General features: G+C 41.2%; 4 protein-coding genes across 11 annotated transcripts in view; 2 read left to right on the top strand and 2 right to left on the bottom strand.

Annotated features, from left to right (window-relative positions):
* Window positions 1-1,864: 1,864 nt before the first annotated feature.
* On the bottom strand, window positions 1,865-38,326 carry LOC126980506 (sphingomyelin phosphodiesterase 4-like). 3 transcript variants are annotated; one of them, XM_050830476.1, is made up of 16 exons: window positions 38,193-38,326; window positions 35,731-36,051; window positions 34,051-34,153; window positions 33,389-33,641; window positions 32,218-32,494; window positions 31,720-31,851; window positions 27,782-27,877; window positions 20,679-20,797; window positions 16,228-16,380; window positions 15,814-16,003; window positions 12,605-12,853; window positions 11,250-11,495; window positions 7,184-7,343; window positions 6,399-6,538; window positions 5,817-5,999; window positions 2,159-2,957 (listed from the first exon to the last, which is right to left on the bottom strand). In XM_050830476.1, the coding sequence occupies exons 1-16, from the start codon at window positions 38,220-38,222 to the stop codon at window positions 2,721-2,723; spliced, it is 2,889 nt and encodes a 962-aa protein (XP_050686433.1). In that variant the 5' UTR covers window positions 38,223-38,326; the 3' UTR covers window positions 2,159-2,720. The 3 variants fall into 3 exon arrangements, with proteins under 3 accessions (XP_050686435.1, XP_050686433.1, XP_050686434.1); XM_050830477.1 differs by lacking the exon at window positions 27,782-27,877; XM_050830478.1 differs by lacking the exons at window positions 20,679-20,797; window positions 27,782-27,877; window positions 31,720-31,851; ... (3 more) ...; window positions 35,731-36,051; window positions 38,193-38,326 and adding an exon at window positions 17,922-20,614 and having other exon boundaries at window positions 1,865-2,957.
* A 1,256-nt stretch (window positions 38,327-39,582) lies between these two features.
* On the bottom strand, window positions 39,583-75,587 carry LOC126980507 (ATP-dependent DNA helicase DDX11-like). Of its 2 annotated transcripts, XM_050830479.1 has the most exons (21): window positions 75,276-75,564; window positions 71,134-71,278; window positions 70,629-70,694; window positions 69,923-70,108; window positions 66,972-67,071; window positions 64,851-64,966; window positions 63,987-64,153; window positions 62,410-62,545; window positions 60,183-60,284; window positions 57,979-58,131; window positions 56,196-56,325; window positions 55,158-55,306; window positions 52,890-53,037; window positions 51,491-51,719; window positions 49,023-49,233; window positions 48,767-48,916; window positions 47,528-47,651; window positions 46,225-46,355; window positions 43,536-43,633; window positions 41,786-41,921; window positions 39,583-39,808 (listed from the first exon to the last, which is right to left on the bottom strand). In XM_050830479.1, the coding sequence occupies exons 2-21, from the start codon at window positions 71,266-71,268 to the stop codon at window positions 39,761-39,763; spliced, it is 2,715 nt and encodes a 904-aa protein (XP_050686436.1). In that variant the 5' UTR covers window positions 71,269-71,278; window positions 75,276-75,564; the 3' UTR covers window positions 39,583-39,760. The 2 variants fall into 2 exon arrangements, with proteins under 2 accessions (XP_050686436.1, XP_050686437.1); XM_050830480.1 differs by lacking the exons at window positions 39,583-39,808; window positions 41,786-41,921; window positions 43,536-43,633; ... (9 more) ...; window positions 60,183-60,284; window positions 62,410-62,545 and adding an exon at window positions 62,559-63,671 and having other exon boundaries at window positions 75,276-75,587.
* Window positions 75,588-76,319: 732 nt separating this feature from the next.
* Window positions 76,320-112,480, top strand: LOC126980504 (phosphoribosyl pyrophosphate synthase-associated protein 2-like). Of its 5 annotated transcripts, none has more exons than XM_050830468.1 (10): window positions 76,320-76,475; window positions 76,975-77,096; window positions 81,386-81,505; window positions 88,275-88,397; window positions 94,448-94,611; window positions 96,633-96,757; window positions 97,941-98,028; window positions 107,511-107,698; window positions 109,626-109,772; window positions 111,532-112,480. In XM_050830468.1, the coding sequence occupies exons 2-10, from the start codon at window positions 77,017-77,019 to the stop codon at window positions 111,688-111,690; spliced, it is 1,194 nt and encodes a 397-aa protein (XP_050686425.1). In that variant the 5' UTR covers window positions 76,320-76,475; window positions 76,975-77,016; the 3' UTR covers window positions 111,691-112,480. The 5 variants fall into 5 exon arrangements, with proteins under 5 accessions (XP_050686425.1, XP_050686427.1, XP_050686429.1 ...); XM_050830469.1 differs by having other exon boundaries at window positions 76,427-76,550; XM_050830470.1 differs by lacking the exon at window positions 81,386-81,505.
* A 7,370-nt stretch (window positions 112,481-119,850) lies between these two features.
* The window catches only part of LOC126980503 (PDZ domain-containing protein GIPC1-like), a 22,456-nt gene continuing 19,862 nt past the window's right edge, over window positions 119,851-122,444 (top strand). Inside the window, exon 1 of the mRNA XM_050830467.1 lies at window positions 119,851-120,260. Coding sequence (XP_050686424.1) covers window positions 120,024-120,260 — 237 coding nt within the window. The 5' untranslated portion in view covers window positions 119,851-120,023. The remainder of the gene's footprint in view (window positions 120,261-122,444) is intronic.

Raw genomic sequence — 122,444 nt, 5'->3', positions numbered from 1 at the left:
TTCCATGACTAGTGTATTGGGTAGTCTTTATTCCTGTCTATTTTACCGGACTATTTGTTTCATCAAATCAAAGGTTGGAGAGAAGAGACCTGTATTATAATAGTTAGTGCTTACATGCTCCCTTCTGAAAGTCAAAGGAATCTACCTCAAACAGTTTAAAACAAAAGATAAAGTCAACGAACTGATGGGTCTTGCGTGAGCGCTCAGATGTGCCGTTCCTCTACGTGGCTGACGGTTCACACATCCTTCGTACCCACCTCGCATAATTTAGTTTTCCTCAGGTGCTAAGTTCACGGCGAACAGAACGAACAGATGTGCGCTATGAAAGTTGACAATGTTCAAGATTCGTATTAGGTCCGTGCCAGCATCTCATAATCTACTTTATGAAACATCACTATCTCTTCTTATATCTTTTCTACAAACCTTCAACAGTCATGGAAACGCTTTGAAAATCCAATTCAAGGACTTTTTTTTACTCTTGAAAATAGGGGATAATGTTTACGAAAGTGCGTCGCCTCCTCTGCTGGCCGCGGCGACGCTGCAGCCGCCGCAGCCGCAAAATAGCTCGCAGAGGGCTTAGGGTCGGGGAGTATATTTAAACTACTCCAACCGAACTTTACGACCTACTAACGGGGGGGCTGCGCCCCCCTCGACCCCTCCTTCTAACCAGGGGGGGCTGCGCCCCCCCCTGGACCCCCCCCCTCATGTATGTGACTTATTTCAGCGAGGAGGTATTTCTCGCAACACCCGCTGCAGGTCGCCGCGGCCAGCAGAGGAGGCGACGCGCTTTCGTAAACATTATCCCCTATTTTCAAGAGTAAAAAAAAAGTCCTTGAATTGGATTTTCAAAGCGTTTCCATGACTGTTGAAGGTTTGTAGAAAAGATATATGAAGAGATACTGATGTTTCATAAGGTAGGTAATGAGATACTGGCACGGACCTAAAACGAATCTTAACCCAATGTTCCCTCTTTGAACACTTGACAAGGTTCATTCTTTTCAGAGAACTCTTTACGTTTTGGTGTCCTGTTAAGTTCACTCCGTGCTTCTTAAGGCATTTACCCCTAAAGGACGGGCGAGAGGGCGATTCTCTGCTCGCAGTGTGTGCCGTGGTGCTGAATTTTGGCGAAATTGGTGTTTTTCATCAATGCTCTGTGTGGGGGTATCAGACAAAAACATTAATAGTTCATAGTGCTTTTTCACCGCCAATCTTTTACCTACATGTTGAAAGAAACTAGAAATCCCTCGGTTGCAGCACGGTGGAGATATTATGTGGTGAAGTACGAATTTTGGCGGGACAGCAGATGACGGGAATTCCCGCATCCCGCTTTATCTGCCAAAGCAGGGATTTCCTAAAACCGTGCTATACGGGTTAAAAGTACCCCTCAAGGACTTACATTTTCAGTGGCTTTTAAGGATTTCTAGTAGGAAAGTTAGAAGAAACTCACTTTGAAAGCTAAATTTCACTACTAGAAGTCTTTATTATATGGTCCGTGGTCTCCCTGAGCTTAGGACGCACCTTTGTTAATCCCTTACCATGACCTCATATCTCCACTCATACAAGTCATCAAACAGCACACTCACTACACGCTGGCATTTTCTGTTGTACTCAAAAGTACTTGTAAAACTGTCGAGTACTTTTAGTCTGAGTACAAGTAGAAGTACTGTAAAAGCTCGATATAGCAGAATACTATTTAGCAGAAAATTTTAATTATGTTATTGCCATGCAATTTAGAAGTAAAATTCTTTTAAATCAAGAGTATTTTCAGTAAAAGCCGCCGCTGGGCTCCACGCATCAGTTTGCTGTTGTCATTCGCAGCAGACTTCCAGCACATCCCAGTGTTTCCAGTGCTTTATTACGCATTTTCACTACATACATACAAGAACATGGGAGGTTGTAGGGCGAAGTATTAGGGGGCTGTGCTACTCATGATATTTTATGTTGGTTTATGCGTGTGTACACCACCCTTTCCTTAGGAACAGCAATGTCTAAGGGCGGACCATGAATGTTCGGAGCGGCAGCGAGAAAATTCCTTCGGGGCTGCCTTTGTGCATTTGGGGGGAAATCTGTGAATGTGTCAGTCCACAATAGTAAACCAGCAAATACAGGGGGACAGGTGTACATTTAAATGTAAGTTTTAGTTGTTTACAGCAGGAGAAATAGAGCAAAAAAGTAACTTATGAAAGGTTTCAGTGTTTTTATTTTTTACTGTATCAAATTTGCCCCAAAACTTGCGTTTACAGAACAAGCTACGTTTTTTCAGTCTCCTAATATCACTTGATATGGGGCCCCATAGTACGTGAAAAAGCGACAACTATTCTCCTACATATAGGATCTTAAAAACAAACTAAAATTTTGGCCACACAATTTCCTGTACTTTTCCCATTAAACACAACTCTTGCTTTGCATGCATAAAAACAACAATCTTACAATCAGAATGAGTGTACACTGGATATTCTCCTGACTTTGTTCAGAAGATACTCAATATTAATGGGCTGGGACTCAGCTGGGCAAGAGCAAGAATGAACTGCTAACCATATGCTAACTGACTATGGGGAAAAAATGGCCCTCAATGTAACCCTGCTGTGACCACTGTGATACTCTCTATCATTTTCCCCTCAACACTATCTATTCCTGTCACAACAAATGACTCATGGCAGGAAGCTGATCAGAAGGCACATTTACTTAATGACAGGAAGCTGGTTAGCTGGCGCATTTTCTTAAAGTCCAGGAGATGACACCATACTCTCCCCTGAAATGGCAGAGGTGGAAGAAACACTGGTGGTAATAGTAGTAGTAACTGCTGTAGTAGTGATGTGGTATGCTTGAGCGTAGCCGTGAATTAGGGACCCAAGTATGAAGATACAAACGGCAGTGGCAATAAACAGTCGCAGCACCAAACCCCACATGCCCAAAAAGTGCAGCAGGAGGAAGAGGGCCAGCTCATACCCAAGGACCTGAACAACAGGAAAAGTCATTATCATACATTAGTCCTACAAAAAAGGAAATACAAAGCAAGGCTGGTCAAGTTCACAGATATTTAACCTGCTCACGCACTGTGATGCCAGTAGCGTGTAAATTTTTTTAGGGGCAAAGTGTACTGTGACGCCATTGGTGTCAATTTGAACAAAAATATTACTTTTAAATAGTTATATTCACTCCAGTCGCGTCATTTTTTGTTTGAGGGTGTTTCCTCACCCTCTCCGAAATTAACTAATTGGCAACACTCTTTGCATGCACAGATTTGAGTGCGGTTGAGAAAACAAAGACAGCTTCCAGTCACTCTCTCATCAGTCAATCTGCAAGTCTCACTGCTGTGGGCTTTAAACGCTTCTGCGCGCCCATGCAGCCCACTGCATAACAGTGATAATAGTATTATGTAGTGCAATACAGTGATTTGATTGGGTGTAACTTGTATTCTGTTCTCTTTACAGGCAGTAGCGTATTATATTTTGTGAATTACATGAGGACGTAAATACGTAATGGCACGGAGGCCCCTGAAACCCAAGGAACATTAACCACTCCTTTACTCAGACAGTGAAAGTAGTGGTGAGAGTGAAACAGAAAGCATTCCCCACTTTGCGAGAGAAAGTGATGAGAGCAAAAAAGACTTAGATTCAGAAGGAAAGACTTTTTTCAATATTTTTACTTTTCTGCAAATATTTCATGGTGCTAATTGTCCGATTGGAGATTTGAAGGAACCATAAGAATCCTGATAAAATTCTGCTACTATAAATACATCTACCTTGAAAAGTTGACACACAAAGTTTTTAGTCATGGAGGTGGGAACATGACCTAAGTAGAAAAATTGTTTATGCGCACTTTATTCCATGTCCATAAACGGTCCTATGAATTACTATTATTATTTTTTTATTGATTCATGAAAAACTACAACAAATAAGGAAGCCATTGATATATTATGAATAATGATAAATGCAGGTTTGGGGGAAGAAAGTAGCTGAGAAACAAAAAATTTTGGCGCTCTAAAAAAACTGCCTCGACCGGCGAGACCCGATGTTTGAAATGAGCGCGGAAAAGAAAACTTATCGAAAATTATGGTGCGAGAGGGGGTTAAATAAGAATATACTATGATATAGAGGCCTACACAGGCTACTCTTGAAAACCAGCTCTTCACCCTCTGCCTTACATAAATCTATATAATTTCTATTAACACCTTTCAGTAATATTGCCCTAATCACATGACTGATGGCCATGGTAACATGTGACTTCACAGAATTTGTGCTAATAAATATAGAGACCAATGAAACTATGTATAAAGTTTTTGATTGGGAATGTTGACATTTTCTTAAAGCAGCTAAATAAAAAAATAATAATAAATAAAAGTCTGTAAAAGGCTGTTCTTGCAGAGATAAAAGTATGAGTAGTCAAGAGGGAAATCAGGTTCTGTTGGTGAAATGTCTTAATACTCCCCTCTTGAGAACCTAAGTCTTGAGAGCCTAAGAAAGGTGATCATTCCAATCCCAAATACGACCATCCAATAACTTTACTTCTCTGTCTTTCTAAAGCTTTTGAATCAACCCTTAACCAGAAAATTCTCAAGCTTCTATCAACTTCTGACCTATCTGATCCCCAATATGTATTCTGCAAGGGGCATTCTATTGGTGATCTTCTTGCTTTCCTAACTGATTCTTGCTCATCCTCTCAGCTGCTTTGGTGAAACTTTTGCTGTTGTCTAGGACATCTCAAAAGCTTTTGACAGAGTCTGGCACAAATCTTTGCTTTCCAAACTACCCTCCTAGGATTCTATCCCTCTCTACTCTTATCTCAAGTTTCCTTTCTGGTCCATCTACCTCTGCTGTGGTAGAAAGCCACTGTTCTCCTAAACCCATTAACAGTGGTGTCCCACAGGGCTCTGCCCTATCTCCCTCTCTCTTTCTATTTATTCATTAATGATCTTTCCAAAACAAACTATCCTATCCACTCATATGCCGATCACTCTTCTCTGCATTATTCAAAATATTTCGACACAAAACCCTCTCAACAGAAATGACAAGATTCTATAGGCTAGAGGCTGCAAAATGCTTCAGACTTTACTATCATTTCCAATTGCAGTAGAAGGAACCTGGTATCCTGCAATGCCTCAAAAACTCAATTTCTCCCCCTCTCAACTTGACACAATCAGCTGTCACTTTTTTCTACAATAAACATTCTATGTCTATTCTTTACTCAAAATCTTAAACGGAAACCTCATATCTCCTCTCTTACTAAATCAGCTTCCTTGAGGTTGGGTGTTTTGTATCGTCTCCATCAACTTTTTTCCCCTTGCAAATGGTGTGTCTTGTCTGCCCTTGTATGGAGTATGCACCTTGTGTGGGGGGGCTCCACACACAGCCCTTTTGGACAGAGTAGTCGAAGATTCTTCATTTCATTAACTCCCATCCTCTTACTACCAGTCTTCTATCTCTTAAAGTCTGCAGCAGTGTTGTCTCTCTTTTTATCTTCAATCAATATTTTCATGCTGAAAGTTCTTCTAAACTTGCTAACTGCATGCCTCCCCTCTCCCTCTGCCCTGCTGCACGTGACTTTCTCAACTCTAACTCATTCATCCCTATGCTGTCCAAATCCTTTATGCAAGAGTTAACCAGCATCTTCATTCTTTCATTCCTTCAACGGTAAACTCTTTAACAGCCTTCCTTCATCTGTATTTTCTTCTGCCTATGACAACCTCTTTCAAAAGGGGAGTATCAAAATACCTCTCCACCCGAAATTGACCTCTCTTCTGGCCACTCACAGAATCATAACCCAATGGCACCAAAAATGGAAGGTAGCATGCCAAAGTCTGAGACAGTACTCACCCTCTTGCTGGCTTGTAGCCGTAGGCTGATTCTTGGGGGTAGGTGTCGCTCTGTATGAGCTGGGGGAGCACCTTGCACATCTTTATGGTATTCAAAGATTGTGTCTGGACTCTGTAGTACACGGCGTGCAATCCAACCAATCACATCTTGGCGGTGATAAGCTGCAGCCATTCTATCTCCATACTGTTAGGTGAGATTGGAATGATTGATTACATACCTCCTGCTAACCTTCTCCTCTCATTTCACTTTTTCTTAATACTCTCTTAGTTGTCCCATACACACACATGAATGAATACTTGTCACTGCCACACTGTTGAATGCCCTTCAATCCTTCCCCTGACTTCTGTGTCCCTTTCTGTCCTTTGACATACTATACTGTATCTGTGATCTTTGCTAATTCTGTCGTTCCCATACCTGAACACCATTACTCTATTTCAATCTGTGACTACTGTTTTCTGATGTAATTCTACATCCCTTTGTAGGCCTCTGTAAGCTCCTTGTACTTTGCTTCTCCTAGTGACTGATTGCATCCCTTTCCTCTTTATTCATTCTATTAATGCTCTCTCTCCCTCCCTCTCTCACCTTAGTGTTGAGGAGAAGTGACACAGTATACAGCCAGCGCACCAGAAAGACAATCTCATAGCTGGTGATGGGACGCAGGTCTGGGTCTCCCTCATACTTTAGGTCACGACGACGCAAACCGCACCGTAACTGCTGCCGACCTGTAACAGGAGAGAACAGAAAAACTTTGCTACTATAATTTGTTGTTCACTTACTTCACTTGTTATTCTGACTACTGCATATACTTGTTTAAAAATTATTCTATTTTAATTTTCGAAAAACAAATCTCAAACTTAAAACATATAGGACCACTTTTCTTAGTTTAATTCATTCCTCAATTAAACATGAAATATATCCATCCTTCTTCTTTCCATCTTTTCTTATTAACTTCCTCCCATCCTCCCTGTTTCCTTCTCTGTCTTCCTGTTGCCTCCCTCCTTTCCTTTCCTCTTTGATTATCATAGTATTACCGTACTCTTTGATTATCATAGTATTATAGGGCAGGGATGGAGTTTTCATAACTGACTTCATTTCAATACAATATTCAGATTAATTTGTGTTCAAATTATTATTATTAGGAATCAATGTATTCCCATTCATGTTCATATTTCAAAGAGTGTATTTCAGATGTAGAACATTAGCAAAGGTCATGAGGCAACAAGGGAAGTAAAAGAAAAAGGCGGGACACTCATCCTTTTATGGAACCCACTAATATTTCCGCCTGCTGGCCACTCATCCTTTAGGCCCTAGGGGATTAAGAAAAAGCAAGGAGGAACAGAATGTGACATTAATGATAATGCTCTTACCATATGCTGTCAGTACAGGTCCATTAGGGGTCTGCACCTGTTCTGGAGAGGTGGGGTCCTTGGTGTGGTTGTGACTTCTTTCCAGTTGTGCTGAAGGTTGGTGCTGATAACTACCATTCACTACATTATCATGACAACTTAGTTCTAGGGGCACTGGAACCTGTGAATGCAGATGTTCATTAATGCAATATATATGACTTATGCTCAGAATTCAAATCAACATAGCATGCTCTTCACTTTTTCTTATTTTTTACAGGAAGTAGTTTAACCCATGGGCTTCGGCTATGTGAAAGCCAAGAAGTGGCCGAGAAACGACAAAATTACACTGCATTTTGAGACTAAGAAAAGAGCATGGAACATACATCAGAGTACTCATCTCATAACCATAAAGCTGTTAAAAATATTTACTTTTACTCAGACTCCATTCTTTTTGGGTGGTGTTTGTTACAAAATAAAGTCTTGTGATGTGTGGCATCTAGCCTAGAGTCACTTGTTGTCTACTTTAGAGAATTTGACAAGTGATCACTATGTGGATAGCTAATTCAGTCTGCCATGACCTTATAGCACTACCTATGACAAAAAAGCCCATCTCAAGATCACTCACCCACCACTATGACCCAGGGCACATATGGCGAGTTGCTCTATGCCACCACCGCCTACAATTAGCTCAAATTATGGGTTTTATGGTAAGCCCTTTTTAGGGTCCACCGTACCACAGCCACAACTCGTGAAAGCCCAGAAAAGGGTCTGCCAACGTTCTCAGGTTAAAGGTAAATAAAGGTCAAAAAAACAAAGTACTGCTCCTGTCAGTAAGAGCCAGCTTTAGTAGCCAGAGGAAGGTCAAAACCAGTTTAAGAGCTATTTTAATCCTTTCACATCAGAGGTGTTTGCAAAAAAAAAAAAGGGTTATATGTGACTTAGCTGAGGCTGTGTGCAACCAGTCATGTCAAGAAGTTTTAACTCCACCAATTGTAGCAATTACTGATCACTCTGAAGAGGTGATTTTGGTCTTGTTGTGAGCCTCAGTAATTATACTTTCTCATACTTTGTACAAAAAAGAAAAAAAAACATTGAAGAAGCTGGGGAAGATGTATATGAATGTTCCAGTCTTCTAAGTTTAGCTAAAATAAGGGTCCCTCTAAATGGCAACACTCCCATCTCATGAGATAAAATAAAGGTACTTCTAGATGGCAACACTCCCACCTCCTGACCAGTGCCTGAAACATTTTATGCATGGCGCTCTGCTGATGTTTCACCTAACTTTGTCACCCATTTTCTGCCATAAGTGTTAGGGGCTTCGTGGTGCAGTGGTTAGCACACTTGGCTCACAACCGAGAGAGCCCGGGTTCGATTCCCGGGCAGAGTGGAAAAATTTGGGCGGCTTTTCTGATACCCTACACCCTTGTCCACCCAGCAGTGAATGAGTACCAGGTATTAATCGGGGGTTGTGTCCCATCTCCTGGGATCTGTTCCCTTCTCCTATAATTCCTTCCCCTTCTGTCTCTCTCCGGCATATGACCACAGATGTTGCGCCGACTAAACGAAACTTTAGCTGCCATAAGTGGTTGTGGCGATAAGACGCCTCCAGAAGGCGAAGTCGCATATCTAATACTGTGCATGCCTCAGTACCCATATCATTGATCTGCCACTCCTCATTAGTTGATACAAGTCAGTCAGAGACTCGCAGAGTAACAGGTTACTACACACACTGACACACCCCCATGCATCCTGTATAGCAGCAAATTAGTGGTCTATTTGTCTGTAGCCACAAAATGTTATTGTCCATGTCAATCTTTAAATCCATCTTTGCCTGCTTCTGTCAGCTGATGAGGAGTGGCAGGCCAATGAAGCAGGTACTCACACATGCACATGAAGACAAGGGAGCATTATTGTCTTCAATTCAGCTCCTCAAGTGGCCAATGTCAGTTCAGAACTCATGGCGTAAAACATTTTCTTATTTCATTAAGATGGCCCGGAAAAGTTGGATGCACTTGATTTGGAAGGAGGGCAAAACATTTTTTCTTTAAAGATAGCTTTGAAAAGTTAGGTAATGAAAATGAATGAGTTTGACTTTTTTATATCAGTATATGACGGCAGGATTAAGTGTTAGGGGGAGTCCAGTGAAATGGATCAATTTAGTTGACTAGTACTGGAGACAGAGTTGGTGGGCAAAAGATTAAGTGTGCTGTAAGGGAGTGCAAGAAGAGAAAGTTGGAGATTCTTTTGTTATGACCATCCCCCTGAGAGAAGTTACCGTGAGGGAACAGGGCTTTGGAGCACAGAGATGGAGATAGAGTTACCATGATATTGAATTTCTGAACAACTCACATTTCCCACACACAATGATAGGATATATATATATATATATATATATATATATATATATATATATATATATATATATATATATATATATATATATATATATATATATATATATATATATATATATATATATATATATATATATATATACACACACACACACACACACACACACACACATATATATATATACTGCAAATTACGGCATATAAGTCGACCTGGCGTACAAGTCAACCTGAAGATTATTACGGGTTAGGCCTATACTTGCCGCATAAGTAGGCCCCCAAAGCTACTGGTAGGCTTCATGCTCTTCACGGCATCCATTCAATACCCACACATTATCCACATGCCAACCTGACAACACTGTGGGTGGAACCAAGGTCATCGCCATAGGCCTATGGAGGTGCGGCTCGGTGTGTTTACCTGTGTCGCCAGCAAGAAAGTGGCTAAACCAGCCCCGCCACAGCTTGTGCCAGACCCCCAATTCTTGCCACCAATACTTGCCAAGAATTGGAAGGACTTCTTGAAAATCTGACTTGCCAGATCAAGAAACACAAGAATTTTGCAAGATTTGAGATAATTCTTGCTTACTCTGGGGTAATTCTTGAGCACCAGATGACAGCTTATGTAAAGGCCCGCACCTGGGCTTGTGAGCTTGCCGTGACATCATCAACAAAGATGGTTGGTTGGGCATTCGGCGAGCAGCCATCACACAGTGAGGATTTCCACTCCGCCAGGCATCAATCCATCTTGCTTTTCTTTAATATTGCATTTCATACAAGGTAAGGGTGTACTGTTAGAATGTGAGATATGATGAGTTGGGCGGACGGGGAGGGCAGCATGGGGAGGCACTCGGCTAGCATCCAGGCAGTTGGAGAGCGACCTTGGATTCCCCTGGAAGTGGCACATATTGTAGTTGTCTGACTGGCCGCTTGGGTCCAGTGGTGTTCCAGTCAGTGTTTACAATCTGTGTATCAGCTGTTGGAAACAGCCTATGGCTTTGTGTTGATATAAACAACTTTTGTGATCATTTAATATTCATAAACTAATCTGTGTTACATACAGCGTACAGCAATTCTTAGCAGTGCTGCTCCACTTGTTTGCCACTCAGTGGTAAACGTTCGCATTTAATCCTTGACGAATAAGTTGACCCCTAGTTTTGGAGAGATGTTTTCAGGCTCAAGGTCGACTTGTAAGTCGCAATTTAAGGAACTCATGTAAAAATTGATCCTCCAAGGCAGAGGTGTTCCAGTGAGAAATAGTCGAACCTCAACATCCACAATTTAACATTCACGGATTTGAATATCCACAGGGCAGTCCATAGATATTATCAAGTTGAAAACTTGGGTATCCACGGGTTTTCTTGAACACTTTTGGGGCCAGCTAAAGCATTTGCGGCTCACCGGACACCCTGCCACCTCCAAACACGCCTTCATACTTGCAGTAACCACATTAGAGGTTGCTCTAAGTCTATAAGTATCTATCAGCAGATATTCATGGATTTCCATCATTCATGGGTGTGTCTGTTACCTAACACCAACTGATGGTGAGGTTTAACTGTAAATTTCAATCCAAAGAAAAGTTGTATCCATGCAAATATTAAACCTTTAAACATGGTAAAAAAATAAAAAAAATTTCACACAAGTATGAGTAACAACTTACATTAAATAAACTAAAAATTTAAGTGAGTCTCCAAGAAAACGACAATAGAGGACATAGCACTGTGGGTAAATGAACTCACTCCAAACATGCTAGACAGATGTCGCTGAGCCATTTCCAAGTGAACAATAGTTTTCCTCATATCCTCTGCACTTGATTCCTCTTCTGATGTTATGGACGACTCAAATAATGACCATATTAAGCTACTCCATCCACCTGCTTTATGCCCCACTCCATCAGTGTAGAGGGCAGATTGCTGGTGTGTCTGCTGTTGCTCAGAGCAGACAGCCTCATATGCAGAACGCACATGCTTCATCAGGGAGTTAATCTGTGGAGATATTTATGATTTTGATTAATAAAACAAAATTTATAGACATACAATAAAATAGCTAAAAACCAAGTTATACCAATACTTATACATTTTTTTAAGGGGGAGGGGGGGGGGAATCTTTTTTCATGTATCTATGTTTCACAGCAACACCTAAATATTCAATGACTAAATTTGTAGAAATATGTTGGTATTTATCACAAAGATTAGAAGCCAATCTTCACTTTACTGTCATTTTGTACAGGACACCAATATCATCCAACCATTCATTATATGATATTTTGAAGCTCTGACGTACCCTTTTTCATTGTTTCAACATGTAATCCCTATCACTCTAACATTTAATTTCAAACCACATGCCAGGACTCCCACATTGCCACCAACTGGTGATAAGATCTGACTTTACTTATAATAGATTTACATATTAGGCTCTATCTGGATTTTGGGAATGTGTGGCAACAAGTGGTCATGAAGACTGTATGTTTCATCAGCTGAGTTGCCTCCTTTCCCCCACCACTTGACCCTCCTTATTTGAATCCCTGTGGTGCCTACACTGCCACTATCTTCATCCACTTGTTGAAGCCCCCTCTCACTAATATCAGGTAACGGTGAAGGATCATCAGCAAACATCTTTGGTAATGTTTGCTGTGGTTGTGGTGACACCATCATGGTCGGCAGAATCACAGGGAGGCAGCGTGACATGTGGGAACTGAACCCTTTAATCCCCTCCTCTAATCCTTCTCTCCCTTAATACTTTATTCACCCATATAATTGTGTAGTAGGCATACCTACTGTATATAAATAATATAATGATAATAATAGTGCTGAAAACACAAAGATCGCACACTAGAGCACAAATGTAAGCAGACACGAGTGCACTGGTGCTACCTCTGCAAGTGGACAATGTGGACTGTAACTATACATAATGTGTGATCATAAGTAACACCTACATGATACTGTAATAGCCAAAGTTAACAAACACCAAATGAACTGAGTATCATAACAACAAAATTTCTCAAACAAATGTATATCCATGTATGGCTGTATGAGACAGATGAGCTGATTTGACTCCAGAAACAAACACACCCAAAAAGAAAAGGTATACCCACCAAGGAAACACTCGCTGCTCCAAACATTGGCTGATAGGAGTGGCTAAGTCCCTCCATTTCAACACAGTGGCTCCGTGCAAGGGAAGCCAGCGAGCGAGCATCTCCCACCAGTCCTTCTGTCCCAAAGTTTTTGTGACTTAGAGTGGGGGCAGAGGTTGGCCCAAGGAGAGAACGATGAATGAGATGTGGATCTTCAAGTGCTGATTCAATTTCTTGAATGTACCGACTGAGATTCGGTTGTGAAAAAACCTGTGGATATTTAAATGTTGAGGATCTCTGGTGAATGAACTGTGATTTAGTTATTTGCAGGGACCATCTGTTCTAAAAGCAATGTTCTAATAAAAGTTCTGGCGTCAAACACAAAACAATTATGGTATACAAAGGATAGTTTGTCATGAATGAGGGGTGTGTCACACAAGAGAACAGAAACTATGTTGGGGTAGCACAGCAATTTGGATTAGAGAAGTGAAGAGTGACATGAATAGACAGAACAGATGTGAAAAGTTAAGCTTCTGTTGTCATGCTTCATATGAGAGAGTATCTCTGAGGATGCCAAACAATATGTCAGTTTTCTATTTATCTTTACAGATCTGATGCACTCATCCCTCTAGGAACTTGTCAAACAATATCAATTTTCTATTTATCTGTACAGACCTGATGAACCCTTCCCTCTAGGAACTCCTTCAGTAAAAGTACCCAGTTTTCAGTTTTCCAAAATTGTTATCTTAAAGTTTAGGGTGCGCGGTATACGCCGGAGCGCATTGTACGCTGCAAAATACGGTATATGGCGCTGTCAATACCCGTGAAAAAGGTACCCGTGCAGAAGGACAAAGTTTCGGATCTTCAAGTCCCTTGTGCTCCCTGTCTTACTCCATGGTTGTGAGACATGGACACTAAATGGGGTCTTAGGAGAGGCAGATTGATGCCTTTGGTGATAAATGTCTAGGCAGAATCATGGGATATCGCTGGAATGACTGTGTCAAACCGCTGACTACTCTGTGAGACTGATTCGACATATTTTACCTGCATAGTCCATCAACGCCAACCCCGGCTATACAGGCACGTACCACGTTACCCTGAAGCTGATCCTGCTCATCGGGTAGTCTCTGTATGAGAAAATCCTGAGTGGAGGAGGCCAAAGGGACACCCACGGAGTTTGTGGCTTGAGAAAGTCGATACATCCTGCCAGGAGGTATTCAGTATGGGAAGGGGGTCTGCATGGAGACTCACCCAATGGGACCCCTGAGCTTGGTGTCGTAGGGTGGGTGAGGCGACGCGCCCCCCGGCATATGCTCCCACTGATTGATTATTACATGTGTTACATATATGTTAATTTGGTAAAGATTTTGTTTACAAACAAAACTGAGGTTTAATCATTCATCTCTACTATACAGAAGCCAATTATTTCGGCGGTGGCCGAAGTGATAGCGTACTGGACCCACATTCGCCGCATGATGGACGACGCGGGTTCGAATCCTCACGCTACCACTCGGATTTTTCAGTCACCGCCGAGTGGCTTAAAACTACCCACATGCTGTCCTGAAGACCACCCATCAACCCGGACTCTAGAGGAAGCCGTCCAAGCGAATCAAGAACGAGTTCCGGGGGGCAGCGTGAGCCAATGCAAGATGGCGCCACTATAAACACTCGCCTGCGCCAGAACGGGCTGGGCCGACCATCAGGCCCCACCTGGAAGAACCCTTGGGCCAACCATCAGGCCCCACCGGGAAGATGCCTACCGGCGCAATAGGCAACGTAAAAAAAATAATAAAAAAAAAAAAATAATAATAATAATAATAATAATAATAATATATTTAGAATTGCCATTGTCTTGACTCAACCCTGTGAGGTTACAGGAAAGCCTGGTGCACTACATCACTCCCATGATCTCTTCACATGAGTGTGGTCATGCTCTATGCACTGATGCATGAGTTAGAAATACATGGACTTCAATGTGATTACTAATAAAGGGCATGACCATGAAAATTCATTGAATTCCCAGTCCTGAGGCTTATGGAGTGTAAACAGCAGTCATCCCATTTACCAAGCTTGTGCCCTTGTGAAGTCAACAAGAGTACCAGGCAAGGGTTGATCAGAGACCACTAGCACCATGATGACCTGGTAATTCTGTTTAGACTGTTGTGATGCCTTATTTGTGCTTAGGAGCTGTTGGTTACAAGGCTTAGCTGCATGCCTCTTGCTTATTCTGTATGTGGACATAACTTTTGTCCAACTTTATTAATTTATTTTAGTTTAGTTTAAACTCCACATTTAAAGAAACTTACAAATAAAGATTGAAGATACATAGGGTTGCTACATGATGGGCTCCTAGCCTAAATAGTTATATTAAAATTAAATTATGGAGACTTGAAAATCTGAACCTACCAACACTGAATGTAAGAAGGAAGAGATGTGACATTATTAGGCCGCGGCCACATAGAAAACGAGAAAGCTAGCGAGAGCGGCAAGGTGAGTTTCTGTGGCCACACAAAAAGCAAGGCGAGGCGAGGGTTGTCATGGCAACACGACCCCGTGGCAGTATAGCCTAGCAACACTACACACTCCTAGCACCTTGATAGCACCCATCCCATCGGCCCACACGAGGGATCAATGAGGTGAAAAGTTTTTATAAAGAGTTTCATGCTTCACTTACTTGGCATTTTATGAAAAATCTGTATATGCCATCGTGTTCAAGAGGCTTTTCTCTATAAGGTGGAATTGTTTATTTTAATCTTTATTTCATAGCCGCTGCAAATGGTAGCTATATGTAAAATGTGTTATAGACATTACAGAGTGATTCTTTAACTTCAACTTGTCACTACTTATTTAGTTTGTTTTATTGACTTTTCACAAACATATTCGAGTTCTCCAATTACTGCTGCATCTAACGGTAACCAAAATGCCCTATCTAGTGTATGAGTTGAGTTACGGCAAATAATATGGAAGCATGTCTGTGATGTCACCTTCTGACCTAACGATCTCGCGCGAGAAAAGTTAATCGTCAACTCTCCTCACTTTCTCGCTTATCAACCTGCTTTCTCGCCATTACCTGCTCGCTGCCAGTGTGGTCACCTGCATTGGTTATTACGTATTAAAGTTTCTCACTCCCTGTGTGACCATGGCCTTAGGCTTCATAAATGTGTGCCAGGGAAATTATTATTATTATTATTATCCCCCCCCCCCTCCCCCCTCAACACACACACACTCACCTTGGTCACACGGAACAGTATCTGTGCATTCCTTGGGGCATGAAGATCCAGGCGAAACAAACGGAGGAGAAGGTGATGGAAGAGAAGCGAATAAAAGAGTAGATTTTCTGCCACAAATCCTTGCCATCTACCTTCGACTGTACGACTTTCATTGTCCGTTGTGTTGGTAGTCTGAGTGGTTGTGGGGCTTCTGGAGGAAGAGGAGGAGGAGACAGGAGGAGTGAGTTGAAATAAAGTAGAGAAAGGCTATTTAACTGAAGATCAGCTTCCAGTGTGCTGTAAGCTACATACAATGTCACAATATTAACACTTATCATCTTTCAACCAATCCGTCTGTCTGTCCATCGATCAATCTGTCTGTCTATCTGTTATCTGTGTCTGTTTGTCCTCCTGTCTCTTTCACAGGGCACTTACCTGGTGGAAGGAGAGTATTCGCAGTACCTCCATGGCTGGATGTAGGAGAGCCAGGTCTCAAGCACCAATCGAAATGAAGAGTCAAGTGGCCAATGTTTGAACGTATGCACCAGAAATTGGTAAACACTTTTGCGGTACAGGTTCCACAAATTCCTGTTGTAAAGAGTCAAGTGAATACATATAGATTACGAGCACATCCACAATTTTCCAACGTACAGTAGATCCTCAGTTTTGAAAACTAATAAGGAAGGGTTGTCTGAAAAACCTGCAAGTCCAAACTTCTTTAATGAAGTACTTGAATTAAAAGATATATTATGGTCTTGAGAGTAAAAGCAAATTTTCTCTGATGACAGCTGCCACTTTACCGAGCTCAGCTGGCCCACACAATGTTCGATTACAGTGGTGCAACAAGTTTCAAAACATCCCATTTGTATGATTTTTATAGAGATGCTAAACACCCCATTTTTCTTGATAAATTTTGTATAAGGTGAGATTGATACACCCAGTGTATGACAGCGGACTCGCCTAATTCACGATAATTATAGACAGGTACCCACCCACGGATTACTAATAACATAACTTAGTGAAAAATAATGTATCTTCTGGGTTTTCAGGCAACCACACTATTAAAGATCCTCACTTTACTCCACCAACGAAAATGCTTTATGTGGATGGGGTGATGAGGGGTTCGCAATAACTTAGACATGAGGCAAGGGGTAGTATTGTCTCTCAGTGTTATTGCCTCTCTGCCTCTTCCACCTCTTCTGCCCCCCTCATAGACCCTTCTTAGTTTGCTACACAGATCACTGATGCACCATCATTCATGTCATCATCAGGGTGCCACACGCCGCCACGCAGGGGTGAGCCTCCAACTGGTGGCGTCTGGCAGCATCAGGCAGGATGTAAACTGCAACGTTGCATCACACATGGTAACACTGCCAAGCAGAGTCGTGCCAGTGCCCAGCCAACTAGCCAGAGCACACTTGTCCTCGGTCGCCTATAGAAGCACCATGCCTCACTAAAAAAATGGTCCATCAAGTCTGGCAGCCCAACAACTGCCACCGTCCATGTAGGATACTGTGCAGGAGACATCGTCAAGTGCCTCAAGCAGCCCCCCTAGCGCAATGAGGTAGTGATGTTGGACCTCAATCACATTTTGTCATTGTGGGGTGGTGGCAGTCCATCCCTGTCCATATTACACCTGACAGGGTTCTGCCTGGGTCCTGCCACTGCTTGAGCCTGTCAAGTGGGACTGTTTGTGCAACATAGCCAGCGGTGGACCGCTGCCTGATGCAGGCAGATCCCCGCCTGACCCAGACTTCAGTTGATGTGAGTCAGGGGTCCGGCGCCGTGGGTACACATTCAGGCCAAAGACGGCATGAGACAGGGTATTGTCGGCCACGATTGATCCCATCCTCAAAATTTTCTAGGTCAGGACGAAATGGGACCGATTGGGACACATAAGTCGGCTATGTGTGAACCCAGCCTCTTCAAACCACTTGACAAGTCCCACTGTTGCCCAAGCCTTGGACTGCTGCAGTCACTAAACTTCAGTCATTCATATCCTTTATATTCCTGAAGGAGTGTGGCTCCTTGATTTTATGAATAAGAAAGGGGGACATTTTGCAGGTGCCTGCAACATTGATGCAAGAGACGATTGTGTACCATGGCTTGCCAACCTTCCCACCACAAACCTGCTTTTCCTGAGAGATGTAAGTTGTCGCTGGCATACTCTTCCTCTGAAGCCCCGTTTCATCTATGTTGAAGATGGTGCTCATTGTATATCCTTTTCAATGGCTGTTTTCATTACTATCAGGAAATCTGCTGCGACCCCTGCAGCTTCAGGCTGATGTTCTTCAAGTCCTTCCTCTTGAGAAACTAATGAAACAATCCCAGTCTTGCACAAAGAGGTTTGGCTGGAGTAACATCAAGGTGTCGACAGGCGAGAGTGTTAAAGTGAGCATAAGGAAACTGGCTTGGCTGAATCAAAGAAATTGCCAAAATATATATGTTCAAAATCTCTTTTGCTGATGTCAAAAGCATATCAATCAGAGGTAGGATTAGAGCAGGCATAGGAAGGCCCAGAGATATGTTGACTTGTTTTTTACAGTAAAGGAAGCATCTCAATGGCAAAAAAGAAACAAAAAATAATTCAGAAAAAAATAAAAGCCAGTTAATCACTGCCCCTATAAAAAGGAGTACAGAAGGGTATCCAAAATAGAGGTCAAATTTGGGAGGAGAGGTGTCTTGATACTCTCCTCTTGAAAGAGGTGAAGTCATAGGCAGGAGGATATGCAGACAAAGGAAGGCTGTTCCAGAGTTTACCAGTGTAAGGGATGAAAGAATAAAAATGCTGGTTTTGGACAGTAGTATACGGATGAGGTAGAGTCATTTGCAGCAGGGCTGCAGGAGAGGGAGAGGCATACAGTTAGCAAGTTTAGTTAGCATGGTCAGCATGAAAATATTGATAGAAGATAGAAAGAGATGCAATACTGCGGCAGAATTCAAGAGACAAAAGACTGTCATAAGAGGAGAGTTGTTGAGACGAAGAGCCTTAGACTCCACTCTGTTCAAGACAGCTGTGTATGTGAAGCTCCCACACACATGAGATGCACACTCCACAGGTGTAGAATTTACCTTGTTTCCATTTTTATATGTGTAACTTTTTGTGTTAAATTTGTCAAAGAAAGGTGAGAGAATAAAATTTTATAACAAATAATTGCAGTACGATATCCACCTTGTGTGGGACCAAGTAAAATCTGTGAAAGACAAACAATATGCAATGATATTGGTGGATTTGAAAAAATATATAATTGTGGTGTTAACCCTCTCGCGCACAGTAAGTTTCCAATAAGTTTCTCTTCCACTCACCATGCATCTCTCAGGCCCGACCAGCCTTTTTTTGCCGCTGCGAAACTCTATATTCCAGTACGTATTTTACCATCACAGATATAACGTACCCCAATAAATTTGGTATCAATGGCTTCATAAAGACTTATACTAGAACATGCGCAAATAAAAATAGAGGAAAAAATATATATAAACAATAGAAACTCGTTTCAAGTCTCCGTATAGAGTATTGTAGACAATAAATCCTGAGTACCAACTCTTCCCCACTTGCTATCTCGAAATTTTGTGGACCAACTTTTTTAGCCGAATATATGTTTTGAAGTGGAATTTAGTGAGGATTCTTATGGTATCCTAAAAATCTTCACACACCTATTAGTTCCTGAGTTACACCAAGACAACTGTATTTTTTCTTCTCCCGTCAGAGTAGGCTAACAACTAAAAATCGCTCCACGCTCCTCATTTACGCTCCTTAGAAAGGTTGCCATATGTTACCATTAAGAAACTTATCCCAACAAATGACACTCCAAATTTGACGCACTTCCACCGAAAACTTAATTTTTAATCAATTTTTTTTACTTTTATGACGCGTTTCGCGTCATCGTGCGCCAGGACCGTTTACCTTTGATGACGTGAAATGCGTCATCGTGTGCGAGAGGGTTAAATGGATGGTCAAGATATGTGAAGTAGCATGGGAGGGGGGGGGTGCCAGCAGACTGAACGAAAGCCATCATTGTCCCAGTTTACAAGGGGACGGGCAGGAGAGGGGAATGTGGGAGCTATAAAGGTATAAGTCTCCTGAGTATACCCGGGAAGCTCTTCTGCCGTGGCCATCCCCTGGTGGGAGCTCCTAGGAGCAGGCGTCGATGAAATGATGATGATGATGATTATTGGAGAGGCAAACTAAAACAACATACCTGAACACCCTATCTGTAGCCTTGCTAAACAGCAGATTCAGATAGAAAGGGGAGAAAATATCACCAGAACATTCCGGCAAGTTGCTGATCTCAATGCTTTTATACTTGCCTTCTGAAGCCATAGAAGCCCACTGAGGGCTCCATACAGGCATGGTAACAAGAATGTCATTTGTAGAAATAAAACCCCAATCAAGGTTTGGAGGCTACAGTTTAAGAAGCCATCTGACAGTGTCTTCCATTATTGTACATGAACTGTATTACAGATTTGGCTTTACAAATTTGACAACTATTAGTCATTCAGCATTTAAGAATTTTCCTTGTTTTTTCATTATTTCAGCTACTGTAAAAATAGCCAATTATCCAGAAATACAAATTTATGAGAGTTGAATTGGTGAGGGTCTACTGTACATATTCAAAATTAGATCTATTTCAAGTGATTTTCTTGAAAAATTATCATGCACTAAACCGACACCTTACTGTGTCCTAAAATTATGTAATGTCTTTGTGTAATGGTACATTATTAAAACAATTATTTCAAGCCCAAGTTTAGGGGTTAATATCTCCAGAGATACAACATCTACTAGAAGTTATTAATTTTTACTGGGGGGTTGACTTTTAAGTATGATTGATTATTAGTGGAGCATATTTACTATGCAATTAAAACTAAAGCAATACAAATACACTTACTTGCGTAAGGAGTCCAAGGGTGAAGGTTGAGCTGACTTTCCACTGTTCGCAAAAAAGTGAAGGTGCTTAACCAGCATTCTCACAACACGTACATGATCACTCGTTGGCACAAACACTTCCTGTGGAAAAATGGAAAAATTACATACTAATAATTTCTCTCTCTCTCACACACACACACACACACACACACACACACAGCTGCCGACCTGTGTGGACGGGAGAGACGGAGCTCCGGAAGATTTTAGTTTTTTAGCTTTTAGCTTTTTAGCTTTTTAACTTTCAACGTTTTACCTGTTTTACCCTGCTGGAGCTGGGAAGATGCGGGAGGACGGAGCCCCGAGGGATTTTAACTTTTTTTAACTTTTAACGTTTTAGCTGTTTAATGTTTTGCCTATTTTACCTATAAACTCTGACATGAGGGGGAGGACATTACTGGTGCTGTTCCCGGAAAGAGGTTGGGAGGAAGGGAGGAGGAGAAAGTGTTGTATTAGTGGATTGTGGAAGAGAAAATGGAGAACCGTACCGAGAACGAAATTGGGCTGTTTACGCCGCCATCTCGTAAACAAGAATTAGTGGCTGATTTTTCGGGATTCGAGGAAAAGAACAGTGAGTTACAAAATAGATTATTGCAGAGAAGAGTGAAAGGGTTGGAGAGTGATTTTGAAATGGTGATGAAGATGGTGAGTGAGTTGAGAAGGGAGAGAGAGGAGGACAAGAGAAAGATAAGTGATCTAGAAGCAAAAGTGGGGAGCTTAAGATTCAGCTGATAAAATGCTCTGAGGGTATAAAGGAAAGCGTGGATTTAGTGGAAAAGATGAATAAGGAGCAGAATAAGTGGGAGAAGAAGCGAAAGGATGAAAAAGTGGAAGTGGAGCAAAGAGTTAGGAATTTGGAACAGAAAGTTGACAATGGTGGAGAGATGGTGCAGAGTGGGAATGTACAGAGCTTTAAGGAGATTGTGGAGGAGCAGTTGGAGGAGAGGATGGCTGAGAAGCTGGTGAAAGTAATCAAAGAAAATGAGGCACTGGTAAGAGGCACGGTTGAGAAAAAGAAGAGTGTCATTGTGTTCAGTATCAAGGAGGGGGGGGGATTAGAAATCCTCCCAAAAAACAACCCAACCGCCATGAGATTTTCCCCCTCAGAAAAAAAATCCAACCTGGGAAATGGGAACCTGGGAACTGCGTCATAGATGGTTTTACCCGCGTGATCTGAACATACAGTTTTGAAACCATACCGCGTCATAGGAAACTGCGCCTTACGAATCCACGTCATACGCGACTTGACTGTAATGAGGGTGTAGTAAAGTGAATACCCTCCTATGAGATTAAAAAAAAAAGGGGGGGAAAAAAGATTGGTTTTAAAACAAGATGTCTGGAAGCAAAGAAAAAGATAAAGCATAGAGAAACTTAAGGTATGATGAATTTCGTTAAAATGTGTACTGCGTAGTGAAAAGTGTGCAGTGCCCCAGTGGACTGTGCACAGTGACAAGTGCAGCAAGGTGTATACCAGCCAGCAGGGTTACTGGCAAGCCCTGCCCCCCCCTGACCCCCCCCTCCCCCTCGTTGCTGCACCCCTACACTCGAGAGGGATTGATTCCCAAGAGCTCCGCTCTCCTCCACAGCTGGACTGTGTTCCACAAGGGATTAACTGCTGCTCCCCCCTGGCATGACCTGACCTGAGCTCATCCACATCTCATTACACAGAAAGATCAACTGGGCTGGCAAGGTGGGCTTCTCTGGTGCCAGATGCTGCTGCATCTGTAGCTACTCTACACAGGACAGGCCTGTGACCCCCTGCACCAGGGATAACTGCCCTAACTCTGCATGCCGTAAGTGTTTTCCAGATGGTGAATTCTGCTGCTCCCAGACAGCTGAATTAAGGTGTATGCCCACAGCACACAATTATATGCATATATTTACATTGGGCAAAAAAAACTATGGTAGTATTTGGCATGATCTGCTGAGCCAAAGCTCCCTGGCAGATGGTATATTCACACATGGCTTAACTCAACCCTGACAACATCAAATGAGTTTTTTGGCAATACCGGTTGTGAATCCCTCATCCGAAATTCCTAGCACCAGAGGTGTTGCAGATTTCGGATTTTTTCAAATTTCAGAATATACAGGCCCTTTTGGCATTTTCAAGAAAATATTTTCACCACAGAGCACACAACACACGGTAATCACAATGAGTAACAAGTGAAGGTGTTACTGTGACGACTGCTGACAATGAACTAACACATAGCAGTACCAGAGTTACCAGGTCATGAACTGTGTTCCTGCCCAATCCCATCCCAAAAGCTGCCCAAAACCCGCGGTGGTGGCAGGCAGGTGTTTTTACGCCCAAGGTGTCAACGCACAAGCAGGTAGGTTCACCCACCCAATTGGGCGGGTAAACCGCAGACCTGGCAACCCTGAGCAGCACACAACAGCTGTACGTGGTGGAACCTCCCCATCACTTAGTGGAATTTTCCATTTGTGACGTGTCATGTACGCATTCAAAAAACTTTCAGATTTTGGAAATTCAAATAAAGGATTCTCAACCTGTATTATGTATAGTATGTTTTAGTACTCTTCAGTCACTTGTATAAGTATACATATACATGTACGTACTTCCATATTTCCACAAGAATTTGCACATATATACATTTATACACATATACACACATACATATATGCATATGACTCATAAGGTGACCTCATCCATCACCCTAGCCTGAGAAAACCAGTGAGAACGTGCCAAACAAGAAACACTGGTGGAAGAGGCAGAAGAAGACATCGTCCACTATCTCATCACCTCCTCTGACAAAGAGGAGCTCGCTAAATGTCTAGTACAACTCAAGCAGGAGACTCAGATGCTGAGACTAATTATAAAATGATACAGGGAACAGAAACAGCTTCTCCTAGATAAAAGATTGAAGTTGGAAAAACTCTGAGTCTGTAAGAAAAATAGAAACCTCTTAAATGGAGCAGGAGCACACACAGATCGCCAACAGGACCACAAGCGCACTACCCAACAAGAAAGACAAAGACTCTCACTTGCCCCCACAGGACATGATACCCCAGGATGTCACTGAACTGGTAGTGTTTCACACGGCACAGGTACAAGGAGTACGACACCTGGCGAGGCTGAACCTCCCCCATGAGACTGTATGAGAGATATAAGAACGGTACTCTCCAGCCATTAGCAGGTCAAGGTGTCAAGGTCTTGCATCAGCCAGCACTAGTGGGCCTTCATCTTCAGAGTGTCAGCCTGTGGAACAAATTCAGTGCAGCAGCGCCTACAGGGAAGGGAGTGTCCACCTAGCCGGTGAAGGTGGCTGCTCCGAGGTGCAGTTAAACACATAGTGAACATGTCGAAAAAGGATTTTGAAGTAGTGACACAAGGAAAAGTGTCACTTTAAGGCATTGAAAAAAAAAAGGGCACAATTGCCAAATGTATCTGCTTTCTTAAGTGTAGTCTGAATAACTCTGTGTTCTCATTCGTTTGCTCATAGACATTCATCTGTTACTCAAAATGCATATATTGTGTACTCCACTGTAAGTTTACTTGAGAGAGAGAGAGAGAGAGTGTGTGTGTGTGTGTGTGTGTGTGTGTGTGAGAGAGAGAGAGAGAGAGAGAGAGAGAGAGAGAGAGAGAGAGAGAGAGAGAGAGAGAGAGAGAGAGAGAGAGAGAGAGAGAGAGAGAGAGAGAGAGAGAGAGAGAGAGAGAGTGTGTGTGTGTGTGTGTGTGTGTGTGTGTGTGTGTGTGTGTGTGTGTGTGTGTGTGTGTGGAGGTGGAGAAAAGGTGAGGGGGAGGCGAGGGAGGGTAGAGGCCAGCTGGGAGGATGGAGAGGGGTGAGGGAAGTACTGCATCCTCTCTGGCTGGGGTCCATGGTGCTGCTGAAGCTGCTGGGGAGGGTAGGGTGAGGGGGTCTGCTGCGGCTGGGGGTGGGTGGGGTGATAGTGGGTAGTCCTACTGAGTGATGCCATATAATACATGATCCAGTCCAATTTTCAGCCATCTAGACCTACTGGCGCAGTTTCTGTGCGCGTTCAAAAATTGTGCTCAATTGAGGCTTGTCGCCTCTACTCAGGCAAGCCTCAATTGAGGTCCGTCGCGGTTCTCGGGTTAAAGGAGTCAATCATGTTGCACTGGACCACTGAAGGTGGGAACTTATTCCATTCTCGCACTACAACGTTGGTGAAGAAAAATTTGGTGGTCTAAATTCAATTGTTTACACTTAAGTTTTGTGCCATTATTTCTTATTCACAAAGTGTGATCAATTATAAACAATTTTGATTTGTCCTCATTCGTAAAGCCATGAAGTATTTTAAAATATTCAATAAGTTTTCTTCGGAGACAATGTTTCTCAAGAGAGAACATGTTAAGAGTTGGGAGCCTTTCCTCATAAGGTTTGTTGCGCAAGGAAGGGATCATATTTGTTGTTCGACGTTGAACACCTAATTCAGCATTGTCCTTTGCATGGTGGGGAGACCAAAACTGAACCGCATATTCCAAATGGGGTCTGACTAAACTATGTAAAGCGGGAGTAGTACCAGTACCTGCCCACCCCTATTGTTGAGTAGCAGGGCAGTGTGGGTACTGTATTGTTGTTCATGTGGCACACGGGAAGAACTGAGCTCAGCTGTGTGGCCGCGGCGCCGTGTGAGTCCAGTTGCGTGAGACATCTGGTGGCCACTTCATAAAATATCGCGTATAAGTGAAAAAACGTGTAAATTAAACATTTATTTGGATTTTGGACCCTGCGTTATTTCAAAAACGCGTAAACCAAACTCACATAAATCGAGTTACCTGTACTTAGATGCTTCACTTAGTCACTCTATGATAGTAAATTTTGGGTTCCGCGATGCAAAAATAGGATGGGATGTCTCATGATACCGGATGGCAGATGACACCACACCAGCTTGGCTCGTGGCCCACAACTTGCCGTCCCGCACTTTTGTTAGGACTGCCTTGGTATAGGTTTATATATATATATATATATATATATATATATATATATATATATATATATATATATATATATATATATATATATATATATATATATATATATACGGTATATATACAGTCGAGTCGCTTATAGCGCGGGTAATTGGTTCTGAGCAACAGCCGCGCCATAGGAAAACGCATCATAGGAATAACTAAACCTATGGAGAAAATACAATTTGGTTCTGGCCCTTGCCAGCTGACCTCACTATGATTATCGGACATTTTCACTTAGTTTCAGACGCAAACGCGTCTGACGCGTCATCGGTATATAATTGTAAATCACTTTTAACCCCCAGGGTGCCAGCGCCGTGTATCTACAGCGGCGGGTAGGCGCACTGTGTGCCAACGCCATTTATTTATGGCGGCAATTTAGAAAAATTGACGTGGTCTTATTTTGACTGAGAAGCTTTTCATACTTTGTCAGGACACTTTTCACACCTTTACCCCTCCCAGTCACTGATCTTCAGCCCCCCACCAAGCCTCTAGGGATCCCGAGGGTACGGGTCCTTTTCTTGACCTGACCGCAGTGCAGGGAGGATGTCTCGCCGCACAAAGCATATTTTGCGAACGCCCAACTTTGCTTGTGCCCTTGATGAGGCCCCTAATGACTTCATGGATAGTGATGCGAGTGACTTAGTCTGATTGTGACCTTAATAAAGATTATATATATAGTGATAGTGGTGAGGAAAGTGAGGTGCCGACGCCTCGCCACTCGCATTATGCCCAACCAAGGAGGGTTTTCGAACCCTCTGCTGCCTCTCAGGCCAAGAGGTGCCTCTTATATGGTGATGGTGAAAGATGAGCTCCCTGGGGCGAGTAAGTCTACAGGATGTAACACTCCAAATATCGGAAACTTCCGGCGCCCAAAATCATAGAAATTTTAAAGAGGTGAGTGGTAAAATGTATCAATTATGTGTTGTCTAGTCATTCTGAACACTTTTCCGCAAAAAAAAAATCCAAATTTGGTTGGCACCAGGGGAAGGATTTTGTGAAAAATGCTTGGCACCCAGGGGGTTAGCACGTGAGACGTGTCAATGGTACTCTACGGATTAACAGAATGTTTAATTTCACTATTAAACCTAATGTTGATATGCACTAATTTATGATCGTAAGAACCGAGATGTTCCCCTACCATAACATTACTGACTAGATTTTCTAGAGTTGCTATAACAAGGTATAGTGTTATTTTGTCAAGTTGGTTCAGTAACAATTTGACTTAGGTAGTTATCCTCTAAATATTCAGTCATTATATGCAACTCACTTTCTGTACCCAACAATGTTGCCCAGTCAATATGAGGGAGATTAAAGTCTCCCAATATCAGTGAGTCACTGTTATTAGGTGACTGCCATAATGCACTGTACATTTCAACATCATCTTCGAGAGACTGACCCGGAGGCCTGTAGGTGACAGATAATCAGATTATTTTCTTCAGTAAGTAATCGCATGAGACAGAGAGAGAGAGAGAGAGAGAGAGAGAGAGAGAGAGTTATTTCCTCAAATAGGCAAACACAGACAAGTAATTAACTAGCCAGACAACCAGGTAATTAGTAATATAGACAGTTACTGACCAGCCAGCCAGGTAGCACCCAGTTCACTCGCCACCTTGTTAATTAGCTAGCAAGTCAGTGAACCAGTAAGCCAGCCTGCCAGACACTGAAGTAGCTAACCAACCAGTAAACTATAAGTATACTGTATGTCAGTAAGTCTGTCAAATACAATGCTGCCCATAAGACAACAGCTTCATCATGACTGCTCTGGTGCGTGCACACTCTCTGTTCCTTTAGACTATGTTTTGACACAGTCTCAAAAAATTTTCAGCCATGATGCACTCAAATGCACTTTTTTATCAACACATTACAATGGAATAAAGATTACTGAATACTGACAGCTGTCTGCTTTGTGCTGACACAGTAAAACAGTTAAAAGTAGAGGAACAAAGCTGTTGCCATCAGGTTAGGACTGTTTTTGACTCACTGGGACAGACTGTAGTCGTCTGTCTAGTGAGTGGTTAACCATTCACTCAATCAGTCAGTTAGCCAGCACCCAGCCAGCTAGTCCACAAGACAAGCAAGCAAAACAAAACATGCCCTCCCCCTAACACACTTACAGATGCCCCCATGTTCCAAAACGGACGGTATTCTAGAGGTGTATGTTCTGAAAAGGCACTTATGCTGCCGCCAACGCCAACTTGTTGCAGCCCATACTGTAAGTAAACAAAGTGTGAGGAACACACACTCACACATAAACACACACAGACACTCAAGACATGACAATATGAGACCGATTCACACTCCTTTATAAAACAAGCATAAACACAAGTGAGTAAATGCACACACACACACGCTTGTGAGTTGGAAGTGAAGGTGGTACAGGCAAGGAAACTCCACAACTTTAATCTCTTCAGTACGGCAACGCCTGTGTCAGCGTCTTGGAGCCTCCACACTATACACAGTGACGCCTAGGCCAGCGTCGCAAAGCCTACTAGCCTTCTAGTCTACCATATAAGCAACAGCCTTTTAAAAATTCATATGATATTGCTTTAGAATGTAACTTAGCATGGAAAATTATTATTAATATTATTAGTTGTTATTACTATTAGATATACGCTATTGAAAGTATTTCACAGGAAAATGAATCTTCATACCTGGTTCAGGAAATATTACTCTTAGCATTATATCCTGAATTATGTGACAGGACAATATGAATACCCTCATTACCCAGTAATGACAGTAATGCCAAGCTGCTTATATGCATATATATATATATATATATATACTTGCTCCCCCACTCCCTGTGCTGGGATCAGTTGATTCATCGGCTACCTGTTGTTGTGTTTTGCAGGCCTGGGTGATGTTTACTATGTTGGGCACGTCCCCTATTTTGACCTGTTTGTAGGATGAGTGGGAGGGAGGATGATTTGGAGTGGAAAACACCAAAAAGAAGAGGAAATGGAGCATGAAGAAAGGAACGAAGAACAGATATAGGGAGCAGTGGAGAGGAAAGATACGATCATAGTTTTTCTGGATTTGCGAGTAAGGAATCGGCTATATACAAAAGAGTTCTGCTTATGGAAAAGAAACTAGACATGTGGATTGGAATAGTCAATAGCAGAGACGAGGAGGACTTGCAAAATAGGGAACTACAAAGGGATCTACGGTCACGAGTACGCAATTTAGAGGACAGGGAAAAAAAAATTATTCAAGAAAATGAAGAGTTGAAAGAGAAGTTGGTAAAATATGAAAAAATGAAGGAAGGCCTAGGAGTGGCAAGAAAGGAAAATGAAGACCTGAAAGTGATAGTGAGCAGGGAGGAACAGAGGGTCAGAGAGGAAGTGTTTGGTGAAATAAAGACATGGAAAATTGAAAATGAAAAAGCTAACGTAAACCTCAAAGAAGCAATTGAAAAGCAACTGAAAGAGAAGGAAAATGTAGAGAAAGAGGTGGTTAAGGCTTTAAAAAAAAAAACGAAGAGTTAGTAAGAAATGTGGCAGATAAGTAAAAGAGAAATAATATTTGGCATGAAGGAGAAGGCGAGCCACATGGCGCAATAATTCCAGGGCTTCCACTTTTGGGTAAATTACGCCTTAAAGTTGGGTAATTGGACAATTATTAGGGGAACTTTTTGGTATTTCAGGGTGATGCATCTTATATTACCGACTCTTCGAACTTGAGATTTAATGACAGGAATTCGATATTTTCCACCTGACAAGAAATAAACTGCTGTTTAGTTATTCACTTAATATACTCCTTAGTATTATTTACATTTATGTATCTAAATTGATCCACTATCCCCAGTTGTGTGGAGGAGCAGTCCTGTGTAGTGTGTCATAAGATATCTTATCAGATATTCTTTCTACACTGCTATTGCAGGTTCATATATTAGGCATAAATAAAGTGTGTGTGGAATTTAATTCATGTACACCTTTATTATCTGATTTTGCCATGCTATACCTTTATGGAAATCAATCAATCAATCAATGGGGGCATACGCTGGGGGGCACGTCGCCTCGCCCACCCTATGACGCCAAGCCCGGGTGTCTCTCAAGCGAGTCTCCATGCAGGCCCCCTTCCCAACCCGAGTCCTTCCCGGCAGGATCTATCGACTTGCTCAAGCCATGAACTCAATCTGTGGGCGTCCCCTTGGCCTCCTCCACTAAGGATTGTCTCTTACAGAGACAACCCGATGAGCAGGATCAGCTTCCGGAAAACGTGCCACGTGCCCGTATAACCGGAGTTGCCGTTGACGGACTATGCAAGTAATATATGTCGACTCAGTCTCACAGAGTAGTTGCCAGTTTGACACAAAGTCATTCCGGCAATATCCCATGATTCTGCGTAGACACTTATTACCAAATGCATTAATCCGCCTCTCCAAGTTTCTATTTAGTGTTCATGTCTCACAACCATAGAGTAAGACAGGGAGCCCAAGGGACTTAAAGATCCAGATCTTTGTCCTTCTGCACAGGTATCGACAACGCCATATACTCGTGTTGAGCGAGTCCATAACACCGTGGGCCAGACCAATCCGTCGTAAGACTTCCTGGCCAGACTCACTGTTGTTATAAACTACGCAACCAAGATACGTGAAACTTTCTGAGATCTCAACGTCCTCGCCACACGCATGAACAGACTGCACTGTGTCATCCAGCAAGCCTCCAAACACCTGTAACTTGGTCTTGGCCCAGGAGACCTGAAGTCCCAAGGGCTTCGCCTCCTCGTGCAGTGCCTCGAGAGCCATCATCAAAACCTCCAGCGACTCCGCCAGGATTACTGCATCATCAGCAAACACAAGGTCAGTGACCCTAGTATTGCCAATGGATGCTCCACAACTCTGCCCAGTATCCAGTCCATACAAGTGTTGAAAAGCGATGGGGCAAGGACACAGCCCTACCTCACTCCCGCATTCACGGGAAAGAAGCTGGACAAGCCCCCCCAACACTTCACAGCACTCCTTGTCCCAGAATACAGGCCAGTCAACAAACCAATAGTCCTCGCAGGAATCCCACGGAGTTGCAGAAAATCCCAGAGTGCTTCGAGATGCACTGAATCAAACGCCTTCTTGAGATCGACATAGGCTGCAAGCATCCCCTGTTGAAACTCACGTCAGCGCTCCACCAGTACGCGAAGTGCTAGGATACGGTCAGTTGTTGACTTGCCAGGCCTGAACCCAGACTGTTCAGGTCTCTGCAGCTTCAGCAGCTGGCTGCAGATTCATATCAGCAATAGGTGGGCAAGCACCTTGCCTGGCACACTGAAGGCTCCTCCAACGAGTACTTACAAGGATGTGGTTGATCTCCTTAGCTACCCCTCCGGCATCGCTATACCAAGTCCAGCGGTGCAGCTCTGGTCTCTGGTACCAGGAACCCGCAATTCTCAACCTTCTGGATTTTGCAAAATTCAGGAGAGAACTGTTGATGTTCCTGGTACCAGATCCACGGGGACCAACACATAGCTCATAGCCAACCCTGTCAGTGCCAGTAGTAGCATTGAAGTCGCCCAGGACAATAAAAGCTCTATGTTTAAGCTACAATATATTAAAATTTTGGGTCACTAGGTCTGTTTCTAAGGGTTTTAAAGCCAAAATACTAAACCGAAGCTAAGTCCAAATAAAGAAAAGTTAGCGACCATTAGTTAGCGTTAGCTTCCACTAATTTCTTTGGCAGTTTAGCGATTTAGTGTAAGTGAAGCTAACTTTTTAGTTAGTGGATTACCAGTTAGCGGTGCCCACCACTGTATATCACCCAAGAGCTGATTAGGAACTGATGTCTTACTATTACTGTTAAGAAGTAGAGGGTTTGCCACTGTCTCACACATGTTCACAAAATTCATACAAGGAAAGCAGGTGACCTTTGCTATCATACCTCCTTCCACTTATCAATTAATGGTGGTTTGTAATTGCTTTTAGATGTTGACAGACATTAGGGAAACAAAAGAACACATCACACAGCACCCACAGCAGCAGAAGTAATGGAGGCAGAGGCAGCAGCAGCAGAAGAAACAACGACGTAACTTTACCTCACGTGCCAATCTACAATGTCCGACTCACCTGTGTGGCAGCAATTGGTGTGGCAGTGTGGTGCAGTGGGTGGCCAGGCCGTGGTGTAGCAGCAGTGCGTGTTGTGGTGTTGGGTACCACACACTGATTCACCCACATCTCAATGAACACTTGCACCAACACCTGCAGCAATATTTTTATTACCACTCTATTTTAGTATTGGGTTGAGGGAGGCAGAGCAAGGGCAAAACAAGATTAAAGAAATGCAAACAACACCCTGCTCCTATAGAATTAATACTATGGATGCCAAAAGAGTAACTACAGTAAACAGTTTTGGTTCCAGCAGTATCTAGATACTCCCCTCTGGAAAGAGTTTCAGTTATAGGAAGGAGGAATTACTGATGCAAGTACAAGGATTCAGAGTTTGCCAGTAAAAGGGATGAAAATATGATGAAGATACTGGTTGAGTTTTGCATTAGGATGTACAACAGAATGGGGACGAGCTTAAATAAACAAGGGTTCAATGACAATACACATGAGCAACACTACCTGGCTGGTCCACACACTGAGACCTGGCTGACTTGTTCCATGAGGTGATGATGCCAAGGCAGCAACAGATGTGGCCACAGGAGAGTGGTGGCTGTGATGCTGTTGGAGATGCAAGGGAGAGGATGTGTGGGGCATGCCACCTACTATTCCTCCAACTCCTCCCACCACCTCTGAGAAGCTGTGATGTGGGTGACCAAGGGAATGGAGAGGTCTGTGGGTGATGGGAGAGGCAGCTAGACCACTCAAGTACAGATTTGTTGCCCCACTGCAGCCAGGTCTGGTGACAAAGGTGTGGTGGTGTATGAATAATTTTAATTCAGAGATAAAGTACAAAGAATATGAGGTAAGGTAAAGGTAAAGTTGGTGGTAACACTATAGGTATGCATGGCCTCAGTGCTCATCTGTCACATCGGCCCTTGAGCCTGTGGTGAGTAAAGGCCCATTACCCTCGGACACAGGGCAGGTGTGGCACTCAGCTTACCAGTTTACTTTCCCCAGGTACCCACCATTTATCAACCAGCCCTCACGGTGCAGTGGTTAGCGTCCCTAACTGCGAATTTGTGGGCCTGAGTTCAAATCCCGGCCTGGGTAGTCAGCCAGTAGCCCACCCAGCTGTTCATCTTTCATCTGCCTTCATCATTTGCCTGCCTCAGTCAGTCACGACAGTCAGACGGTCACCCCGCAATGGGGCACGCTGCCAGGGTCTGGGGATTTCTTCACAGTCTTCATGACTATAGACACCTTTTTTTCAGGCCAGCACTGATTACTTTTTTTTCTTCCCTTTTATGGTGGAACAACGAGTAGTGGGTCTTTTTTTTTTTCTTAACATTTGATATTGCCCTTTAGCTGCTGGAATTGTTGTATAAAAAAAATCAGTGCACAGCTATCGGTATCGGTCAAAATTTTGGTATCAGTACATCCCTAGTCATCAGCATAAGAGTGGATAGGACAATTTGTAATGGAAAGATCATTGATGAATAACAGGAAGAGAGTGGGTGATAGCACAGAGCCCTGTGGAACACCACTGTAGATACGTTTAGGGGAAGAACAGTGACCCTCTACCACAGCGGAGATAGAACTGCCGGAAATTGAATTACCTGCATGTACATAAATAAATAAATAGATAAATGCACATAAACATAATGAGGAGACAAAAACAAACAACTCCCACCTTGCTGCCAAGACACCCCTGGGAGAAACAGGTGGACTGGGGGGTCCTGGAGGAAGAGAGCCATCGCAGGGAAGAAATGCAGTCAAATATTCTTCCAGCAGTGTCGGGTACAGAGCATCACCAGCAGTAGACCATGTCAGTGTCCAACGCTGACCCATTCCACTACTGCCTCCACTTGTGTTGTTGTTGGTGGTGCTGCTGCTACCACCAACCAGGAAGTGTGCAAAATGGAAAAGGTAGTACTCAAAGGCATCTGATAAGTAGGTGGAGTTAAGGTTTTAACATGAATCATTATGAATATATTATATTTGAGAGAGAGAGAGAGAGAGAGAGAGAGAGAGAGAGAGAGAGAGAGAGAGAGAGAGAGAGAGAGAGAGAGAGAGAGAGAGAGAGAGAGAGAGAGAGAGAGAGAGAGAGAGAGAGAGAGAGAGAGAGAGAGAGAGAGAGAGAGAGAGAGAGAGAGAGAGAGAGAGAGAGAGAGAGAGAGAGAGAGAGAGAGAGAGAGAGAGAGAGAGAGAGAGAGAGAGAGAGAAGAGAGAGAGAGAGAGAGAGAGAAAAAGTACATAAAATATGAAATTATCAAATGAAAAGACAGATATCTGAATAGGAATGCCCTTTGCCTACACACCAAAAATGTTCACATAACTTTAATAAAAGGATACTCAGCAAGATGTTGAAAGGAGCTTTGCCAGGGCCAGGATACTGGACTTTGTTGGCATAAAATGGACTTGGTGTTCCTTCTTCTATTTCCATGCGGGATTTGGCCTGAGGGGGGAGGGGGGCAGAAATCCACGTGAAAAGGCTGTAAACATCACTTCATACACTCCCCATTACATGCCAACATCCTTCTCTCATGACTTCACTCACTCCAGCTTGCATATACAAATTTGATGTGCTAGTCATTCAGACAGGAAAATCCTTTTTGACTAAATAAGAAAAGCGCACATGCGCGCACACAAGCACGCGCACACACACACGGACACATACATATAGGAGTGGAGTGGTACATGGCAGATGGAGTTCAACCTTGGGAAATGTAAAAAAATGGAGTTTGGTAGGAGTGGCAGATGATGCAAATATGATTACAAAATGGTAAGTGAGGCAATATGCAGAGGAGTGGAGGAAAAAGATTTGGGAGTGACTATCTCAGAGAACACGTCACCGGACAAACACATCAGCAGGATAACGGGACAAACTCTGAATTTGCTGAGGAACATAAAGACGGCATTTGTGTATTTGGACGAAGAGATGATGAAGAAAATAATAGTCACAATGATAAGGCCAAGGTTGGAGTATGCAGCAGTGGTCTGGTCTCCTCAAGAAAAGAAGAACATAAGAAAGCTGGAAAGAGTGCAGAGAGTGGCAACTAAGATGGTACCGGAACTTCGAGATCGGACTTATGAAGAGACTCAATAGCATGGGGCTCACAACCCTGGAGAGATGAAGAGAAAGAGGAGACCTGATAGAGGTGTACAGGGTGGCGAACGGAGTGGAGCATTTGGACAGAGATGACCTGTGTGTGTGGAATGAGAGAGAAACAAGAGGACATGGAAAGAAGTTGTGGGCGACCACATGTAGGCCTCTTTTTACATTCGTTTCACATGATTTTCGTCTCCATGGCTGTGTTTTCTGGGATGGAAGTGTTGCCCTGTCTTTCAGCCTATTCATACATGGGTATCTGTCTAGTTTCTTCCATGAATAAGACTTGTAGTCAGCAAGATTACATGTATGCCCAGGCATATTCTTTGCATTAGCATTTCACATCCAAAATCCCTGCGCTAAGTCACATGTTTTTGTACAGCTAGCAGCAGCCCGCACCATGTTGCGGGTATCACTTTCATTAAATGCAGGTTCTTAACTTCCATACAAAAATCACATTTGCATGCATCATATCCAACGTACCTTACCTTCCCTAAAAATCCAATGTGCTTATCTCCCTTCAATCACCTCTAAAGCAAAACCCCTTTCATGCTAGTAAATTAGCCCACTTGAAATGAATAAATTTCTCAAGCTGTCCTTCATGACATAGGTCTCCAGTTATTTCTGTTAATAACTTAATACACTCACTTCTTGCAACATTCACTCCATTCCTTTTCACTTTTCTCCCTTTTATGTACCATTTGATCTTACTAATCTATCTACTGACAGTCTCACAGCCAGCCCCTCTTTCATATTCCCTATGTTCCCTCTCATAGACTCCTTGGTTGCAATTGACATAACTGTCTAAGTGTTTTCATAACTGTGCCATTCTTAATCTATATGGTTTGGGTACATGAAAAGCAGGTGAGTCTTACTGTACATATCTAATAATACCAATAATTCTAAAGGTAGAAGTTCCGTACCGGCAGCCAGGCTACAGGGAATTCAAATGCCATATATGGGTCACTGGCCAACCGAAATATAAGTGCCAGGAGGGGTCCATTTGGTCCAAGAAATGCCCGTAGTTGCTCAAATTCTCGTGGTTGAGCTGATCGAGTTATGACCCTCAGACCCCATCCCACGTGGCCTTGTAGTGTGCTGGGTGCAGTCAGGCCAAGGAGGTTCTCCACTGTGGCCTTTAATATGTAGCCTGCATCTTTTGTTGTAGCCTCTGACAGTATTCTTCCTACTTCTTCACAGCGTGTCGCCACCTGAGGCTGGCTGAGGGCTGTTTGTAGGCGCACCTGTAGGGACATGTAGGTATGACAATGGTGGAGTTTAGAATCAAAGACACTACTGTTTCTGTAAATCAGCCTTAAGAAAATAGCTACTCTACATCATAAAAGGTGGGACCTTATTTTTTATGAGCTTACATATAATTCTTGAGAAAACATTTTGATCCTAGAGACTATGCCATACAGTATTTGTCAAGATATAAGGTGAATGGGCACATATGAACCATCTCAATATCACAGGTCTTTTCTTGGATGATAACAAATCGTGTCTGCCAAACACTTATAACCATTACAATCTACGAATACTGACCCAGGTTTTGCTTAACGCCTTTTGACCACAAAAGTTTTTCTCAGGAGATCCCCCTCAAATGCAAACCTAACCTAGCTTAACCCCTTGACTGCGAATTTCCTACCAGAAGACCTCACCAAGCTACAGGAGTGGAACAAAAAGTGGCTGCTACAATTCAAAGAAGAAAAATGTAAAGTCCTGCACTTTGGGAGGAAATACCCAGTACACCATTACCACATGGGAAACACTCCACTATCCACCACAGAGGCAGAGTAAGACCCGGGACTGTATGTTACCAGGCTACCAGCGAAAGCCAAATCCATGCCAATCGCAGTGGACGGGCTAACTAAATCTAACCCACCCTGACCACTAACTGCTAGGCTCCTCTAACAAGCTTTTTACATCATTATATCAAGTTATTTAATTTGCTGGAGGCTATGCCATTAGATACTGCACTACATTCAGGGATCAAAATACAACAAAATATAATAACAGTAAAACTACAGAAGTACACCCACTGGATCACTGACTGCCGGTGTCAACAAACAGTGCAACATAAAGCATATATCATATTGTCACCCCCATAAAATAATTGTCTAAGTCATTTTTCAGCGTTTTCCAGGTTTTTGTCTACATCAACTTTTTCAACATGTGTACAGTTGCCTTCGTCATTCAGGGTTCGAGTGTTCTAGAATTGGCCTTTTTGTTTCTGCCTAAATCTTAAGCCAAATGAGATAATGACAGTTCTTTTCTGATTTCCTGAAAAGTAGAAAATAATGACTTAGGCAGTTTGTTTACGAAGGTGATGATATATTCATCACAACTGAATCTAACCAAACCAAATTTAACTTCATCCAACCTAATCTGACCCAACTCAAGTAAATCTATCCTAACCATACCTGACCTGCCCTCAGCTGCCAAAACACAATGAACAGAAATAAATCCCTCGACACATGCCCCCCAGACCATACTCTAAGGAATTAATATCTCAGAAACGAGTGATTAGTGAGTGACGCAATGCAGCAGTATGGGTAATACGCTCCCCCACCCAAAAACCCCGATTTCCCACGGGTCCCTCGAGATCGTTAGGGGAAGGGGATTAGGCCTTTTTCTTTACTTTTAAGTACTTGCGCCTTCATATTATGGTGGAGGGACATGAATTTCGTCCCTTAACTATAACCTGGAGGCGTAATATCGTATTTTGGAGGCGAGGAGTGACTCTCCACAATTACCGCAGTGTTGTGTGTGGATAAAATAAATGCCCATAGCAGTAAGGTGTCCCTCGCTGAGACGGGTGAACTTCTGGAAAAAACATACCAACTTTGAGCAAGATGGCCATAATGAATTCAACATCTCAGTATCTCACAGTGAAACAGCACCATACCCTACTAATAGGATTCCATCTATGTGCTTTTGTTTAAATAAGAGAGAGAGAGAGAGAGAGAGAGAGAGAGAGAGAGAGAGAGAGAGAGAGAGAGAGAGAGAGAGAGAGTTGGGGAGAATGATAAAAAAAATGACTAGAAAAACAAACGGGTGGGAGAGAGGAGGAGCCAGGGGGAAAGAGGAGGAACAATAGAAGGAAAAGGAGGAAAAGAGTAACGAAAGGGAGAGGAAGAGGAGGAGGAAAAAAGAGGAAAGGAAGGATTTCAGAGAGAGAGAGAGAGAGAGAGAGAGAGAGAGAGAGAGAGAGAGAGAGACGAGGGGTAGTTTGGCACCCCTGCTCCCCTTGCCTTTCGTGTTGTTGGTCACGCACATTATCTAAACGTCGAATTACGTTAGTTGACATACACGCTGCGGAGCCCACAGTAAAGCATGGTAAGGAAAAAATTAGACAGAGATACATTAAGGAATTCAAACGTACGCTCAGAGGACTCGCCGCCGCCGCCGCCATGTTGATCTTGCTCTTGATCTTGATGTCACAGGTGCCTTGAGATTTCTTCCCAGCCAGCCTTTGTATCGGCAGCTCCTATGAAAGAATTGATTGATTGATTGATAGTTTATTGTTGCAGGTAAACAACAAGGGAGAAGGGAGGAGCATGCCATCCCAACCCCCAGGCAGGACAGAGTGTGATTATACAACGAAACAAAAAGAAAGATGGTGTTCAACTACTCGGGACAAGATGCCAGAGTAACAATTTCCAACTAATTTTAGGTCACTGATAATGAATATCACGGTTAAAATTGTTCGTTAGCTCTACTTTTCAAGATACACCTACATATCACAATGGGGAACTTATGAAGAGGCACGGCCCACCAGATGTCTCTACTGTCAGTCTACCATCCGAGATTTCCTCTGAAAATATTGTTATGCCGGACGTGTTACTTGGGTTCCGTGTCGCCGTCAGGAGACTCCGTGGGAGGGAGATATGTAAACACTTTGCACAGCTTCTGTAGTTTAATATTCTTCCTTAGTAGTACACTTCACTGACTCTTCACTTACCACTAGCTTACTATGACTGGGACTAGCCCTCTCTCGCCCTCTTCTCCTATATATATCCTGAACAGTACAGTCTAGAATGTTACAGTATATTTTAGATCATACAAGAACATGTAGCAAAAGTATATGCGAGTTGGCAAGACTTCCCGCCTGGCGTCTGGCCGCGGACGACTCGCCTTGTTCCCCGCCCCCCTGCTCGTTCCTCCCGGAGCCTTCTAGAGGCCTATGGTCGCCGGAGGAAGCTTCCAGCACAACACTTTATTGTTATGCCGGACGTATTACTTGGGTTCCGTGTCGCCGTTACAAGACTTAATTCGTGGGAGGGAGATATTGAAATGCCAGAATTTTTACTCTTTACTACACTCACACACGACCTCTGCGTGTAACGAAACGCACGAGAAATTAATCCAGACAAGGAAAGGTTTGCCGGCGCCGGGGATCGAACCCGCGACCAGCGTAACGGGAGAGCCACTCTTTTACCAGTCGGCCAAAGAAAAACTAATGACTGATGCTGGGTTGCAGAACTACTCAAGGACGCCATCCAACAACTGTGGGACTCCATGCCTCAAACTTACCTCCAGACTCAAGCAGACTCTCTTCCAAAGTATCTGAAGCTTGTTAGAAATGCCAAAGAATATCCAACAAAGTACAACTAGAAAAAAAGTATTTTCTTTGTTCCTTGAGCCTTCTATTTTACCAAGTCTAGTTCAAGCCAAGTAAAAACCTTACCATGCAATATATCAACCGTGCCTACTGTATATATTAAAGACAAATACTTCATTGACACTGAAAATTTAAGGTTACTAAACTCATGTAATGAATGTCTTTTATTCAACAACATCAAGAATCATAATTTTGACATTTTAAAAAAGCTTAACATTCATTAAATAAATATCAAAATTTCAAACAGTGTTTTGTTTATTGTAATGACTTATTTTTGAATGCTGATGAAGAGAATGTACATAACTTGTGCCAGTCAAGACGTACATCATCTACACAGCATCTGACACTGCTGCCACCAATCGTTTCTCTACGAAGAACTGAAATAAAAAGAAAAAAAAGTTAGTTATCATGTGATATGTGATGAATTCAACATATTATATGCAGGGGGTCTGAGCCCCTCTGCATTTTGGACTTGAGGACTTGCTGCATATTTCATGATGCTTTCCATGAATTAATCTGTAGATAACTGAGATAAATTGCTAGACAGTAATATTATCATAGAAGTACCCCACAAAACACCCCCCTCCCCCCTCCATCCCACCTCAGACAAATCTGAGAGGGGATGGAGTTGGAGTAAAAGTCCAGGAATTAATGCTTCCACTGAACGTGTCTTTGTCTCATGAATAAGCTGTGGGCATCTGAAAAAAAAAAAAAAAAACTTCAAATTGCAACACTAAAAGCATTGTTTGCTGGTAAGAAAGATTAAGTCTAACAGTAACGCAAGGTGTTTATCATATTGTCCCCAAACTGGACGAAATTTTAAGTATTCAGTTGTGTGTGAAGTGTTACAGCATAATTTCATCACCCAAACACGACAGTATTATAGTGCTACATATAACACAGATCAAGTCACTTCGACTAAGACTCCACCTGTGTATTTCATGAAGCGTTACTGTACTCCCAGCTCAAATTCTACTGCTTCACTTACAAGTCCCACTCACTTGATTCAGGCAAGTGAAGCCACACCCAACACACGCAGTGATACCAACATGAGTAGCCTGTTATCAACGGCTGCGTCCTTGGTGTCAGTTTGTATCGTGCTGAATGTGTAACGATACTTATTTGAGTGTGTGTGTAGTGAGGTGACTAGGCCTGATAAGGGAGCCTCCCATAACCCACCTGGCGAGTGGGGTACCTTTTTGGCCGACTCGGTAAGGAGTGGCTCTCCCGTCATGCTGGTCGCGGGTTCAATCCCAGGCAGCCGCCGAATACCCTCTCCTGGTTTTGATTAATTTCTCATGTGTTTCAATACACGCAGAGGTCATGTTGGAAAATAGAGGAAATAGAAAAATAAGCTCTCGGGGCATGCCCCGAGAATTGATTTCTTACTTTTCTATTACTCAAAACACACAAGAAATTAATCAATACAAGCACAGGGTATTCACCAGCTGCCTGGGATTGAACCCGTGACCAGCGTGACGGGAGAGCCACTCCTTACCGAGTCGGCCAAAGAAGTACCCCACTGGCTAAGCGGGTTATGGAAGGCTCCCTTATCAGGCCTAGTCACCGCACTACACGGCTTTCCCCCTTATGTAGATTAATTTCTGTGTGTTGACAATGTCCCTTTGAGACATAGCTCCACAATGTCCCTTTGAGACATAACTCCAATATTCCCATTTTCTATTAACCTCGGAGAGCATGGGCCATCCTACCTATTACCCCTTTGGGGAAACTCAACAGAATTGCAGAAGAGGATGCCTACCGCTATGCCTCCACTGTCACTGTCTATTACTCAATAATCCCCACACGTCCTCTGTGTGTATCAAAACACACAAGAAATTAATCAAGACAAGGAGAGGGTATTCGCCAGCTGCCTGGGATTGAACCCGCGACCAGAGTGATGGGAGAGCCACTCCTTACCGAGTCAGCCAAAGAGGTACCTCACTCGCCAAGTGGGTTATGGGAGGCTCCCTTATCAGGCCTAGCCGCCACACTACATGTGTATATGTTTAGCCGGCCTACCACCAAACCAAGCCCCACAATTACAGGACTTGTTCAGCATATACTGCACTAGCCCAACAAGTTTGTTAAATCTGAAATTTATTATATCAAGGTCTGTAAAAGAGTAGATTTACTGTATGATAAACACATTCTTAACATCATGTATCACTAAGTTTGATGACTACAGTGTCAGGTTGGCAAAATTCTTTAATTACAATAATGTAAAAAAATATGCCTCATGCCACATTTTCTGATGCAAAAATTATGAGTTACATGTACTACTCTACTGTCTTTATTACATACTTTTTTCACCTCTCCCAAACATATCCTTGCTCTCAGGGTTTGGTACTCACCTTTCTCAGAAGACTGAAGGCTTCTGGAAATCTTTTTGTGACACAGAGATGTTTTGAGATCCAGCTTGGCAGCGCCTGGATGGAAGACTGTCGGCAGTAGCGATGGTCCAGCAACAAGATGCTGGCATAGTCCTGTCTGTTAACAAAATGTATGTATGCACACCACTTAGTAAGACCAATTTTCATTCATATTTCAATTTCTATGACTAATTTATTTTATAGTGCGGGAGGCAAGGCAAAGGTAACATTTATTATGAGAAAAATGCCCACAACACTGCCCCAAACAAACAGTAGACAGAAAAGGTGCCAAAAGATGACCTTCCAGAGTTTACCAGTGGAAGGGATGAAAGAATACTGTGAAAAATTAAATGGGGTTTCACAGAATGAATTTTAAGAATTGGACAGATACGATATGATAACAATACTAACGATTTTAAAATTATTTACGGTAATCAAATTTAGTTGCCCACTGCTCATAATTAAAATTAATGGCACCTAGGATTTTGTGCCAGATGTTTTGTCTTCCTTCCCTGGTTGGATGTAGCTACACAGTCCATGACCTGCAAGTCCAGAGGAATGATTCAATGGTCCAGAAACATCTCAAGTAATGGACGTCTTTCTCTTTTGATTTTGTATGCCCTCGTCATTAAGCTGCGAATTTTGAAAAATTAACCACTTTGGTGCGAATCGCCATAACTCCCTTATTTCTGGGGCTACAGAAAAGTTATTATCAACCGACGGCAAAATGCAAGGGCTTTACTTTTTAATTAGCGACCAGGCTCGAAAACCGACTCAAAAGGGTCGAAAATTGAATAAATTCGTGTCCACTACTTCCTCATGATATTTCCCTCCCCCCTCCCCCAAAAAATTACTCGCAGACTAGAAGATTCGCAAAGTAAAAACCCGCAAAGTAAGAAAACCACCTGTACCTTATAAACGATGACATAGTCAAGAAATATGGGCAGTGTAAGGTAGTGCACCATGCCATAGACCAGTGTGTTGTGCCACCGTACGTATTCAGACCTGCCATTCACCGTTATTACTGGACCATTAGGCCTGTTATTCGGAAGGGTAGAATGTATTTACTTTATTAGCAATTCTATAGCGGTTCTATTCTATAGGGGAGGCAGTGGTTGAGTGGTTAGCGTGCCAGTCCCGCGTTTCGCTGCGTTCTGGATGATGTGGGTTTGAATTCGCCGCTACCAGAAGAAAATAGATGGCGTCACTATAAACACTTGCCTGCGCCATGACAAGCTTGGGCTGATCACCACGCCCAACCAGCGATATAGGCTTGGACATAAAAAAAAAACAATTCTATGGGATTAAGTCTCAAAACAACAGCAAAACGGTTTATCTGGCATGAGTTTCCCCCTTGTTCGTGCTGGATAAACGAAGTTGTACTGTATAAAGATTTTACAAATTATTATTAACCCTTTCAATACATGACACAGACATCGGTGTCACAGTATGGAAAGGGTTAAGAGGAAATGGAAGAGGATTAATCCTCTTCTAAACCTCTTAATCCTCTTCCATTTCCTCTTAGTCCTTTTCTAAACCTCTTAAGAGGAAATGGAAGAGGATTAAGAGGTTTAGAAGAGGATTAAGAGGTTTAGAAGAGGTTTAGAAGAGGATTAAAAGGTTTAGAAGAGGATTAATCCTCTTCCATTTCCTCTTAACCTTTTCCATACTGTGACGCCGAAATCAGCGTCACCGTATTGACAGGGTTAACATACTTGAATTACACACTCACCTATGACGGATGGCTCGCCCTATGGATTGGTTGACAGCTTTAAAACACAGGTTTTCATAGAAGACTGATCCTGCTGTCTTCCCTTCCAAACCTGTGGACTGAAAAAAATAAAAAATAATAAAAAAATCACTCTGCAAGCATGTAAGTTGATAACTTTAAATATGATGTGGTCATTCCAGATATGTTTAAAACATGAAAAATATAAAATAGAAAATTTCTAGGAAATAAAGATAAAATTATGGTGCTTTCACATTTCCTGTGTAAGTGGTATTACAAGCTTTAGCCCATAAACTGCACCAGACATCTAAAGATGCTATGAGTTAGACTGCACCAGACATCTTAAAATGATGCATGTTCCAAGGTGAATATTTATATTTCCCACAATGCCAAAGTATATTCCAATGAACCTTGTGTGGCAACATCATCCCTCTTTCGCACCATGTAGTCACCATCATCATATTATTTGCTCTTTAGCAGTCATGAAGAGTAGAAGTATGTCATCTACTGATGCCAACCAGACCCATATAGCTCCTGCGGTCATGACCATGGGGGGGTGGCATGGGAGGGGGTAAAAAGAAGGTATTGGTAAAGAGAAAGATTGTAGTTGTAGAACAGAAAAACACCTAAGTTCAGGGTGAAGTGTATAAGTGCGCACTGTGAAGTAAATAAGGGCTGCTTTCACAGTCACTTTGTTTGTTTTGATCGTTACCAATGGCGGCGATCGACGCTATAGTTTTCGACGTGAAATTGGCCTATGGGGTAGTGGTGGCTGCAGAGAAAGCGACAGGTGTTGAGAGTGTGTGGTAAGATGCGGCGCGAGGCTAACCCCACAGCCGCCACGAGGTGCCGTTGTAAAGGCAATACCTCCGACACCATCACATCACATCACTACCCGATCGGCCAGTTTCACGTGGCTTCTATAGATCTGGACCTCCTCTTTCCAATGGTGTTTTTGGTTTTTAGCTGTGATGAATAGTTTTTGAGATACAGAGGTTAAAAGAGACCCCTAATTGGGCTGCCCAACTGCGCCTGAGGGGATAGTCGCATCCACACTGCGCGCAAGGAAAGGGTTAAGAGGAAAGCACCAAATTTGGCACGCTATAGTCTGTTCACTTAAGCTAGATTCCTGGCGCCTAGGCAGGTTGGAAAGCTTGCAGCTGATTGGCTGCTCCGCTCTCCCGCTAACACTCATGTCGGACCACATCTTGCATGCTCGAGTGAGACATGTTTCTTTATTACATGCCATAGCTCACCTCATATAAGAGCTAGCCAGTTTTGGTTGACACCATCAGACTCAGAAGAGTAGGGAAATCTCTCATGAACACGATAGTGTGATCAGAATGCAGATGAAGCTCCACATATTGAAAACACAGGGTTGTTTATAGCAACATGTCACTCGCCCCAACCATCATGGCGTGCGCGACACTCATTTTTTTTAACATCATCATACAGGGTGTCTCGAGCGCCGTGATGGTTGGGGCGAGTGAAATGTTGCTATAAATGACTCTGTGTTTTCAATACGTAGAGCTTTAACCGCATTCTGATCACACTATCGTGTTCACGAGAAATTTTCCTACTTAATGTAATAATATATTTCTGCAGTCAATGAACAACTGTTGAAAACAGTGAGCATAATTAAAACATGTTATAAACATTTTTTTAACATCTTTATGGTTCAACTCATCGTAATACCATTTTCTTATTTGTTTTGTCGAGTTTTTAAAATAAATCTTGATTCTACAGTCACTGCTGAGTCTGATGGTGTCAACCAAAACTGGCTAGCTCGTATATGAGGTGAGCTATGGCATGTAATAAAGAAACATGTCTCACTTGAGCATGCAAGATGTGGTCCGACATGAGTGTTAGCGGGAGAGCGGAGCAGCCAATCAGCTGCAAGCTTTCCAACCTGCCTAGGCACCAGGAATCTAGCTTAAGTGAACAGATTATAGTAGACTATCCTATTATGAACAGATTTGGATATTAGGTCATTTAAAACAAAGTCCCTGATGACTGTGGTAGCCATTTTCTAAAATGACTGCTAGCGGTTACTATAATTTCACAAACCCTTACATGAGTGTACCAGTCAAAGGATAATACAAACACTAACATTGGTCTGAACATTTATCAAAAACTGAATTAAGGAAAACATAAACTGTAGCCACCACAAGTTTAAAGACAGCTGCCATTTTGCAAAATGTTCTCTCAAGTTTGTGAGCACTCTCCCTCACACACACACACACACACACACACACACACACACAAAGCTGTGCATTCAAGTGCTGCGGCCTTTTTGCACTTGCAACGTTTCAGACAGCTCTTTTTGCACTTGCACGATACTAGCTCATAGTGGGTGTCGGCTGCCTTGGGTAGATTCGTCCAGTGTGGGCTGCACCCCCATCATCATGCTGGACCCAGCCAGTTTGTTTGTTTTTTTTTTTGTTTTTTTTCCACATCAAAGGACACAGCTCAAGAGCAACAAAAAGAGTAAAAAAAAAAAAAAAAAAGCCCACTACTTGCCGCTCCTATAATAGATAACAGTAAGCCAGTGCTTTTTTTACCTTGGCAAATACAGTAACTGTTCTATGGATATACAGCAGCAGATAAATAATGACAGATCCTGAAAACAAGATTTTTTTTTAACTTTGAAGGAGACAAAGAAAATAACAATGTCTCATGTTTTGTGACTCACCACATTCCTGTTGAGGTAGAGCATCTTCTCCTTTAGTTCAGGGGAGTGAGTGTTTGGGTAGGGCAGTCCAACCATCACAACACATCGGCCTAACTCGTCACTGAAGTTGATCCCCTCACTCATTTTTCCTCCTGGTTATGTGGAAACCATCAAGTATAACATTTGCCAAAGAAGAAACTAAACTGAGTGAAAAGAGTAACACCCATATAAAAGCCAAAATCTGTCAGCAACGTCTTTAACACATTAACCTCCATATTTACTACTAGTGGTACGTTGCAAACTTCCAATAACTGCCACATGTACCACCAGTGGTACATCAATGATAAGAAAAGAGAAAAACAAAATTCCAGTGATTTGAATAATTCAGTAGAAACACAACAAACAAATTAAATGCAAGTTTAATGATGAAATTGCCCAAAACTTTGATAGAAGAACTTTTATTCATATCAAAAGAAACCTTTTTATCTTACAAAAAAGTGCACGTCTAGTAAACATGGCTAGACACATAAAAAGCTAGGTAATTATTGAGAATCACTTCGCGCCTCCAAAATACGATATTACGCCTCCATATCATACTTAACCCTTTCATTGCTAAACGCTCGCAGCGAGCGGTGGCCGAACTGGTAACGTACTGGGCCCACATTCACCGCGTGATGGACGACGCGGGTTCGAATCCCCACGCTACCACTCGGATTTTTCAGTCACCGCCGAGTGGCTTAAAACTACCCACATGCTGTCCTGAAGACCACCCATCAACCCGGACTCTAGAGGAAGCCGTCCAAGCGAATCAAGAACGAGTTCCGGGGGGCACCATGACCCAATGCAAGATGGCGCCACTATAAACACTCGCCTGCGTCAGAACGGGCTGGGCCGACCATCAGGCCCCACCTGGAAGAAGCCTTGGGCCAACCATCTGGCCCAACCAGGAAGATGCCTACCAGCGCAACAGGCAACGACGTAAAAAAAAATATATATACATATATATATATATATATATATATATATATATATATATATATATATATATATATATATATATATGATATATATATCAGTTGTGCGGCAAACGGGTGGACTGAACATGTCCTTGGACACTGATTGGCTAATTTCACATAAGGTCAATGCATATAGCTTCGTAGATTTGATTTTCACACTGATGACAATCATCCCAATTAGGCACGAAAGTCAGTGCACCGCTGTACAACTGTCATGATAAGCAGGTTAGAAGTAAGGACTGAAACTGTTGGCATATGGTGTGAATTGATCTTAACAGTTGCTGGAACAAGATTTGATTGTAACTCACCTACAACACTAAACAACAGGCTGCCAGTAACCCCACTGGTGCTGGAGGCTGTCAGATTGATGTTTTTTGAATATTCATTCAGCACTGCATCCAACTGATTAGATTTCCTTGGTTCTTGAAATACCTGTAAGAGGATTAAAGAATTAAAAGACTGAAAGGCAAAAAACTTCATTGTGAAAAAGTAAAAGGCAATTCACAATTCTCAGCTGTGATAATACAAATTTCAGGTACAGATGAGTATGCTAGAGTGAACACAACTGATTCTAGAACATTATTCATATCACATAATATTCATTCCCTCAACTGTGGGTTTTGGTGGCCATATTTTCCCTCAACTGTGGGTTTTGGTGGCCATATTTTCCCTCAACTGTGGGTTTTAGTGGCCATATTTTCCCTCAACTGTGGGTTTTAGTGGCCATATTTTCCCTCAACTGTGGGTTTTAGTGGCCATATTTTCCCTCAACTGTGGGTTTTAGTGGCCATATTTTATCATTTTGGGGGATTTTTTTTAACACAGAATTATATAAGTATAACAATTTGCCAGAGCAAATTTCAGACGTTGCCCTATATTCATCAATAATGTGGCTAATTAAAGCATTTATTAGAAACACTTAATTATAAAATCTAGCAGATGAGGCAAGCAAATGTTGCTGTAGAGATGGCCATGGCCATGGTTGCTTGCCCTTATGAACAACATAAACAAGGCAGTCACCCTGTATCAACATGGCACTGTCTGCTACTAAAGTAAGGACTGTTGTGGATTGTGCTGCCATCCCCCAAGTTATGGACTTGTTGCTGCAGTTAATTGAGAGGAAGAAGCAGTTGTGGGCATGATCACAGCTTTAAAGCCTGGACGGGGGGTGTTCTCTTGTCTTGTCAATCAAACAGTAAACAAAGCAGCTCTGTCAGTTCACTTTACAAGTCTCTTGGTGGGCCATCTTCCACTGCTCCTCACTCCTCAGCCACTGCTGTCGTCTGTTTGTTTACATACAGCCGCGCGGTTTTCCATCTGTACGGATGGGACCAATGGTTGGGCATACGGGCAACCACGGTTGCCTGTGGCCCCAACGGTTGGAAAAAAATGGCCAGTGTTTTTGTCTATATTTTATCTGTTTAGTATTGAAATTCTCTTTCTTTGTGTTAGATTTAATGATTTCCATTGGATTTGTTTTGAACTTGTGCACAAAAATATAAATAAATAATCATATATATGATCATTCACAGGATATCCTTATGTACCTTCTTTTTGGCAGAAAGTCTTGTCAGGACACCAGAGGAGGCAAAGTAAGAAAACACCTTCCTTGCATACTCGTAAGATGGGAGGAAACACACCACCCCACCAGGCACAACTGTGACCACATTCACCAACACTCGGCCCAGTTCATCAAGCTGCAACACGAGAGGAATCAGTAGTCTTTTTACCAAAGGTTATTAATGCTGTTATCTAATCTTGCAGATATTGCCTCATATGAAATATCATACACTTTCCACTTACCACTTTGGGGTCGGCTCTATGTTGATATGTAAAGTCAAGAGTGACACCAGTGGGTCCTTGAGGAAGTGCAACAGGGAGTAACTGGTTAGCAGGAATCACATGGCCACAAGAAAAATTCTGGACACGGCTTGCTTCTCCTCCAGCTGAAAGAAACAGCTGGTCCCGGAACTCACTGAAGGGCTGCATGGTGCCCCCAGCCACCACCACGGACCTGAGAAGAGTTCGGAAGTTATGTGCTATAATCAGATTCTTGTTGAAAGCAACAATGTTGCAAAGTTGCTGTCATCAATTACTCATACACAATTATTTTTTGGTTCACAAAGTGGGACACACCCATTACTACCTTATTCTTGGTATGTGAAATACTACATTATTCTTTGCTGTGGTATCTTTTCCAAATTATCTCCTGATTTAGCAACATCTTTATATATGAGTTATCATCCACAAAAAATATATTACAGCAGAAAACAATATTAATTATTATTATTATTATTATTACTTATTATTATTATTATTATTATTATTATTATTATAATTATTATTATTATCATTGTACAAACCACAAGAGCTCCCTGACAGGGTGAAGGTCACATGTGGAAACCCCACAAAACACCCAAAGGTGCTGCAGAGGAGCAGACATAGCACAAGAAATGACACAGATTGAACACAAAATTAAAACACTAGAGTTTAAGATTGAAATAAAAAAAAAAACACTAAAATAGAAACATAGGTTTGAAAACCCCCATTTTTTTTTGCCATAGAGAAGTTGGGGAGTAGAAAGTAAATTAAAAAAACACACCAACTGTCCCTGCATTTTGATATGGCTTCTTCCTCTTGTTTTATTATAAATTCTCCTCGAATCTATATCATCAAATTCATCCCACGTTCATAGTACAGTAGCACAAAAATCAGCAGTTTAATTACATTAAAAGTCCATTCATCCATAAAGCAGCAGACACATGCTTGACACATGCCTGATAGCAAATTTTTGAAGCATCTCTGCACCTCACATTGCCATAAATTTGTATATATGTAATGAGTAATAGATAGGTGTTTGGGAAATTGTGTCAAGTTGATAGGTGGAGATTTCAATTTTTGAGGCATTGAAGGACACCAGGTTCCTCCTATCCCAATCAGAAATGACAGCAAAGTCTGAGGTTAAGCATTCTGCAGCCTCCAGTCTGTAGTCTCGTAATTCCTGTTGGGAGGGTCTTCTGTTGAAAGGAGTTGAATAACGCAGTTCATGCTTATATATGCCTATACAATACTGATGTGAATTAGACATAATATAGTAAATAATCTTAAAATGACTATGGCAACAAGGTGCTGAAGGTGAGATGGTGGTGGAGGCACTGAGTGGCAGTGCTGCTAAACAAAGGAAAGCATGAGGTGTGCCATATGCTCTCCACAGTGGCCTTACACCTGTTGTGTTTACTCTACATTATCATAGTCTGTTTGTTTTTTTTCTGTTTAATATTGTCTGACGACTGAAATGACAGCGTGGTGTGGTGGTACGTGGCGGTGAGTTTGTGCGAGCAGCACCACGTCGCTGCCTGTTGCGCCGGTAGGCATCTTCCTGGTGGGGCCTGATGGTCGGCCCAAGGCTTCTTCCAGGTGGGGCCTGATGGTCGGCCCAGCCCGTTCTGGCGCAGGCGAGTGTTTATAGTTTATAGTGGTTTATGAGGAGCACCATGCACATTCCAGCACCATTCCACTTGTTATTGTGTTTATCCCACATTTTTAGCGCTTGTTTCTGTGTCTCTCTATTATGTTTTATTTCTGACCAACTGGAGTGTCGACGTGATGTGGTGGTGGACTGGCGTGGGTGGCACCGCTTGTAAACAAACACAAGTAAAGGGTGCGCCATGAGCATTCCACAGCACCCTTCCACACGTTATTGTGTTTATTCTAATTTTCAGTGCTTGTTTCTGTCTATTTCTCTTGTTTTGACTGAATGACTGACTGGAGTGTCATTGTGGTTTGGTGAAGGCGGTGAATTGGTGCTGGCGGCACCAATTGAAAACAAACATAAGTCTGAGGTGTGCCATGCACATTCCACAGTGCCCTTCCACATGGTATGCTACATTTTCATCGCCTGTTTCTGTTTTTCTGTCTCAATGCGTTCAGTTTGACTCATTGGAATTTGACAGTTCCTTCATTCCCTGCCTCCGCATTGTGGGTTCAACTCGTGCACTTTGAGTTTGTGGGTTATATTTTTAGGTCCTCGCGTAGTAGGCGTTTCAAGTGGTGTGAAGACGCATAGTAGGTGTGCCTGCTGTATGTATGTATGTATGTATGTGTGTGTGTGTGTGTGTATATATATATATATATATATATATATATATATATATATATATATATATATATATATATATATATATATATATATATATATATATATATATAAAAGAACAATATAAATAAATAAATAGAAAGAACATAAATGAAGATGGGGATATGTAACTTACCTGCACTTAGTGACAATATCATGGAAATGTGAGGCAGGATTAAGGAGCATATATTTGATGGATGAGTGGCATGGGGTGGAGCTCATAGTCACCACAACTCTTCCATCTGCCGTGGGATGTTGTAAAGCCTTCAAGAGCTCTAGGACTTGCATCAGTGGGGATCCCATTACCACTTCTTCCTCTTCCTTCTGTTCTTCAAATTTCTTGTTCATCTCTCCTTGATTGTCTTCTGCATATAGAATGCACCAGATTTAGTAAGAGTAACTACTTTATGAGGTGCTGAAAAGAAGAGAACGACAAGAGCCAAAACCAAAAAACAGAGGTAATCACAGTCGCAGTTTTGAGACATTTAAACTATCATAACTCAAAACTCCAAAATGCTATCTACTTCATTTAGGCCTTAACCCTTCTGACCCAGACATAAAAAAATGGGATCAAAAGTGAATGAGATTTATTGTATTGATTTACTCCTTCACACATGTTGGCACCCAAATTATGTAAAACTATATATCAATGGAAAAGTAAGAAAATGATTTTTCACATGATATAGGCAAAATTTAGGAATACACTAGTGGGTAAACATAAAATAAATCTTTTTACTGAGTAAACTTGTAGAACAAAATGCAGTTAATTATATGAGACATGTTAGAATGAATATGTGGGCACTTTTACCAACATTACTGATGAAACTCAGGTGTAGTAACTGATCCCTAGTGATAAACTGCTTTCTATACGAGATAGTTGGGTGAATTAGTCCCACATGCCCTGTAAACGGCAGCACATTATCTCCATCACCAAGTGTCACCCACACGTCACCCGCCACACCAACACTGTCAGTCGTCACCAAGGTCACCCATATCACTCATTTCCTCCTCAGGATCATCACTGATGTATGATTTATCATTGTCAGTCACTGGTCTGATAATAATCACAATAATAATATTCATCAGACTCGTACTTATCAGTTTTGTCACCATGCACAATAGCAGTCAGAAACTGGTAAATACTATGCTCTGAGTACGACAATCTGTCAATGGTGCCCCGCTCTCCCTCCTCCCTCCTCACCCCGTCCTTCCACCTCCTGTGAACTTGAAATAACCTCTCAAAATAGAGGATGCATAAACTGATCACAAATGTGTTGATATATATTATATAATAATTTGCGTGAGTGATGATTTTTTTCTCATTAATTCGCTTAGAGGGGCCTTTAAGAAACATGATCCCCGCAGCTACTGGGTTAAGAGGGAAGTATCAATACACCTCTCCAAATGATTTTGGCTTCTCTTTTAAAATTTTCTACTAGCACTATTTGCAGGAGAAGCTTTATTGCAGGCTTCTTTTTCACCTTGAAATGCCCCCTTTTCTGAAAAAAAAAATTGATTGTAAACTGTAATCTTACCTCCTTTAAGCTTAGCCGGCACATGTTTACTGGCAGACAACTTGGCTAGGAAAGAAGAGGTGGAGGTAGTTGGTGAGGTAACAGCATGCTTCTTGCACGGCTGACTGACCTTAACAGAACCCTCAAAATGCTGACTGAAGGAGTGGAGCTGTAAGAGGACATAGTACTTTACAACACTCCCAGGCTACAACTACACCCACCCTCAGTTCCACCTCTACCACCCTACTTCTCATACTCTCTACAATGCTCTTTCTTTCTCTTGTACCTTCCACTGGTCCTACCTCACCTCCTTTCTGCCATGTACAAGGCTCCCAGGGGACAGTAGTCAGTAGGTGAGGCTGGCTGCACCCCTACATGCCTGTTCCTCTGGCCTCTTGTGTCAGTACTGTACGGGTATTGTTATAGTCTGGCTCAGCCAAACGTGTGGTTGGGGGGGGGTTCAGCGTAGGGGGATCCCCTTGTACAGCATTGCCACATGTCTCAAAGCCCGCGATGTATAAATGTTTTAATATAAGTAAAACCATGGCAAATATGATCAGCAAATATAGATACACATTTAATCTTAGTATTATAACATATGAAAGAACAGTTAACTTATTATGGATGAGATATTTATAAACATATAAAGAAACATGGCATATATATTTTACAGTGTTGCTAAAAAAATGCTATACTTATTATTGAGTTCCCCTTTCATTTTGGGATGTGTAAGTAGTTTCACAATTATAGTTAGATTATATTGTGAAGAATTGTACGTTAAAATAGTCTGATAAAAAAAAAAAAAATAAATAAATAAAAAAAATAAAAAACATTCAAATCCACGTGGTAGGTAACGCCATGAGAGAGAGAGGCAACCAATGTGGGGTTAAAAACATGGCAACGCTGTACTCCCGGTTGTTCCTCATAGGGCACCTACAGAGCCGCACTTTAAGGTGAGCAAGACTATATCCCCATTTCCACTGATTTCAAGTCCCAGTGTTTAGGATACTAAATTAGCAGTAACTGAACAGCCGAGACACTGTATAGATGAGGTTGATGGGAATCCCTTCTTTTCATCTAAATTAAGGTTTAGTTGAAAATTTCACAATATAGAATAAAAAATACCAGAAAAATGCCTCATGCTAATTCAAGTCTACTAAAGTGAATCAAGCTTTCTGTAATTTGGGATATCACTAGTTTAGATTGGAGCACTTCATATCATTGAGGTAAACGCTCACTGCGAGCTCCAGCTGCACTCAAATCTCCCGCGTATGAGAGTGTTCCAACAATATTTCTCACAACACAGGATTGCCAATTGAGTGGGTTCTCCACTAAATTTGGTGGAAAATCATGTCAGCCCAGCTCGGAAAATCTACGGACGAGCAACTGGTGGATGTTGTTGTCCAATATAGTGACATTTTTGCATAGCTTCACCTATCACATGACTGATATTTTGACCAAATAGTTGTAAATTTTGCAGTTGGCAATACTGCCCTGCCAGCACCCCATCATCGAGAGATCTACAGTAGTTGCCTTACGGCTGACCGTCACGCATGTATAAATGCACGTCTTCACAGGTAACATCCCCTGAACGTGCCTGTACTTTCGCAGGAGAGGCTTACATTACCAAATCGTATAGATCTTGGCCTTTTCTTTCCAATGTTTTTTTTTGTTTGTTTTTTAGCTGTGATGAATAGCTTTTGAGATACAGAGATTAAGAGAGCGAGCACTAGCGTCACTTGCTGGTGGTGCTAAAAGCTCGCTTCGAACGGCAGTCGCACTCACAGCAAAAAACACCCCCTGAACGTGCCTGTACATTCGCAGGAGAGGCTTACATAACCGAATCTTATAGATCTTGGCCTCCTCTTTCCAATGGTGATTTTGTTTTGTAGCTGTGATGAATAGTTTTTGAGATACAGTGGTTAAAAGAGATCCCCTTCCCCCGCTGGGGTGCCCGAGCGCGCCTGAGGGGATAGTCTTGTTGCGAGCGCTTAGCAATGAAAGGGTTAAGATGAACCTTTCTAAAAAATTAAAGAAATACAAACAAAGAAAATATCAAGTTCCATTGCACATTTACCCTCCCAACAAACAGGTTATTTTCATCATAGCAGAAAGGTTGAGTTCATCATACATCCAAAACACTGTACACTGTAAATCCAAAACACAGTTCATTGTACAACTCAGAAATGGAAAGTCCTTCTATCATACGTACCTTCGAGCATTTGACATTTTTATTGTAACAGCAAACTATGGAAGAAATTAAAATTTAAAAATATGGTAAACCTTTACCTTGTGGGCAATCTTGCTCTTCTCAATGTACTGAACTAACTTGAAAAAGTTAAGTTTGTCAGTTAGAGTCTCTGCTAAAAATTGGTGCACTGCCAGCATCCTGGATGTGGGTGTGGACGCAGGCATGGCACTCTTTCCATCCCTGGAACCTGGGTGGAAAATATAAACTTATTTTCAGTAAAAAATTACTGACAGTTCTTGGTCTTAAGTAAAGAACCCAGTGTTTCCATTCACATTCTTCTAACTTGAGATTAATGTAACAGATACTTTTACCTAAATCAATGTAGATGCTTTTTATTTTTTATAGAAAAAAAAGAAGAAACAAAAGAGGCCACAATGGCATTGCTCCTGAAAACAGTTTTCAGTTGAAGATTTTTCCACAGGAAGGCCGGAGTCATCTGGAGAGGCGTCTTGATACTCCCTCCTTGAAAGAATTCAAGTCATAAGCAGGAAGAAATATAGACAAAGGGAGGCTGTTTAATAGTTTACCAGAGAAAGGGATGAAAGAATGAAGATGCTGGTTAACTCTTGCAAAAGAGATTTTGATAGTATAGGGATGAGCAAGAGTAGAAAGTTATGTACAATGGGGCCATGGGAGGGATGAAAACATGAAGTTAGCAAGTATTAATATCAATAGATGACAGAGAGGCAACATTGCAGCGGAGTTTAACAGGGAGAAGACTATCAATAAGAGGAGGGGAGTTGATGAGACAGAAAGCCTTTGACTTCACTCTATCCAAAAGGACTGCGTGTGTATGGAGTTCCCATCCACATGAGATGCATGCTCTATACAAGGCCTTTTTATATGGATAGCATCTGGGAAGGGGAAAGGAACTGGTGGAGGCAGCATAGAATGCCTAACCTCAAGAAAGCTGATTTAGTAAGAGATGAGACATGAAGTGTCCAGTTGAGATTTTGAGTATTGATTGAGAATGTTTAGCATAGAAGGGGACAGCTGCCCCTTGTCTATCCCTTGTTATTTTTATTTGTTCATGTGGGGAACAACACTTATACATTCAACCTGACAAGAAGACAGACCTTCATTCAGCATCTTGATGAGGGAATGCATGAAGAAGAGAATCTGCTTGATGTAGAGCAAGTTCTTGGGGGAGAGCCTCTTGGTGTAACGATGAAGGTACTGGCTCAGCTGGGCATGAGCTCCTTGGAGCTGTGAAGTCAGGAATGACCAACATTAATGAATAAAAGGAAATTCTAGAATGCAGTTCTAACTGTTAATATTTAGACAATTATAAATTTCCGAGATTTATCATAAACATCCTTTGATTTCTCCCAATTTAGGGAAATAATAGGCTTAGTGTTCTCAATTTTCTAAAGGTATTTTAATATTTAGAGCTGAAAAATATTAGTATGGGAAAATTTCAACAAATTATATGTAACTGATTTGTTACAATTTTCCCATTAATTACCAGCAGAGAAGGACTGTCATGCTACTTTTGTTACAGTTTGAATGCACTTCACAGTACCCTCCTGAGTTTCACGCTACCCAAGATTCACAATCCTCAAGTTTTGCGCTTAGTCCAGATTCTTACCATCTCGACTTTAATGCATTATCGCCCCAAATTACGCACTACTTTGACATGTACTTGTCACGTCTACATATTGTTGGCATCACGCGCACGACCTAGGGCCAGGTTCCCACTACAGCAATACCTCAGTTTACGAGTGCCTTATTGTACGAGTGTTTTTATTTACAAGCCTTGGTTGACAAGCCAGTCCTCACTGCTGTTTGTAAGATGCCAATACTCCCCCTGTAGTCACACCTATGGCAGTGTCACAGATGTGTGAGAATAATGAAAAGAAAATGTAAACACATGAAATGTAAGGATCCTGTAAGAGCTTGAATGTAAGGATAATTTAAGGACATGAAGCATAACATAAGGTGTAATGTCAATGTCTGGACATATACTGCTGTAAGATTAGCAAGGATAAGGTAAGATAATGTAACAGTGGACTCTGGTAGTAAAGATGGAGCAAGGAAAAGGATCGGGATGATCAGAGAGACTGTTTACGCTCCAAAGAGGCAGACCTCAGCATAAGAGGGAAGGGGAGATAAAAAGAGGGGTGACGAACATCATGTTTGACCCAAGGGTCAGATGAAGAGGCATAAGCAAGTCTCACCTCAGGTGAGGAGACACAAGCGAAAAGACAGTGTCAGGGAAAGGACCACCCGGCAGCAGAGATGAAGAAGAGGGAAAGAAAAAGGAGGCTTCTATCCCCATGGTGGATGAGAAAGGGAAAGAAACTGCAAGGCTGTTATTAGACCCCTCAGGATTGTAAGTTAACTATCTTCTGTTGTTAATTGTCTAGTAGGATAAGGTGAAATTTGGTATACTTGATGTGTCTGTAATTGTGCTGTGTTGTTTGATTCGTGCTGACTGGAGGTGTATTGCTTACCTCACAGGTTAACCACATTCAAGCGAGTAAAACAGCAGGGTCATGTGATTACTCCTGCTCAAGCCCCCTCTAGTGCCCACCCAAGCATACCCTAAGCCATGAAAACAACATAGTGTGAGGCAGCCTCTGCAGAGTTGTCTAGAGAGGAAGAAAAGAGAATTTCTGTGAATCTGTTGCAACTCTACGTTCATCAATATCATTGTTACTGCTGTTTTCATTGAGTGACTTAAACAATAGTAACAAAAGTAAATATGCAATAGATCTGGAAGACAAATGAAACTGTAGGTTGTGCAGAGGCTGCCTCACATTGTGATGTTTCCGTGGTTTGACACCCAGGCCCTCAGATAGAGATGGCCTTGACCAAGCCCCTTCCACTTTCTAGCTCCTCTTCCACCTCCCACCTTACCTGCCGCAGAGAGAGAAACACTGAGTGGATGCTGGAGATAGTCTCAAGAAGGTTGTGAGCCTCATCTATGATCACCACATTACCACTGAGTTTGATGCCCGAGGCTTCTCTTGTACCACGATGGAGCAGCATGTTGTAGGGCAGAACCACTACCTGCACCAGAGATAATGAAGACAGGATACAACATTAACCTTTACAATCCAGGGACATTTTAATACATCCTGGTGACCAAATAATCCCATCAGGGGACATATGAAAATGTCCCATTTCAATGTAGTTTGCCATAGCAGGGTTATACACGGTTTCTGAAGCATGGATAGTTCTAAGAAAATTAATGTCAGTAACAAAAGAAATTATTCTGCAGCCAAGAACAAATTCTCCCATGAGAACTTTTTATTAGAGTTTTGCAGTCGCAACAGCACAAACAGACACCCTATTGGGACTGTCGCTGCTGTTCCAGCAGCTCTATTGTGGCACTGCACTTCTTATATGCAATCATAACATGTGGTTTCAATAATACTAGATTATTTTCAGATATCACTTTACACTCTGTGTAATTCACCACGGCTTGATCACAAGTTGGACTCAACTTTCGCCAGCAGGTACCCTCACGACGTGTGCAAGTGCTTATTATAGTCGATCTCTGGGTACTGCCAGGACCTCACACATCACACCCCCATCCCCCTTGCTCAAGAGGGGACAATAACCACTCCTAGTCAACGGAAAGAATCAGGGCTGAGCGGGGCTCGAACTGCTGCCTGTTTGGCCGTGAAGCCATGCAGCGCGGCGTTCTAACGGATACCGCTCCAGTAGATCAATCGGCGCATGCGTGCAAGCTGGTGGTGAGGTATTCTCTCTCTCTCTCTCTCTCTTTCTGGCTGATTATAAATACATAATTTACATAATGATGAATATTATTTTATAATCTGATACCACTGTAACACATCTGTAGCCATAATAAATACAAATTGGTTATACACACATTTCCAAAGGTTTGAACAAGGGATACAGAAGCCCCCCGCCGTTCATGGGTATTTGGTTCCGCAAGATTCCCGTGATCCGCGAATCCACGATCGACAGGACTATAATCAAATAGGGAAAATAGGGTTTCGTTCTACCATCTCGATCAAATAAAAAAAAAATGGATTTCTAAGGCATTTCTAAGCACTGTTATATAGTATTACATACACATAAATCACAACTTAAATATGGACTGTAATATTTTAACACGCACTCTGTGGTTGGTTGTGGGTAAACGGCTCGGGTAGGTTGCTTGCCCTTAATGGTTCGCTTTGCCTCGTGCATGAGCGAGCGCTGGATGAGACATGCATGCACCATGTGGCACGGGTAAACGACAGGGATAGGTCACTCGCTCGGCCTTCATGGCTTGCTTTGCCTGGTGACCACTGGGCAAGGCATACACCATGTGTCGGGTGAACGGCGGGGGTAGCTCGCTTGCCCTTAATGGTTCGCTTTGGCCGTGAATGACAGGGGGGCTTCTGTATTCGGGCCACAGATGTACCATTACACAAAAAGGGAAACATCTGCTCAATACACTGGCAGTTCAAAACACAGATAATGTGTTAAGAGAAAGGGGAAACAAAGTAAGGACACAGGAGGGTCTTTAAGGCTTGCAGCAACCCCTTGCCTCCATATACTTCATCAGGAGTAGATTACGCCCATAGCAGTGTCTGGCTGCATACTCGCTACATCTAAATTTTTACCAAAGATATTTACTGATATATTTTCATTATATGATGATGGAAATGGAGGCTGAGAAAGTGGAAGATAAAGGCAAGAGAGTGAGGCAACTAAGCTTATAAAACATACAGCCTTTCACATCCTGCTGGCACCGCAAAGTGGCCTAAGACTACCCACATGCTGTCCTGAAGACAACCTGTCAAGTGAAATCAAGAATGAGCTCCGGGGGGGCAGCATGAGCCAATAATAATGGCAACACTATAAACAATTGCCTAAGAACATAAGAACATAAGAATGTAAGGGGTCCACAGAAAGCCCACCAGCCTATACTTGGCAGCCCCTGAAATGCCTGCGCCATGACGGGCTTGGGCCGACCACCAGGCCCCTATGGATTAAATAGCCTACCAGAGCTATAGGCCACATGTAAAAAAATAAATATAAAAAATCTAGGCTTAAAACTTAAAACCTGTAAATGATTTCAATTGACAGACAAAGATAATTACCTGAGCATCTTTCACAGCATGTCTGGAAGCATAGTATGGGCAGCTATTCGTCTTCCTGCCAAGGGTCGCCAGTTGCTCAATGTCCTGCACCTCCAGCAGCACCTAGCAAGAAAACCTCATGACGTGGAAAGTCATCACATAATATTATCCATTCACATTTGGTCGTTAACAATGTTCCCCTCTAAATTAATTCATAATAAATATATATAATAGATATAAAATAAGATAAATTCTTTGAAGCATCCACCACCTTTTACCTTTTTTGTACCTTCCTTCCTTTTGCTTACTTTCAACACCATGTACGAGGTTGGGCATTCTGTATCGTCTCCGCCAGTTCTTCTCCCCAGCACAGTTGCTATCCATATACAAGGGCTTTGTCCACCCTCGTATGCAGTATGCATCTCACGTGTGGGGGGCACCACTCACACAGCTCTCTTGGACAGAGTGGAGCAGGCTTTTTTTTCTACTTTGTTGCCCTTGAGCCATCTCCATTGTTGTAAAAAAAAAAAAAAAAAGAAAGAAAGAAAGAAAGAAAGAACCCTGTATTGGCACTAATCTATGTCTGTGGTGGGCAAAAATGGACCACAGAACTGATGTGATGTCCAGCTTATCAGTTTACCTTCCCCCGGCAGGTCCCCCTGTGTAGGATGCAGCCCAGTAGTCAGTGCACTGACCACCCTGGCCAGGATTGAAACAGGGCCCACAGATTCAGAGCTAAGAGCACCAACCTCTACAACATGGCAGTGCTACTGTGAGATAGCGGATACACTCAAGAATCTAATATTATAATCTAACTAGACGCATAGCACTCGGAGAGTGCACACCTCCACCAAAGATCATCCTGAAAATTGGTATGGGCATCAACTGTGATCCTGTGCATCATATGGAAGCATTTGTTTCGAAATTTCCATGAGCTAAAATATGAACCAAGTCTGAAGTCTCTATGATGACGAGAACCGAAGTTATGGCCAATCTGACGTTTTGTGCGACCTTGACCTTTGACATCAAAAACTTAATGGGTTCTATTCTGGATGGACACGAAGCTTCCCTAAAAAATTGGTTGAGATATCCGCAAAATTGTGCACAGGAGACTGTTAACGAACAAACAAACAAATAAATAAACATACTGACCGGACCGAAAATATAACCTCCTCCAACTTCATTGGCAGAGATAATGAGCAAATGTTAGGAATTAAGGGTTGTCCAGGAGGTGAAGGTAATCCACGAGCGAAGCGGAGCATCCAAAATTAGCAGTTTCTATTCGAATTCACTTCAAACCATGAAAGAATGTTCTAGAATGTCTCGTAAGAGACAAGGCCAGCTCTAGCTCGCCACGCGCTCAGTCAGCTGTGAGGCTCCACTGTGGTAATTCATCAGTGCATACACACTGCTGTAGAACACGCGAGCAACATGCCATCTACTTACTACCTCTACATTACTACAGGCCGGCACACCTTAGCCGACACAATTCAGACCAGCCTATTCTGAAAACCCTACAACCATAAGTATTACCAGTATCTCATTCCTTTGGGGCCATGGAGGAAGGGGTATTGGGCCACTTTTTGGCAGGAAGGATCTGGTAACCTCACAGGTGAGTTGGTGGGTGTGATTCAGGCCTTACAAGTGTGTTAAACCTTTCACTACGGCCGGGCAAAAACAGCGCCCCGCGCCGTATCCGAGATCGCCGCGTGCGCCAAATTTCAAAAGTCGCTATTGAATATAACAAGCTTTCAGCCATAAACTCAACACAATCATCATGTATTATATATGAAAACATGCAGAATTAAGTGGCACACATAAATAAAGTCACTACGGCCAGGCGTAAACAGCGCCCCGCGCAGTATCCAGGATCACCGAGCGTGCCAAATTTCAAATGTCGATATTGAATATAATAAGTTTTCAGCCACAAACTCAACATAATCATCGTGTATTATATATGAAAACATGCAGAAATTAACGGTGCACATAAAGAAGCAGAAATTAATTGATAATTTTGAGATGCATAAATATAAAGATAAAATAACCCGTATATTGGCTAAAGCATGCCAGGACGCAGTATGCATGTCCTCGGATATGGTACAGGGCACGCAAGGACGCGGTATACACATCGTGTTGAAGGGGTTAAGAACAATAAATTCGCAACATAAATAAAAAATCATTCATGAAACTCAAACTGTACATAGTCATAATCAAAGTGAGACAGGATAGTCAACAAACAGAAACAAACCTGATCAACCAAGGCATCTACAGCACTTTGACGATAATATGGGCAGCCAGCTGACGTCCGCTTCTTCTTGCTGGGGTTGCCATTGCCTTCCTGCTTGGTGACTTTGTTTTTTTTCCCTCTCTGCAGATCCAAGCACCTGTACAAACATGGTAGGTGAGGTGGCATTCTTTAAATCAATATATTTGTTCTAGACATCTTTTGAATCAAATGAATGGTAAGGTTCATGCAGTTTCTTAATTCTAGATAACTTTGGAGGGATATATAAAAAAAATTGTTTTCATTCCCCTAATAATTTCTACTCTGATTGCTGTTTCCGGTAAAGGGTCACCTATATGATGAGCTTTTGCAGGAATACTGTGAGGGACCTGTTGTGAAGGACAATAATTTGTTGAGGTCAGCTGATCTACTGTTCTGTTTGGGTCATCCCCCCACCCACAGGTGAGCTGAATGCAGGTGTGTGGCATCACCCCTGTTCCCCCACTCAGCCCTGTTAACCCCGAGGACTTTACTGGGTTTAATGATAGGCAGCTGTGCAATTGGTCTGTGCAGGAGGGTGGCGATGGTGGTGACAGCAGGGGAGGCTCTGAGTAAGCTGATACACTCATAATTCCTAACCTCTTTATTCATTAAAAAGCACATTCAGAGTTCTTGTTCTTGTTCTTGTTGTTGTTTTGGACCACAGCAATCTAGTCGCTCACATGAGCCCTGGTGTCGTCCTGTGATGGCTTCACAGGCGGGTCAGCTGCCCCATCTTCATGAAGAAGGCTAAGGTGAGGCAGATGACAGATTCCTGCCGTGGGGGTTGGGCGCCTGCCACCGCCAGCAGCGCGGGCAGGTCAAAGGTGGGCACGTCCAGGGCGCAGAGTTGGTGTTGGAGCAGCACTCGCTGGGAGTGGAAGCGTGGGCAGTGCAGCAGGAGGTGCTCAATGGTCTCCTCGACGGTCCCGCACCAGGGGCAGTGAGGGTCGGGGACCAGGCGCAGGCGGTGGAGGTGAGTGCTGAGTCGTGTGTGGCCCAGGCGGAGGCGCGTCAGGGCCACGTCTAGGACACGGGACATTTTCCTCACCCACAGCTGTTGAGAGGAGTTGGTACGGTACTGGCCCATGGAGGTGGTGCGGAGGGTGTCAGCAAGTGTGTCATCCCATGAGGCATGGCAGGTGCGGGAGATGAGGCTTTTGGCCGTGGAGAGTGGGAGGGGGAGTGGCGTTGTGTTTACCTCCGCAAGGGCCATCTTGGCCCCACGTTTCCACTGGATACTCCCACTAAAGGGATGGCCAAAACAGAAGTTCTAGTCCAAACACTCTCTTTTTACAACATAATCCCTCCCCTCCTACCTAGCATTACTCAATCCTACTAATCCATTTTACCAATGATCTCACACCTACCCCACAACCTTATAACTGAGTCATCCACATTCTTCACAATATCACCACTGTACACTGTACACTGTATGGCAATTCACTCAGTCCACCTCTCCAAGCTGTACATCTATTGCTCTCACACATTGGTGATGGAGGAGTAATGATACATAACAGGAAATGAGATACCTACAAAGGCAGCAAAACTTAGGACTTCACCTGTCATTAATGAGGGATATACTGGGCAGTTTGCTGACATCTTCGTTGACACACAGATTCTGACGTGAGGCCAAGGAAACTACGCGAGCCTCCTTTCCAAACACGGTTTTCTGAATCTCTCTCACAAACTGGGAAAGCTGGGAGTGCGTCCGGCTGCAGTAAAAGATCTGGAAGTAAAGAAGGGGTTAATATTCTCAAAGAATAAATGCCCTCTTTTATGATCTCAGGACTAGTGTTGCATGTAGTAAGAATTTCAGGCTTACTTCAAGATCTGCTCCTTAACCCATAAAGCGTCAGACGTAAGATACATCGGCCGTTCTCAGACATTCAAGTGTCGGAGACGTAAAAGATACGCTGCCCTACTCCCATCCTTTCCCTGATAAATTCCATACTCAAAACGTCTCCATATACTGCTCTCATACGTTACACACACTGTATATGCTGCCTCCTTGACCCTGCTAACATGAATATTGTCTTTTATACCTTTTATTAGTTTTCAATTTTATAATGGTTTCTGATCCATAAATTTTTTTTTCCAAAATCGTTGTCTTAAAGTTTGGGGTGCACGTTATACGCCAGTGCACGTTATATGCCGCAAGGCTGCCCTAGCAGACTCAAAACGGCGAAGCTCACAGCTTCGTTCGGCGGCCAAAAGCACACAAGCATTCCACTTGACTTTCAAGTAGCGGTCTAAGCTACCGCTACAAAGCTTCCCATGAGGGAGCAGGGCACTGAATATATATACAGATAAGAGGGATTTATATTGACAAAAAATACTGAGGACATGAAATATTGAGGTAAATGGAATACAAAAATTACAAATTTTGAGAAAAATCAATATGTAATACCACCTTAATGCATTACCTTTAAACAGCCTTGATCTGAATCTTCCTCGGGTTCAGGTTTCCCTTCTCCTTCACAATCACTGTCATAGTTATCCAGCAATAGTGTCTCTTCCTCAGGAGGTAGCATATTCTCGCCTGTTAAACCAATTAAGCATTATATTATACTCTTACTGGAGAAGCAGCACACATAGCTATATAGTTAAGTCTCACATTTGGTGATTAATTCATGCCACAGAAAGCTCACAAAATTTGAATTCACCAAATGCAAATTATTGAGGGGGTCGTTTAATGAAAATAAAATATGGCTTTTATCTGCCTGATATTTTTACCTCTTAACCTTTTCCATCCATGACGCAGACGTCGGCGTCACAGTATGAAAAGGGTCAAGAGGAAATGGAAGAGGATTAATCCTCTTATAAACCTCTCAATCCTCCCCTAAATTCCTCTTAATCCTCTTCCATTTCCTCTTAAGAGGTTTAGAAGAAGATTAAGAGGAAATAGAAGAGGATTAAGAGGTTTAGAAGAGGACTAACAGTGACACCGTTGGACACCCGACAGACGCCGACGTCGGCGTCGCCGGAGTGAAGGGGTTAAAGAATATTATTATACAGTATTCCTGACCTAGTTTAAAGATGACAGGATTATTGTTGTTTTTACTTGAATTCAGGCATTTTTTGGCAAACTTTAATTTCTATCTCTTATCTTATAGGTGATCTCATGTCAGTTTGGCTTACACCACTAGATAACACAATCACTCCTCTACATTTATGAGCATGATCGCAGCTGTTGCAGAGAAAGTGGATTTCAGTGATTTTTATTTTTTTTTTCCTTCATGTCGTTCTGAATTTTATTACATTCTTCTTCCTTATTATATGCTTCATGCATTTTGCAGCGATGAACATGCTCATAAAAATGCCTACTGCATTCGTCTGTCAAACGCTGCAATCAGATTAGAAATAAGTCAAATCATTTTAGAGAAGACAGAAAATATTCACCATTAATGAGGAAAATGTTATGAGCAGTTGCAGATAATTAGTCATACTGATCCACATTTACTGAACTAAACAGCATTCCAGGTATCTAAAATTTCTATTTATACCAATGATATGCCTATGACATACACCAACTTCACTGACCAAAGCCATAGCACAACATATCAAGATTCATAAGTTTAACCCGTACAGCGTTTTGGTATTTTGTAATTTCCTCCCGCCCCAGCGCCGGAGGAAATTTTTTTTTTTTTTTTTATATAAAACAGCTTAAAACCATGAAAAATGAAGAAACGTCTTTTGACATACTGTCACCTAGAAGTCAGTGTTTTGGGCCATTTTTGAACGAGTCGGGAAGCAAAATGTTCATATTAACCCCTTTCGCACCGCTCCCGTTTACCCGACCTGGGCCCATATACCGCCCGTATCCCATGTCACAGCTCTCCACATCAACCCGTTCACCCGTACACCCGGACGTGACAGTTTATCGTAGTGCATCCCCTATCACGTACATGCATACGTACCAGTGGCGAAGGGGTTAATATCCGTAGTCTTTCTTGGATTTGAGGCTGCATATCCAAGTAAATCGTTTTCTCTTGACATATTTAGCACAGACTTATATATATTTTTAGAGTAACTCATTTTGAGCTTTTTGATAGTTTAACCCAATGTGCAGTCGCCCACAAGAATGTTCGCTCACGCAATTACAGTTTATACGTGGCCCCCTCCTTACCAAAATTGCCGGAACAAAATTGACAGTTCTGGACGTCAGTATACCCACTTATACCTCACCCACAACACTGTCAAACCACTTTCCAACCAGCAACCACTTCAATTTCCACTTCACGATCTCCAAAACTACCTCCAACATCCACACAATTAAAAAAAAAGTGTACCCAGAATAATGGCTGCCAGGCTTGCCAGTTATGGCAATAAATGAAATGTATTGGGTGGTCAGTATTCCCAAAGGATCAGTCTACCAGGGCACCACCACAGAAATCACCCTCGACACACTCCAGTGACGGGAAAAAACAATACATTAAATACGTACGACGTATATATCTGATGTTCAATGGTATTAAAAAATAATAGGTACGTCATATGTATCTGACGCTGTACGGGTTAAAGTAGTTAGAGAAGGGTCAGCTTACCTCTGATTGCATTTAATTCACGGCTAATGTCCTCCTTAACCTCATGCAAGTCTTGGAACAAATCATCAAACTCATCATTCAGCTTCTGTATTCTGGAATTCTGCAAATCAGATAAAATCATTAACTAATGTTTGATGCCAACATCCATGCACAAACAAAAGCAGAAAATGCTGTTTGCAAGATAAATGATTATCTAAAAGAGAGGGAGTCAAATGTATGACTCCTAGTGGAAACAAAACTGAACAAAGAGATACAGCTTTTGGATGTGAGAGAAGTAGGATTAGAATATGGAGAACAGATACAAATGGAAAGCTGGGAGGAGGACTTATGTTTGAAGTGCAAGTGGTGATTGTGGATAAGTGGAAATGGGTGGGGCAGTGGCAGAAGTGTTAAGCAGGCAAATATAAATGACTTGCAGAAAAAAGTTACTGCATTGGGATATGTCCCATCAACGACGGCACGAAAAAAGATGGACTACCAAAACAGGGTGAATGATAATGCTAAATGCTTAGAAAATCTGATCCATGTGATATAAACAACACACTGCAGTAGCCACATTCCTGTGAGCCCCTATCAAATATAACACCATCGATTGTTCTATCTAGTGAAGTAACGTAACGCCGTTTTCGCCCGCCCGTAGTGAAAGGGTTAAGAATTATATTTTCTATGCCCTCTCTGGCCTCAACTCTCAGAAGGCTTATGGACCTGATGGAGTGCCTCCTATTGTCCTTAAAAACTGTGCTTCCATGCTGACCCCTGCCCGGTCAAACTCTTTCACCTCTGCCTGACAACATCTACCTTTCCCTCCTGCTGGAAGTACGCCTTCGTACAGCCTGTGCCTAAGAAGGGTGACCATTCCAATCCCTCAAACTACCGCCCTATAGATTTACTTTCCTGTCTATCACAAGCTTTTGAATCAATCCTTAACCGGAAGATTCAATAGCACCTTTCCACTTCTAACCTTCTATCTGATCGCCAGCATGGGTTCCGCAAGGGGCGTTCTACTGGCAATCTTCTTGCTCTCTTAACTGATTCTTGGTCATCCTCTTTTAGCCGTTTCAGTGAAACTTTCTCAGTTGCGCTAGACATATCGAAAGCCTTCGATAGAGTCTGGCACAAGTCTTTGCTTTCTAAACTGCCCTCTTTCGGATTCTATCCCTCTCTCTGTTCTTTTATCTCCAGTTTCCTTTCCGACCTTCACTCTCTGCTGTGGTAGACGGTCATTGTTCTTCCCCTAAACCTATCAACAGTGGTGTTCCACAGGGCTCTGTCCTATCACCCATTCTCTTCCTGTTATTCATCAATGATCTTCTTTCCATAACAGACTGTCCTATCCACTCATATGCTGATGACTCCACTCTGCATTATTCATCTTTCAACAGAAGACCCTCTCAACAGGAAGTACATGACTCCAGACTGGAGGCTGCAGAACGCTTAACCTCAGACTTTACTATCATTTCCGATTGGGGTAAAAGGATCCTTGTGTCCTTCAATGCCTCAAAAACCCAATTTCTTCACCTATCAACTCGACACAATCTTCCAAACACCTATCCCCTATTCTTCGACAACACTCAGCTGTCACCATCTTCAACACTAAACATCCTCGGTCCATCCTTGACTCAAAATGTTAACTGGAAACTTCACATCACCTCTCACTAAATCAGCTTCCTCGAGGTTTGGCGTTCTGTATCGTCTCTGCCAGTTCTTCTCCCCCACACAGTTGCTATCCATATACAGGGGCCTTGTCCGCCCTCGTATGGAGTACTGTATTTTACGGCTTACAAGATGCTGCATCTTGGAAGACGCACCCTAATATTGGAGAGAAATTTTGAGAAAAAAAGTCATTCTCACACAAGAACAGCTTCACCATATCCATGAATTTATGTAACCTTTTCTTAAAACTATCTATTGTATTGTTCGAGCAGATCCAAACGCAGTCAATCTAAAGGCTTGCTGGTCTATGGAAATAACCCACCTGTACCATCAAGATCAAGACCGGAATGGCTCCCGCCGCTACCAGACGCACAATAAACAACAGACGTTTGGGTCATGTTTGGGTTTGTGGCTTGGCTCCAGGAAGGTTTATGGTATTGAAAATACTTGTAACAAGTTAAGTACTGAGGTTATATCAAATAAAAGGCTGAATTAAATAGTTACTTAAGTTAACCTCATAATGTAATGACAACATACAAATCCACGTCCCTATTGGTCGAGCCAATACGGTGACCGTCCAAGCTCACTTGAGGCTGGACGTTGCTGCCACAATACAACATTCATCTTGGAAGACGCACAAGTATTTTTCATGGTATTTTTTAGGAAAAAAACTGCCTCTTGTAAGCCGAAAAATACGGTATGCCTCTCACGTGTGGGGGGGCTCCACTCACACAGCTCTCTCGGACAGAGTGGAGTCTAAGGCTCTTCATCTCATCAGCTCTCCTCCTCTTACTGATAGTCTTCTACCTCTTAATTTCCGCCGCCATGTTGCTTCTCTTTCTATATTCTATCATTATTTTCAGGCTGACTGCTCTTCTGAACTTGCTAACTGCATGCCTCCCCACCTCATTCAGCCCCGCCGCACACGACTTTCTACTCAAGCTCATCCCTTTACTGTCCAAATCCCTTACACACGAATTAATCAGCATCTTCATTTTTTCATCCTTCACGCTGGTAATCTCTGGAACAATCTTCCTTCATCTGTATTTCCTCCTGCCTACAACTTGAACTCTTTCAAGAGGAAGGTATTAGGACACCTCTCCTCCCAAAATTGACCCCTCTTTCGGCCACCTCTTTGGATTGTTTACAGGAGCAGCGTGTATCGGGCTTTTTTTTATAATTTTCCTTTTTTTGGTGCCCTTGAGCTGTCTCCTTTGTTGTGAGAAAAAAAAAAAAAAAAAAAAGTTCTTTCCCTTGGGCAAGCATCTGACAGTCTCCCTGAGATGGACTAAACAAACCTTGACCAGTTTGCGGTGCTCCTTCAGGGCATTTACTCGCTCTTCTTGTTTCTTTATAATTTCTAACTCCTTTTGACACCTTTCAGCTTCCCCTTTTTCCATTATCCTCTTGGTAGCAGCAGCAAACCAGTCTGGACCCTCATCAACTGTCTTTTTTGCATCTTCTATCTTCTGTAGGAGCTCAGCCTGTCAGTTGGGGAATACTTTAAATCAATATATACATATACTTTACTTCAAGTTACACTAAACCTATTTAAAAAACTAATTGGGGGAAATATCAGATCCATATTTCCAATTGTGCAACACACCTGAAGATTATAATACAGTAGGATCTCACCAAGAACAGTTCCAAAATTAATGGTTTTGAAATAAGTGTTAAAATAGATACAGACTCTCCCCTACTTATGAACACAATCAGTTCAGAGCAGTTGCTTTAGAGTCCATTCGTTTAACATATGTACATACACAGGAATGGGAGATGTTCACCATCTTTTTTCCACCATCATTCGCTCTATGTTTATTATGTAAGTCTATTACTAAGTAAGTTTATTTCTTTGCAAGTCCAAACTTTTCTTCTTTATTTAATATCCATATTTTCCTTTAAGAGCACACCTGGATGAATACAGCAGCACACTCCACCACCCCGAGCTGTATCCTGCCCAAAGCTGACTATTATTCTAGAATGCAAGAGGCTGATGGAGTCTACCTTGTAATGGTCATTGTGGAGCTTGAGCCAGGTCAGCACCCCACAGATGAGACTTAATGACTTCCCCTGGAAATGGTAAAAAAGATAATTAGCATCTTTTATGTGTCACCTTATCATTATGAATAAGTATAATATACAAATCAATCTGTATTCTGTTGGATTTTATTGGCATTATTTCATTTAATTTCACTGGTGTTAAACTGCAAAAAATGAAGGGTTCGTAAGTTCGTAAGATAGACAAAGAAACTGAATAGTTATTTCTTCCAAATAACAGCACACCATATCCTAAACAAACTACATTATTGTGTCACATACAGAAGAGCAAATGACATAAATCTATTTTGATTTTCGGGAATATTCTAAGAGTATTCTCTCTCTCTCTCTCTCTCTCTCTCTCTCTCTCTCTCTCTCTCTCTCTCTCTCTCTCTCTCTCTCTCTCTCTCTCTCTCTCTCTCTCTCTCTCTCTCTCTCTCTCTCTCTCTCTCTCTCTCTCTCTCTCTCTTACTGTTCCTGTTGGACTCTCAAATATCCCAAGTTGGCCCTCATTCAATACAGAGAACAACTTCTTCATGAAATCCTTCTGGATGTCATATGGAGGGAACGGAAATGGGAAGTCCTCGGGTGGCTGAAGCTGATTCATGGTGTGCGTGCTGTAAAGAGAAGTGGCACAGGTCAATAGCTTCAATCATGGCATAGTCTGGCTGACAAAAACAATGTTCTCAGTTTGGCAGAATCCTTCTTTTAAGGCATGTTATGATATGTTCTGTTTTTTTTTTTTTTATACAGGGGAAAAGTGCAATCAAATACAAAAGTATTTCATTAAAACTAGTGGTAAGCACTAAATAACTGAATATATCCATGTTTGTTAGTTTTTTTTTTTGTTTTTGTTTTTTTGTTTTTTTTTACAGCAAAGGATGCAGCTCAAAGGCAACAACAACAACAAAAAAAGTGTAGAAAAAATGCCTGCTAATCACTGCTCCTATAAATTATAAAAGTAAAGACAGGCCAAAATAGGGGTCAATTTCAGGTGGAGAGGTGTCTTGATGCTCTCCTCTTGTAAGAGTTCAGGTCATAGGCAGGAGGAAATACAGACGAAGGAAGGCTGTTGCAGAGTTTACCAGTGTAAAGGTTGAAAAAATGAAGATGCTGGTTAACTCTTGCATAAAGGATTTAGCCAGTACTGATATGAACTAAAGTAGAAAGTTGTGTGCAGCAGGGCCACAGGAGAGGGGGAGGCATGTAGTTAGCAAGTTCGTTAGAGCAGACAGCATGAAAATATCAGTAGAAGATATGTGAGGCCACCTACATGTATCACTGTACCACCCGTACACCAGCAGTGTGGCAAATTTTAACATGGTGCCTCTTCCATATGAATACTCCAAAGACAAGGGTATGGAAGGAAGATGAGCACCGCGACATGCTGACAGATACAGCTGAATACTGCCTACAAACAGTGATCAACAAAAACGACAACATAATACTAGTAGGGGACTTTAATTGTAAAGAGGTGCACTGGGAAGAATGGGATGTAGGGGAAAACAAAGACTCCTGGGGCAATAAACTAATGAACATAGCAATGGACAATGTCATGACCCAGTGGGTCAAAGAGGAGACACGATACAGAGAGGAAGACACCCCAACAAGGCTAGATCTGCTACTGACCAAAGAACTGGATGTAATCGAATCTCTGAAACATCTGTGTCCAATAGGGAAAAGCGAAAGGTTATTATTCTCGTGGGGGCAATATTGGAGGCGCTTAGTGACTCTCCATATTTACCTCATTTTTCAGTTAACTTGACTCCCCGCCCCCCCAAAAAACTGATTCCCCACAGATTCCCAGGTTTGTCTTGGGGGGTAGGAGGAGCTGGGGTGGTGGAGGGGGAGGTGGACCTTTTGTAATGCAAGATGGCATAACTATAAATACTTGCCTGCGACACAACAGGCTGGGCCATACCATCAGGCCCCTCCATGCAAGCCTACCAGCACCATAGGTGGAAACGTAAAAAAAAAAAAGAATTACCTTGATTTGCTCTAACCTATCAGTGTAAATTTCTGGATTCTGAAACCTGTCATAAAACTTGATTATCAAAATGTAAGTTCTTATAGACCAGTATCTAATTTGACTATTTTGTCTAAGTTATTAGAGTATGCAATTATTGAGCAGTTGATGGAACACTTGGAGAAGGTCCATGTCTTGCCTGATAGTCAGCCTGCATATAGGCCAATATTTTCTATTGAAACCACTACGTACCTATCTGTTCTGTTGTTAATGATTTATTAGAAACGATGGATAGGAGTAAATGTGCTATATTGGTCCTTCTAGATCTTATTGCAGCATTCAATATGGTTGTCCACGAATTGCTTGTAAAAGATTTAAGGAACATTCAAGTGGTAGACAATACATTAAAGTAACTTGAGAGTTCTTTACAAAACAGAAGTTATTGTATGCAAATTGGAAATTGTTTTTCTTCATATGAAGCTCTGAGAAGAGGAGTTCCACAAGGAAGTGTGCTGGGGCCTATTTTATTCTGTATATATATGATTAGTTTATCCAGGATACAGGTAACTCTCGATTTATGCGAGTATTGTGTCCTTGAAGAGGTCGTGTAAATCAAAAACAATGTAAATCAAACAAGAGGTGGGTATCTATCGAAAAATAAATATTCACTTCATTCAGTGGAGAGAGAGAGAGAGAGAGAGAGATCCGCTGAGATATCCACTCAGGCACTCAGTCTCAGCCTCACTCGTGTGAGGAAGAAATGAGGGACACCATGAGCGACTGGCTAGTATTAGTACGTCTGGTACCAGCTGGTACCATTAGTACCTGTACTGGTACCGGTTCCTGCACACCCTTATTGTTGAGTAACGTGGCAGTGTGGGTACTGTATTGTTGTTCAAGCGGCGCGCGGGAAGAATTGAGCTCAGCTGTGTGGCCACGGTGCCGTGTGAGTCCAGTTGCGTGAGACAACTGGTGGCCACCCCATAAAATATCGCGTATAAGTGGAAAAAAAACGTGTAAATTAAACATTTATTTGGATTTTGGACCCCGCGTTATTTCAAAAACGTGTAAACCAAACTCGTGTAAATCGTGAGTTACCTGTACTACAACAACATGGTGTAGGATTCAAGTTATTCGCTGACGACACCCAGTTCTACTTTTCCATCACTGTTATTGAAAATACAAGTGCTAAGATCAATAGTGTTATTAATTCAGTTAAGGATTGGATGCATTATAAGCAATTGAAATTAAACGATGATAAGACTGAATTCATGCTTTAGGGGAAGAAGGACACTCTACGTTATTTTAGTGACAGTAATATGACTATAAGTGGTAATGAAATTCATATTGTTGAAAGTGTTCGTGAGTTGGGAGTGTTGCTGGATTCCACTTAGACACTGAAATATCAGATAAATAATGTTGTAGGGATTGCTGGATATCACCTTAGAAATATTGCTTTTATCAAGAAATACCTGGATGAAGATTCTATCAAGAAATTGGTGATTAACAATATTATAAAGAGTGGATTATTGCAACTCAATCTACTATAACCTGCCAAAGCTCCAATTAAGGAAATTACAGATGGTCTTATATAGAGCAGCGAGATTAATCAAAGGAATTCCACCACGAGAGAGAATTACTCCAGTTCTGATACAGTTCCACTGGTTGTCAATAAAAGCAAGGATAGTATTTAAGTTATGTGTTTTGACACACCAAGCTTAGATTACTGGCCATCCACCGTATCTGAGAGAATTATTAGACGAAATACAGTCAGGTGAAGGCGTTAACACTCGCTGAGCCACTTCTGGAATCACACTTCATGAACCACGGTACTCTTCAAATGTTGGATTGCACGCTTTCAGTTTTGCCACCCCAAGACAGTACAATAAACTCCCTCTTGATATTAGAAGAACAAAGGATCTCTCCAAATTTAAGAAAGAACTAAAAACTTTTCTGTTCTCTGACTGCTGCGACATGGAAACATCGACAATTAACATGGCATATAAGTTGTGATCAATATTGAAAATTTAATGGATTAAACAAGAAACACAAGTAACAAGTGTGTGAGGATCCCACACCATGGACCATTATTTTGATGTTGGTCTCGACTCTCGAGTGTGTTAAACGCTATGTGTTTTATGTCAGGTTCCTCCCCAGTGTTCGGTTGGCTGTGACGCTGATATGGTACATGTGGGTGTTGAATTTTAAATTAGTGGAAATGGACACCGAAGTATTTGTGTGTGCGCACAGATCAGTATTGTGGAGAGTAAATGTCTTAAAAGAATATTTAGGAGACAGTATTTTGATTTAAGTTTGCTAAAGTATACTTCTTTATGTGGACCAATGGGAATTTTGTACCTTTCACTGTACTGTAAATTTGCAAATATTGGTCAATAAACTAACTAACTAACTATGATGGATGGGGTTTTCTGCTCTGGTAAATCTTTAAAGCTTGCAAATTAGGCCACGAAACTTGTCACCGAATGTCAAACGAAAATTTTGGTCGATCTCACGCATATTCACGACAATGCTACGACTGTGTCACGAATACCAACCCGGCTGGCCAGAGCCACACTCGTGAATGTGTCAACGAGGCTTTAGTACAATAAAGTCCAATCAATCAGCTTAATTTCAAGAACCCGACATACCTGGACGACTGACTCTCCCGCGTCCCACCTTCTTCTTCTTCTTCTTTTACCCTGTATTGCTTTGTACCGCTTCACAGGTCCTCTTGCTTATCGAAACTCTTTACTTTTCCATGGGATTACACTATATTTGCTCACTATAATACAATGTAGCACAATAATTTCCTTATTTTATTGCTTCCATATTATTTTTCTAAGCTTGATCTTGATGTCATCTTTTTCTTCTTCTTCTTTGACCTGTATACCGCTCTTATACTTCACAGTGCGCTCTTATACATTTCACCCTGAACTTAGGTCTTTGTCTGTTCTCCCTTGTTGTTTGCCTGCAACAATTTCTATCAATCAACCAATCTTTTCTTTCCCTGATTTTGCTTTTCTATGCCTTTTTGCTATTTTCCACTATTACTGTTACTGTTACTGATTGATTGATAGCTTATTGTTGCAGGTAAACAACAAGGGAGAAGGGAGGAACATGCCATCCCAACCCCCAGGCAGGACAGTGTGTGATTATACAACTATTAATACATGTGTAGGTAGCACCATGAAATTAAAAAAGATACAATGGTAGGAAGGAAAGCTTTCACAGTGCGCTCTTATACATTTCACCCTGAACTTAGGTCTTTGTCTGTTCTCCCTTGTTGTTTACCTGCAACAATTTCTATCAATCAATCAATCTTTTCTTTCCCTGATTTTGCTTTTCTATGCCTTTTTGCTATTTTCCACTATTACTGTTACTGTTACTGTATTAAACTTTTTATGTGTGTGTGTGTGTGTGTGTGTGTGTGTGTGTGTGTGTGTGTGTGTGTGTGTGTGTGTGTGTGTGTGTGTGTGTGAGATTGAGGATAATAGGTTTCCTTTAAATTCCTTGGCTCCTTGGTTGTCATGGGATGCTCACCATTGCCAGATTATCGTACTCAGAGCTTCGTATTTGCCTGTTTCTGAGCCATGGCTAATGCAGAAAACACCAATAATTAACCATTTTAACGATAAATGTATATGAAAGTAGTTATTGGGGTCAAGGAGGCAGTTTTTGGGTCGGAAATCGGCAAACATAGGAGACTGAGTACGACAATCTGGCAACGTTGGTGGGGCTGTTGCTAGCCGAGGGTGTGTTTGGTTCACGCGTCTATAGTGCTGCCTGGGGTCGGAGGTTGCTGGCGAGTGGCGGTTTTGACCTCTCATTTCCAGTCACCCACCTGCCAGGTAAGGCATGTCAGGCACGGCCACATCTCAGATCAACTTGTTCATCTCTCGGGAGGCTGTATGAGTATATTAGAGGTGAGGTCGGGCTTGTGTGAGCTGTGTTGGGTTGTGTGACGAGCTGGCCTGTGTGGCTGCAGACTAAAAGAATGCTGCTGCTGGGTATCTATCTTGTTTTGTCTTGCAAGTTTAGGTGACTTGATTACCACAGGCGACTTGGCAGTCCACCGCCTATACGGTGTCTCATTCCTCATGCGGTTGAGTTGGCCATGGGAAGGGGAGTGGAATAACAGATTGGAGGAGGAAGACGGAGGAATAAGTACCGTGTTAGGACTATATGGCTGCAAGGAGCAAGCTGTAAAGTTAATACCTTACAGTGCACAATAATTAAGCCAAGTAAATTCCTTGCTTGTGTATAATTGCTTTGTCATTATTTTCTTCATAAATTACTTAAATGTAAAAGAAAGAACACCTTGTGTGACTACTTTATTTTTTTATGCAGACTTCAATAGCTTAATCAACAAGTAGAAGAACCCTGAGGATAATGGACACCACACGTGGCAGCAAAGAGATGGTCATTTTAGCTGGGAACTCCCATCCTGAGTTGGCCAACCTCATTGCCAGGTAAGGCAACTATTTTTTTTTTTTTTTTTTTTTTTTGATAGATGCACATACATGCCTTGCTGAAAGACACAGTCAGCATCAAATTGTGATTCATGTACAGTCTTTGCAGTGGAAGACTGGACCTAGCCACTCAAGAAATACTGACAAAACATTTATTGCAGAGATTATATGAACAAATCTCACTTAAATTCTTACACTAGTATCTGGTTATCTCCTTGATCTTGATGACATCATTCTCTGATGTATTCTCAACTAGATTGAGCAAGTAATTTGTATTCAGTTCCTGCAATCAAAAGTGTGTGATGACCTCCTTGAGCTTTGGTAAGGATGAAACTTTGGCCTCCACCTCATGTTTTTTCAGGTGTTTTCAATGGGATTGACGTCAGAACTGTTGCCTGGTCAAGGCAGAAGACAGAAGTGTTTCTAACCAAGCTCTCTAGGGATTTTCCTGGCAGTAGTCCATCATGCATAAACATTGAGGTGCTGTGAAGGTGAACATGCCATGCAAATAGTCCTATAACACATCATAGTATAATTTTCAGCTAAGAAACAGAGGACTCCTCTGCTCAATTTGCCACTAAAACATGCCCAAGCCATCATATAGGGGCTGTGTCAAATGTGCTTTCATCAGACCCCATAATTTTCAACTTTCAACTGCCCAAGTGGAAAAGGAAGATAAAGGGGACTGACAGGATTGCAACAATTACCTAGGTATGACACTGCTCAGTGTGCCGGGCAAAATGCTCTTTAGGACTTTCAGAACAATCAGAGATCTTTATCAAAAGGTAGCAATATGTTTCCTTTAGTTAGCAGGCTGTCAGACATGGATTCAATTCTTCAGCAACTAATCAGTAGTAGTAGAAGTCTTCCCTCAGGGTCCAACATGAAGTTTATGCTGGGGAATTTTGTTTAGGGGCAGGTGATAAGCTTCAGCAAGGAGCATCATAAGTGTTGACTGCTTGCCTTGTATGGTTATAAATTTCCTGTATAGGGACTTTCTCCTCCCTTATGGATAGAATACAAGCTTTGTTGCGGTCAGTATATGATGTATGATCCATTGCAGATGGTTTGGTAAGCAACTTGAGAGTGGTAAATGGCAGGCATGGAAAATCACTTGAGAGTCAGATTGGACAGTCTTATTTGACACCTGCTCCCTTCCACAGGCACTGAGGTTTTACATTCACAACAGGACCCCCAAATCCCTTGTGTTGTCACTAAAAGTTATTGCTACACAATAGCACACAGCATGCAAAATTCTTCAGACAGTACTAAATTTCAGGCTTATAGTGGCTATTCTAAACTTCCACTGTAGTGACTGTATATCAGCACTTCTGATCTTTTTATGGCATAAATCCAGAACCTCTTCTATATTTTGGCAGAAATTGCAAGTGTGAATAGATAACTGATTGACAATAATGTTCAACTATTGAGTGTCAAACTCTCCTAACATGCAGTTTGACTCCATTTGGTTTTATTATATGTACAGTTAGATACTTTACAACATCACAGATTCATCACAAAGTGCATAATGATATGCAGTGCAATGTTATACAAACTGAATGTCTTATGGGAAAAATATAATTGGAACCTAGCTACCCCTTAAAACTTCATTTGTTATGAGGTTAATAAAATATAAAAATGCTGTTGAAACATTTAATATTACTAACCTTAGTGTGACCTCAGTTTACAGGACTATGTTATTGTAACCCTACTCTACCTCCGACCAGATGAACTCTGGTTTGTTGACTATTTACTGAGTAATGTGTGATTTTGGTCTTAGTCTTGGCATTTTTATTATGTTTTACAATAAAGGAATGACCTCAAAGGCAAAAACAAAAAAAGTCTTCAAAGCCCTGCTCCTATAAAAGTAAGGAGAATGATTGGCCAGAAGAGAGGTCAGTATCTGATGACCAGGTGTTGAGTTATTGATAGAAGATAGAAAGAGATGCAACCGTGCGGTAGTAGCAGTATCAGCGGGCAGACGTAGTCTCGCTCGCGCTCCGCTTTTTTCCGTGTTGTAGGTCGCGAACTATATGCTAGCTCCTACTAGTACCGAACAGTGATCAGCTAAGGGGCTAGCTGTGACATTGCGCACCCAAATATCGTGGAAATGGGTAGAATATACAGTGAAATTAAGTGATATAGTGTACACATGTGCGTGACCCGACCCGACCTAACCCGACCTGGAAGCAGGGGCACCACCACCACATCACCACTGCACTCCTCCCACCAAGCCTCCCACCGTGCCGCCGTCCACCATCTACCTACGCCACTAACCCGCAAGTACTTAGACTCCACAGAAGCATATCTGAATGTACGGTAGTCAAGACATACTGGGTACTGAATCCATCGTCATTCTGAGTTTGACCTTGAACTCGCTTTCAATATGGCCGCCGCAAATGTAAACAAAGATGCTGTGGCAGGAGTGTCAACCGATCCTTTATGCATTGCCTGCCAGGATGTGTGCAACACTGGCATCAAATGTGGCTCCTGCAACAAATGGTCCCACTATAAATGCTCTGCCATGCCCATATTCAACATAGCAATATTAACACTCACAAATAGAAAGTTCACCTGCACCATATGTGCCCTAGGTATTCATCCTGAATACCAGGCAACAGTGGTAAAAACTAAAGCAGACATTGAGTCAGAGCTGGCACAAGAGAGGGAAAAACACTCAGGGGAAACTGATGAAAACTCACCAAATATTGACACACCTCAGGGGAACACGGAAACAGAGCTAGGGGACACACCAGTAGACATGAACCTAAGTCTGCTGGCACAGCCACACAACAGTGAAGAAGCACAAACACCAGACTCCACACAACAAGATACACTGACCCAGCAGGCAAGTCAAGACCCTGCTTCCAGCACAACCACCCAGACAGTGCAGCCAACCCGAAGGGAAGAGACACAACAAGAGCCTATGGAGGAAATAACCATATGCCCGCACTACAGAAGAGGCACCTGCAAATATGGCTTCTCAGGAAACGGTTGCACTTATCGGCACCCACCGCCATGCCAAAGACTCCTGACATGGAATTAAAGGCACACGGGTGCAAATTGCATAACAATTGCTCCATGTTTCACCCAACACTGTGCAGGAACTCCATCAAGAGGCTCAAGTGCCTGTATGACCACTGCAGGTACATGCATGTTAAGGGCACAATCTGGAAGAGGGATGAGAGGAGGGTGTCTACCAGCAACACCACTGCACCCAAACCCAACTCCCAGGCGGCTGTTCCTAACCAAGATTTTTTAGAGCTAGCGGTGAATATAAAAGCAGCCATGGAGACCATAACAAGAGCAGTCGCATCCCAGACAACAATGCTGACAGACCTCCTGCAGGAGAAGCGAATGGGCTGGACACCACCACTCCACCTGCAACTGCAGCAGCCACCTGTAGTGCACACTCCACAGCACCAGGTACCCATCCAACAGCCACCGGGAACCGCAGTGCAGCAGCACCAAGGCCCACAACAGGTGCCGACCAGGCAGCACCAGCCACCACAGCTGATACCCCTCCAACAGTCATGTTACAGCTGATGTCTTGTTTGCTCTGTATGAAGTGACTCATTTCTATCTATATTGCCAAGAGACTAGAGTTTGTGGGTTCGTAGGCTGCTGCCACCCCAGATATATTATGGGAATGCTGGTTGAGTCATTGCATATTGTTGAGGCCAGCAAGAGCAGAGTGAGACGACCATAATATTGTGACTAGACTTTTATTATTTTACAGTAGTATATGCACAGAGAGAGAAATGGCCCTGGTGAAGAGGTAGAAATAAATTCATCAGTGATTGTCTTTCTGTTGTCTGATTCCCTGAATATTGACCTATTAATTAAGAAATGCTGATATGCCGTGGTTCCTGTCGTCTTCAGGGTGACTGAAAGACAAACTTGCAGAATTATACACTTGTTAAAATAATCTTTGCCCAATGTTTTGTAACCTTGAGCACATATATTTTATGAAAAATTTATCTGATCTTTTAACAGTGTTTCCAAAGAGATTAATGATAACTATTTCAGGGAGCAACTACTTTCTGTATTCTGTTTTCTTTATTTATTGCATCATACCATTCATAATTTTTCCATTGGTGCAAACAGTGGCCTCATGCTAGAAGTCCTTTGAGACTAGGTCCTCACATATACATTGAGCTCTCTACAGAGGAACACATTTCCCATTCCTGTGCTAACCTAAAAGCAGATGTAGCAAATTTAAGGATGATGATTTGATACATGTCACTAGTAATTTTTATTGATTAGTGGCTGTAATTTTCTTCAATCAGTCGCCTCGGTAAGCCTCTTGGAAACCTATCTGCCTACCACAGCAGCAACCAGGAAACTATGGTGGAGATTGATGACTCAGTAAGAGGGCGAGATGCATTTATTCTTCAGACTGGTACAAAGTGAGTCACAACTGAATACAAAAGGCTTGACTCATTAAGGGAGGCATTTGCAAAATGCTAGTTCTTCTTTGCTTCTTTGTATTTCATCATGTGTGTATAGCAGGATTTTAGTTATATATATATATATATATATATATATATATATATATATATATATATATATATATATATATATATATATATATATATATATATATATATATATATATATATATATATATATATATATAGATTAACTAATTAATTAATTTATTTATTTATTTATTTAATCCAATAAATTAAAGCTGGTTTGTAGTCTTGATTTGCATTAAAACACCTTATAGATTCATAGGATATAAATACTTGATATTATATTTTCTAATTATCTATCAACCACAGCTTCATTATATTGATTCTTGATCTCAGGTAAGCATACAACTCTGTGAATGAATTGTTGATATAATTGGAAATATTTTGAAACACCTTGTTGCAGCTCACCATGTAAGGAGGAAAAAAACTTCCATATTAATTACAAATTTCTAGTTACATGTGATCTAGGGCATGGAATCAACTTTTGTCTCTGCATTTTGTATCCTGAAATGCATAACCTATGAGATGATGTTTTTGTTTTATCCTTATGTAGCTTAGGTTTTACAACCCCCCAGTACACACACACACACACACACACACACACACACACACACACACACACACACAGAAGCAGACCACAGTAGCGAGAGGACGTGGACAAACAAAGCAGAGAACAGCAATCTTATCTGTCAGTCAAAAGGGCCGGGGCAACAGCTAAGTTATTTGAATCCCGTCTCCTATGAGTTCAGAAATTGAAAGGATTATGAGAGAGTGAGAAGCGGTCACCACACAACATAAAGGACATAAGGAAACTTGAAAGGATTCAAAGGATTGCGACTAAGATGATACCAGAACTATCAAGCCTACCATACGAGACTAAATTAGAGGAACTGGGCCTACCAACACTGGAAGAAAGAAGAGAAAGAGGAGACGTGATAGTGTTGTACAGGAACACAAGTGGAATGGAAGTGTTGGACAGAAATGATTTAATTGAGATGGAAGGGAGGAGGCAACTAAGAGGACACAGCAAGAAATTGAAAAAGGGGACTTGTTTGAAAGACTTAAAGAAGTTCAGTTTTCCATACAGGAGTGTTGATACATGGAATGGACTTGGCAAAGACATTGTTGAAGTGGGCAATGTCCATAAAATGAAGGAAAAGCTGGACAAATATAGATTGACTGTCTGAGCTTGAGCTCAGACCCTGTATACTACAAATAGGTAAATACAAATAGATAAATACACACACACAAATGGATGGACTACTTAGAGAAACAGAACAGATTGATGGACAAACAGTATGGCTTTTGAGGAGGAAGATCTTGTACAACAAACTTGATGTGCTTTTACTCACGAGTGATTGACATAGTGCAGGAAAGGGAAGGTTGGGCTGATGGAATTTACTTGGATCTACATGAAGCATTTGACAAGGTGCCACATAAGAGACTGCTGTGGAAGATGGAGGACTTTTTGGAAACTAGGGAAATGAGGACAGTGATCAGGGGTTTGAGGTCCTCATGGGGGAAAGTGATGAGTGGAGTCCCACAGGGTCGGTGCTGGCTCCGGTCATGTTTGCAATCTACATCAGCGACATGAAGGAGGGAGTGACCAGCTACATAAGTTTGTTTGCTGAGTTGCTGAGGAGGATTGGAAGTAAAGAGGACTGTCAAGCACTGCAACAGGACCTGGACAAGATGAGAAACGAAATTTAATATTAGAAAATGCGATGTGATGGAGTTTGGAAAAAGCAAAAAGAGAATTTTAGGTAATTACACATTGGGAAATAAGATCATAATAAAAACACCAATGAAAAGGGACCTGGGAGTTAGTGTTTTGGATAATTTGTCTTCAGAGAAACACACAAGCAGAATTGTAGGAGACATATAACCTGGTGAGAAACATAAAACTTGCTTTTCAATATCTGGTTGATGAGATGACGAAGAAACTGATTGTACCCATGATCCGTCCAAGGTTGGAATGCTCAGCAACAGTATGGTCACAGAATACAAAGATAAATATAAAGAAAGCAGAGAGGATTCAGAGGGCAGCAACAAAGCTGGTTTCAGGACTGAGAGGCTTAACATAAGAAGAGATTGAAGCATGAGGGAGAGGGGAGATCTGATTGTGGTGTATATGGTGTGAGTGGGATGGAAAAAGTGGACAAAGAAGATCTAATAATGTGGGACACAAGAAAATCAAGAGGTCATGGAAGGAAGATGAAAAGGGAAGCCTGAAGAAGAGATATAAAGAACAGCTGTCCACAAAGAGTGGTGGAGGCCTGAAATGGTCTGGAAAATGAAGTGGCCCATGCAAAGATGATTCATGAATTTAAGGCCAAGTTGGATTATAGTAGATATAGAGATGGGACAGTACGAGCATAGCTTCTCTCCCGTGTACCACAACTAGGTAAAAACACACACACTTTTTTTTTCCATTTACAAGAAGCTGTTACTGTTCCCTCTTGAGCAAGGGGGATGGGGTGTGTGGTGTGTGTACCCAGAGATGACTATAAGGACTTACTCTAATCATTAGGGTATCAGCTGGCAATGGCGAATCCAGCTTGTTATCAGGCCGTGTGTGAATTAGACACATACACACTTATCACACACACACATACATACACACTTGCACCACTCCAATAGCTCAGTGGTTAAAGCTCTGCACTGCCAGGTTTTGTGGCTTGGCAGGCAGAGGTTTGAGTCCTGCTCAGGCCGGGATTTTCCCGTTAACAAGGAGCGGTCACTCCCCTCTTGAGCTTGGGATGGGGTGTGTGGTGTGTGAAGGTCCCAGCAGTACTAGAGATCGACTAAAATGAGCCTTGCTTTAATTGGCAGGGTACTTGCTGGCAATTGCTGATGTTGGTGGTAGTGCTGGTAATGCTGGCGGTATTGAATACCAAGGAAAAGTCCACAAGCAGAACCCAAAGAGAAGGGGTAAAACTAGTCTATGGGAAAAATTTCTTAAAGCAAATTTTTGTGCTGAGGTAGGCTAGTAAAAAGTAACATTCATTGAAGCAAGTTTTCGTTGTGTGATATTCGTTAAGCGAGTTTTGCCTGTAGTTTATGCCTCGCCTTGAGAAGAGGGAGGAGGTTGGCGGTGGTAGTGGCGGCAGGGAGGAGGAGGAGGAGGAGGGGATCAGCCCAGTAGCCTCCCTTCCTGCCTCGGATTCCACCTTTCTCATCCATGCACCTCATTCATCATTCATGCAAGTTTTACACATTATTTTTTCTGTTTTTTATATCTATGGTTATGGTGATAAGTAAATGCCAATAACTTTATAATGAGTTGAAATAGGATCAAAGTAGGGGTTTGGTCCAATTATATTTCACTCATTCAATATTCCCCAAATGCTTATGATTCACATTAGCATATTCACACTTAATATGTTTTTTATTTTTTTATTTTTATTTATTTATTATTATTATTAACAGTTTTGCAAGATTTATAATATAGGACACTGGGAAAGGCTGCCTATTTTGGGAATTTTGTTACTCCAACCTTAAAAAAAAAACATTAATACATTAGTAGGTCACGGAAACAACAAAAACACACGTTCTCATTTTATTTAAATTTGTTCTTCACCTGCGTCGGCCACCGTCCCTCCTCACCCAGCGCTCCCGTCACCAGCCGCTCCCTTCACCTCCGCCACTCCACCTCACTTGCCTCCTTCCTCTTCCTTTGGCTACCCATGCTATTGGTGACAAAGATAACTCCTTTGAGTTCAAGTTTTCTAAAGAAAGAATTGCTACATTACATTTGTAAGTCACTGACACAACAAAAACACGTTCTCACATTCACCATCACTTTGTTGATGCGTCACTGGTTGTCGTCGTTGCCGAATCCTCACCCCGCTCTCCCTCCTCCCTCCTCACCCTGTCCTTCCACCTCCTCCTCACCCCGTCCTTCCACCTCCTCAGGAGGTGGAAGGACGGGGTGAGGAGGGAGAAGGGAGAGCGAGGTGAGGATTCGGCAGACGACGACGACAACCAGTGACGCATCAACAAAGTGATGGTGAGTGTGAGGACGTGTTTTTGTTGTTTCAGTGACTTACAAATGTAATGTAGCAATTCTTTCTTTAGAAAACTTGAACTCAAAGGAGTTATCTTTGTCACCAATAGCATGGGTAGCCAAAGGAAGAGGAAGGAGGCAAGTGAGGTGGAGTGGCGGAGGTGAAGGGAGCGCTGGGTGAGGAGGGACGGTGGCCGACGCAGGTGAAGAACAAATTTAAATAAAATGAGAACGTGTGTTTTTGTTTTTTCCGTGACCTACTAATGTATTAATAATGTTACATCGATGACGTCATCGATGAAACTCGTGTTAAATCGAACATATCGCATTAGTTAAACGTATCTCCTTAAATATCAACTCGTGTTAAATCAAAAACGCGTTATTTAAACTCGTGTTAATCAAGAGGTGACTGTGTATATATATATATATATATATATATATATATATATATATATATATATATATATATATATATATATATATATATATATATATATATATACAGGTAACTCTCGATTTACGCGAGTATTATGTCCTTGAAGAGGTCGCATAAATGAAAAACAATGTAAATCAAACAAGAGGTAGGTTTCTGTCGAAAAATAAATATTCACTTCATTCAGTACAGTGGAGAGAGAGAGAGAGAGAATATCCATATCACCGAGATATCCACTCAGGCACTCAGTCTCACTCGTGTGAGGAAGAAATGAGGGACACCATGAGCGACTGGCTAGTGCAGGTAACGCGATTTACGTGAGTTTGGTTTACGCATTTTTTAAATAACGCGGGGTCCAAAATCCAAAGAAATTTTTAATTTACACATTTTTTCACTTATACGTGATATTTTATGGAGTGGCCACCAGATGTCTCACACAACTGGACTCACACGGCGTCGCGGCCACACAGCTGAGCTCAGTTCTTCCCGCGCGCCACTTGAACAACAATACAATACCTACGCTGCCACGCTACTCAACAATAGGGGTGGGCAGGTACTGATACCACTACCTGTACTAACGGTACCAGCTGTACGGTATGGTACCGGTACCAGACTGCTCGGTACCGGTACCAATATCAGCCAGTCGCTCATGGTATCCCTCATTTCTTCCTCACAAGTGAGGAAGAAATGAGACTGAGTGCCTGAGTGCATATCTCGGTGATATGGATATACTCTCTCTCTCTCCACTGAATGAAATGAATATATATTTTTCAATAGAAACCTACCACATGTTTGATTTACATTGTTTATGATTTACGCAACCTCTTCAAGGACACAATACTCGCGAAAATCAAGAGTTACCTGTATTGGTACCAGTACCGAGCAGTCTGGTACCAGTACCATACCGTATAGCTGGTATCGTTAGTACTGGTACCTGCCCACCCCTATTGTTGAGTAGCGTGGCAGCGTGGGTACTGTATTGTTGTTCAAGTGGCGCGCGGGAAGAACTGAGCTCAGCTGTGTGGCCGCGGTGCCGTTTGAGTCCAGTTGCGTGAGACATCTGGTGGCCACTCCATAAAATATCGCGTATAAGTGAAAAAACTTGTAAATTAAACATTTATTTGGATTTTGGACCCCGCGTTATTTAAAAAATGCGTAAACCAAACTCGTGTAAATCGAATTAGCTGTGTGTGTGTGTGTGTGTGTATACATATATATATATATATATATATATATATATATATATATATATATATATATATATATATATATATATATATATATATATATATATATATATATATATATATATATATATATATATATATATATATATATATATATATATATATATATATATATATTTACAAGTCCATTTTAATTTTCTATATTGTAAAAGTACAACAATTTCATTGATGATTTTTTGTTAGTTTATTAAAGTTAAAAAAATAACATTTGATAAGTGATATTCAGAGTGTGAATTGCAGGATTCAAGAGAATGGAAAACATGCATCATTTATTGGTCACCCCATAAGAGCATTTTGATAACTCCTATCAGTCTTGGAAGATGGAGCCCTGTTGGTGTGATTATTTATTTATTACCTCCTTCCAGGTTTTGTATATTCTGTAAAAAAAAATGTACATTTTATATTGCATTAAGTAGTTGTGAATGATTAAGCAGAGGGTGAGGACTAATACCATGTGGAAAGTTATGTTTTGAGTGACATTTAATTTGTAATACTTACTGAAGTCTCTGATATTCTGCCAATTGATAGCATTTCAGCCTTGGAGACTGGTGCCAGTAATGCTGTCTAATAGGAGTCCAAGCAGCTGCCAGCTTCAGTAGCTCCCAGGATGAAATTGCCTGTCTCCTGTTGTATGCAGCCCTGCCTTCATGAAAATTTGTTTTAATTTTCATTTAGTATCCCGGTTTCCTGTCTGGCTTTGCAACGTGTGAGGTGACACAATCTATTTGATTGTGCAGCTTCTTTGCACAAATGCATTTGTTCCCTCAGCTTTTTTCTTAACACTGTATTACTCACTAAGGTCCCATGGTTGTTAAGAAGTTGCCTACATAATACTGCTTGTATTTCTATCCATTTATGAATGAACAGTATATGTTTTTGCATAAATTTACTGGTGTAGAGTTGTGCACCATCAAGTTAAATGCAGCCATGGGATTTGTATGCGAGTCCTTTGATGGCACAGACTTGGTGCAGTAGCCTTGACAAGTTTTATTTGTGTGTGCGGCATCTTTGCAGCCGGCTAGAGGCGCCAGTAGGGAGGGCGGAGGTGAAGGAAATGGCCAACCGAGAGACAAGTGTTGAGATCATGGAATCAGTGAGAGAGAAGAGTGTTTACCTCATACAGACAGCCAATCCCAAGTAAGCGCTCCAGGAGAGTTGGTCTTCATTCATTCTTCAGCTCCTTTAGCTAGTTTTGCCAGCTTTGTCAGTTCATAGCTAAAGCATGTTTGACATTCTCATGGCAAAACCAGTGATGGGAATTAGAAAAAAAGTATTATCTTCTATCAGTCAGTACTTATTACTAAAACACTAAACATTCATTGGGAACTATATATGTTGATCAGTGTCTTCCTGTCAGCCACAGCCTCCCTGTTCAAGGTACGTCTTTCATGGGTCAGTATACACACACCTCACACATTGTCATATACCTATCACATGTGAGAAAAGGTAAGGTGTTACATCACACTGTTTTGTTTTCCTGTATTATGTATGCACATTAAGGATATGAGATAATTTTTTCACTTTTTTTTTTTTCCCCCTCCAAAAACATGCTTTTTAAACAGCCAATTACCCTTACTTTTTCAACCAAGTAGGCTGGGTCAGTTTAAGTATTACAAAATTTCATCCAAAAAAAATGCATTTTTATGTGTATCCGCAAGTGTTTTCTCTGGATACTATGAGAAGGTGAGGCTGCCAGAAGTACGTACGTGCTTGACCCTGACAGCCTCCGCCTGTGTTCCCGCCTAGTGGGTGGTGACAAATAAAAAAAAATGGATCAAGAAGCTCATACACCAAGTCACCGCTCGAAAATCCAAGGCATTTTTGGGGGGGATTTTTTTGCTCGTAAATCAAAACACTCGTAAACTAAGGCACTCGTAAACCGAGGTTTGACTGTACTTCTGTTGGCCCTTTCAATATGGTGACGCAGACGTCGGCGTCACAGTATGGAAAGGGTTAAGAGGAATTGGAAGAGGATTAATCCTCTTCTAAACCTCTTAGTCCTCTTCCATTTACTCTTAATAGGTTTAGAAGAGGATTAAGAGGAAATGAAAAAGGATTAAGAGGTTTAGAAGGGGATTAACCCTTTCCATGCGGTGAAGCCGACGTCGGCGTCACCGTACTGAAAGAGTTAATAGTGTAATAGCAATAATTATAATTGCAATTTAGCAAATGGAAATCTTTAGTTTTATTCTACATCTCCTGCAACTCATCCTGTCACAACCCACCTCCATTTTTTATTATTATTATTTTTTATTTATTTTTTTTTTTTTTAGTTTATTTATTTATTTATTTATTTATTTTTTTTTTTTTTATTTATTTATTTATTTATTTTTTTTTTTTATTTTTTATTTTTTTGGTGCCGCCTTTAGCACTGGTAGACTTTTCTTAAGGGGTCTCTTGAACGACCACAGCTCGTTAGTGGCACAGGCAAATTTTATTTATAGTGACTGCCGTGATATAGGATTCTTGGTTGGCCCATGGTACCCCCAGTGCTCCACTTCAACAAAGTCGCTGAAGTCAGGGTTGATTGAAGATCTGGGCAGCATATAGGCCATCTTCCACTACTTGATGATGGTTGAAATTTGTCTGTGCGCTGCAGTAGGACTCAAACGTAGGCCTTTTGGCTCACCATGCCCACCTGCTGACCACTTGGCCACCGCCTCCTCGAGTTTAAAGTCCTTATTTGATAGTCAGTCCTTTGACACCTTACACACTGTAATAATGATAGATAAGCAAAAGTTGGTTCCATGACTCTGCTATCATAAGTGTTTACAAACATTTGAGAGCTGCAGTAGCCTTACTGATTTATCACATAAAAGATAAGGAAAATATAAAATATCAAAGTATTTTCTTGTCTGAATTTTCAGTAGCTAGTAATGTATCTGAATTTCTCAAACTCAAATTCTGTTGCTTCCATGTAAAGTGTTTTGTTTTTTGTAAAGTACTCTTGAGTCCATTTTTTGCCTTATTTTCTTGCATATGAATCAAGAACATAATCAGGAGTATTAGAATACAATTTTTTAACCATTTTACTCCATTTGTTCTTCTTATATATATATATATATATATATATATATATATATATATATATATATATATATATATATATATATATATATATATATATATATATATATATATATATATATATACAATTTTTTTTCATTATCTAATTTATTCTGTTTAATAAAGCATGTAAACATTAAACACATTTAGAGGTCAAGCAATTTTCTTATCATTATCTAATTTATCATCCATATCTTACACACACACACACACACACACATATATATATATATATATATATATATATATATATATATATATATATATATATATATATATATATATATATATATATATATATATATATATATATATATATATATATATATGTACAACTTTTTTTTTTTTTTTTTTCATTATCTAATTTATTCTGTTTAATAAATCATGTAATCATTAAACACATTTCGAGGTTAAGCAATTTTCTTATCATTATCTAATTTCTCATCCATATCTTACACACACACACACACACACACACACACACACACACACACAGAACCGTGGTTAAGGACACTACATCGGAATGGAGAACAGTGGAAAGTGGAGTGCACCAGGGGTCGGTTTTAGCACCAGTACTCTTCCTAGTCTATATTAATGACATGCCAGAGGGAATAAACAGCTACATGAGCCTGTTCGCAGATGATGCTAAACTGCAAAGACATATAAGAAACAGTGAAGACTGCAAGGAGCTGCAAGAAGATCTAAACAAGATTTGGAAATGGAGTCAGAAATGGGAGATGAAATTCAACATGAAGAAATGTCATGTTATGAAAATGGGAAAAAGTGTAGAAAGACCAAAATGGACATATAAAATGGGAGATGGTGAAATATTAAAGAAAGTAAATGAAGAGAGAAACCTGGGAGTAATAATGCAAGATTATATGCAACCAGAAAGTCATATAAATCGGATCTTCGGTGATACATATAACATGGTGAGAAATATAGGTACAGCATTCCACTACATGGACAAAGAAATGATGAAAAAATTAATTACTACTATGATCAGACCTAAACTAGAATACACAGAAACAGCGTGGTCTCCACATATGAAGAAACACATAAAAAAACTAGAAAGAATACAGAGGATGGCAGCAAAAATGGTTCCAGAACTGGAGGGACTGACATACAAAGAGAGACTAAAGGAAATGGACTTACCAACACTAGAACAAAGAAGAGAAAGAGGAGACCTAATACAAATCTATAGGCTATTGAGTAAAATGGAAGAAGTAGATAAAGAGAAATTGCTACTAAGAGAAGAACCTTCCAGCAGGAATACTAGAGGACATAGTAAAAAGTTGAGGAAGGGAAGATGCTCAAGAGACATAAAGAAATATAGCTTCCCACAAAGAAACATAGCGGTTTAGAACAGACTAAGTGAAGAAATAGTATCGGCGAAGAGTGTGCAGAGCTTCAAGGAAAAGTTGGATAATTATAGATACGGAGACGGGACCACACGAGCGTAAGCCCAGGCCCTGTAAAATTACAACTAGGTAAATACACACACAATGAAGTATGGAATGAAGTAAGATATAACGTTATGCTGGAAGATACAATACGGGCATTGACAGACAAAATAAAAAATAATAAGAGTAATATTAACAGGAGACTTCAGTTGCGAAGAAGTGAAATGGGAAGATTATGCAACGGAGGGTGGTGAAAATACTTGGGGAAGTAAACTATTGAAGCTGGTAACAAATAACCCAATGATGCAGTGGGTGTAAGGAGAAACAAGGTTGAGAGGGGATGAAGAACCATCAAGACGACCTAATTTTCACAAAAAACGTGGAGTTGGATGAAGGAGTCAGTCATGAGTGCCCCTTAGGAAAGAGCAACCATGAACTATTGGAGATGAAAACTTTGGAAGGATGTGAATATCAAGAAGAGGCTTATAAGGAATAAAGGAAAAGTTATGCTAAGGCTTTCTTCGGCGGGGTAGACTGAACTGATATGAAGAGAGTACATACTGATATTCAAGAGAAATATGACTTTTTTAATGAATATTTACAACAGAGGACTAGAGATATATGTTCCATACTACACAGTAAAAACTAAAGGAGAGAAAGCATGGTTTGGATGGAGGTGTGAGACAGCAAGAAGAAATAGAAAAAAGGCATGGAGGAATTTAAAGAAAAGACCAAATAAGAACAATAGCAACAAATAGAAAAAAAGCAAGAATTGATAATGTGAAAATAAGGAGAGAGGGGGAAGCTAAATTTGAAAGAAGAATAGTTTTTAAATGTAAAGAAGAACCAAAAATGTTTTATAAATTCGTAAACAGGAAGCTAGAAAGAAATGAAGGAGTGGAAAGGCTAAAAGAAAAAAAATGTATTGTACGAAAAGGACAAAGAAATTGCAGAAATATTAAATAAAAATTTTCATAAAGTGTTCACGGAAGAAACTGACTATGACTGGGGTCTCGAAAATTGCAAAGAAGGGAAACTAAATCATGTAAAGGTTGAGAAAGGCGAACTAATACAGCTGATGAAAACCTTAGATGGAAGGAAAGCTATGGGACTGGATGGAATCTCGGGACAAATGCTAAAAGAATGTAGAAAATTGGAGCCACTTTATGACATAATAACATGCTCTATAAATACAGGAAAAGTGCCCTTAGAATGGAAGAGAGCAAACATTGTACAAATATATAAAAGTGGAGATAAAACTGAACCATTTGTGTGAAAAAGTAAGTAAAATGAAATGGAGTAAGTATTTAGAGAAGGAAGGCATTATGAGCAGCTGACATTTCAGGTTTAGAGAAGCAAGATCTTGTGCCACAGACTTACTAAGCTTCTGTTCAAGAGTGATAGATATTACCCAGGCAACAGAGGGATGAGCACATTGTAGCTACCTGGACTTAAAGTAACATTTTGATAGTCGCATAAAAGCCTAATATGGAAATTAGAAAAGAAAGGTCGACTGCAGGGGAAAATGGGGGACTGGATGAGAGACTACTTGGTGGGAAGAGAAATGAAAACAGTGGTAAGAGATAGAAAGTTGAAGTGATGATGCATAACAAGCTGTGTTCTCCAAGATCCAGTTTTGGCACCCATAATGTTTCTAATAAATAAAAATGATATAACGGGAGGAATCGAGAGTTACGCAAGTTTGTTTTGCAGATGATGGAAAATTGAGGAGGATTATAATAAATCAAGGATCAAGAAGACTGTGCTAAGTTACAAAATGATCTACGTAGGTAAAATTTACAGATGGATAAAAAATGAGAAGTTAAATTTAGTTTTAAAAAGTGTCGTGCCGGACATTGGGAAGAGTGAATAAGACCCACAGGGTGATATGAATTGGGTGATAAATTATCATCAAAAGAGAGAAATGAAAAAGACTTAGGAATTGACACCTGAAAGTCACATCAACAAAATATTTGGAGAAACAATTGAGTTATTAAGAAATTTAAGAGTAGCATTCCTCTGCCCTGACAAGAGAATGATGAAGTTAATTACTTCATTAATCAGACCAAAATTGGAATACGCCAAAGTAGTATGGCTACAGAACTAAAATATTTTCCTTACGAAGACACATTGTGGGAAATAAATTTGACAACCTTGGAAGAGAGAAGAGTAAGATGATATATTATTACCATATATAAATTAATGAATGGTCTGGAAGAGACAGATAGACAGTATCTGCTATTAACAAGTGAGCAAGGAGTACGACAACGAAGAGGACACAGTATGAAGTTGACCAAAGGAAGGTGGTTAAATGATATCAAGAAATTCAGTTTTCCTTATAGCACAGTATATGTGTGGAATGGATTGAGGAAAGATTTTGTGATGGCAATGAGTGTCAAACAGTTTAAGGAAAGACTGAACAATTATAGATATTGAGATGGGACCTCATAAGTGTAGCTTAGGCCCAGTGTACTACAACTAGGTAAATACACACACACACACACACACACACACACATTTCAATTATGACTTCAAATTACCTTCAGAATTGGCCTCTTAATGATTATTTTACTAATACAAAATTTTTGTTTATTGTTTTGTATTTTAAGATGTCTTGTGCTATGTGATACAAGTCAGTATTTCAACTTATATATACATGATACATTTAATATTGCCTTGTTTTCATTATTAATGTTGACACAATGTCATTGTTGCCAGAGACGTCAACAACAATATCATGGAGTTATTGATCATGGCCTATGCCTGCAAGACCTCCTCAGCTCGTAACATAGTGGGGGTCGTTCCTTACCTGCCCTACTGCAAGCAGAGCAAGATGAGGAAACGAGGCTGCATTGTATCCAAACTTCTTGCAAAAATGATGTGTAAGTTTGTATTTTTACAGTGGCTTTTTTTATTTATTTATTTTTTTATTTTTTTATTTTTTTATTTATTTATTTATATATATATATTTTTTTTACGTGGTCGCCTATAGCACCGGTAAGCTTTCTTCAGGGGCCTGGTGGTCGGCCCAAGCCCATCATGGCGCAGGCAATTTTTATAGTGGCACCATTTACTCTTGCACAATCATTCATTTGCATAATCAGTACTTTCAGATTTTTTTCAGTCTTCCAGTTGCCAATAAAATTATAGAAAAAAAATGCCATAACTCCCTTATTTCTGGGGCTACAGAAAAGTTTTAGGTATTTTTTAATTAGCGACCGGACTCGAGAATTGACTTGAAAGGGTAAAAAATCGAATACATTCGCAAAAAAAAAACTCAAACGGGAAAAAAACTATTTTTAAGTTCCCAACCTTGAAACCTGCTCATTTTTTGAGAATTAAAAAAACTTATTTAACATATGATTTAGCCCTGCCAATGTGCTTTCCAATATGGTGCATAACTTTTCCCTATTCCCAGTAGTTTCGTTGCTAGAGCTCGAAACGTAAACCCTGTCGAGAGCGATTTTGACGAACTCCAAACACTTTGCCGTTTTCGTCCTTCGAGTTGGTCAAATTACATTGCCAAGAGAGGCTACGTGCCAAAATTACAGCCTTCTAGAGGCAATAGCAAGGCCACACTAGACGAAAATGGCAAACTGTCTGAAAATCGCTCTCGACAGGGTTTACGTTTCGAGCTCTAGCGACGAAACTACTGGGAGTAGGGAAATGTTATGCACCATATTGGAAACCACATTGGCAGGGCTAAATCATTTGTTAAATAAGTTTTTTGAAATTCTCAAAAAATGAGCGGGTTTCAAGGTTGGGAACTCAAAAATAGGTTTTTTTTTCAGTCGTTTTTATTTGATTTTTGACCCTTTTGAGTTGGCTCATACTCAGCCCCAAATGACTCAGACTCACTGAACTCACAATCAGAGTTCAGAAGCATATTCAGAGCCCCTTGGGCAGAAAGAGTGGAGCAGTGGCAGTCATACATGACATAAACATTCCTGACTACTGACAAGGTTCTGTCACTGCGGCACAGAAGAGGGGATGAGTTGCTATTTCTCATTTTTTCCCCAAATTGTTCATTTTTACATCCTAATTGTGCAGCTGTACATGCACCCATCGAGTAGAACGTTACAGCAATAAACTCACCAATCCCTCTTCTTGAATATGCAAAAGACCCAAAGTTCATAAAGCGAATGGTTTGGCCATGACGAAGTGAGGAACTTGGTGTCGGCTAAAGACAGCTGCGGGCCCTCGGCGTACAAATGAGGTGACGGCTATAGACGGCAGCAGGACTGTGCGGGTTAACCACGCTGCCGCCACTCTCACTTTCACTGTCCTCTCCACTCCCGCCTCACGGTCCAGAACATCTCCCAAATAACATAAATGTTCTACCTCATCCAGCTTTCCTCCATTCACCTCTAGTTCATCCCTCTCAGTTTCTTGTCCTTGCTGTCTCCTTACACAAGCTGGGCATGTAAAATTCTGCACTCCTCTTACATTTCTGAGGCCTGAGCATCTATGGTGGCACCACTGCCTGCAACATGTGCAGAAGACAGAATTAACACCTACTCCCTTCCCACAGCATCCACATGGACTTTTTCCTGATTTAATCTTTTCTCTTGCTTCTTTTCCAGTCACCATGTACTTTGTTTTTTCCATATTAATTTTCAAACCTCTCTCCTCCATTCCTTCCTTCCATTTATTAAACTTTTCTATCACTTCTTCTGCTGTCTCTGCATTTACTACCAAGTCATCTGCATACAGCAGCTCCCATGGTGCCTCTCCTCTTGCAGTGAGGCCCATGATGGAGGACACTGCTCAGGGGGAGATGGTCAGGTTGTAAGGGAGGTTTTGGGAGTGCATATGGGGTGGTTAGGTTTGTGGGGAAGCATTTTGCGATTATCTATTTGTGGTTATACATTATCCTTTTGACACTGATAATATATTTTAACAGACAAAGCTGGCCTGACCCATGTGATTACAATGGATCTCCACCAGAAAGAAATTCAGGGCTTCTTTGAGTGCCCAGTGGACAATCTCCGAGCCTCTCCCTTCCTGCTGCAGTACATCCAGGAGAGTGTAAGTCCCCTAGGTTGCTGTATTAGATATTCTCCTCACAAAGAATATACACAGATAGCTGTAGCTTACATAACTTGGGAAGCAGTTCAATTAACATGAATGATATTTCATTGTATCACTTGTAATAATTAGTGACTATTTCCACATTGCCTCTTATGGGTTAATATCACATCTTCATATTCAGTTGAGTTGTGTTGATTACCCAAAGAGCATGGTTTGCATCAAATTTATGCATTTTTGTGCTGGTTAATGTACCGCTGTGTGTGTAAATTTTATGCATGTATTTCCCGTGCAGTTTTGGGCTGTAGGTGGATGGAAGGTGTCCTAACCAATCTTAGGATGACTCGGCAAGGTTTTTTAGGCTTGTCAGTGTGTCTGGCCTCATGTTGCAGTGCAGTGAGGCATATGATGGAAGACACTGCTTGGGAGGAAATGGTCAGATTGTAAGGGAGGTTATGGGAGTGCATAGAGGGTTGGTTAGGTTTGTGGGGAAGCATTATTTTCACATTGCTACATCTGTGGAAGGTGTAAAAAAACATATTAATGATAACTATATATAAAGCCAGTTATTGGGGTGGAGGAAACAGTTGTTGAGTTGGAAATCAGCAAACGTAAGAGGCTGAGTACGACAATCTGGCAACGTTGGTTATGAGGGTGTAGGGGGTATCTGGTGAGTCTTGATGGTTAGGGAAGGGGTATTATCATGTATTTGCAACACTGGAGGATGTAACCTTGGCTAGAAGCTTACAAGATGATTACTATGACACCTGGATGCCGCTGGCCGTCCACCGCGGGAAAGATAGTGGCAAAAAGAAAGAAAAAAAAGTGCAAAGCAGATGTGAATCAAATGGTTGGTATTTTCTTTACTTTTGGGTTAAGTACTAACTGGGTATGCAGCAGAAGGTATAATGAAAATTGGTAGATACCTCTGAAAACTTTTTATTAGAAGTTGATGCCGTTGGTTAAAGATTCACTAACATAACTATTAGGATTTAGTTTGCACTGCTCAGTAGGTTTAACTCAAAATTCATGTGACTGCAGCTAGGCATTCTAACCACATTGAAATGGAGGCACTTAGTGTTTAGTGCTTATAGGAGTTGATTTTTTATGGTGTTGCTGGAGTTTCTGCTAGTGCAGGTGGATTTTTCTTATGGTGTTGCTGAAATGCTTTCTTTTTTTACAGATCCCAGACTACCGCAATGCCGTCATAGTGGCTCGTGATCCAGGCTCTGCCAAAAAGGCAACATCTTACGCCGAGCGTCTGAGACTAGGTCAGTTGATCTTGTGTTATGTTGCAATTTCTGCTCTGCATTATCATCAAATGAGCAATGTAGAAGTGTGCTTCATAGTCTTCATCAGGTACTGTCAAACATTTTTTTGTAAGTAACCACAATCATTTAATTCCTAAATCATGGCTGTATAAATCAAATTACATTACTATCATCATTATCTTTATGCACATTTTTCATCATTCATGTCAGATATCACTCCCAGTAGGACAGCAGTCCACAGACTGAACACACAAGACCATAGTCCCAGTCCCAGGATGAAAGCTTACCTGGTAAAATATGCCACATCACTGCGTGCGCACACACACGCATACACACACACACACACACACACACACACACACACCACAGAAGCGAGAGGACGTGGATAGATGAAACGGAGAACAACAATCTATTTGTCAGTCATAAGAGCCCGAGCAACAGCTAAGTTCTATGAGTCCCGTCTCCTAGGAATTTAGAAATTGAAAGGAATATGAGAGAGTGAGAAGCGATAAGTATAACGGGGAGAAAAAGGAGAGGAAGGAGGTTGGATGGAAGGTAAACAAAGATTCAAGATGGCAGAGTCACCTAATTGACGGGGAGAAGACTTAGGGGAGAGTTTCGAGGGCTTCATGCCAAAATCAGGAATGGAACCGGTACAGTGGAAAAGGATAAACAAATTGGAGCAGGACTGTGACAAAATAGTGATAGAAATGAGGAAGTTGAGAGCAGAGTTTGGGGAAGTGATTCAGGCACTGACTGAAGTAAAAAAGAGATGATGAGGCAAGGAGAAGAGATGAGGAGACAAAGAAAATGGTGGAGAACTTGAGAGAAGAAATAATTAAACTGACTAAGGAGCAGTTGGAAAGCCAAAAAGAAATAGCGCAACTGAAGATGGAAAAATTAAAAAAGGCCTAAGATACAAATTTTGAAAATGGAAAGAGAAGAGTGTGATGGGGACAAAAGAAGACATGGAGAAGAAGATGGAAATGATAAAAAGAGAGGTAGCAAAGAAAACTGGAAATGATCAGCAGAATGTGGGTGTAAAGGTAGAGGAAAGATTAAGGATGTGGTCAATGATGAATTGAAGGAGTGGAGAAGTGAAGAAAGACAAGGAAAAAATGAGCTCAAGGGAAATTCTAGAACAACAGGAACAGAGGCAAGACATTTTATATATTAAGGATGTGGTCAATGATGAATTGAAGGAGTGGAGAAGTGAAGAAAGACAAGGAAAAAATGAGCTCAAGGGAAATTCTAGAACAACAGGAACAGAGGCAAGACATTATATATATATATATATATATATATATATATATATATATATATATATATATATATATATATATATATATATATATATATATATATATATATATATATATATATATATGTATGTATGTATGTATACAGTCGTCCCTCAAATAGTACGGGGGTTAGGGACTCAGGACCCCCGTACTATTCGAAAATCCATCTAGAATTAGTGCCCCCCCCTAGAAACACTCCTGGGCTGCATTTGAGAGAGGGAATTGGGACTCTCAGTACGTCCCGAGTGCTCTCAAATGCGTGATGCTGCAGCACAAGTTGCCAACTTGGCACGTCCGCTTCACTCCTGGCTTTGAGAGGTGGAACGATTCTGTGCTGTGATGATGTCATCAGCAAATATGGCGGCCCAAACAAACACATAAGTGCTTCCATTGCATCAGGAAGATCAGCATACCCCATTTTGCTGTGAGTGAGACGCCGTTACCATAGCATTGACGAGGCTTAGTAAAAGGACGGCCTTTATCTTTACCCTTGCAGCACTCCTGAAGCATTGGCAGTTACTGTGGCAGGAATTTCTTTTTCACTATTACAGGTACAGAAAACACTGCTTTCATTCATGTGGTATGCTCTCCCTACCTCAACGTAACTCATCCCAAAACGTACCTTCTCCTAAATCTGAATTCTTCTGCAAGGTGAACACCTTTTTCGAATGCTTTGGGGTGCTTTCAGCAGGAGTTTTGGTATAACAGTGTTGCCACTTACGCCATGGCTTCTTGGTGTGACGAGCGGGAAATTTTAAAATCCAAAAAAATTTCTTACATGCCAATCCGTATAAAACCAAAACCGTACTATTTGAGGGACGACTGTATGTATATATGTATATATATATATATATATATATATATATATATATATATATATATATATAGAGATATATATATATATATATATATATATATATATATATATATATATATATATATATATATATATATATATATATATATATATATATATATATATATTTTTTTTTGGGGGACTTTTGCTTGTAAATCAAAACGCTGTAAACTAAGGCAGTTGTAAACCGAGGTTTATATATGTTTATATATATTTATATATATATATATATATATATATATATATATATATATACATATATATATATATATATATATATATATATATAATATTTAATGTATATGAGGTCTTATCAGGACAGGGTGTTTGAGGTGCTTTTTTGAGCTGTTTTTCTCTTTTAAATAGTAGAAAATTGTCAAAGCTTTGCATAAGTAATTTCATCTGAAGCAACAGTAAAAATTATATTTGACTTACCAGTCTGTTTATTCATGCACTTTTTATTTGTAACAATGAGAAAACTCAAATCAACAGCATGACTCAGTGCTAAAAGAAATTCCTAATCCATCTCTCCTGCTCTCTCCTTCATTCTTTAGGAAACGGTGAGTATGTAACATGTATCTGTAGACAGATTTTGGGTACCACATATTTTTAAGTCTGCTGCTGTTTTTAGTGTTTAGTTTATAGCAGGTATTAACGGCTTGGTCCTGTTGGTCCTTTAATATAACTTGTCAACAGTGGTGGGCACCGATCACTTTTTTGCTGTTCCAATCCCCGATCATCCGATCAGTTTGGGCAACTGATCCGACTCCGATCATCTGATCTTTTTTAAGTACTGCTGTTCCGATCACCATTCCGATCATCCGATCATTAAAATTTATAATAATTACTATTATTTTATTTAAATAATAATTACAAGAAACACCTATTTTAGGCATTCTTTAAGTAATAATTTCAAATAAGTAATAACTTAATTATTTGCTTATAAATATCTTTATTTTTCCTCTTTCTTTTGGTATATAGGACATAATAAAGAAAAAAAAGTGATCCTAACTTCTTATTTTAGGCATTTATTTAAGTCTACTCTTTTTATTCAATTTCTGAAAGTATGAAAAAGGAATTATGTTCGCTATTTTAACTTTTGTTTGAAGTTGATTTAGATTTTTGACAAACATTTTTCTATTTTTTAATATTTTATCATCGATATCTAGGAAATATTTTTACTATTCTATAAAAAACAAGCGATAGTGATCATTAATCTCCTATCCTTCCTGATTAAATAGCTTTCTGAATAAAATATATTGGTCCATAAATAAATTAGTTACAAGAGGAACATAAGCAATAAGGTTTTGATTTTAAGTGAGCCGGTGTTGTGTCATCTGCCATCCACGTATCCGAAGACATCCCATCCTGATCTGCGCATGCACAGAACCCGATGTTTACAAACACAGTGTTGATATCGTAGTTTGTCCAGGCAAGATGGTGGCAAGACAGCATGACAGCTTTTATGGGAAAATGGCTAAATTCGTGACATCACGACCAATCAGCACCCGTTTCCAGGTCATGTGATTTTTCCTCAACTTTAATCCATATTTTATACGACATTTACTATTTTACATGAAGAAAAAATAGTACCATAGCTGAATTTAGGGCTTATTTTATCCATACAGACAGAATTTGAAGTAAATATGTTGACTAGAAACATGTCCATTCATCCACCCTTTGTTTGTAAACAAATCCCGCGCATGCGCAGATTGGATGGGATGTCTTAGGATACGTGGATGGCAGATGACACCACACCGGGTAGGACACGTAGCAATGGGTTTAAGTTGGATAAGTTCAGGTTCAACAAAGACATTGGCAAGAATTGGTTTACCAACAGTGGTGGATGAGTGGAACAGATGTAAAAGTCATGTGGTGAGCGCCAACACGATAGATACATTCAAGAAAAGGTTAGATAAGTTCTTGGATGGGAGGGGTATGGGGCGTTAGTTTGGTGCTGTGGTCTGGGCGGCATGTTGCGCTGTCTCGCGAGACCTTCTTCCTCCTCCTCCTCTTGTTGCAGGGGGACCCCAACGGGTGGGTGAGGGGGGGGCGAGGGAAGGCAAAGCCCTCCCCCCGGTTAAGAAGGTGGGGGGGGGTCGAGGCGGGGCGAGGCCCCCCATTTTAGCTTAGGTCTTGTTGGTTTCCCAAAAAAGAAATGACGCTGCCGTCATTAGAGGGTGGTAACACTGCGGCAGAAAATGCATAACTGACAACTGGAGTGAGCGGAAGCCCAATACTGCAGCCCACACCACACTGTCATGGCGTCGTGTAACAAGTTCCGCCAAGCAAATAAAGCGACTTTGCGCCTGTGCGTCTCGTTCACGATGCCTTACCAGGATTAAATAAATTAACGATCAATAATTATCGCTTAATTTTATAAATAAAGACGCTTATTGAAGTAACTATTTAGCAACGTGTATAAAAATAATTGTAAGAAGTCCGCAGTCACTTGTTGCCATGACAACATTGACCACTTTCTTTACTGTGATCGGTGATCGGAAGTTAGTTTGTGAATTTCCGACCTCCACAGTCCGATTACCTGTTACAAAGATGATCCGATCTTTGCATTCCGATCGCCAATTGCTGTTCCGATCAGATCGGAAGATCGGACGATCAGACTTATGATCAGAGGTGCCCAGCTCTGCTTGTCAACAATGTGTCATACTTCTCCTGTACAGTCCTGGTCTTTACCCTGCCAACGGTGGATCATGTGGTATTCTTTGCATGTGTGCTCTTCTAAAATTATCTGACAGGAAAAATAGTATTTCAAATTTCATATCATTATCTTACTATATTCTGGACTTTTCTGAGGCACTTCATTGTATTATGGTTGGTGTACATCTTAGGGGTGTATTTGTGACTGATGAGCATCACAGTGAAATGATCTTCATTATTATGGAAATGTAATTCAGCAATATGACTTTTGATAACCAGCAAAACAAGGAAGTCAAAATTTTACCACATAGTTTACAAATGCATATGCATTTTTTTCATTTTTAATTACTGGTACTGTAAGTTCTTTTGGTTTCCTGTATTAAAAGTATTGTTACGCCACCCGCCCTCCGAGCAGCCACGCTTTACCTGAACAGGCAGCGTTACACACCACACACCTGCGTAGGCCGTGAAAAGCACTCAAGAACAGTGTAGAAGAGACAGCACACACTCTGGTGCTCATGAGTCTGCAACACTGCATCACATCTCCCACACACAGACAGGGCAGGCAGGCAGATGGGAGGACACTCTGTGGCCAGGGCTGGGTTTTCTTGCTTTAATAACACCACAGTGTATACAGTATACAGGTTCACTGTAAGCACACACACACACACACACACACACACACACTCACCTTCAGGCATAGTAATACAACAAACTTCTCACTGTCAGACACAGGCATACGACACTTGTTACTCGTTACCACATGGCCACAGGCACAGCACGTGGGTGTGAGTGGTGAGTTGTAGTCAGGTGAGGGTGTGTGCCTCGAGTCGCTCTGTGCAGACTGATGCTCTCAGAGTCATGGCTGCTAAAGAGTGTTGTTACGTCTGTGAAGAATCTACAGGCGTTTTCTGGAAATGGATCATTTGTTCTCTGTGCCTAAGATGGAGTCATCTGAAATGCGCTTTCCTGTTGGGTATCAAGACTGAAAATATAAAGCGAATAAAGTGGATTTTCATTCCATGTTTTTAAAGGGCAACCGTGGCTACTGACCTTGTGGCCAAATTGGATAAGTTTAAAGTAGAAATATCTAAAGAAATATCAGTCGTGAAGGATGAAGTTGAATCACGGACTGATGAAGGCAAGGTGGAGTTGAGTGAGGTGGCTGGTGTGCTCCATGCTGACCAAGTGGATTCAACAGGAGGCAATTGGGCTGTTGTAGCAAAGAGGTGGAGGAAAGTCAAGAAAAATTAATCTCCTTGATGTGAAGGCCTCTGATCAAGCTGAGAAGGCAACTGATATGATGAATAAAGTTTCACAGGCATTACAAGGCATTCAGATAACTGAATCAAGATTTACAATAGGGGTAACATTGTTATGAATTCTGATAATGAGAACAAATGTGCCGTAGATCATAAATCAAAGGATTCCACCATGGCTGAAAATAAATGTATAAATTATATGAGGTACAAGAAGCCTGAAATTATTCACTCAGTGAATGACCAGTGTTGTGTAGGTTTTTAGACTGCAATTGAGAGAATTTGTAACATAACAGATCATGGCTACTAGTGATTGTGACTAAAAGGTAAATTGTGTCTTAAGTGTTCAGTGAGTTTGGAAAAAAATGTTGGATATTTGTGATATTATAAAAGAAAAAATCTTGATATTATAGCACTAACTGAAACATGGTTAAATGACTATGATAATGCCAAGATTATTTATTATTCAAGAGAGCACCGAAGACTCATGCAGTCACTAAACCCTACAACGTTACAAACATGTGCTTTAAGGCTAACTTTTTGGATGTTAACATCATAATGTTGACGGCCCTGTGGAGCGCTGCGCTGGCAGTGAAGCGGGGCCTGAAACCTCATCAGTGGTACAGGGTAAACGTCACTCATCACAATCCAAGGCACGGGCACAGGCACACGCTTCACTGTACAATCCAGGGCACTAACACTTCACTGTACAATCCAGGGCACTAACACTTCACTGTACAATCCAGGGCACTAACACTTCACTGTACAATCCAGGGCACTAACACTTCACTGTACAATCCAGGGCACTAACACTTCACTGTACAATCCAGGGCACTAACACTTCACTGTACAATCCAGGGCACTAACACTTCACTGTACAATCCAGGGCACTAGAACTTCACTGTACAATCCAGGGCACTAACACTTCACTGTACAATCCAGGGCACTAACACTTCACTGTACAATCCCAGGCACTAACACTTCACTGTACAATCTAGTGCATTAGCACTGCACTGTACAATCCAGTGCATTAACCAAATGCAGCTGAGATTTGTAAACAGTTGAGGTAACTGGATAGACTCACCCCACCCTTGCTTGGCACATGTGCCTGCCAGCTGACATCTTTCAGATCTAGCAGTATGCTTGCTTAGCAGACTGTAGGCCTATAAACTGGAAGAGCAGTGACTAGCAACTGTAGCATATTTATGTTTTACAGCTTGAGTTCCACAGGCAACTGAAGGGGAGGCGTGGGAGGGCTTACCCATCGCCAGTGTGTGAGGACAGTGGCCGGGGGGTAGGAGGTGTGGGAACACTGTGTTAACAAAAAGCTGCTCTACCCGTGGTGGGATATTTAAACTGTCAACTCATTACTTAACATAGTGTTACTAATATTATTGTTCTGATCGCAAGTGCAAGCAGTTGTAAGTCACAAAGTCATAACTCGAGGACTACCAGTATCACAAAGAGTGTCGTAATTTGGATATCACCATTGTGTTCCGTGCATTAATACACTTCATACGATATGAATAAAAAGTAGCAGCTTCTTTCTAACCTTTTCTCAAGATCATTCTTATGAAAACCATCCTGTTGTTTAAGGGTTAGAAACCCACAGAGAGGAAGAAACAAGGCATAGGTTTAAGGAAATTATTTTGATTAGAGAAGAGATGCAGGAGATATGAGGAGCCTGGAGAAAAGGAAAGCAGCAGGACCAGATGAAGTATCTGGACACATTTTACAGAATTATAGACAACAGCTAATACAACCAATATGTGATATAATTGAGTCTTCATGAAGAACAGAGAATGTACAAAAGAAGTTGAAAAGAGTGGATATAATTCCAGTTGATAAAAGTGGAAGTAAAGAAGAACCGTTAAGTCAAAGACCAGTATCTTTGACAACCATCCTGTGTTAATCTGTAGCGGGGTTATCAAGAAAGAATGGATGGAATGTTTAGAGATGAGATGAGATATTAGCAAAGACTATTTGGTTTAGAGGTGAGCTATCATGTGGTATGTTTCTACTCTTAGAGTGATAGAAATATCATGAGAAAGGGATGGATGGGCAGACTGCATACATCCAGACCTAAAAAAGGCATTTTATAAAGTTACACATTAAAGATTACTCCTGTCCCCCTTCATTCATGGGGCTTAAGGAGAGCATCCGACATGAATTAAAAAAAAATATATAAAATTTTAAAAATTCACATGTCTTCATACATGCCTCAGCTAGCATGTGGCAATATATTATGAAGAAATAAGCAAAAATGACAGTTATAGCTGAATCCCCGCCCTTCCCGCCCTCTTCCGCTCGTCACTATAAAACACTTGCCTGCGCTATGACAGGCTGGGGTCGACTACCATCCAGGCCCCTCAAGAAAGCCTACCGGCGCTATAGGCTGGCACGTAGAAAAAAAAAAGCTATATCCATACACAGGTGCATACACCGTCATGTTTCAGCATAGAATTTAGCCTAAAAGAATATTCATATGGCATCTTGAGGCAAATTAGCATCTGCGGTGGCCTTGGAGGCAGCAGAGCTGACATACATACATCAGTCATCAGTCGCACATTGGCTCATGACCAGGATTTCCAAGAAAAGGACTCCATCAGACACACAATATCCTTCAAAACAAAGAAAAAAATGGAATTCAGTAAAGAATACCAACCGGGAAGGCATCTAGGTTTAAAGGGCAAACTCTAAATCCCCACAGACTTAAACTCTCCTTTTTAGAAAACAGGATTAGTTTAATTAAGTTTTTCTGCAATAACTTCGCCACTATTTGACCGATTTTAATAAACAATACTTCACTGGAAAGAGGAGCTGAAGCGCAAGTTTATCATCATAATTTTTTTTCAAATAAGGGACAATTGTCGGAAAAAAAAAATATCATTAAATACACCAACAAAAATGAAAAAAATTCTCATCATTTAACAAAAGCAAAATTGAAAAACTTTCCTGGATGAATCTTTTGGAATCTGCTTTTAGTTTATTTGGTAATTTTTTCAGCATCATAGGTCAATAGATGAGAGAGTAATTGAGTCAGGTTTTATTTATTTATTTTTTTTTTTTTCTATTATGTATTGACTTATAAATCCGAAAGTAAGCTTGTATTACTTCACCATAAAGATACATTTCACATGAATATAATCAGGATCATACGCTAATAATTAAAGATATGGCGGACGCTCCCCATGAGGGACAAGAACCCCCATGAATAGTAAATTTCTGTGAATGTTTGTTGCACCGCTCAAACAAGCCTCAACGCAGGACAGTATGAACATGTCTCAAATTCTCCAAACTTCAGCCAGGTACACACAAACACACACACACACACACACACACACACACACACACACACACATGCAGCATCTTTTTCACATATACTAATTTGCATCCTTTGGGTTATAGGCATTGCAGTTATCCATGGTGAGCAGAAAACCAATGAAGATGAACAAGCAGATGGACGCAATTCTCCACCACTTGTTGAACACTCGCGCATCATGGATGTGGGAGTTGGGGTGCCTGCCCTCGCTGCTAAAGAGAAGCCCCCAATTAATGTGGTTGGAGATGTTGGGGGCCGCATCGCCATCATGGTGGTATGTTAACCCTTAGATTATGGCTATCGTATATATAAGTGGGCTACCACACACCCCACCCGTACGGGGATCATATATATAATCATCACCCTCTACACTCCCTACATTTCAAATATACCACCAGTTCTTGACTCGGAAGAATGGTGGAGGCATCTGGCATCCATATACACTCTCATTCGTCTCCAGTGCGCGGCCTACCGAATGCCACAGATCATTTTCCACTTTTGTTCGGAATACATCTGGCATGTCTCGTGACGCGTCAAGCAGTTCCTCTGCTCCGGGCGGAAATTTACCTTATTGGTGTGCAGGTGACCACTCATCACCATGGCAACCAGAGGCACAGAGCAGTGTTATTCTCCCCATCTTTCGTAAATTTCATATTGTGTTACTCTAAACACTCTACCGACACTCACAAACACTTGGCTATTTTCCATTACTTTTATGTCCTGGATTAATACATAAGACTTTCTTGTGGTGTAAATATGTTCTTCATTTAAATGGTAACCACAAGGAGGAATATTTTTCATCAGGTGGGCTGAAAAAGAGTATTGGGACAGCAGATACAGGGAGGAGGGCAAGTTGGCTAGCAGACGCTATTGCAGTTACCGTGCGCGGTCGGTTCAAAAACTATTCTCGGTCGGTCCCTGTGGATTTCTTACCCTGTGACATTTTCCGTTTAATCTGAAATCCATTAAAAGCGGGTCTGTTGATTGAGGGTTTACTGTAAATTATCTGCATAGTCCGTCAATACCAACTCCAGCTATACGGGCATGTGGTGTGCTACCCAGAAGCTGACCCTGCCCACTGGGTTGTCTCTGTCAGAGCCCACCCTGAGTGAAAGAAGCCAAGGGGATGCTCTTTGGTTTGAGCAAGTTGATAGATCATGCCAGGAGTTAGGATTTGAACAGGGCCTGCATGGAGACTTGCCCAGAAGAACCCCAGAATATGTGTCGTAGATTGGGAAAGTGTTAAGAATTAAGGGTTGTCCAGGAGGTGAAGGTAATCCAGGAGCGTAGCGGAGCATCTGAAATTAGCAGTTGCTATTTGAATTCTCCTCGAAACCATGAAAGAATGTTCAAGAATGTCCTGTAAGAGACAAGGGCTCTGGCCCACCGCACACGCACCAGTCAGTTGTTAGACGCCAACGTGGCAAAACCTAGTGCTAGAACAGTGCTGCAGTACAAATGTGTGAGCAACGTGGCCGGCAGCTCTACAATACACTACTACTACTACTACTACTACTACAGGCCGGCACACCTTAGCCGACACACTTCAGACCAACCTATTCTGAAAACCCTACAACCATAAGTATTACCAGTATCTCTTTCCTTTGGGCCCATGGGGGAAGGAGCATTGGGGTACTTTTTGGGAGGAAGGATCTGGTAACCTCACAGATGAGTCGGTGGGTGTGACTCAGCCCTTTCAAGCGTGTGTTGCAAACAATAAATTCGCAACAAAAGATGATGCGCTCCCCATCATATGCCTCCATTGATTAACTGATTGGGATTAACTCGGCAAAAATGTTAAGGTCCTCCAAATAAGAGGCAAGGGTGTAACCAAATAGGCCTAAAAACTGAGTCAAGGAGATGTTGGAAGGCTAAGAGTGCATCAACAAGACCCATTGGTAGCAGAAATAATGACAGTATCCTGAATTGGTTAAAAGGGCGTTGTATTCAGTTATCGGGAATAAGCTCAACTTGCCAGAAACCAAAACATACCGTCTAGTGTGAAGAAGATAGTGTTTTGATCACCAAGACTGCGAAATTTAATACCTGCATGCAATAGCAAGGAGGGAGAGTGATTTTGTTGAGTGCCCAGAAGTCAATAATAGTGTGCCATTGGCCTAAGTGTTCAGGAACAAGAAGCATTAGTAAATTTTTATTGTGTGAATGTTTGTAAAATACAGTAATTACTTATGCTTTTACAGGATGACATGATTGATGACGTGGCTTCCTTTGTGGCAGCAGCAGAGGTCCTAAAGGACCGTGGTGCCTACAAGATTTATGTGATGGCCACTCATGGACTCCTCTCCTCAGATGCTCCACGGCTCATTGACGACTCCCCAATTGATGAGGTAAGTCATGGTGCACTAATGAAGGGCTATTAACCCCTTTACTATGGCTGGGCCAAAACAGCACCCTGCCCCGTATCCGGGCTGGCCGCGCACGCCAAATTTCAAATGTCGTTACTGAATATAACAAGTTTTAATCCATAAACTCAACATAATCATCATGTATTATATATATAAATATGCAAAATTAAATGGTGCACTTAAAGAAACATAAATTAATTGATAATTTTGAGATGTATGCATAAATATACAGAGAAATTTGTGTTATGCGTAGATGACGTGTGTCTGGTGAATTGTATTTCCTTATGTTAGTTGTGATAGAGAAATAGATTTGTGGAGGAGAGGGAAGGGAAGGACACAGACGTAAGATCATGGAAAATATCCCACTGATTCACCGGCAATACTCACAGATCTCACGAAGTATAAGGCTGAAAGGCCGTCCTCCTGGAGGTGGGTCTTGTGTGTGTGTGTGTGTGTGTGTGTGTGTGTGTGAGTGATAGAGAGAGGGGGAGGTTGAAAGATTGACACCTCACTGATATGCTGGCTACAGCGAGCCAGGACACAGTATGCACGTCCTCGGATATGTTACGGGGCAGGCAAGGACGCAGTATACTCGTGTGACTAGACCTTGTTTACCTGTGATGCACTCTGTGTGTTTCTCTCACTTTGCAGACCTTGAATAAATTATGGCTCACCCTCAGTGGACAAGACTCTCAGAAGAATTGCTTATTGAGAGCATAAGAAACCATAGGTGTCTCTGGGACCACAGAGATGATTTATATATGAAAAAGGGGCTGAAACGTGTGGCTTACAGCCAGGTCGCCTCCGAACTCCCTCAAGAGTCGATAGTAAACACTTTCTTAAGAAAGTTCGCGACGTGCCTTCCACTCACACATCCACTCTCGTCTTCTGGCATGTTTGGCTTGTCTCAGCTTCATTAAAACACCTAATCACGTTGATAGCAGCGATAGCTTGTCTGTGTATCGGGGCCATGGTGTTTTGTTTACATGTGACAGAAGCAGTGCAGACGGAAGTTGATGAAAAATATTGATGGAAAATGTGCTAGTGTAACAGCGCCTTTAGAAAACTAAGAGCATTGCACAGAGTTACAACTCCAGCAGCCAAGGCAGAAGCAAACTGACAGGTTCTGCCCAGTGACTGGCTGCCACAGAGCTAATCAACATCAAGAGAGAAAAAGAGGAGGCATGACCTCCTGCAATATCTTGGTGAAACAGACTATACGTAGTTTGTGACGATCACACTGCCCAAGTATCTATGAAGGAAAGTAAACTTGTAAGATTTTTTGTAGCAGACATCATAGCTTTGAGTAATTAGTGTTTCTTTTGTATAGCGAATTAAAAGCAAATTATTATTATTTTTTTTTTTTTAAATTTTAACTTCACATGACCTATTTTTTATAGGAATTTAGAGGTTTGTCGTAGTGACAAGCTGAATGAGTGGTTTTGCACTCTCCATGTTGTCTCGAGACAGCAGTGTCCTATGTCTCACTGAGGCTCTGTGGGTGAGGTCAAGAGGAAGACAAGCATGTTAAAATAACATAACACAGTTTACAAAATTATGTATTATGAATTATACAAAACTTGTTGAAAAAATTTTGCCACTACCACAAAAGGTGCAATATGTTTCATGACAAAAGATTGATTTCTGCAATGAAATCAGGCAAAGCCTATATAGTACGGGGAATCAAGTTTATTTATGCAAAATTGGTTCACTAATGCTCTTCATTGTTACCAACCCTCAGGTGGTGGTCACAAACACTGTGCCGCATGAGATCCAGAAGATGCAGTGCCACAAGATAAAGACTGTTGACATCAGCATCCTCCTGGCAGAGTCCATTCGTCGCATTCACAACAATGAGAGCATGAGTTATTTGTTCCGCAATGTTACCTTGGAAGATTAATCACTGTTTTGGCAGGCTTGTAATGAGTGAATGCTCTGTAATCTGGAATTTGACTTGGTTTCGGCAGTTATGTGGAGGAATGTGACAGTCTTGTTTATGATAATAACGGTGCTTGTTTATAATAATAACACCCTCATGAAGTTTGGCCCTTAGTTCCTCAGTGATAAGGCGTTCAAATGTGTCACAGTTAATTAGGTATGAAGGATAGATTAATTCTACAGTTGTATTGTAAGTTTAGTTTTGTGATGCCGCAAGCATTTGTTATAAAAAAGAATTGCATGGCTACTGTATGAGTCAAAAAAATGTAAATGTATAAATTTATGAAGTCCTGTGCATATATAAATGTTCATATACCTCAAAGATATATAAACACCCCCTTATGTGTGTATTTACTTTGTTGTTTTTACCTAGTTTTAGCATACATGATTAGTTAGTCTTGCGTTGTCCTGTCTTCATATCTGTTGTTATCCACATAAGTTTTAAAGTGGTGGATGCTCCTTGCTTGCACCACCTCCTCACCCATTTCATTTCAAATCTAATACTCTTATATTGTAAACAAAATTCCTTTATATTATTACCACATTTAGTCTTTATCTTTTATGTATGACCTCTTGTTCTTCCATCATCTGTAGTCCATTATCTGTATGCTTTTTCTAGTCCTCTGACTTTCTTGAACATTATTAAGTCTCCTCTTCCTCTTCTGCATTATTCATCAGTTTTACATACCATAAACTGTACTGCAATTTACATCAACCACTTACAAATATATAGGCATTGAAATCTCACTCAACTGTTGTGTCATCATCACAAAGTATCCCCCATTTTCTTTTTCAGCTTCAAGTGCTTAAGTATGTCATGCCATGCATATTATAAACTACTAATGAATAAAGATCAGATGATAAAAATATGAAATGGGTATAAACACCGGAACATAACTGCAAGCAGCTGTTCAGCTGTCAACATTAACAAACACTTCCTGTTGGTAATAGAGCCTGGTAGGTACCAAGGACCAGACTGCTTATACATGCCTACATATGCGTGTGCACCAATCCCTCATACATTGCGTCTAATTGGGGCCATGAAACCCCCGTCATATAAAAAATTGTGATAGCCAAACAAAAATATTAATGGGATTTATTTTACTTGGTTCCTCCCAACTTACCATATCTTCCCCATTCTTCCCCCTTTTCTCTCCGTCTTAGAGGCAATAGTAACATACAAACAGCCAAACATTTCATTTACTTATGATTGCCTCCATCCTTTGTTAAACCTTCTGTAGATGTAGCAATGTGAAAATGATGCTTCCTCGCAAACCTAAAGCCCCCACCCCCTGCACTCCCATAACCTCCCTTACAACCTGACCATCTCCCCCATCATTGGCCTCACTGCACTGCTACATGGGGCTAGAGACACACTGAGAGGCTTGAGAAACCTTGCTGAATCATCCTAAGTTGGGTAGAATACCTTCCATCTACCTACTGCCCACTCAGTTGCAGGAAGTCATGCAGGAAATGCGTAAATCTTACACACACGATGCTTCATTGACCAACATGGAAATGCATAAATTTTACGTACGTGACACTGTAGGGGCTAAGCTCTATTTTACAGGTTTGACTCCCTCTGTGTAATTTGTTTAGATCATTTTGTGTTTACAACATTCCAAGCTAACAATGCATTTCATGATTGTAGCATTATCTTAAAAAAAGTTTAGGCCCAGGGATGGTCCTAGCCCTGGGCAGTTGGCTCCCGGTCAGTCCAGCTGTTCATCCTTCCTTTTGGGTTGTGTTACATCACCAAAAGAAGGGGTGACAGCTTTTAGTGATGAACAACTCTAAAATGAAACCACATTTATATTAAATACTTATACTTAATTATATTTACATTACACTTACACTTACTTATATTTAATATGAGACAACATCCAACATCACAACCACCATCTCCATCCTGCTAACGAGCACCCGGAACGACCCATTAAGGCGTCAGCTCGAGGGTTGTTACAGTTGATTGATATATGGGTACCTGGGAAAACCCGGGGAAAGTAAACTGGTAACCTGGATGTCACACTGGTCCTGTGTTCCCGGGTAGTGGGCTGAGGTGACACTGCTATTGTTTACTCTCTTCTGCTCTTTTACTACAGTTTATGATTGATGCTGTTGCTTAATTTTATTAATTATAGGGCTACATTAACAACATCTCTTCCTCCTAGTACTAATACTAAAAGTAATATTACTGCTACTACTACCAGTTCTGCATTTGCTATTACAATTACTACTCCTACAGGTGCACCATTGACTCCCTTGGTTCCAAAGCCTTGCCTGATTCACCCCTTAACTTCAGGCGTGTTTCATGGTTGCCACTCTCCTTAGCCTTAAATACTTGATGATTTTTGCCCCATTTCTAAACACATTGCCTCCCAAAATTATCAAACGTAGAGTAATGAAGCAGACTGTTTGAACGTACAGTAAACCTTCAGTTATCCGGGTGCACCGTATCCGACCTCGCCCGTATCAGGGAGTTTTAAAAAATATTTGATTTTTTCCAAAAAATAATAATGAATTGTTGCGCGCCGCCTAAAGTCGTTCAAATTGCCCGCGCGATGCCTCTAAGCTCTGTCCGGGCGGCGTACCGCACCCGTCAGGAGAACATTAGCTGCAGCCTGAGAACACGGGGCTAGGCACCCCAGCAATGGGTTAGCGGCAGTGATGGGATTCAGCCGATTCGCACCGGTTCTCAAGAACCTATTCTTGGATTTTTTTTAATCTCGAGGACCAGTTGTTACTGCTAGCTTAAATCAGGGCTTCTCAACTTTTCCCCCATGAACACCTTTTACTTATAACTTATTTTGGTAAACCCCTCAGAGAGAACCTTTTCTTAGAAAAAATTGAATCCCACCACTCCAGGTTAGCGGTTGAGGCTGTCGCGCCTAACTGCCGAATCCCAAGTGACAGATCCCCCCAAGGTGCAGCAGGATTGCGATAAGCCAGGGAGAGATTGCCGCGAGTGCTAACCGTGACGACGCTGCTCGAACCCTTTTCTCAGCGCCTGGAGCACGTCAATCGCGCGCATTTCACTCCCTGGTGCAGACTGACTGCTACAAAGCATACCATAGTATGAGTATGGACAGAAGCACCTATGCAGTACTCTGTCGTTGCCTTTATGGCAGGCCATGATCGAAAGCTGGGTTTTCAGGTCCGTAGACTTAACCTACACCATATCAGGACACTTGACACGGTTGGAATACAACGTTGTCTAGTGCGGGTATTTACACAAAATATTTGTTATTATCCTAAAAACGAAACAATCTGAATACTATATGATCTTATTCAATTATTCAATTATTTAATTAAATTCATTTAAAGATAGTAAATAGCTGACATATGAGAGGAAACGAAAAGTATTGAGTGTGTGTGGCAGATGCGGGGCACTCAGAAACCCACGCAGGCTGTGATATATGCGTGTCACGGCGGGCTGCTGAGGCGGCAGCGCTCACTGAGACACTTCACACAAGTCTGTTGCTTCTCTTTGAGTGTTGCTGCTGTGATGGATGGATTTAACAATACTTATCGCTGTAAAACATTGTCGCCAGTAGTTGGGGAAGTCTTTCTATTACCTACATATGTCCTTTCATCACCTGACCCTTGCCTGCAGGGAGGGACGCTGCCTCCTGAACGTTATGCGCCTTGATATACTTGTCATGGGCCACGTGGCTGACACACTACCCAAGCTCCATCAATGCAAAGGTACTTTGCTTCCTTTCCGTTACCTGCTTGCACTAAACTTTAGCATATGGAGAGAAAATTAGTGTAAACATATCATAATTATCAGTCGGCGCGGTGCTCGAAGGGCCAAAAATGGCGCCCAGCAGCCTCATACACAGGGCTGCCTATGTCGGGACTCCCTCTATCAAGGGACTCTATGGTAACCTATAGCGTGTTTGCTGAGAGGCAACGAGAGACTGAACAATCTAGCATGAACAAGACACTCAGTTTATGATGATGCAGTTCATCACTCCTGTTGTAACTGCTCATGGCTGATAAAGCAAGGTGGAAGTTCCTATTGATTGGGCTTATCTTTGTTGACGTCATGTTCTTCCTGCTATTGATTGTGACTTTCGATATTTTTCTTGCGTCAGTGTGATCCTCAATCTTTCCCTGACTTCCCAGCAAAATCCTGCATTTTTTACTTATAAACCAATTTTTTTTAACTTATTAGTATTTATTAACAGTTATTTACCTGGGTTTGATTATCTATTTCTATTTTGGGGACGGCTAGTTAGAAGTGGTGGATTAAATTTTCAGAGTTAAGGCAACATATCACGTGCAACCTCAGTCGTGAAAAAATATATGACAAATCAACATAACCACCTAACCACGCCTTGAGAAATGGATAAAAAAAAAAAAAAAGATAAACCAGCCACATTTTTGTTGACGAAGACTGATAATGAGGCTTAAAAGATCAGGCGGTAATCTTGGAATGCTGCCAAGGAGAGAACATTTGACGTGCCAAGAATTAACGAAACCACTGAAATTTAATCATGACAAGTAGATAGATAGATAGATAGATAGATAGATAGATAGATAGATAAAATAAGCTATAAACAAAATGCAGGAAAACACAGTGCAATCTTAGTTGAGTATATAATTTGAAGAACTAAAAGTAAAAAAAAAAAAACAGTGAAGAAGATGGCGCCACTATAAACACTTGCCTGCATCATATGAGGGGCTGGGGCCGAATACCATCCAGAATATTAGATAAGTAGGTAGATATATAAAATAAAACTGTAAACAACGTGCAGGATAACCCATTGCAATCTTAGCATATAAAATTAGCCCTAAAGATATAGATAATAATGGAAAATATTTACAAGAATACATATCATAAGTTTGTCGTGTCAGTGAGGAATGAGAGCGAATGAGATAAGATAGTACTATAATATCCGCTGATAAGATACAGGAATAACAGAGCCTTTTTTTTTTTTTACAATGTATCGACGATTACAGGCTCCTCCCACTTTTCTGTTCGTTCGTTTTTTCCGTCATCCGTCAGCTCTGTTTTCTCTTCCCCTACACTTCGTTGTTCTCTCTGTATATAACTTTGTACGGCTTTGCAAAATCAATGGTCTGCTCTCTTGCCCTCTCAGATACCATAACCTTTCTCTTTCTAGCATTCATTCTCATGCAGGTTTCTCTTCTTACACACTGTCTCAAACTCATCCACTATATACCTACAATACATTACACTACTTTTGTATACATCGCATCAGTCTATATCATTAAGTACGTGTCTGATTTCTCTTCTTTGACCCGCTTTTCAAGGCATGGTTAGTTTTGTTGATCATCTTTTATGACTGAGTGTGTAATATGTTGACATTACTGTGGAAATCCAACACTTCACAAAACTTTGAGCCGATTTCATAATCCAACACAGTGGCTTAATTTGTAGTCGCCCGAATCAAACTATATTCAACCTCCTACACTTCATGATGGTTATAGGTTTTCAATACAACACCAGAGAGATTTCCCGTATGGTTTCCTCAACTTTCTTAGCTTAAATATCGACACCAAACACTGTACAAGGAATTTTCGGAGTCTTTAGAACTGGTTTGGGAGCTTACCAACCCATCATAGCGAACTGTGAAAATGGTCAACCCCTGATTTTTTTTTTTTTTAACGTGGTATCGGTCTATATTAATTGTGTCGTTGCGTTGTCGTTTTTGTCCCGATTTCAAGGCGTGGTAGTTGATTTTGTTGATTTTTTATATGTCACCTTTAATTAATGAGAGAGCATGAGCACATCTCCCGAAATTGACCTCTCTTTTGGCCACTCCTCTGAACTTTTTTATACGAGCAGTGATTTGCGGGCTTTTTTTTTCATTATTTTTTTTTCACTTAAGCCGTTTCCTTTTCCTGTAAAAAAAAAAAAATGTCGGCAACTGTGAAAATCCAACACTTTTAACGAACTCCGTCCTAAAAATGAAATAAAAAAGTCAAACATAGCCTTAAAACTTAATAATATATATATATATATATATATATATATATATATATATATATATATATATATATATATATATATATATATATATATATATATATATATATACACATGTTAACGAAATGGTCTTACGTTATCACCTTAAGGACAGATGAACAGCTAAGGCTCAAGTGAGCTATGTGAAAAGGAAAAGTTGGGGGCATACACTACAGCTGTGCGTGGCCTTGGTGCTCATCTCCGTCGCATTGACCCTTAGCAATATATGTGTAGGGTCAGAGTGTATACGGTAACGCCTCAGTAGTTATCATGTTGCCAGTATTACAGTTATGATGTGCCCGTGCTCGGCTGAGTGTACGGTAGGCTTGGCTTGGGTTGGGTTGCACTTCCCCTCACTTGCTATTATTGTTATATAACCAATAAACCACAGTATTATCACTGAACCTCTTACAGCATGTGGTTGGTACATAGAAGGTTATAGGAAATTTCAACGTTATCTTCGAGAGCATATCACAATAAATACTGAAGGTAGGTTTATGATTACGATAACCATGAAGGAATTTCAAGGAAACGAGGGCAGGTGTTAACATATGGGGGATAAAATATTAGAAAAATTTATATATATATATATATATATATATATATATATATATATATATATATATATATATATATATATATATATATATATGAGAAATATGTCTAGTAACCTCAAGACGAGTGATTTTACCGTCATCCGGCCATTTCCTTCGATCTTATTATCCTCTTATATCCTATTCAAAAAGGCATTCACTTTGATCCTCCACTTTCATTTCTTCCTCTTCCATTTCTTTTATATCCCATTTCCTCCACTTCTTTCCTTCTTATTGCCTTGTTTACCTCCCTTTTTACGCCCTCTTTCGATCCTCTCTATTCCTTTTCTCTTTTTCCTTCTCTCCCTCCCTGCTCCCCCTTCCCTACCTGTTATATGATCATAGCCTTTTAATGAACACTGAAGATAATTACGATAAGCATGAAGAAAATAGGGTCAAGAATTAATCATGGGAGGTAGCATAACAAAAATATAGGTGAGAAATTAAATCACAAGTGTCACGAACCCCAAAACGAGTGACTATGTTATTGAATATGTCTTTTAAGCTTGCAGGGCCAGTCAGGGGGGGGGTGTCGAGTGCCGTGGCCTCACTGCTAAGGTGTCATAAGGCCGCTCAGGTGTCATGTGAGGTGTTTGGATGACATTAAGCGAAAGACAGTTTGTTGAGTTTCCTGTAGAGCTGTGAAGGGGTGGTGTCTTGCCTCCTACACCCTCGCCGTCAGACCAACCCTACTTTTATATAGTATAGGCAAGAAACGTGGCTATTATGAAATGATGAGGTAATTTCTGTGTAATTAAGAGCTGGATAATGCCGGAGGATTTGTTATATATGGTCTTTATGTGGATATACGGAAGTTGTTGATCCCCAAAAGAGCTGCGAAGGAGAACACAGCATCTCGCTTCCCGGCAGTGTTACAGATTTCCAGCATCGAGCGTTCAGACGGCGTAATACTTCGTCCTCTTCAAATGACATATGCATCCTTTCCTCGCCTCCTTAAGCGTGAAACTAACATCCAAGTACAAAGCTATTACATTTACTAGTCTTTCATGACGTGTGTATATACTGAGATAAATCAATAAGCGGGAGGGAGGGTTTATAGTTTGAAGGAAGAAATGTGAGAAACGGACCAAACACTGAGACACAATTTCACACAACTCTGCCAGGTTGTCATGCCCATCACCTCGTATTTTCCTGTTTCTGACCCCTGACGATTGAAAAACATCACCAATTAACGGTTTTAACTTTGAATTTCATTGAATAGCTTTAGCTGTATGGGTGCGATAGAGTTTTGGATCGGAAATCGGGAAATACAAACTGAAGAATAGGACGATCTAGTAACGTTGCTGGAGGCCTCACCTTGGCCGTAGTCTCAGACGCTCCCACATCAACTATTTCCAAAGGCCGAAAAGAATATTAATCGGGTTTTCATGAGGCTCCTTTTACACTCATGGTCCAGAGGAAGAGTCACATTACCATCGGGGTCATTAAACTACCCCTGGAAATGCCCCAAACGCCTATAAAAGCCTTGTCAAATATTTGTTCTTAGACTCCGAGAGGTATAAGAGCACGGGCCCTTGACAGGCAGTCCAACACCAAACACGTACGAGTGCGGGTGTTACGCTCCCTGGATCCACGCGTGACGTTCCCCATTATAAAACCCCGACTAATCACCATTTTGAGTGCATTTTGAAGCATATGAGTCACCGTGAACCCTCCGGTGCCACGTGACGGCTGCCCGCTGCCAACATGCCGCTCTTCAAGGCACGGAAGGCGGGAGGCATGACTGATGACACCCACACCCACCACCCCGCCAATGGACACACGGACACCACACCCACCCCGGAGCCCACTGTGACCCGGCCCAAGCTCGTCTTTCACTGCCAGCAAGCCCAGGGGTCGCCCACGGGGATCATCTCGGGGTTTACCAACGTGAAGGAGCTGTATCAGAAGATCGCGGAGTGTTACGATATTCCCACCGAGGATGTGAGTGTGTTAAGGGGGTGTTATAGGGGTGTGTGCTGTTTGGAGTGGGATGTGAGTGTGTTAAGAGGGTGTTAGTGTGTGTGTTTTGTGGGGGTAAAATGTGGGATGTGTTAACAATAGCGGTGTGTGTGTGTGTGTTTGGATTCATTTGCAAGGGTGTGTGGTGTTTGGAGTGGGATGTGAGTGTGTTAGCGGTGATAGTGTGTGTGTGTGTGTGTGTTTTGTGGGGGTATAATGTGTGATGTGTTAACAATAGCAATATGTGTGTGTGTGTTACAGTGTTTGGATTCATTGCTCCTGTGTGGTGTATGTAATGGGAATGTTATTCTTCGGTTAAAAAAAGAAAATGTGAATATGGTGGAAGAATATATATAATGTGGAGATAAAAGACGATGAGAACGAAGGAGAATAATAATAACAGGAGGAAGAGACTTGAGAAAAAATAATTGTGATGTGGTTATTGTTATTATTTAGTATTGGGTTCGTTTTGTTATTTTGGGTGTTAATGTTAGTGTAGGTTTTGTTCTTGTTTTTGTTCTTGTTCCTGCTCTTCTTGTGTTTGTTTTTCTTCTTTTTTGGTATTCCTTGCATCACCATATCAAAAGCTAACCCCAAATTACATTTTTTTCCCTACAATAACACACAAAATCACTGATCGTATACCTGTTCATAACATCAGCTCTGTAGTTTGTAACACAGTCTCCCTGAAGAAAAGGCACTCAATTATACATAACCTTCTTATCCCATGAGTTAATGTGGCGTTGAAATTATGATAATGGACTGAAATTTTTATATTTTTTTATATATATATATATATATATATATATATATATATATATATATATATATATATATATATATATATATATATATATATATATATATATATATATATATATATATATATATATATATTCCCAATGGATTAGCTTTCTTACAGATACTGTTCTTTTCCCATCTCTTCTTTTTATTCTATTAACAAAAGCAATAATTCTAGTAAAGAGAAAGGCATTACTGTTTAGTGTATGAGAGAGAGAGAGAGAGAGAGAGAGAGAGAGAGAGAGAGAGAGAGAGAGAGAGAGTAAACGGGATTGAATTGGTGAATGGCACAATTATTCTGTATTTTGTTGCTTTGTTAGAACAGGATTGATGTGGGAAGTGGTTACAAGAGAGAGAGAGAGAGAGAGAGAGAGAGAACTAGTGTTGTTGAGTCCCAGATAGCTGATATGACAGGGTTGTGTGATAAGGTATAAGGCATGGTGTTAAGATTACGTGTGTGTGTGTGTGTGTGTGTGTTATTATTCTACGTCCTGACTTTTTAAACTCTTACCTTTCATCCTTTCTTATCTCCTCCTCCTCCTCCTCCTCTTCTTGCAGTATCATAAACATCAAAGTGTGTTTCCCTTCCTGTTTGCATTTGCATTTACTTTCTACCTCCTCTTCCTCCTCTTCTCCTCCTACCCTTCTTCATTATCATCCTTCATTCTTGGTTTTATTCCACACCATTTTCAACACAAACTTGTTGTTTACTGTTATTATTATTATTATTACTATTATTATCATTATTATTTTGGTATCATTGTTGCTGTTGGTGTTGTATGACTAGAAAAGAAGAATCCACAGCACTTTCTTACCTTTCTCTCTCTCTCTCTCTCTCTCTCTCTCTCTCTCTCTCTCTCTCTCTCTCTCTCTCTCTCTCTCTCTCTCTCTCTCTCTCTCTCTCTCTCTCTCTCTCTCTCTCTCTCTCTCTCTCTCTCTCTCTCTCTCTCCCTGGAAAGTTTTTTGTGGTTAGTAAAGGAGAGAGAGAGAGAGAGAGAGAGAGAGAGAGAGAGAGAGAGAGAGAGAGAGAGAGAGAGAGAGAGAGGATAATTTCCTTATGAACTGTTGATGTCTCCATGCCTTATATATACCCAATACCCGTTCACACACACACACACACACACACACCAGTTGGGTAGGCGGTGGCTGGGTGTTAGCGTGCTGGGCCCACATTCACCACGTGAAGGATGACGTGGGTTCGAATCCTCACGCTACCACCTCGGATTTTTTAGTCACCGCCGAGTGACTTAAAACTACCCACATGCTGTCCTGAAGACCACCCCTCAACCCGGACTCTAGAGGAAGCCGTCCAAGTGAATCAAGAACGAGTTCCGGGGGGGGCAGCATGAGCCAAGAGAAGACGGC

Source organism: Eriocheir sinensis, chromosome 44 (assembly GCF_024679095.1).
Source record: "Eriocheir sinensis breed Jianghai 21 chromosome 44, ASM2467909v1, whole genome shotgun sequence".
Taxonomy (NCBI): domain Eukaryota; kingdom Metazoa; phylum Arthropoda; class Malacostraca; order Decapoda; family Varunidae; genus Eriocheir; species Eriocheir sinensis.
The sequence above is the reverse complement of the archived record's forward strand: the minus strand, read 5'-3'. Positions and strand labels throughout refer to the sequence as shown.

Coding starts and splice junctions, on each gene's coding strand:
- LOC126980506 (XM_050830476.1), bottom strand. CDS start 38,222: ATGGCGGCGGCGGCGGCGAGTCCTCTGAGC. Junction 33,642..34,050: donor TCCTTTCAACATCTTGCTGA/GTATCCTTTTAT, acceptor CCTACTTATCAG/ATGCCTTTGAGTACTACCTT. Junction 6,000..6,398: donor CACTTCTCCTCAACACTAAG/GTGAGAGAGGGA, acceptor CTCACCTAACAG/TATGGAGATAGAATGGCTGC.
- LOC126980507 (XM_050830479.1), bottom strand. CDS start 71,268: ATGAATCAGCTTCAGCCACCCGAGGACTTCCCATTTCCGTTCCCTCCA. Junction 51,720..52,889: donor GCCGGCTAAGCTTAAAGGAG/GTAAGATTACAG, acceptor TTCTATATGCAG/AAGACAATCAAGGAGAGATG. Junction 47,652..48,766: donor GACTTTCTGCCAAAAAGAAG/GTACATAAGGAT, acceptor ATCCTCTTACAG/GTATTTCAAGAACCAAGGAA.
- LOC126980504 (XM_050830468.1), top strand. CDS start 77,017: ATGGACACCACACGTGGCAGCAAAGAGATGGTCATTTTAGCTGGGAAC. Junction 81,506..88,274: donor ATTCTTCAGACTGGTACAAA/GTGAGTCACAAC, acceptor GCATCTTTGCAG/CCGGCTAGAGGCGCCAGTAG. Junction 94,612..96,632: donor ACTTCTTGCAAAAATGATGT/GTAAGTTTGTAT, acceptor ATATTTTAACAG/ACAAAGCTGGCCTGACCCAT.